General features: G+C 43.3%; 1 protein-coding gene across 1 annotated transcript; it reads left to right on the forward strand.

Moving 5' to 3' along the window:
- Window positions 1–26,038: 26,038 nt before the first annotated feature.
- Window positions 26,039–106,069, forward strand: HUNK (hormonally up-regulated Neu-associated kinase). Its single transcript, XM_019528822.1, has 10 exons — window positions 26,039–26,484; window positions 53,476–53,768; window positions 69,657–69,712; window positions 75,719–75,854; window positions 77,955–78,082; window positions 86,721–86,856; window positions 90,201–90,369; window positions 91,931–92,014; window positions 100,988–101,168; window positions 103,202–106,069. The coding sequence occupies exons 1-10, from the start codon at window positions 26,215–26,217 to the stop codon at window positions 103,855–103,857; spliced, it is 2,109 nt and encodes a 702-aa protein (XP_019384367.1). The 5' UTR covers window positions 26,039–26,214; the 3' UTR covers window positions 103,858–106,069.
- Window positions 106,070–144,179: the final 38,110 nt, after the last annotated feature.

Genomic DNA, 144,179 nt, shown 5'->3' on the forward strand with positions numbered 1-144,179 from the left:
TTGAAGCAGATGTTAAAGAAATTCATGGTTGAGAGTCATTAGAACTGGGATAAAATGATACCACCTTTGTTATTTGCCATAAAGGAGGCACCCCAGGCCACAAATGGGTTTTCACCCTTTAAACTATTGTAAGGCCAGCAACCAAGGGGCATCCTGGATTTAATTAAAGAGAGTTGGGAAGAACAACACAGCAAAGATCAGAACTTGATCCAATACATAATACAACTGCAGGAACACCTAGAAGCAGCTGGGAGTGAGGTTTTAGGAAATCTTAGAGAGGTCCAACAACAGCAACTGCAGCATTATAACCAAGGTGCATGGGAAAGGAGGTTTGACCTGGGGGACTGCATGTTGGTTCTATTGCCTGACCATGAGAGTAAGCTACTAGCCCAGTGGCAGGGACCCTATGAAATTATATTCTAAGTGGGGCCTGTAGACTATGAGGTGTATCAGACAGATAAACAAAAGAAGAAGCAAGTATACCACATCAATATGTTGAAGAAGTGGGAAGAATGAAAGGGTATGTACCTAGCCCTTCATCCTGAAGAATTAGAATTGGGGCCCTCTTTAACAGAGGGAAGTGGACTGGATGACAATAGAACTGGTGTCAGAGGGGGCGCAGTATTCAAAGCAAGCAGACCCCAGCACCTGTTACAAGACCCCAGTGCCAGAGAGGGCTGACAGGCCTAGCTAGAGAGAAGGGGAGTAACCCCACAGCAGCTGAGACCCTAACATAAAGATTAATTCATAAATACCATCTGTGAGGCTTGGGCTGGCTTGTAGGGGAGGAACAGAGCCACAGATAGCACCCCCTGGCATTGGGGTGGAAAAATGGATAGCCTCCCGCCTAATTAAGATCATTAATTAATTAACAACAAGGCATGGCAGGAGAGAAGGTGGGTGGCTGGCCCAGAAACAGGTGGGTGGGCCAAGGGAAAATCATCCCTCCCAGTAGCACCTGTTACACCTACCCAGGTGCTGCCACCCAGCAGCGTGCAGCTCCAGCCAGTTCTGGGAGCTGCATGTGGCAGCAAGGAGTTGATACAAGCTGGCCCACCTCTACCCGTGGGGGTCCCTACAGTACATGTGAAACTCCTCACACTTGCGTGCCACTGAGGGAAGCCACTGTCTGTAAGTTCATAGCACCTGATAAAATAGACTGTCACCTAGGACGGCTTATCTTTCTCTGAACAAGTTAGCTTCTAAGGGTGCCTATATACATGCAGCGAGGCTGCTCCAATGTACTGCAATTACAAAACGTCAACTCAGACTTGATTAACTGAGTCTGCTGAGGTAATTACCATGCTTCAGTAGACTCCAGTGTCACATGTATCAGTATACCCATGCTGAAAAATGGCAATGGGGGTGCTTTACCTAAATCTTGTTCAACACGTGGTACTCCAAGACCTTTAATTAGAGCAGGTTCATTAGAGCCGTGAATCCTGTGTGATCCCAGAGGCTGGGGGGGCACAGCAACCGCCCACAGGCAGCCTTGGTGGTGTTGGCAGTGGGAGCGTGCTGGCAGCAAGCAGGGAGCTCCTGCAGGCAGCTGCAGCACTGTTGGCAATGGGGGTGGGCCCAACAGGGAGCTTCTGCAGGCGGCCGTGGCCGTGGCCGTGGCTGTGGTGGTGGCAGGGTGGGTGGCAAGTGCTGACCACCCGCAGGCACGGCTGGCAGCATTGGCAGTAGTTTTAACATGGGGTGGACAGCCAATCTCAGGGGGTGCACGTGCACCTGCATGCACCTGCTATGTGTCACCAGTGATTAGAACTACCCTGCTCTGCCTTCTACCTGACAATAGACTAACATGGTTAATGACCTCTCTCTAATGATTTTGTTTAGAAATACCAGATAAGTAACTCTAAAGAAGGAAACTTCATGTCTGAAATATGCAAGATATCTTAAAATTAATGGAACAAGTATAAACAAGATACTTTGCTTTTTATATATTTATGGAAGTATTCTGAAATCTTTATTGCAGCTTTGGTAATTAACAGGCTCAATCCTGCACATTTTTACATAGACACTAAGCTATATTACCACAGGTAGTGTCTTCAAAAGTGGAATAATTTTAGTGGAATAATATTTTTTATTCATACATAGGGTGAATTCCTGGTCCCACTGTAATCAATGTTTTACTCCCATTGAATTCACTAGGAATTTGCCCTGAGGACCGTATTTTGAACATTGGTAGTTTTAGTATGTCAACAAGGTTACTGGCATAAGTAAATGTTTGTAAGAATGAACCTATTTTGAACATTTCATTTGAAATATAATTAGGTTTGCTTTTAATCCATTTCAGAATATGTATCCTATTTATTTTCAGTCAAAATTATGCTTTTTTTAAAAATATGTATGATTTCTTAGGTTATTGTAATTCAGGGGACTCACTTTCTTCAAAATTAGTGCACATATCATATAATGTAGCTGTCAGTGATTCAAATGCTGCAGAGCATTTAATAACTAGGTATTTCAAGATAATCTTTCCACATCATTTCACTGGCTGTCTGTCAGAGAGTTGATTGGTTTTCCATATTCATTTTGACTGTCTTCCTATTTATATGAAAGGTTTGTAAGCAAAATAAAGTAAATAGGCTAGGTTCATACACTGAAGAAGGCTCATACCGTATGTAACCTTTCTGCCAGGCACTGGTCAACAGCAGCAATGGCTGGGTTCAAATTTCAGGGTACCCAACATGTTTCTACTATGGCTTGAGCCCTCACCCAGAAATCTGAGTTTACTGAATTGTATTGGGGTGCCCTGCATAAACAAAATCTCCCCGATTCAAGCAGCGTAAATACAAAGAACAGATTACAGAAAACAAAGGCAAAGGAAACACCAAATGCAATTTGAACACCCTTAACTACAAAGTATAGTCTATAATTTGCACCTTTTGTGGGAGACTCCACCCATGCCCAGGCAGTCTGGGATGTGGGGGACTAACCCAAAGGGTTAGTTCCAGGGGCCTGCACCCCTACACCTGCCACTTGGCAGCAGGCTGGACAGGAGGGTCCCACACTGGTGAGCCTTATGAGCTGTTCCTTTGGGTTTTGCTGTGCCTTGGGGATGCAAGGAGCCCATCATTACTCCCTGGGAAGCTGTAAGGTGCCAATCTCCACTTCTACATGGTGGCTGTGAGGGGGTGACTACAGCTGCAGTCAGCATACTGCATCCCCAAGAACCAATCACACAGATCTGCTGGGACACAGAAACTGCAAAAGAACTCAGAGAGGGGCCAGGCCTATCTGCACTGGGTCCTGGACCACAACTAGAGCCCAACCACACCTCTAGCTGGGACAAACAAACCTGCAACAGTGACAGAGAGCCAGGCTTTCAGCCCAGACCTACAACTCGCCAGGCTCCAATCCTGGGCAAAATCTGCCAGGCAAGAATCCTGGCCAAACTTCCAGGCTTCAGTCCTGGTCAAAACAACTGCCAGGCTTCAGTCCTGACAAGTTTGCTCCAGAGATTAATACCCTTATGGTATTATCCTGTTCAAAACCCAGCAAAAACAAAAGGGGGAAGAAAACCGAAAGAAGGGGAGGCCTCCACATTGGCTGCTCTTGTTGGGACATCTCTTTTGGGCATAAACAACGCATGCCCCTGGAAGCTGGGGGGGCATGGTGACCACCCACAGGCAGTGGTAGCAGGGGCATGGCAGTGGCAAGCAGGGAGGTCCTGCAGGAGGCCACAGCGGTGTCAGCAGTGAAGGGCAGGGGAGTTGGGGGGTAAGCGTCGACCAGGTGTCGGAGAGCACCCGCAGGCGCCGTTGGTACTGTTGGCACCGGCCAATCGCAGGGGGTGTACTGGCAATCTCAGGGGATGCCCGTGCACCTGTGTGCACCCCCTACACATCACCAATGCTTTGGGGTCCTCCCTCCAGCCCCCCTTTCTAGCCAGCTGCCCCATCCTATGTGTCCAGCATAACATCACCCTAGCTTTCCAATCAGAGTTTGCCATGCTTTTTCATGCTTCTCTTTTAATCAGTACATTTCAAAAATCACACTGCCCAGTCTAGCTAATCAGGCTAGTGATCTGATTTACATGCTGTACATGACTGAAACGAGGCTTCCTGGTTTCAGAACACAGCAGGAGGTCCTAAAACAATAGCCACAGGTATCAGAGCATCACAGGGGGCTTTTCTGCTTACCTGCCCAGACAGAAACCAAAACACACCTTGCAGCACAAACAAGACTCATAAGACACTCCAAAGTACAAAAGTGCTCATACATTTTGCATGTGTTACACGTAGAATATGTACACATTCCACCATATCTCCTTTTCCCATAAAGTCAGTGTGTAGTCAAGATCCTCCCACTGGAAGCAGGCCAGTGGGAAGCTAACTATGAGGCTCTTATACGGAGCCCTCCACTACATTATACCATTTTAATTGCATCACTTCAACCAGGGTATTTCTCTTGCCACCATTGTGGTCATGGTATTTCCTCTGCCATGGGGGATTCCTCCCTAGCTTACTCCTGCAGCCATACAGCTGAGGGCAAGTGAAATTTGGTTGCATCTGAACCCCAAGTATCCAGGCTTGGGCCTGCACATAGGATGCCTAACAAAGGATTTGGAAGTATTTGAAGCCCTGGGCTGGGGTGGAGGATACTTGCTGGTAGCAGGGCCATATATGGTTCTGGAATGTTTCAAATGGATTTGGATCTGATCTGGCTAATCTGACCTTCACCATGAAAAATTTTTCTTAACATTTTTTTTTTAATTTCACCATATTTCCTGCTGCATTCCAGCTTCAGCCTGAGGGCTAGTGGGGGATAGAAATAGCCAAAAATCTGGCACTTGCATATTCTTTACAAACTGAGTCATCTAGGTGATGACTACCATCATTATCTATGATTTTTAAGGCTATGGAACTCCAAAAGGGGTAATAGCTTTGTAGGAAATGATGTCTGCATCTCAAGACCTATCTAGAAAAGAGGATTTGCTTTACACCATGGCTGGCCATCACTCCCTCTGATCTTTCTTCTTATAAAATTAGTGATTGTTATGTGATCATTATAATGCACACCCAGATAATATTTTATATGCTCTGATGGTATATATTGCAGAATGCACAGCTTCTAAAAATGTGTGAAATGTTAATTACTTGGCTAACAGTGCCATGTGGAAGGTGTATATTTAGGGAGAAAGGGGACAGAATGTTGAACGAGTAGAAGTAGGAGTTCAGGAAATCTAAACCTTCCCACTTTTCCAGATTTCACCCTTTCTTTGAAGCTCAGCATCTCAGGGATGTGTAGAACAAAAGCCTCTGGACTTTGACAAGTTATATAATGATTGGATTATCACTAGGACTGTGCAAAATTTCACCGGCCATTTGGTTTTGACACTGTTTCAACCAATTTCGAGGTTGAAACAGCAAAATCGAAACAAAACAAAGGGCCTCAAAATAGCCTTGAAACAAAACAAGGCTGGTCAAAACATTTTGGAAGTCAAAATGTTTTGACCATAGGCTGGAGATGGGAAATCAGTCCAGCTGGACTGATTTCCCATCCCTAGCACAAGATCTGGTAGGAGGCAGGAAGCAGCCCACCTGGGTTCCTTCCCAGTCCTCTTCAGTAGATTGTGCCGGGGATGGAAGGCAGCCCAGCTGGGCTGTTTCCTAGTCCTCCTCTAGCACAGAGGACCAGGAAGCAGCCCAGCTGGGCTGCTTCACTGCCCCCAGCATGATATAGCATGGGGGGGACAGGAAAGCAGCCCAGCTGGGCTGCCTCGCCACCCCCGATGCAATCTAGTGCAGGGAATGGGGAAGTAGCTCAGCTGGTCTGACTTCCCATCCTCAGCAGAATTTGAAACAGCATCAAAGCAGCCTTTCTGTTTTGACAGAATGGAATGGAGTGGAACAGCTGTTTTGACTCAAAATGAAATTTGAGATGAAACACTGTTCCATCGAACCATTGAAACTCAAGGTGAAATGGAATGGTGCCGTTTCGCATGGCCCTAATTAGCACATACATCAGTGGGTCCAGGGTAAGCAAAGCAACCCAACCATACCCCATTTGTCCTCCTTCCTGCTCAGCACCTTCTTCTCAAAGTATTGAGCTGTCAATCTCAATCAGAAGACTGACATTCTCCTCTTTAAAACTCCTTATGACAAGCTCATGACCAGTCTTCCCTTTATCTTCCATGGTAAGACATCCTCAGATCTCATGGTTGCTTGGGGTTGGCAGTGCTGGATAGGGTTACTACCCAGTGAGAGAGGACAAAGTGGCCAGAACGGTATACAAGAGGATAATGTTGGTGGAATGTTTTACTCGAATTTCTGGAGCACCACACAGAGACAGGCTCTCAGTGGATATTTCTGCCTACAGTAATATTATCTTAGGATATCTTTTGTTGGGAGAGTCCAAACTGGAGCAACAGCATCCAAGGTTGTACAAACTGCCTCAGTTTCCCCTGTTAATTAGGAAATCAACTGGATGGCCCATTGTTTAGGTGGTCAGCCAGACTCATTTGATGGCATTTAGGGCTTCAGACTGTAACCAGGCAGCCTCTTCCTGTACCCAGCTGCTGTCTGCTGCTGCTGTTGCACCACCATCTAGTGAACTGGCTCCAGTTGTTGCTACTAGAGCAGCCAACTGATGAAGAAACCGTTGCTGCTTCTGCTGAATCTGGTTGTCTGCCAACCATTTCTGTCCTTTCAACTTCCATTTTGCCAGCAATGGCTGATTCTTCCCTTCACACTGCTACGGATGTTCCAAGAGAATCCTCTTCTGGCCTCATGTGGGTGGAAGAGGGCCAAGTGGTGACATCAGCAGCCAAAAAGAACAACACTGATTGGAAAACAGTGTTTAATCTCTTTATTAAAAACATCAATGAGAGAAACTGTAAAAAAAACCTTGAGTAAAAGGCTTTTTAGCCCAATGCAGGTTATGGGTTTGAAGACAGTGGTCAAACAATCTAAACTGCTTATGGTCTGACAGGTTTCAATTTCTGGTGCCATTGGTCTGTCTAGAAATGGAATGAGATAATTACAGTATTACTCAAGAATTTCTGGAGTTCTACAGGGAAGGAAGTTTATAGTTACTACTTCGGAGAATTAAAATACAACAAACAAAAGACCTTAAGCAAATTGGAATGAATATTTTGTTGAGTAAGCAGCAAGCAATGATGAGTTAATAGATGGTTTTGGCCAGGTTTTGCTGTAGTGAAATTATAAGTAGCTTCACTGTCTTACTGCTGCCACAGTGTGGCAGTCTTTGTCACTGATGTCTGAAAGCTAGATTTAATACTGGCTTGTGATGGTGTGTAAAATAGAATCATGAAACATGAAAATATCCCTTTGTAGACCAAAATGTGACTTAATCTCTTTGCAAGATGCAAATGAACTTTTGGGAGAAAGGACTTTAAACCATGTCCTTATTTAGGTACTATAAAGAAGCATTTAAAAAGAGGATTCTCGAAGTGCAGAAAATGTTCATATATATATATTAAATGTGCATGAAAATGGGGTTCCTTGTTAACACTACTAGCAAGCTAGAGATATACATAGTACAGAATGCAGATGCTCTTTGGTTAGAAATGCTTGTCACAAGGAGGATATTTCCTCCCTTTCTTTCAAAGTCTCCTTGGACTTCCTGTTTGCTTCCAAATGTTATATCAGGTACTGGTTTTGAACAATGAATCCCTATATGTTTTGTGTCCTAGCCGCTGTATGAACTGTCTCTTGCCTTCAGGCGCTGTCTTGACAGTTGAGATCAGCCAGAGTGCTTTTCCTGATACTCCCTGCATCTGAACATCTGGAGAGTGTGAGCAGTGGATTCACAGCTCTGGAGGATTCGCAGCTCTGGAATTTATTTCTCCCATTGGCCTGATAGAACAAAAGTCTGTTGACCTTTGGGGCACAATGTAAGGCCCATCTGTTTTCTCAAGTTTTGTGCCTGAGGAGCTTGCAGCTTGTGTTTTAGGAGGCTGTTTAAGACTCATTATGGTCAGCACATTGTGTGCCTTGCTTTTAAACTATGTACTTGTGCTCTCTGTATCTGATAAATCTACTTTAAAAAGACATTTTAAAAAAATCCTTTTATTTTGCCGATATTCAAAAATTATTTTAGGCTAATTATTCTAGTTGCTCTCTGTGCTTAAACAAGACCCTGATCCTTACTAGACCACCTTCTCTGGATCCTGCAGAGAACACATCTCACAATCACTTCCATGACAACAGACTGGCATGTATTATGTACTCAGGATTGTACCACTGCTGCATCACTAAGCAGAAAAAATTAGTCCGGTTTAGTTCAATATTATAAAATGGAAGGACACTCTTATTAAATTAAATAATTTAAAGCAAACCTATAGATAGATTGGCTAAATAAAAGACATTTTCTTTTCCCCCTTTCCATTCTACTTATTGTTCCCTAGGGCAACTGATAGCTAAAACAGCAAGCTGGTAAGCCACCAATGGTGTCTGTCTGGAGAATAAACAAGGTTTGGTAGAATAAGTAGAGATTGCATCATTAATGGAAACATTTGTAAGGGACCCAAAACAATTATTCAAAACAACTCTGGATTGTAAGAAAGCTTTCTGTGGCTGACATAAATGCTGTTACAGATATTTGGAATTCTGCCCAATCGTTGGCTTCCTCTGCTTTGGAATGGAAGTCCTTCTTCATGTTGCCCCACCCACCCCTAAACTTGGCATAGTCACCTTTTTCTCCTGTAGTATCTCTTTTAACAAATCCTTCCTCAGACCACTACTTCTGCTGCTGATCACTGTGCCTTCTTAGCTTCCACTCTTATGCTTTCTCCTCTGGTTGCAAAACTCCTTGCAGCAGGGACCAAAGGTCAGATCTTTCACTGTTTTTACTTACACAGGAAGAAGTATTACAGCCAGTGAGATTAGGCTCATGAATAAAAAAAGAGATTTGGCCCTACACATAATCTTACATTTGCAAAGTACCATGCATACCTGCATTATGTGAGCAATTAATATTCATCTCCTACAGTCTTGTTTGTAGATAGAACAAGCCTTAGGTAAAGCCATTTTTATGTGCAGGGACATCAATTCACAAGATGCTGGAGGCTGCTAGAGCGCAGTAATTACCACGCTCCAGCAGACTTGATTAATTGAGTCCGCTCAGACATGCTGTAATGACAGCATGTCAGAGCAGCCTACTGTTTGTGTACAGAAGTTTTAAGATACCCAATCCAACCCAGATGAGACTTATTTAAATCACATGGAATAGCTTCGTATTGTAAAACTGTCCTTGGATGCTTTGTTAATAAGACAATAGCAGCTGAGAAATATGGTTTCAAAGTATGTTAATTTCCATGTATATGCAGAAATACTCACATCTGAAAATAAAATGTGTACTTCATAATTGAATCCCTCAGCTCCACATTTTTTTTCTTTTTGTGGTTTCAATAGCTAGGAGAATTGCACAGAGAGAGAGACATGACTGAAGCAAGTTAACCATGACTTGCAAATGAGATTTAACAATAATCATGCAGTGAGTCTATCTGTATACAAAGGAAGACACAGAGAAAATTAATGTTTTCAGTTGCAAAGCACCAAGATTAATTTTCATAGCATAGAACAAGATTGCATTAATTTCAAGGGCTTTAATCTGATTAAAAGCTATACAGTTTCCTACATTCTCACTTAACACTAAATGCACTAATGGGATTTGTATTTATAATAATTTTATTATGGGATTTGTTTGAAACAATCAGACTGATGGTAGGCTGAACACTATTTACTGATTTTATCTTTTCATGCCAGGTAGAAAGCTGGTTTGTTCATGGACTTAAATATAGCTTCATGGATAAGGTGCAGTTCAGCTGACAGACAACATATCTAATTTATGATGACCCTACAGAATCCAGCTGTCTATTGGTGATACAGTGTATAGTGGTTGCTACTGTACTGGTAAAAGGTTTAAGGGAAGCTTAGTCCTACACTGGGATATGCAGAACTAGTTATCAGTCATCTCAAGTAGTACATGACTTCCAGTATATGACAAACTGTAGCAATGCCTATTTCAAATACTGCCCTGAGTGAATAGATCCTATTTATTCTTTCTGTTCATCTCTGTAAAACAACTTGCATGGAACTTGGAGGGAGGCATACAGAGTGCATAGGGAAAGAGTTTGAAGAAGGCAGGTTATAGTTGGTCTGTGTGAACATGGTTTGAATGCAAGCTGCAGTGACAGCATTTCTGTAAAGGATTCTCTTAATAAAGAGCCAATTTAGGTTTGCAAACTTGGAATCCTCTCCTCCTGTGTTATTTTCCAGCCCACCATATATGAAATACCTTGCTGCTCTTACCTACTGCTGATAGAGAAGCTTTTGCATCAGGTCTAAAATGCAGATATTCTAGATCTACTCACTTGTGTCCAGTTTTGAGGTAAGCATTTAATTTTGTATGCATATGCACACAAACCAGATAGAAACTAACCACCCTTTAACTGCCCCCCATACACACATATACACAATTGAAATTCCATTATAAAACTCTCTTTTCCAAGAGTCTTTTCCATAATTCAGTTGCAAAAATTTGCTTTAGGCTCAAGTGAAGCATTAGAAAGCCTTAGCCCTGGAATGAATCACTTGGTTTGTTCACAGATTTCACCCATTATGTAAACTAAAGGGTTGGGATATTTTTTGGAAAAAACACTTAAATGGCTGACTTACTAATGTTGAAAGATCAGCTGTATTCTAGGTACAAACCCTAGAAAGAAATTGGACTACTGATGGTGAATCAGCCCAGGAATTGGAGTCAACAAGCACAGACTCTGCCTGAAAAAACATGGTGGGATATTTTCCTATTTTATTATCCAAAAAGCACATTTTATTTTATGGGCTTCTTGTTTATAACCAGTTGTGGTGGGTCCAGCATGGATTCCCTCTGGCTCATGAATTTTTTTTAAAGGTGAGTATATACAGAGTTAGTTGGTCTTGTGTTCAGTACCTGCACTAGGTCCAAAGCTTTATTTCAAATATCTGTTAAGCTGTAGTTTTACAGTGCATTCAAATTACTCATATACCTAGTAACATAATGAACAGAGGGGAAAGGGGAGGCAAAAAATAGGAATGGCTATGCTGCCAGACCAGTGGCAGACCAGATCAGTGGTGCTGACCCATACATTGCTACCACACAGGGCACTCAAGAGTCATGTTACACCTCTGCGTATACCCATATTAACACTGCATTAGTACAACACTATGGACTGCCTCAAGAAGTAGGCTTGGAATGGGTTTGTGTACATAATAGTAGCCAGACTCACCTTTATCCCCAAGTATCCCTGTTAATTTAAAAAAAATAGCACTATATGATAAAGAATAGAATTTGGCCCTATACATTTTTTAGTTTCAGACGCTTATGACAGACAAATCTGTGTCAGCCTTCCCACACCTGAAGAAGCTATTTCTTTATTTAATACTAGTATAAAAATTACCATCATGGACTACCATCACCCCATTCTCATTAAAAAACTAGGGGACTGTGGTGTCGACACCTACATAGTCAAATGGGTTGCTAACTGGCTGGAGGGCCACACCCAGGGAGTGGTAGTGGATGGGTCATTTTCAACCTGGAGGGACAAGGGCAGTGGGGTCCCTCAAGGTCTTGGTCTTCGGGCCCGCACTGTTCAACATCTTCATCAGTGACTTGGACGAGGTGGTAAAAAGCACCCTGTTCAAATTTGCTGATGACACTAAGATGTGGGGGGATGTGGACATGCTAGAAGGGAGGAATAGGCTGCAATCAGACCTAGACAAGTTACAGGGGTGGCCAGATGAGAACAGGATGGGTTTCAACACTGACAAGTGCAAGATGATGCACCTGGGGAGGAAAAACCAGCACTATACCTACAGGCTGGGGAACTCCCTTCTCATCAATGCAGAGGTAGAAAAGGATCTTGGAATCACTACTGATGCCAAAATGAACATGGGCTGACAGTCTGGGGATGCAGCCAGGAAGGCCAACCATACCTTGTCATGCATCCACAGATGCATCTTGAACAGGTCCAGGGAGATGATCCTCCCCTTATATATGGCACTGATCAGGCCGCAGCTGGAGTACTGCGTCCAGTTCTGGGCACCGCACTTCAGGAGGGATGTGAACAACATGGAGAGGGTGCAGAGGAGGGCCACTCATGTGATCAGGGGGCAGCAGGGCAGGCCCTATCAGGAGAGGCTAAGAGACCTGAACCTATTCAGCCTCCACAAGAGAAGACTGAGGGGGGATCAAGTGGCCTGTTACAAACTAGGCAGAGAGGACCAGCAGGCATCGGGGGAGTCCCTGTTCCCCCGAGCATTGCCAGGAGTGACTAGAAATAATGGTCACAAGCTGGCAGAGGGAAAATTCAGACTAGACATCAGGAGGTGCTACTCTATGGTCAGGGCGGCTAGGATCTGGAACCACCTACCAAGAGAAGTGGCGCTGGCTCCTACCCTGGGGGTCTTTAAGAGGAGGCTAGATGAACACCTTGCTGGGGTTGTTTCCTGCCATGGCAGGGAGTCGGACTTGATGATCTGCTCAGGTCCCTTCCGACCCTACCAACTATGAAACTACAGAGATTGAATATAAACATTTTCTATTTCCAGTGAACCACTGAATTTAGATCATCCTTCTTTCTTGCATGATGTAAGATTATCTCCAGATGATTATCTGCAGGCTTTCCAAAGTATGAAATATATACAGATATGCATGATAATACAAATATGTGTTCTCCATGGCAAATGGAACTTAATTACAGGGTCCCTGATTTAATTGATGTTGGTACACTACAGTGAAGATTTTACATCATCTTAATTTACATTTTAAAATTGAAATAATGAGTAATGCAATATGAAAAGTAATAATGATGTCAATAGGACTATCCAATGCTATTTATTTTGATATTTATTTACATTTGTTTTAAAATGTCCCCATATTTTCAATATATGGTTGACTTTTATATTGGCAATATATAACCTTATCACAGAAACTACTGATGATCAGAACTAAGCTAGAGATTTTAGTGGCTGCATAGGACAGACTTGGGCTTTATATATGTGGAGAGGCAGTTGCAGATTATGGGATAAACCCATTGGTTTGATATTTCTGCAAAAATCAGCATCAAATGTTTTCAAATGTTTACACATAATCAATTGTCTTGAGATGTTTAGGATTAGCAAATGTGAAGGTGAACAGATTATTTCATACTTTTCAGAGATTTTTTTTCAAGTTATTGGCAAATTCAGTAACCAGTGTGTAACAGGGTTCCTGACTGCAGCCCTGTTACTTGAGAAATTGCAGCAGCTGGCAGTGATAATGCCTGGTGGAGGCAGGGCAGGATACCCACAGGGAGCTAATGGGGCTCGGCGTCCAGGGATATGAGAAGGGTGATGCCTAGGGGAAGATGACTTTGGGCACCACAAGAGAAGAGAGGAGCTGCTGGGGACTGTCATGAGGAAGGATTCGAAGGAGGGATCTGCAATGCAGGGCCAGCCTGGGCCGAAGGACTCTGGAGCCTGGAACTGGTGTCACGGGGGCACTGGGGTGCCCCGTGCCTTGAAGGAAATAAAGAGAGCTGCCAATCACCAGGGCAGCTCAGGTGCCCGTTGCTAGGGCAACCAGGCAGGTCATGTGACCTGAAGGGGGCAGGGCTGGGCCTTTATAAACAGCCCAGGCCAGAGCCTAGAGAGCAGTTCCTTCCAGACACCTGCAGGAGCAGGAGCTCTGCGGGAGAGCTGAGCAGGCTGAGTGGATGGTTGCTGCCTGACCATGCTGGCTGGCTGCAATGATGCAGGGGTAGAGAGGATCTTGAGGGAGGTATGGTTGAGAGCCAGCATGGCGCGGGATTTGTATGATAAGCTGGGGACTTATGTTATGTTGTAGCCGGCTGGCTAATAGTGTGGTTTAGTTACCATTATACCGGAGGACCGGGTGAGGCTGTAGGGGTGTGAGGAGGCGTCACGGGAGCTCCCCAATAATCTGGGGGTTCCTGGTGCCCAGTGGGGCACAGTGAGCAGTGCCAGTGGGGCACAGCTGTTTGCGCCAGTGAGGTGCGGTGTGTGGGGACAGAGACCCCAACCCTGAGGGCGGTGTTGGCCCCCTCGGGCAGACGATCCGGAAGAAGGGCAGGGAGCCAGGCACAGCTACGCACCACCTGAGCCCCAAGGCGCGTGAGACACGGCAGAGGCCCCATACAGGGGGCGCTGGTGGTGAAACCAGCTCGGGGGCACCAGCCTGGTGGGGCGAGTTAGGGAGAAGCCCCAGTTGGGCAAGCGACCCAGATGGTGGTCTAGGGGGCCAGGCACGGCTGCAGCCACCTGAGCCCCAACCAGGTGCAGGACCTGGAAAGGGTCCTGGAGGGCTCCACACCTGTTGGAGATGCTAAAGAGGTGCCAGAGAAAGGCGCTGGCACGTGACAAGCACAGGGGCCCCAGGTAGGGCGCTAAAGGGTAAGGACTTGATAACGTCTGGGAATAGCTGCGAGGCTTGGGGCATGCTGAAGGGGAGGTAGGAGGCACGCATCGCCCATAAGGCGGGGTGCACTCGGGCATCCCAATCTGAACGGGGCATAGAGCAGAGCGGTGTCCAAGGTGAGACAAGGCAGCCTCCCATACTGAACTTAGAACATCAAAGACGTGGCGGGTGAGTAGAGGGTGCTGAATCACCTAATTGGACACGGCAGGGGGAGCTAGGGAGCTTCATGGCCGCACCCAGCCACCCCATGACAGCCAGCAAACCACGCTTACTACCCACCAGGAGCCCACAGGAGTGGCGTTGAGTCTGGGGAGAACTGCGCCGCTGCGCTGGGAGAAGCCACGGTTCTGCACAGGTATGCAGCGAGGCAACACAGAAGTAGAAGGGGGTTGCCAGCCTAGACCCTGGAAGGGACCTTGCCCATCGCCCAGAACGTGAGGGGAGAAGGGAGTTGGGTCCAAGATCTGTGAACCCAATCTCAAGGAGATTCCCAGATCCGTGCTGGCACACTGTGGGGTGAAAGAGACCGGGTGGTGCCCGTAACAAGCTGCTAATGAGTTAGGGGGAGCCAAGACATGGGCAAAGAAAGAAACTTTTGGTATCTTTTTCCCTTTTCTTTACTACTTGGAGAAGCAATGATTGTGAACGCAGGGGGTAACTGCAAGCAACCTGTATAAGAAGAGGCAGCCAGGGACACCCTACACAGGACAATTGACTTGGGGCCGGGAACCCCGCTGGGACTGATTACAGACAGCCATAAGCTGGCGAAAAGTCTACCGGCCCTTACCGTATAGATTGAGTCACTGGGGATCCTCTTTGGAGCTCAGTGATGATCCTGAGAACAGTCCGGACGAGCTGCTGCCTCCCATCCAGTTCTCTGTAAAAGAAAGAATAAAAAAGCACTTAAATCATGAGACAGACCAAGTGTGGTCCTTCCGTGGGTATTGATTGCTGTAACATCTCTTCCCTCCCTTTTCTTTAATAAGATCGAAGTCGTGGCAGGAGACAACTGGGGGGAACAGATGGCACCCTGCGTGGACATGTTAATGCAGTGCATTGCTTTAGACTCTGTTAATGTATTCAAAGTTTTCTTTATAAATGTAGAACTTGGGGCCTAATTTTCCCTCTCACTTTTACACTGGTGTACATGTAGGCACACCTCATATAAAATTTCTGCAGGTTTCTATTTATGTGAGATCAAAATCTGGTCCATAATTATTTTTTTCAAAAAAACCTTAAATTTCCGGTTCTGTGGTCAAAGGCTGAGCAAGAAGGGATTCTGGAACTATGGAGTACACACTTGCCTGTAAGTATATGTGAATGTACGAGTGCTTGTCTGTGTACGAGCCAGATGGCAATGCCTTTACTAACAGCTTGTAAGAACTTCCTTACTCCTGGGCTAAAAATCCTTGAAATCAAGAAGTAAGTTACCAGTCTACATTGAGTAATGGTATCAGAATTTAAATATACCATAGCAAATTTAAATAAAATGTTATCATATGTATACAACAAGACATGTACCATTAGTTATGTGGGACATCAGTAAGGCACTGGAGGAGTTAAACTCTTTATTGCTGTCCAGTTTACCACGTAGAAAATACTTGTACTTCTGATGCTGCATTGTGTATTTTGCATGTCACAGTGGAAGTATGCATGCTTGAGAGGATGGTACTGACTTAAACCTGGATTACAATTTAAATGTTGTAAAAACAAGCTTTAAAAAATATAGGACCAGTTAGAAACATTTCCACCACAATCTTTTACACTGCCCCCTGTAGCATTTGAAACCCAAACATTAGAGCACCGAGCTTAAAAAAAATGGCAGTAAATAAACATAAAATGACTGTATTGATGTTTACTATCCAAGCTGAAAGAAATGAAAAAGTGAGTATGAACAAGACAATCTGACCTTAATTTTTTTTCTTCCTTTAAAAATGTATGAAGGTAATGATGTAATTATTTTATACTTTGTTTCTTTAAGAATCTTATGAGTTGCATCCTACCTACATCGAATTTAATAGCTTTGCTCCCACTGACTTCATAAGGTTGAGATTTCATTCTCTGCCCTTGGAGCTCCTGCCCAGTAGGATCTCAAAGCTCTTTAGCAAGGTTAGTAAGACCCATTACTACGTATCTTAGCTAGATAGGGAAACTGAATCCCAGGTGCCTTTTTATTATGTTCCTGAAAATATAAGAAAAGCAAGGATTTCTGTTATTGGCTTAACCGCATGGTTGGGATAGACTTAGAAAAACTTTTGAATGAAGAGCATGGAATTCAGGCATCCCAACCTCCAATCTACTGCTTCCAGCCCTAGATAAGATTCTACTACTATTCTAATCCACTACTTCCTTCCTAGATAAGATTGCTTAGAATATTGCCATCGGTAAGCATAACAGAGAAGTTAGTGGTTGGACTTTGTGCTGATGATCCCTTGGGTTTAACCATGCATAGGGTGAGAGGTGTAAACTAAATAGACGCTTGAGTGCCCTGGGCACCAACAGTGCAAAAGGCAGTGTCAGCGGCTACATGCTCAGTGGTGGCTGGGCTGGTAGCACAGCTGTTTTTGCATGTCCCCCCACTAGGGACTGATGTCTTGATTTCCCCTCCACCCCCTTAGTTAAGTTGGTATATAGAGCTTCTGCTGGTACATAGAGCTTCTGAGCTTCTGCTCAGATGGATCCAGACACCTCCCCGTGTAGGACTAAAATCTAAGTCCATATGTAAGTGTGGAGGCTGTTCCCACTTGCTGTAATTACTGCACATTGGAGCAATCGAGTCTGCTGGAGCATGGTAATTACTGTGCTCCAGCCAGCCTCCACGTCTTGTTGATCAGCATCCCCACATTTCAAAATGGCGATGGGGGTGCTTTATCTGAAGTCTGCTGCCATTTTGAAGCACAGCAATGCTGTTACACGAGACGCTCTTGGCACTTTAATTAGAGAGGCTCTTGGAGTCGCTCTAATTAAAGCACCTACCCGCAGAGCATGTGTATAGATGCCCTAAGGCTAGGGACATACATTACACACAAACTGATGTAAATGATCAGGAACTGATTTAAACTTGTAACAGAACAGATGTTCAGTGCACATAAACCAGTCTGAAAATGGCTGAAACCAGTCTGAGAGAAACCTGATTGAATGTAATATTTGAACTGATTTGGGTCAGACCAGTTTATACAATGTCTGTCCTAGAGCCGTTCCTGCTTTAAGTTAAATCAGAGTCCCCCAGCATCCCAGATGCTTTGCAACCCTGGGTGGGGCTCTGCTCTCTGCTCCAGCCCAGCATGGCTGGCCCCACCCCTCTGCCCCCTGGCTGGAGCTCCAGCAGAGACTGCAGCTACAGTGGCATCTGCCTGGCTTCCTCCTGCTTTACCCTGCCCACCTCACCACTCCCTGCTCAAGCAGGGATTCCCCCCTCCCCTCTGCCTTATATAGACACCTCACAACATTAGGTAGCAGACCACATGCTGGCTACAATCCATGCTGTGGGAGATGGCACAAAGGCAGACAGGACAGTGTCTGCTTAGGGCTTTTTGGAGCTAATCAACAGGTAGCTGGTAATGTCCCTGTGTTCCTTCCTTGCAAAAAGTTGTTTAAGAAGAGCTTGAACAAATGAGAGAGGCTTATGTTTTGTTTGATGGGCTGATAAATGTTAACAACTCCCTGTGTAACTTCCTACTGTGTAACTAAATGCTCTGTTATCAACAGGCAGGTGGGAGAACCCCTCCCTAATCAGAGTGTCCTGCCACGGCCTGGCCACACCTCCCCCTCAGCTCAGCTCAGCACTGAGGAAGGGAAAGGAGAGCTGCTGTAGCACTGCCCCCCCCCCCACCTTCTAGCCTGAGTTACTGCAGGCATGTGCAGGCATTTTCTCAGTCCAAGGGGATGTCTGGGCAGTTACAAAATGATTTGGCCTAGCCAGGTTAGACTAACCTGCAAAGACTGAATCAATTCAGGGCCAGGCTTTTTGAATATCTGTCCCTAGCCTAAGACTCTAAGTGCTCATTCTTCCTAGCATATGCAAAGATCTCAGTACCTGCCAATATGCCTTCTACTGCAATATTTTTAGATCAGTGAAGTTACTGAAGGATAACACCAGCAGACTAGCTCTGGATTTCTCCAGTTCTGATGAGTAAATCAGGTCCTTAATTATTTTTAGTTGTGGGTTATTATTTTGCAACCTTAAGATAGGCTAGTACCTTTAATTCATTAGTAATTTCAACAGTTCATTAGCAAGTGCCATTACCTAGGAAGACTGCAGCTTAGAGGGAAACACACACGGGAGTTTAAATATAAATGAAAGCACTGACAGAAATGAATGCGGTTTTTGATCCCAGCAACTCCCTTCCATCCAGACTGCGCCCTGATGAGCACAGCTGGACACAATAAAAATTGGGAGATGAGAGAGGGGCTGGCCTGTTTAAAGGTAGATGATCAATCCATTTCATCCTCATGTTTAGTAGAATTTTAAAAAATACCAGATTCTTCTTGGGCTCTCCCAATCTATGTTGCAATATCCCTTTAAAAATTGTTCCAAATGACTACATAGGATTACCATCTCTCGAGCAGTTTATTCCTAGTGAACAAAACAGTGCTGGCTCCATGGATATCTATGTGCTCAGACACCTATATCCCTCCCTCAACTATTTACCAAGGGACAAATGAGTGTTCTGGCTGCCAAGCTCATGACACACTGAGGTAATGGATGAATACCCTCAAAGGCTGATGCTGACGGGGAAGCAGGTCCCTCAGTCCACTTCCCTGGAGACATAAGGCCTTGTCCAATCTTTTTCCTATGCTAGAAAGGGTTTGTCAGAACATATGTAGTTATGCTAGCAACCACCCTAAAGTAATTGCAGTTTTTGCTGATATAGCTTATGGATAATAAAATAAGCTTTGCTAGCAAAAGTGCTTTTTTGCCAGTATAAATGTATCTGTACTAAGGCTTATGTCAGTATAAAAATGTACAACAAATTACCTCTCTAACTGACCTGACTACAATAGCCAAAGTTTCTAGTTTTGACCTGGCCTCAGTCACTGAATCCTCCTCCTCTTGACAACTTATCTTTAGTGGGGAAGCATCTGTATGACAAACATACTGTGGAGCTGCCTAATTAGCTCCACAGTAAAATCTCAACATCTACACATGTGACCCTATTAGGCCACAGGAAACTAAATAACTCTGCCACAGGTTAGTACTTATAAATGCAAGTATTATGCTGCAAAGTTCTTTAGTGTGCAGCACCGCACATGTAGTTGCTGACAGGACTGGCTGGAGCACAAGGGTGCTTCAGTGTGGGGACTACCTGCTGGTTGTACGCTGGAGTACACTTGTGTCCCAGCCAGCCCCTCAGCAGCATGTTGAACTTGATTGTAGCAGCCTGAGGCTGGAATGCTGGCCCCCTGAGCCTTCTGCCAGCCAGGGCTACTCTGACCTGGCTCAACATGCTGCAGTCCCAGGTGCATGTTTAAATGCAGCACCCAGGAGCTATAAACTCAGGCGTGATATGTGCCAGAGTTCATTGTTCTGTGCTGATAGCATGTGTAGATGCACCCAGAGTAAAGTGGATGGTCTTATGTTGTTCCCAATTTCTGCCCTGGCTCATCACATGGGACACTTAGCACATGTTAAAGCTGTGAGGTATTAAAGTTAAAACACGTTCTAACTTTGTGTGTCCATTATGTGGATTTGTGCTTATATTATTTCTGTAGATCAGTCCAATGATAGCTGTACACAATACTTCATATGATCTGGAGATACTGCTCCCACAAAAAGTCCTAACTTTGTTATGAATCAGTGGGACTTAGCCTGTGTTTTACTGCTTAAATGTGCAGATGCTCACATTTTAAGTGCAGTTAACATTTTAAGTGTAATGTCCAACATAGTCTCCAGCTGCAAAACTGCTCTCTGGAGTGTTTTGTTTGGGTGCAAGGCAAGATAAAGGTTAAAGATTCCCAGTGATTTGGTTAGGCTAGGAGGGTCTATGGTTTCCTTGAGGCAAGGAACATGGGAGAAAGATGGGCCAGGTTATTTGCATGATCAAGAGACTGTCAGTCCTACTTGTTTTTAAAACTTCTGTGAACTTGCTGCTCCCCATTCCATACATCTGATTATCTCTGCTCCTTCTACTCATCTTGTACTTTTGATAGCCTCTCACGTAGACCTTGTCTAAACTTATCTGCCTCAGCTGCCAGAAGAGCCTGGAAGAGCTAAGCTTTCAGAGCAGTGGACAGCAGCTGCTGGTGCCAAAACACCAGAGTATGTGCATATCCATGCACTTCTGCCATATTTGCGCACATCCTCTGCACAGCAGCTGTGCTTGTAGAGCGTAACATGCACTCTGGAAAGGCTCCAGCTGTGAAAGGGACTGGTGGGCTGAAGGCACAGGAGTACCCATGGGCAGCTGGTGCTTCCTGATACTGGGGGTGGGGAACAGCAGCCAATCGCCAACCGGTGGGGAGGGGTTCCCCACTGGCCAATTGCCGCTGGTGGCAGAAGTGCCAGCTGAAAACCCAGAAGTGCTTCTCTTTGTGTCCTCACTATCTCAGGGGGGGACACCAGCTGGTGAGAGCCAGTCTTGGCAGGGGGCACATGCTCTGATCCCCGTGCCCCTCCTATGCATTGTCTATGGGAGTACCTTTGGTGCACCTTCTTTTTCCTCTACTTAGCATTGGTACAGTAGTAACACAGCTGACATAAAGGAAGGGTCCATCACCACAGAGGAGCTTTGGGTCTGGATGCACTCGTAAGTTTTGCTATTAGGACAGCAAACAGGATTGGTAAAACGTTGTCTTGTAAACTAGGTTTCAAACCATCACAGATGAGCTAATGGTCTCTTGATTTAACTGAAAGGGGACTAGAATAGGACATCTGCAGTGAAACCTCTTCAACAGTGCAATTTGCTCCTAGGTTTTGCTTGCTGGAGCCTGAATGTACTGAACTTCTGGAGAAGATGAAAGACATTTTTTTTTTCTCAAAGATTTTTGCTTAAAAGGAAGGCTGGGTAGCTGGAGAAAATAGTGAAGAATTTATGGCTGATTTGATTTTTATTTTGTATGATTATACATTGTAATATTGGTAAATGTGTCCAAAGCATGGTATATACGTACAGTTTTTAAAACCAAAAGTGAACAATCAAAATAAGATGTATAGGTTTTAGAACCCTCCCTTATTTAGTTCCCACCCACCAGAAAAGTATGCTTTTTGTTGACTTTCCATGTTGCCTGGAATCTCAGATGAAAAGTTATCTTTTCAGTGAGTGTAACATGGGTTTAGTCTAATAAGTCCTTGGGGGCAGGATGGCAGGGAAACATAAGTTTGACTATACCCTGAATTTAAAAGTGGAGAGACTTTCTTATTTTCCATTATTTTGCAGTGCCCAATAGTGTGATGATGGCTTTTGAGTACAAATAAGATATGGCCCCCAAAGTGCTTACAAATCAGGTTCAGTCATAATGCAATGAAAAGGGGCAACAGAAAAGCAGGGTGTGAATGGAGAAGGAAGGGCTGCATAATAACAAGATTAGGTGGTTACTTAGGCCTGATTTGGAAAGTTTTCCTGGCATAGCAGCGTCAGTTAGGAATGTAAGAAAATACATCCTCACCAATGGAGCTGTGCCTGCCAAAGCCCTAGTGTAGGTGCAGCTATACTGAGAAAAAAGTCCTATTGAGTATATAAACTGCATCTCTGCTAAAGCAGTGTGTGAGAACAATTTTATTGCCAAAACCTTGTAACTAGACATAAGACCTTGGTATACAGCTGGGAGGGACAGAATTGTTTTAGCTTTTTAAAGTGCAAGGCAGGCGTGTTACAAGCCAAGTTGGGCCCTGGGGCAAACCCTGTGGGAGAGAGGGGTAGGGCATGCCGGCTCTGAGAGTAGGGGCTGGGGAGGGGGAAATGGGTCTAAAAGTAAGAGGAGGAACAGCAATCATATCCAGCTGAGAACTTCTAAACAGTCCCTGACTGAGCTGCTGCTGCTTTGCAAGCTCTGCCTGCTCAAGTGCAGATTCTGCAGGGGTGGGGGGCAATTCTGGCACCCCTGCAAACTTAGGGTTACTATATTTTTAGTTTTAGAAAAGAGGACACCTGTTGGGGGGTAGGTAATATGATTGGGGGAGGGGCAATAAGCCCATGCCCTGCCCTTGCCACTCACTCCCAAGCCACAGCCCTCCTAGTCCTGCTGCTGCCCTCACTCCGGAGCCATAGTCCGCTGAAGCCCTGTAGCATCTTCAGGCTGCCCCGCCTCTGCGAGCAAGGGCACCAGTACCAGCCCCAGTGCCACTGGCCTGGCCACTCAGCTCCCTGCTGTCTCTGAAGCTCCCCTCCCCCCTTCCCCTGCTGGAAGGGCAGGCCCCTTCCCCACTCTGCTGCAGCCCCAGCATCCGGACAGCTCCTCCCAGTGCCAGCAGGCATTTACCTCCCCTCACACACCCATCCCTTCCACACACACAGAAACACACATACACATACATAACCCTGACAGTCCCCAAGCCCTGGCCCTCCAACTTCCTCCCTCCATAGACTTATCTGCATCCAGCTGCTGGGGCTGCTCCCACCACCCTGCTTGGCTGCACGTGGCCATGTGTGTGTACATGAACAAACACATGTAATGCCCCCAGCCTGAAGCAGCTCCTTGCTAGGGCAAGCCAGAAAATGCCAGGACAAACTCTGATGATGAGGAGAACAAAATTCAGGACATCTGGTCATATTTTAAGGAACCACCTGGGTAGAGATGGGAGGACCCAAATAGAGGACATGTCTGGGAAAACCCAGACATATGGTAATCCTACCTAACTTGGTGCCTGGGGCAGGTATCCCTTTTGCCCACTCCTAGTTATGCTACTGGTGAAAAATAAAAAGTCCACTGCACAGATTCTACCAATCCACTTCATTACAAGCCACCTAGTGGAAATACCGCTTATACAAGCTGAAAGTACTGCTGCAGAATAGCTTTAAACTAGGGGCGTCAAACTCATTTGGCTGAATGAGTGTCACGGAGCTTGTCCACAGGCTGGATCACACCCACAGATTGGCCCTGCATGCCGGATCCAGACGATGTCCTAAAGCAACTGGAGTGGACGCCATGTGAGGCCCTGCATGCTGCCTGCGGGTCAACGCCAGGACCCCCAGGTAGCATCAGGGGCCAGAATACCAGGCCCCTTTGATACCCCTGCTTTAAACCAGTTCCCCAGAGGAGATAAGCAATAGAAGCAAAAGGACATTGTGTCTGCTTACATTAAGGTTTTCCTTGGCTAAACTTGGCAGACCAAACCAAAGATAAATGTCTTGGATTTCTTTTCACAAGCTCCACATGTGTGCATGCACATGCATGTACATACGTATGTGTGGATGTGCACATGTCTATGTGTGTGTGTACACGTGTGTGTGTGTGTATGCCAGTGTCTACATATGTGTGTGTGTACACGTGTGTGTGTGTATGCCAGTGTCCCTAGCAGCCAGCCAGCCAGGAAGGGTATTTTATGCATAGGAATTCAGGATCTGGCAGTGGGTGGTACTGCTTATTCTCAACTCTGGTTGACTTTAGTTTAAGTTGAGAGTGCATAGCATCCTTGATGATCAACATCTCTATGCATTCATGATCTAATAAGTCTTTTAACTCCCCAGGAGACAATGATCCTCCATTGTCTGTGCCCTGACTACTGCTGCAAATGCCTGTGTTATCTGTGTGCAGCAGGGGGTGGGAAGGAGGATGGGAAGGCTTAGATTTCTTTTGCCTTTGCCTGGGATAAGGAAGATCTGTGGAAAAAAAAAGACTGTCCTCCCTCTGCTTAAGGGGGAAGGGAAGGGGGACAAGGAAGCTCCATGGCTCAATTGCTGTCTTTATTTTACTTGAGGCTGCAGTTTCATTATGAAACATGTGAGGCTACATTTTCTATGCAAGAAGCGGTACTGCATAAAGTTAGGCTGTAAAAATGCAACAAGGGACTGGCTGGGGGGTGGGGAACAAAATAAAATTAAATAAAAAAAATCAAACTTGCAAGATAACCACAGGGATCCCAGTGATAAATACAGCAGTCATTCGGACTGGAGCAAAAGGGTGGACTCTCCAAAGGCTGCAGAGGAACTGCATTGGCAGCCTGGGCTTGTTAACAACGTGAGGCAAGGAAAGGGGGGGGGATCTAGACACGCTCTCGCTGGCAAAGCTGTCACGATCTCAGAAGGCAAACAACTGAAGTGTTCTCTAGCAGGAAGGTGGGGAAAGTGGCAGGAAAAAATAAGACAGCCGAGCAGGAGAAACACAAAGCTGCACATGTCCAAGCCCAGAAATCAGAGAACGTGAGGGTTGGCAGGGGGGACTCAGGAGGGCATCTAGTGCAGTGGCTCTCCACCTTTTTTTGTACTGAGACCCCATTTGTAAGCATCAATGGCCAGCCCTGACCCATTGCCCCTCACTCCTAACCTGTTGCCCCCCACCCCTCTGCGTGAGGCAGGGAGAGAGTCTGTGGGGCACGGGAGGCCCCAAGCAGCCCCTTGCAAGCTGGAGCTCTGCCAGCCTGTAAGGGAAAAGCCAGTTTCCCACGGTTTCCTCTTTTAAAGGAGAATTCATTTTTAAAGTTTATTTGCCACTCTTTCAATTTACATTTTAACTGACAGGCTTTCTTGCGTGCACACTGGCCTCTGGCTGCTTTACCACTAGGGTGGCCATCATAGAGGACATTCGGTTGTCTGCTCCTCTGTCCTCTGTTGATACAAAACCCCACACCTTTCTGTCTTCTGTTTTTCTCTTGAAGAAAAATTGTTCTTGTCAAGAGAAAAACAGAGGACATAAAGGCGTAGGGTTTTATATCAACAGAGGACAGAGGACAACTGGACTGTCTTCTATGATGCCCCTTTCCGATGCCCATCCTCTTTACCACTCCATCCAGGAAGAGCACAGAGCATCTGCAGATGCTTCCTCAGCCTTAGGAGGGGTGTTTGTCCCCAAAAGCTTGCAAAGAAGACTTTTTCCAGCCATTTGACTTGGACTAATAAAAGATACCAGATTTGCCCAAAGAACCTCATCTGCATGTACTCTTGCTGCACACTTTTGGGTTGCTTACCCACCCGATTTAGTGCAACCCCCTGCTTTCAGCAGGACCGTCCCCAGCTAAGTCATCCCAGCCAGCCCAGGCTTTGTGGAGCCGGGCCTTTGTGGAGCCAAGGACGGAGAGCCCCCATCAGCGCCTCCCTGGGAAGCCCGCTCCGGGGCTTCAGCACCCTCCAGCCGGCACGAGGGGAAGAGCTGGGCTGGTGGCGGGCTCAGCCTAGACTAGAGCTGGCTCGTCCCTCCGGGGCTGTGGTGTTTGCGGCGCTGGGGTAGGAGGGGCTCCCAAGATTTGAACCTATTCCAGCTGCAGAGCTTCCAGCCCATCTGTTCCCGCCGCGTGTGATCGGATTAAATGCTTGCCAGTTCCAACTGAATGAGGCTTTTTTTTTTTCTTCCCCTTTCTTTCTTTTTTCCCTCCTCCTCCTCCTCCTGCCCAGCCCCAGCGCGAGAGACCAGAGCGGCCGGTGCAGGGCGAGGCAGCGGCTCACCTCCGGCCGCCTCAGGCGCTGGGCGCTGCTGCCTGCATTGTTCCCGCCCGGGAGGCGGAGGCAGGCGGGGGGTGGGGAGCTGAGCCGAACCGAGCCGCCTGCCTCCCAGCTCCGGCTCGCGGCAACTTTCCCGCAGGAGCAGGAGCAGGAGCAGGAGCAGGAGCAGGAGCAGGAAGGGAGGCTCCAGCCCCACGTGCAGCCAGGGAAGGGGCGAGCCGAGCCCCCCATGCGCTGAGGCGGCGGGATGCCGGCGGCGGCGGGCGACGGGTTCCTGGGCGAGCCCCCGGCGACGGCGGAGGAGCAGCAATCCCGGCAGCAGCAGGCGGCGCCGGGCCCGGAGGGCAGCGGGAGCGGGACCGGCCCGGCCACCTGGGTCAGCGCGGCGGGCTGCAGGGAGCGGCTGCGCGACTTCCAGCACACCAAGCGCGTCGGCAACTACCTGATCGGCAGGAAGCTGGGCGAGGGCTCCTTCGCCAAAGTGCGCGAGGGGCTGCACGTCCTCACCGGGGAGAAGGTACCGATCCTCACCTGGCCCCACTGTGTGCCCCCGCCGCAGCTTCCGTGGAGCTGCCGCCCTTTCCCTTGTAGATCCCCCTTCTCTCTCCAGCAGGACCCTCGGGCTGCGTGTTTCCCCCTCCGGCCCTTGCATGGAGGTACCGCACCTTCCCCTTCTCCCCCTTCTGGATCCATCCAGTCCACACACCTCCAGCCTCTCTGGGGTCTCCATGTGTTTCCCCCCTGTAAAGTTTCCACACCTTACCCTTTTCCCCTGCTTGGATCCATCCAATTTCCCAGCCACTCTGGGAGCTCCACTTGTCCCCTCCAGAGCTTCCATGAAGGTAATACGCCTTCCCCTTCTTCCCCCTCTGGATCCATCCAGTCCCCGCCCAGCGTCTCTGGGGGTCCGCATGTCCCTCCCTCTGGATCCATTAGATCCCCCAGCCCCTTTGGGGGGCCCTGCCTTCCCCTTCTCCCAGGTGCCCTATGGATCCACTGCCAGTGAACATCATGACTGATTGGATCCCATGGTCAAATTGGTATGGGGCGGGGGGTGTCTTCTTCTGTGGCCAGGGGTCATGGCCCTCTATCTAGGAGCTCTTGAGCATCTATTAACAACCTTTTATAGAAGCAGGAGGTTGGCTGCCATGGTTCCCCAGCTTGACCTGTGGGAGGTGAGGAGGGTATTAGGTCTTCTGTTGTGTCAGGGTTGACAGCAGTTTTATGAAGAGTTCAGATGATGGATTGGCCTGGGGTGGTTTGGATAGGGTGGATGCTGCCTCAGGCAGGGCTTTGAACTAGGTCAGTGGTTCTCAACCTTTTTTGTAGCCGGACCTGTTTGTAAACATTGGTGGCCTGTCCCGACCCAGTGCCTCTCACTCCCAACCCGCTATCCTCTGCCCCCAGCTCCTCTGTGGGGTAGAGGGTAGGTGTGTGGGGCATGGGGTGCCCCAAACAGCCCCTTACAGGCTGGAGCTCTGCCAGCCTGCCAGGGAAAAAACTCAGTTTCCCACATTTTTCTCCATTAAAGGAGAATCCATTTTTAAAGTTTGTTCACCACCCTTTCATATATTCATTTTTGGGTGGCGACCCACAGGTTGAGAAACCCCTGGACTAAGATGCCTTTGGTGGTCCTTTCCAGCTTGGCTTCTCTAGGCTTCTGTAACTCCCTCTTCCTTTCTGGGTGTAAGGGTACAGCCTCTGAGCTGCAGCTTTAAGGGCTGGAGGCTGCAAGGGGGAGAGAGAGAGTTGTGGGATGGGGGGGAACCCTGGTCATACCCAGTTCTCTCTCCTTTTCAGCCTCTGTTCTCTGTCCCCAGGTGACAGGCCTCTGGATATGTCATTCTGGGATATGGGCCACCAAGTAGAGCTATAAGCCCCCCTTGGTGATGGGGGCCAGTAAGGCACATCACTGGTTACTTGGGGCAACTAAAAGACGAAACAGGGATGGTCATGGGTTCAAAAGGAATGCACTTAGGGAGGATGCCAAGCAGAGCACTTTAGACAGTAACCCCCAACCCCTCCCACCAGCGATGAGATGGATGCAACTGCCCTCCAGTCCTTGAATGAGCCAGTGTATGCTGCCCAGTTAAAATCTGATTGAGATATGAAGGGACAAGGGACAGGAAAACAGCCCCCACAGTCTGAGCAAGATGGGCTTATGGTCTGATCCAGTCAATGGCAGTTCTTACGTTCCTGGACGGAGAGTGGTAGCTGGGCACAACGCCTGTTTTTTTTCCCTTAGGAAGCGGGTGTCCTCATTCAGCACTTTCCACCAGTACCAAGTGCATGCAAAGCAGATACCATGGGGGGGGGGGGCAAGGAAAACTTCTCTTCAGATTAACCCTTTGATGCTTGAGGGAACACACCTGTGGTTTTATCTGACAGTGACAAGATGACACCTGCATTCATAGTTGTCTTAACTTTGCCAGGAGTTGGTCCAGTGATCCAAACATTGCCCCTTAACATGCATTCAGCAGCAAACCTGAGTTTTTTGCTGGGTCGGCTTCTGTGTCTCTCAGTGTTCCAGAAATTGAAATGTTATGGTAAAGGGTATTGACTTCTCAGTCCTTCCCCCTGCTGCCTTTTTTATAGAAATGTGCTTTTTAGGAGTATTTTAGTGCACAGACTGAAAGCATTGCAAATCAGTTACCGTGTGTTGACTTGGTAGGTGTGCAAGAAATGCAGATAGAGACTGGAAATTAAATCTAGGATTTTTGAAGGTTTTGCAGTGAGGAGTTGTTGAGATCATGGCACACTGCGGATTTTCTGCAGCTGGCATATCTACCCTGAATTCTTTGTACTATCCATAATCTGTTAGTGAAATTTTTCCAGTCAGCCACAGTGTTACCCCACTGCTAAGAGTAGTCACTTCTTGATTTGGCAGTAATGGGAACTCTGAGGCAAAACAGCTTCAGCTTCTTGATAAAGATTACTCTACCCTTGTTTGAGCCTGAGTCCCTCTGACCTTTGTGGTTATTTTCAAGCCAGTTTAGTAACAGGGAACACCCAGGCTTGTCTAATACAGGACGTTGTGATTACTAGTAAAATCTCCCTGGACCTGTTGGACTGAGTACAGTACAATGTACTCTGTTGGTCTCCAAGAGGGGAGCATAAAGGAATTGTAAATGCTGGTATCATTAAGGTTGTTATCTATCGTTATACTCCTAAAAATGTAATTCTAGTTGTGGAAGAAATTTTGTCTGTGCTGAAATTTAACATGGGGCTCACCCTGAATTTCACCATGGGAACAATGATAGGGTTAATGCTAATTATCTTATAGGGATGCAGAAAAAAAATCCTCTCTTGCTGTCTTGTTACTAAGCATGTGCTTCTCCCTGGTAACAGAAACATCTGATGATCCTCTGATGAAAAGACACATGCACATGCATGCTTTTTACTTTTCTGAATTGCTGCATTTATCTTAGTCTGTTAACCGAAAGAAATATGTAAAGACCTACCACAGGCCTCTCTGTCTCAGCTCCTTAGACCCACTGCTGCTTTCTGATCTTGAATGACAGCCATTATGAGAAAAGTAGTAAACAGTGAAAGTGTAGGAAAATCCTCTGGACTAGTGTCCTCCTCTGCAGAAACGTGCATGGTTAGAAGGCACTATAGGGCTGGATCCTGTTACCTGATTTTGAATCTTTAGAAAAGTATCTGCTGTTGACTTTAGTGAGTGTAGGTTTAGCCTGTGTTTTAATGCATCTGCTTAATTAATTCTTGCTGTTCCTGGATAAAGCACTTTAGTTGAGGGGAAGCAGTAGTGGCTTTTTGTGGGGGTCTGTCAGTTCAGAAAGGTTCCTCCCTTTGCCTTTGGAACAAGAAGTTATGACACTGGTGCAGCTCATATATGATCCTACCCTTGAACTTTATCCCCCATGCAAGAAACCACTAGACACTGTTTTTCTGCTCATCTTCCTCTAATGAACTTCCTGGTGGGCCTCTGGCAAGAGATAGTAGAGGTGTCTGTATGCAGGAGCTGCTTCATAGCTGGGGGCAGTCCTGCTTATGCAGAACCCACTGTAGGCAACTGAGCTGCAGTTGCAAAACAGGGTCTCAAACTTCTCCTGTGTGTATGGCTGCCATAAACTGGTGGTGGTGGGGACAAGTGCATCAGTCCAGTCAGGAGAAATAGTAACTGAGGGAGAACTAACAGTGGGGAGGCAAGGGAATGGAACCAGGGGCACAGGAGGTGGGTCTGTAGTAACAGTAAGTTTTAATTAACAAGTGGTTGATTGCCGTGTTGGTATATGATACTCCTGAGAGGGACACTAAGAGCCAGATGTATTTAGTCATTCATCACGCCTTACTCATAGCCACAGTAGTACTGTACTCTGGGAGAATTCTCAATGATGTCAATGGGAGAAGCTGAGTGAAATGCTATTTATCAAAAAGGTACCAGTATCACACCCAAATGATGTGATATTCAGCATAGTACTCCTTACCCAGATGAGGTCATCAAAGGCACATTGAATAAGCAGTAGGTGAGCTCTGTTTGATTATGTCAGGCAGGACCTCTTACTACATGACAGTTACTGTGTTCATGTCCTTCTATTGCCTTGACTTGCATTTCTCATTACTTAGCAGGAAACATTTGCTCCCCTGCCTGAAAAGCAGAAGGGGCAGTTAAATCGTGTCCAGATGAAAATCCGGTTAATTCAGCAGTCCAGAGCACTCTCATTAGAGTTGACCAGAAATCTGTTGAGGAAAACCTTTTAGCTGATTCCTATTAAAAAAGTAAGCACTTCAGTCTCAGTCCTGCCAAACTCGGCACCCATGTGCCTCCAAATGGAGTGCCATTGACTCCTAGTGCTCCTAAGTTTGTTCTCCAATGGACTGCTTGTGGGGTCCAGCTAACAAATACATTCTTCAGGTCCGTTGTTCTATGACACTGATTAGTGCTTTCATATACTGTGAAAGAAAGTATAATAACTGGCAGTCAATCTTGTTCTGTAAAGCAGTTACGGTATTTGTAATCTGTCACTGGTAGGTATAAAGGGATCTTCAGTTGCGTGCGGTATGTTCTGTAGTTTGATCAACTGCTGGTTGACTTACTCTTGAGAGTAGTCTCATTGGAACTCGTGGGATCATAACTATGAGTAAAAAGGGCTCTGCAGCTCTTGCAAACATTTAGGAACAAGAGGGTGAATTAAGGTAAGGTTTTTCCAGTTGAGCTATGAATCTCTTTAATTCTGAGTGTTTTAAGTCAAATTTTGTACAGTGTGGTTTAGTCTTGCCATAATGTCAGCATGCTATTACTTTCTGGGCTTGAAAAATGTTTGGTTATGCTCGATGCAATTAAATTGATTTTAACTGAGTATAGGAGAATGTTAAACAGATTATATTTTCCATTGCTGTTTAGGTAAAAATATCACAGCTTATAAAATAACATTGGTAAAGGGCTGCTGTGAAAAAAAAATCATTTCTGACAGTCGTGTTTGCTGCTTTTAAGGAAACTGTCTCTCTTTGAAGGGCAAGCTTATTTAGATTTACTTTTAAATTGTGGCTGATAAAATCCTTGCTGAGTTAGCTGGACTGTAATTTAGCTAAGGATAGGAAACTCATGCATAGTATGTTCTCAGATAGTCTCAGACCTAATGCTTTAGCCTCAGAGTGGCCAACTATTGGGCAATGACAGTATGACAAGAATAGATTTTTACAAGATGTTATTCCTTGTGGCATCATGTAGGCAGCAGGATATCATTGAAATAGCCTGTACTTGTAATGGATTGAAGAATATATGATTGACTCTGTATTCTTGATAAAATATGTGAATATTTCTTATAGCATTTGAAAATGACCATATGTTAAAGGAATGTTTCAGAGCCAGACTCTGTATGAAGTAACTTGGCCTAAAATTACATTCTATTTCATTCAGGGATAAGGCTTAGCACTACAAAAATAGTTGTAGAAGTTTACTTGTTTCTAACCCACTGGAAAGTCTGTTTATGAGTTCCCTGTGCAGTTATTGTTGAGATTTAAAAGATGCATTCTTAGTTATAGGTAATCAAGTAGTTTGTATGACAATGCCAGCTCTTTAGTGGAAAGCAGATGCTAAAAATATAGTTTACCAGCTTTCACCATGAAGGTACAATGACTAATAGTAGAAATGGCCTTTTCACTGGAAATTCTGTTTTTAGAATGCATTTTGGTATGAAACAGGTGCTAAAATGTGTATTTTAGAATCTTAGAAATGCAGGGGTGGGCTATGTGGGCAGGACAAGCACTCTAGAGAGCTGGAAATTCTTATTAACCCTCAGCAGATACTCCTGGAATGAAGCAAGTCTTTTCAAAAAGCACTTGCATAGCTGGTCCCATAGAATCTGTCATCCATCAGTGACAGATTGTTCTGCATAGAGTTTAAAAAAATTACATGCTACAGTAGCAGTCACATTTTCTTTTGAACTCCATGCCCTGCTTTACCTTTTTGAAGTGCTTATGAATGATTGAAATAGGTGTATAGGGAGCAGAACAGCTCCAAATCTTCTCAGTAGGTATTAAATCATTGGAGCGCTTTCTGGCTTCCACTGAGCCTAAATGAGGGTCAGTCACAGGGGTACTGTGCTGCAGGTTGCATGTATGTTTCCTTTGACTGAAAAAGACACAGGCCCCAATATGTACATTAAATGAGGAGTGATCCTGGAAATATTTGCAGATTCTGTACCTCTCTCTGTCCCCAACCCTTCCTTTCTTTTTCTCACATATACCCCAACACTGTTCCAAACAATTCAAAGAAACAATATATTTCAGCTAGCTTCTGCCTTGGTCAGACAGAGGCCATGGATAAATGTGCTCTCTTAAGCACTCCAAGTACCCTTGAAGTATTTCAAACGGAGAGGTACAGATGTTCGCGCCTGCTGAAACACCTCAGAAGTGACCCTCAAAAAAAGGTGGGGGAAGGCTGCACATTTGTATGGATTTGAAGTGTTCTAAATTTGAAACACTTTAAATTGAACTGGTATTTGGAATAGTTCAAATCATGGTTGCCAAAAATTTTTTTTTTGTTTTTTGTTTTGTTTTGTTTTGTTTTTTTACTGATGAGCTGCAAACTTTTTACTGACATATTTTTACCCATATATGTCATACATAATGTAAATGCAACTCTTCTGCTAGGCCCTGCCCTGTTGCCAGGACCCAGTTAGAAGGGAAGCTGCCAGAGCCCCGTTGAAATTTAGCAGTATAACACCATCCATAGTAAAAAAGTTTGTCAGTAAAATTTTTCAGTTAAAAATTTGGGTTGGTAACCCTGTTTGACTGCACCAGTAGTTTTATACTATGCTGCCCCCATAAGAGTCCCCTACTCACCCTTGCACTCTGTGCCAGATCTCACCCTGCACCATACTGCCTGCCCAACCCACACAGACTTACCTCCATTGGACCTGCTCCCCTCCATTTCATCCCAGACCCCAAAGAAACCTGACTTTGACCTGGCAATACTATAGGCAGCCAATGGCGCACAGCACCAGCACATGGCTGGGAGTGAGCAGCAGTCAACAAAGCACTGAGAGAAGGCTCTAGACTTCTGTTCGGATATCAGGAAGCACTGGCGTGTGCTCTCTGTCCTTCAACACTGCTCCCCTTCTTGGAGTTTTACAGACAGCTTAAGTTTTCTTGTGGCCTTTTTCAGTATCTTCACCTGGACTGTTTACAGATGGGCATCTTTAGCCTGAATTTTTACTGGTTATCCATAAATTTACCAACACTTCAAATGAATATCTGTCCATGCCCAGGCTAGATGGTTCTCACTGAACCAAAGCACTAATGATGCTGAGTCCGTCAGAGAAGCAGTTGTTGCCACAGCTGTGGCTTTCCCTTTCTGCGTATAAGCATTCTGCTTCCATACTATTTTCTCACCAGTGTAGCTCCACTTATTTGAGTGGAATTCCTTATTATTTAAATTGATCAGGCTCAGCTTTGGAAGCAATAGGGTTGAATTCACTGGTTTGCTGATTGCCCTACCTTGAAGTTCCTTCCAAGGACCTGGTGATACTCTAGAAGAGCTTCAGTAACTACTTCAGAGCTCATTTCCTCTGGAAGAGGGTGTGTTGAGTGCTTCTTGTGAGGTGTGCAATCCAGATTGCCATTGCCAGCCTGAAGCATTCAAACCTCATGAGTCGACATTCCCAAACCAATGAGATCAATAAAAAAAATATGCTAGAGGGTTTTTTTTACATGGCTGCCATTTTTTTTTTGAGTCTCTGAAATAAATTTGGTTCGTATTTTCAAACCTTTCTCCTCAAACATGAGGGCTATAAATTTGGTTTCTAAAAATGAAAGCCCAGATAGGCCATGATCACAGTCAACTTACTCCACTTAGCAAGCATGCTAATTGCATTTAGGTGGTCTCCTAAACCAGAAGCAGTGTAGTCCTATCTGTTGCAGGTGAATTAATTAGCATGGGCCAGTTAATTTATACTAATTAACCTGTCTGAAATGCTGCATGAGTGAGGTCATCCTGCTCCCACTTAGGCAGGAACCTATGCAAATCAGCGTAGGTGCTTGAGAGCACTATGCTTAGCACTAAGTTGCCTGTGTAGGCACAGCCATAGTCATGTCTTCAGGACTCTGGTTTTATGGAAAATCCCCAAGTACTGTAATGCAAGACTCCCAATAGTATTGTGAAGATTGCTGTACTTTGCTTTCTGTGACTGATGGATTAACTGTCCTTAGTTAGAAATTTAACTTGTTGTTTTCCCCATGTATATAATGTGAGTTTCCCAGGTGCACTCCATTTCTCATTGTGATTATGTCATTAGTGCTTTTACTTGTCATTTGGTTCTCAGCACTTTTTAAAAATTTTGTATGTAATGATGCATCTACTTTTATACAGATATGTAAGCCTCTTTGGAAAATACAGTACATTTGCACAGTGCTATTCTTCCAGAATAATATTTTTTTCTGTTAGAAGGTGCCACATTTTCCACGTGATCATCTAACTGAGGCCTGTGTAGTAATGCCTACCCATGAGAGAATAAATGAAGCAACCTCAGTTCTGGCATCTCCTAGTTCTGAAGTGTTTTATTATACATCCGTTATGATGTTCTTTTAACAAGGCCGTTTTTGTGTATTATTTTTTCTTTAAGCTACTGAACATATGCCCATATAAATGTGAAATACTTGAGAAAAATAATTGGAAGGATTTTGCACTGTGGTTGCAATGCCTTCAGTAGGAGTTTTGCTTGAATCAGGCCTGCAGAATTTGGCGCTTTGTCAGCACAGCATGGCAATAGCACATGTTATGAAGCATTAAAGGGTTTTAAAATAAGGCAGGATAAACACCATGCTGCTGAGATGTGCAGTCACCTGTTCATTATTTCTTATGTAATCACCTGCTCACAATTTATTCACTGGTAGAATAACCCGTTGCAACAGGAGCTTATTCTAAAGCTGCATTCTACCCTCTAACCCCCTGGTGTCTTACATTGCATGCTTGAAGTAAGTACAGTGGTCTAGAGTTGTCAGAGAGTGTATTCACTATTTCAGTTGGTCTTCCAGGAAGCTTGTTTTAATACTTTTCAGCTGTGGTACCTAACATGTTCTGCAGTGAGCTGAATTGATACACATGTGGCAGTTTCTTATCCTCTTGAGATAATCAGCTTTCAAGTTCACATTCAGCAGTTTTTCAGTACGTTATTAAGAGTGTACATCAGGAGTTTGTTGCTTTTCATGTATATCATCATAATTTTAGTGCCACATGGGGGGGTGGAATTTCTAGTGCATTAGTTAAATTGACACCAGGTGTCAGTTTTTATGTGAAACTCACATCTGGGTCCTTGCATTTGCTCTTGAAAATTTTATATTTTTAATGATGTGTAAAGCTGTGTGCCTGCTTTGGAGGATGTGTTACATATAAATGGTTTGTTAATTAAAATGTGTCTTGCTCTTTGTCTCAGAACAGGCCACATCCTTTACACTGGTGAGTAGCTGAACGTGACTATTCATCTTCATTTGCGTCAGCAGACGTTAACACAATACACTTAAACGTCTCCTTCCCTCTGCCATTTGTGAGTTGTTGATTAGCCCAAATGAGGCAAAATACAGGCTTTTAGAATACAACATTTGTCTTCATGATTTAAAGAAGATGATGTGAATTCATAGCAAAGCAGTCAATAGACCAGGGATGGGCAAAATATGGCCCGTGGGCCAAATATGGCCCACGAGGCCATTCTATCCAGCCTGTGGGGTCCCTAAAAAATTCAGAAAATTAATATTTCTCTGCCCTTGGTTCCTGTCAAAAATGATCTGGCAGGCTCCCACAACAGCAGGGCCTGCCTGTCCCCACCCCACAGGCCTGGGAGCACGTAGCTGCCTGTGCCAGAACTGCAGGTAAGGGGGAAGGCAGGGGGAGGAACCCGGGCAGGGAAGGAGCCCAGGGAAAAGCGGCCCCTTGCCCACCCTGTGGCCGGTGTCTTGCACTGCATCTGCTCGCAACCCACATGAGGCTGCCTGTGCCTGCTGCAAACAGCCCCATGCAGGCTGTGAGCAACTGCAGCAGGGAGCGCCAGCCACGGAGCAGATGAGGGGCTGCTTCCCCTCCCCCTTCCCCCCCACACTCGGCACCACCTTGTAACCTGGCCCCACTGCCAGCCTGGACCCCACGCCAGCTCCAGGTTCTCCCATCGGGGCTACGCACAGCAACAGCAGCTGCTGTCCCCTCCGCTTGCTGTTCTGGGCAGTGCTTGCCACCGCCACCTCTGGGATGCCCAGCGCACAAGCTCCAGGCGGGAAGCAGCAGCCAACACTGCCCGACACAGCAAATGGGGGGGGCTGTAGCTGATGCCATCGACGAGTGAGCCCAGAGCCAGCACAGGGCCCAGGTTGACAGCAGGGTCAGCTTACAAGCTGGTGCTAAGTGCAGGGAAAAATGGCCCCTCGCTCACCCCGTGGCTGGCACCCCACACTGGAGCCACTTGCAGCCTGTGTAGGGCTGCCTGTACCTGTTCCAGACAGCCCTGCATGGCCTGTGAGCACTACCCATGGGGCGGGCGAGGGGCCGCTTTTCCCCATGCTCAACACCTGCTTCTTCCCTGCTGGCAAGCAGGGAGTTGGGGCACTAGGAGTGAGCAGGTGCAGGAGCACGGGGCCTGCATCCGTGTCCCAAGGCCAGTGCTGGCGGGGCCCATAGCAGGGCAGCAGGAGCACAGGGTCTCAGCCGGCAGGGGTTCTATGGAGCTGGGCCAGCTCCCCCCTCTCCCTGCTGGTGCAGCCCGGCCTGTGCCCCGCTTTGGGCCCCACTGGTGCTGGCCCTGGGACGTTGGTCCCAAGGCATTGGGACGTTGGTCCCAAGATGGTGACCAGGGGGCGGGGCACCTGGCAAGGGGCAGGGCACCTGTCAAAGGGTGGGGCTACCCATGAATTGTAATAGTATATCTAAAACTGAGCTGCTACATATTTTATAAACAGCAATATAAAAATGAACTGATAGTTGATATGTTGATTACATTTTTCTCCAAGTTTTTGAAGGGAATATCTGTGGATATGTACACATAAAGTTTATATGAATGCCAAGATGGAAAAAGAAGTATTCAGGCTGGTATGTGGGGGTTTTCCTAGCCCTAAAGAGAAAACAACTGAACAAAGTAAAACTTAACAATTTGGGGCTAATTGCATGCTTCTGATTGTAGTGTAGGCATAGGTTGTGCTATTTGAGTCCATAATTAGCATAGCATTATTTTCAGGTAGTTTAAAAAATAAACACTTGTCCCTCTCAGAACCTCTCACTCTCAAACTCTGTCCTGTATATCTTCCCAAACAATATATCATCTGCTGGTGTGCATTGCTGTCCTACTGGGTCACAGTCTAATGCACTTTTGGCTCATTGATTCCAAAAAGGGTTTGATGAAGTGAATGAAAATGGTTATTTTCGTGCTTTTACTGGACTAAATGATATTGCTACAAGCACCTTTGTACCAGGATTGTGTGTAATGCCCTTGCACATAGGGCATTGTGCTTCTTTCATATGCTCATTTTAAAAAATACTGTATTTGATCAGTACAAAAGCTGTATGCAAATCAGCCTTTAGTATTTGCTCTTGGAGGGAACTGAGTATCCTTTCTTCTAGATAAGAGCGAAGGTTATTGCAATAAAGAGCTATAAAGGGTTAATAGGGCCCATGAAGGGGACCACCTATGAAAAATAAACAGAAAGCTGATGTTGAGCTTACGAAAGATTCCTTTTCTGTGAATGGTTTGCTCAATTTCGCACTACCCAGCTCTCAGAAATATTCTTAGTCTGAGATCACATAATGCTGTTTTTTATTTTCAGCTAGGATTAGAATTGTTACTTCTACAGAAAAGGTCTCCAAATGTAGAGGATAGAAAAGAAGAGTTTTTTTAATAAATAAAATTCCTTTGCTATTGGCCTCATATGGAAGATTGGTATAAAAAGGGTGGGTTAGAGGGTGGGGGGGGGTGTTGCAACACAAGCTGCCGCACAGGAGGTTTGTCTTAGAACCAACATTTGTGTTGAGTTAAAACTTAGGTGATAGAAAGTTTCCAGGCGTGCCTCCCATAGAGTTCAGTTATTACATACATTCTGTTTCTTGGCTCCATGGACATTATGCACATCAAAATATTGAAACTATGTGTACGTAAATGTAACACAATATATAGTGTAATATAATGTAATAAATAAAATGCAGTATATACAGACAGGAGTAACAATTCTGATTCTATTCTTTCCATACATGCATACATATATGTATGTATGCATGTTTGGAAAGAACAAATTGAACACGCATTGTTCCATGAATATTAAACAAAGCATATAGAAAGTGTATATTAACTGGACTCTATAGGAGTCATGCCTGCTTTTCTATCACCTAACGTTTTAACTCAACATAAATGCACTTAAGTTTTAATTCAATGTAAATGATGGTTCTAAGAGTAACCTCCAGTACAGCAGCTTGTGTTATAATTTTGCTAGGGAAAAAAAGATGCCTACAATGCAAAGCTACACTAAAGCAGTATTAAAGCAGTTTATATTGGGGATGCTGACTCTTTTGCATACCTGGTTATGGATTTTATCACTAAAATATGAAATGGGGACAGTTTTTAATATGTAATTTATTATGAGTCCACACATGTGGAAATGAGAAGAGTCATGAGCGGGGTCTCTCATGTGCGGCTTGCTGTTAAAGGAACATTATTATTTGGTATCAGTTCTCTGTTTTTGTTTCCCCCCACCACCACCCTGTGTAATCTGAGAGCTTCATCCATCTCACTGTGACAGAAGAAATTTTCAGCATTAAGAAGGCAAGTTATACTTTATCAGAAACAGCTGGGGAGGATATGGTTCATTTGTGACCCAAGCATAAACCATGCTTTGCTGTAGTTTAGCCCGAGCTGTTCCATATTGTTCTTAAAGCTTAAAAAAGCAGGTTTAGCTCAAGAGGACCTCTGTTTTGTAGCAGTTGTCACACTAGCTTCCTTCATGACCAGTCATGTGAAGCCATCATCTTGGGTCAACACAAAATAGGGTTCAGGCTTGTCTTAACAAGTTTTCCATCTGTCAGAGTGATCACATATCAGACTCCCCATTCATTTGTGTAACAGCCCCAGAAAATTCCTTTCCTCTTAGTTGACTATATGTTTGAGCTCTAGCTAGTCTGCTTGCTGAGTGACGGAGAGTATTACTGCATGTTACTTTTACCTTGTGAATGGGGGAGAGAAATCCTTCTTTGAAAAATATCCAATATTTGAAGAGTGATATTTGATGAACATTTTAAATTAAAATCACCAGGCAGATCAAATTGTCTCATTCAAAGGTATATTTTTACCCTGCTGCGCCGCCTGGTCCAGACTTAAGGCTGGTTTTGACAGGTTTGTAAAGGTTTCCTCTGTACCACCTTTATTAGGCCATCATTCACCACCATGTCTGGCCTTCTGTCCTCACTAACTCCATCTGTCTCTGTCTACTCGCAACCTGCTCGCACATATCTTAAGATATGTGGGAGGTGAAAAGGTGCTGGTAGCCCTAGGGAAACTGTTCTTGTCACCCCATTAATCGGTGGACCTGGGAGTAGTCAGAGGTCAGTGCAACTGATTTCTTCCTGCCAAAGTTAAATGGACCTCTCCCATGATTCCTGGAATCATACTGGCCCAGAGAGAATCGCACAGGCGCACACACACACACACACACACACACACACCCCCCTCCCCTATGCTGTAGCAGTACAAAATGCTGCCTTCCAGGCTGTGGGACCATTCTGTAGCCATATTTATAGTAAAATACTGAAAATGATGACTTCTACGTTGAACACACAGCATGGACAGAAGTATAATTCATGGGTACTTTGTCCAGCCCACAAGGTAGAAATAGTTGCTACTGTGTTGTTGTTTTTTGTTTGTTTGTTTGTTTTCCCCACGTTCAGACTGGTTGTTGTTGGAGGTTTTTCCTGAACTGATTGCACTTTTATAAATCATAGGAGCATTAATTTACAGAAATATATTTTTATTTTTAAAAGTGGAATGAAGTAGATAACTGGGGGTTCTGATAGGAGAACAGCAGGGGTAATGAGGCAGATATTCTGTTAGGAGGAGTTTGTGGGAACTTGGAGAGAAGCTGTGCAGAGTTCAAGTGCTCCTTAGATGAACCTTCCATGGGTCATCAGAGTGGAGAACTTTTGACACAGCTAAGTTTGTCAGAACAGAGTTCATCCCCATTCCACTATCTCCCCTCCTGACATCAGTAAGAAGAAAGGGGAAGTAGTGGGGTTGCCCGGTAGAGTTGGGCATGTTGCATGGACAGCTGAGACTTAGTGGATGGAGATGGCCTGAGGTCTTTGTTCTTAATCTCTGTCACACTGTTAGTGTTTAGTATTGATGGAGCAGCAGCATGGGGAACTCTTCCATTGTCAGTGCTTTGGTACATAAATGTATCACCCTGTGGTGTTCCAGCAAGAATGCTTTCAGGTGGCAGTGCCGTAGGGACACGTAATCTCTGTGCTGGGGTATCAGAACTTCATGGGCTCCCCAGCTGTTTGGTGTGCTGGAAGACTGGAGTAGAAGTGTCATGGGGAGCTTTTGAATTGTAACACCCTGTTGTTCACGATGGGTTGTCATCGCACTCCTCCCTGGCATGCCCTCCTCCTACCTTCCACTTGAGAAGTGGGACCAAGAAGAGGATGTGCTATAGATTCATAGGTTTTAGGGGAAAAGAGACCTTTGTGGTTATTTAGGTTGACCTCTTAGATAACATAATGCTGGATGAATTTCTATGGTGTCTGTTCAACAAGCAGCACTAATGCCCTGGGTTCCAGAGCTGTGCCGAAACAGTGGGGATTAACATTGTTGGCAGGGATTAATATTGTTGCAGGGCTCTGGAAGCTGTGATGATGAACTTCGCAAACCATATTTGGCCTACCAAGTGGGGTGATCCAGCCTGCCAAGAGCCCAGCATGCTAGATAACCCACCTTTTGCAGGTTGGCTCTGGGCTGCAGGCTGTATGTTTGCAGGCTTTGCTTTATTACTTTGTAGGATACTCTCTACCTTGATATGTAGATTATCAAAGGATTTCTTTTCTTTGTTTCCCTTTGCATTCTTTACATTCAAACTACTTGATATCCAAATGATATGCTTGAGCACATGTTCTGTACCTGGCCTTCCTTAGATGGCGCACTTCTAAAACAGGGCTCTCCTGTCAGTGTGTAGGATGACCGGGGGCCCTCAGCCTTAAGAATTCTTTCCAGTCTTATAGTGATGTATGTTCTTTTTGCTCCAGGAAGAGAACACATGGGCCTGGCATCCTTTTACCCTTTCAGCATGTTTTACCTATTTTTCTTAACACTGAGTCTACCAAGAGAATTTGTATTCCTCCTTTGGATGAAGAATTTGTCTGCCTCCTCATCTTTGTGCCCTGCTTGACAATCTCTAGAATGGGGTTTAGCAGCCATCCTCTGGTTTAGCAGCCATCCTCATGGAGTTCCCTGTTCCTTTGAAGGACTTCCTCTGGTATGTCATACTGTAGCTCCTCTCCAGCTTTGCTTCTTTCTCACAGTAGAAACTCCCTTGAATGTTGGGGAAAGTTTTTTAAGAAGGCTCCTCCCTATACTAAAATAAGATTGATATATCAATATCAGCTGTTCTACAAAGAGTTAATATACAACAAAGTGGAGATCAAATTTAGTCATTTAAAGTATGAAATGGAGGGATATTAGTGCTGCCTGAGATGAAAATCTCATGGTACCTTTAATTATGGAATTGCTAAAGAGCTCTGTATTTTGTGTGTGTGTGTGTGTGTGTACACACGCACACAAACTCCCTCTCTCTCTCTCTCTCTCTCTCTCTGCTTTTTGTTCAGTCTTTGTCCCTATATGTGTGCGAGAACATGAGACGGATATAAAAATAGCAGATTGATGTGGCTGAATGAAGATTCATTTTTATCTTTGATCAAGCAGAACAGAGTGATTATTCTTGTGGGATTGTCCGCCTTTGCCGAATGCTATAGACTTGGCTTTTCTCTCATTTTCTTGAAATGAATAGCTAAGCAGTGCATAGGGCAAATAAGGGGCTGGTTAACTTTATGCTGATACTTTCAAAGGCTCACTTCAATTTTCTTCAAAATCATAACTTGAAAGGCACATAGAAACATTAACATTTTTATTAAGGACACTTGTTGCTATGGAAAATGTTATGCCTTGCAGGATGGTCAAAGCATCACTTAGAAAATTATAAGAAAAAGATTCACAAAATACGCCAGTCTTTAAACATGCTGACACAGGCACTTGTATAATAATGCTCTGCACCTAGGTTCTGTGAACTCCATGTTATTTAAGCAAGTACCTAACTTCATGTGAATTTTTGCATTGATTTCAATGAACTCTTCCGATAATAAAAGATGGTCATGTGTTTAATTACCTTGCTGAATAGGGCCGTTGGTACAGGAAGTTTGATCTCCATGTAGTACAAGAAATAGTGGAGCCATGTCTGTGCTGTACCGGGAGTGGGCTAGCAGCACTGCTGAGGGTCAGGGTCAGTCAAACTGCCTTCAGTGTCAGTCAAACTGTGGCTAATTATCTTTATTTTGGTAGGCCTTGATCAGGCCTTGATCATGTATAGGAATGGGTGTTCTTTTACTCATCTGAAGTTATACAGATATTTCACAGGATTGGGTTGTTAGGATGCAACTGTTTTTTGGGGTTGGGAGTTTTTGGGTGTCATCTCAAGCATCTGACCTCCAACTCTTTCCTGTACACTCTGACCTCAGCCCTGTGCTCAGTTCATCCTTTCTTACAGCCAGCGACATTTGCTGCCACTTGTGTGCATACATACTCTTGCAAAAAGCATCTTTTATACAAAACGTACAAGCCAAGAGCCTGAGGTTGTATTTGAACTGGGGTTTCCCATGTGCTATTACTATGTTACTGACAGGCCACTGGGATATTTCATAATGGAGGCTTCTACTTACTTTTTATTCATGCAGAATGATAATGTGTCTTAACTGCAGTTGATTTTTGAGGTTTGTCAGGGAAAGTTGCATAGGAAGACTGGGTTTTTTTTTTGTTTGTTTTTAACTGTAAAAACATGTCTCGGATAAAGCTTTTGCTGCTAAAAATACTGCTGCCTTCCAGCAATTTAGTATGTATTTGAAAACCAATTCTACACTGAGCTTGGCTTGGCTTCTAAAGACTAATTTTTTAAAATCTTACTTCATCGTTTGTATCCAGCATTTGGTTTTCCACCAGCACGACATTTCAAGGATGCTATGACTTGAATTACTTATTAAAGTGGAACTGAGGTTTAGGCATTAGAAATATATATCAGATTCCTGGGCTTGTGAGGTGTTGATTTAAAGAAGGATCTCTCTCTCTCTGTCAGAGCAAGCTGTATGTCTAATGGGACTATATTGTCTGTATCTTACTAAAGAACGATAAGACAAAGATGTAGTTAGTTATATACATCCATATTAGACCAGAAAGCATGATGCCCCTGCCCCCAACCCATAACAAAAGTGCTACTTTTTTGTCAACATTTCTATCCTACCTTCCCTGTTTGGTACAGAAGGGAGATGATGTGATAAAACAATAGCCAAATGTTGCTGGTGCACACTGAAAGGAGGGGAAGAGAAACAGCTCTTTGCCATACATTTAGAAAATAAATCTTTTTGTTGCAGAAGTTCCTCCTCTTCAATACTGCCTAGTAGCTAAATCACTGAGTTTTGTGGGTTTGGTGGCAGAATCAGCCTTGGAGAACATCTACCGTATAAAAGATGCTCTTTCTCACTGTGTGCTGGCTACTACGTTGGGGTTTTAACCAAGGAATAATGAAACTGGCTCAATGAGATTCTTAGGGCATGTCTACATGTTGCCATGCTTTAGTGCTTCCTTTGGGAAGTGTAGACGTGCCCTATGTGTTGAATATTAGACCCAGGGTAAGATGCTTTGGTGTAAAGGAAAGGCATCTCCAGTGGCAGGATGCTGTACATAAAACATCTTAGTAGGGGAGTTCAGGTGGAATTAGATTGTTCATAGATCTAAATGCAAAATCTACCTCTTGGAAAATTAATTCACTAGAAATTCTGTTTTCCAGGGGCCATCTCATCTTACATTTGGGAAGATAGGGGGAGGGAAGAAGACGGCAAGAACAGGCATTCTTTGCATCCAGTCATATACCCTCAGTACTGGGGAGGCTGTGAGAACACTTTCATTTAGGCCATACTCAGTGTTTTCTTTACTGCATCAGCTGTATGGTGCTTTAGTACAACAGGAAAACAGATTAGTCCCTTTCATAACCATTTTGACTTCAGTAATCAGGGATTCATTTAGACCTGTGGTTCTCAAAACTTTTGGGTTGCCCCTCTAAGTTTGCTATGTGATTATGTACCCTCACAAGTCCCTGCTATAAATAATAAAATAACACTTTTTGTTACTCCAATCACATTATAATTGCTTCAGCAACCTAAGAGAGATTGTAGAATTGTTTTGCATTTTTAAATTTGTGTTTCTTTTATTATATTTATATTTCCCCTTTCCCTTTTTCTACATTTCCATTCTTTCTTATATATTCTGTAGAATTTTTGCCACATCCTCTCGGGGGTATGCTTTTTTCCATTCAAAAGAGACTTTTATTTAAGTCTATTCGTGACCTGCTGTAAACCCTTTTTACATACACTCATCACAGAATTGTTTTTCCTTTTGATCTGAGTGGTCAGCCAAAACTTCAGGGCCTTATGGATTGTCCCAGTTAAGAGAAGCACTGAAGATGGAGTTGGGTATCTTGAATGCAGTCCTACTTATTTACATTGAACATCCAAAGTCCTGGTTACCAGAACACAACAAAAATTGAACAACAGGCAGTTCCTGTACCCACATTTCCAAATCCCTTCCAGCCAGCATTTGGCCTCCAAAGCCTTTTCCCTTAGCTTTTCCTCCCACACTTGTTACTGTACTCTGTCTGGGGCATCCTTGCTGCCTTGATTCCTTCAGCTCCTTTTCTCTGTTCTGCCTTTCCTGCAGATACAAAACCTTTCATAAAACACTAGCCAGTGAAAGTTCTATGCCCATGTGTGCCTGGCTTGTTTTTATTTTGGATGGTGACATGTGCCTGTGTTTACTATTTTTGTTTTGGCTCCCAAAAAGAGCACATTTGTTTCATACAACTAGTATAAATGAATGGCAGTGATCATGCTTCCCTTCACCCATTCCAGTGAGCATTGGACTAACCCAAACATTATGTTTACCACCACAATCCAGAGAAGCAGAAGTTGCTCATATGATGTGTCACAGCACAAAGGAGGGTAATTCATTTTAACAGTGTAATTCAGTGACAAAAAAATAGGCCCTGTTGCTCATCTGGGTATCCTGTAACCCAAAGCATTTATTTATTTACAGAGGCAAGGATTTGTGTGGGTGATGTTGTTTCACTGAACCAACTGCATGGTTGGGATAAAATTAGGCAATCTTTTGAATGCAAGGCATTCTTCATAATGCCCACGGGGTCCCCAAGTGCTGGAAACCATGAAAACCATGGGGGACAGCCTGGCATTGGGCTGCACCATGAAGCTTTAGGTGCTCAGGGAGTTTATTGGCTAGTGGACACCCTTCATTCTGGCACCTAAAGCCCTGCAGTGCAGCCCAATGCAGGACCACAAAGTGCATTTGAATGCTTATCTTAGGACAGCATCATCAAATCAGTGGCAGAATAACAGCAGTGCATTCATCTTCTCACGAAACCCTGATTAGAAGGAAAATGTGTACAGACCAATCCTGGGATATTTCTGTTGTAGGATAAGCATAAGCAGAACTTGTCCAGGGACAAATGTGACATCTATTGTTAGCCAAAGTCTGTTTACTCATAGTATGTTTGTAGCTGTCAGTTTTACACTCTGAGATGGCTTGCTTTCTTCAAGCGAACTCATAAATTGTTACCTTTCCCCCCCACCAATTTCTGTCCCCCCCAATGTCTCCATTTTTTCTTTCCTAAACTTCTTTCTTTCCCAGTCCTTCTTTTCTCACTTCCCCTTACTGAATCTCTTCATCTTCTTTTCTTCTACCTCTACCCAGGCAAGTGAAATTTTGCCACCTTCCCTTGTTCTGTACCTGGGACCTGGCAAGGGTAGGTACCAGACAGAGACTCATAGCAGTTCCGAAGCTACCCTGCTCACTTCTGCACATGCCCAGGCTTCCACGGCAGCCAGCAATGAACACATGTGAAGAATGTGCACACCGTTTTTGCTACCTTCTTCAGTCCCATCCCCATCCCACCCCCTGGAAGCTGTGTGTGCTGTCTGGCTGGCTACACTAGCCCTACCTCTACTGTGCCCTCCCTGTGGAGTTAGGTGTGTGTGCTGAACACAGAAGCTGACCCCTGAGCAAGGAAGAGTTGTCTACAGTTTAAAGGGAGAAGGAGCATGCAGAGGACACACCCAGAACTGTGCTATTGTGGAGGCTGGTCTGGGGTTTGGCTGTGCTGAGAGGAGGGATGAATGGGTCAGGTTTGCTTGGTCTGTTATCCTTTCTTGTGGGCAAGCAAGGAAGATTAATATGCCAAGGGGCGGGGTGGAAAATAACTAATAAAAGCCAGGAAAGGGGATGTGATCCTTCCTCTGTCTAAGCCAGAGTGAAAGCAGCAGAACAGTTTTCTCCTTGGATGGAAGGACTTCATTCCTTTTTTATTAGCTTGTCTTTTCCTCTTCTCTCACCTACCTATATGGGGGAGCTGCTAGAGCATCCATACCAAACCTGGCAGTCAGAATTTCAGGTTGCAGATGATTAGCATGAGACAATTAATGCTTATGGTACAGAGTAGAGTTGGTATGATTTATACCATGTAGTAATACTCCAGAAAGGATGATCTGAAGAGCAACCCTACAAGCTTCCTTTGTTTAGGTGGTATGCATTCCACCCAGGGCCTGAGATTAGCATGTTCTGAAGTCAAAGGGAAAGTTCCTACAGACTTTAAGCCAGTGATTCTCAACAGTGTGCAGGGGTGCCTAGAGATCCTATCAAGGATATTGCGTGATTCTGTACAATGTTAGTATTATATAGGTGTGCAAACAAGATTCATAAAATAAACCCAAAGGCTTCAAATAGGAATCCATAGTATTAAAAAAAAATCTGACCTGTTGCGGTCCTTCTGAGTTCTTTGCAACAAAAGAATTGCTCTATTTTTCCACAGGGAAAACACGAGTGAAAACTAAAAGCTGGCATTTCCCAGGGGTAAATCTAATGAGGGGTGCTTTAAATCTAACAAGGTTAAGAACCACTGCTTTAAGCAGTGCAGGATCAGGGTCCAGATCCCTGTTTAGAAGTGAAAGGCTTGGGAGTGCATCATTCAAATATCTGTTCTTTTTCCTCAGCAGCAGTATAATGTGTGTAGGAGACATTTATTCACTGTACTATACTGCATAATCAATGAATTGGGGATAACTTGCTGGTATCGGTGAGAGATGATTCACAGAATGCTGCAAAAACAGATTTGTGTCCCAAATTGTTAATGCTCTTCATATTTGCATATTTTATATCTTATAATTATGCGGGGGGGTGCCATTTTCATTTCCAAATGTTGTTTCCTGGCAGCGTAATATAAACCACTATATATTCTTTCTTTCTGTATAATGTTTTTTCTTCAGCAAATAACTCTTGTGCCTTTCTGTCTGAATAGTTTATGATAGCCTGTGTGTTATTACTCTTATCTCATTACATGCAAGTACTCATTAGAAGAGTTCTCAACTTCCATTACGTGGAAGATTTCATTACATTTAAGAGTAATTTCTTGGTGAATCACTAGGGCTAAGTACAGACGGTCAGAAAACCTGAGGCTGAATCAATTTCAATCTTTGCAGGTTAGTCTAAACTCTAGAGATTAAACTGAGAAACAACTGGACTCACATTTACTTTTGATTCAGAAAATGCAGCCACATGCCTGCAGTGGCTCAGGCCAGAAGCTGGGGGACACTAGACCATGCCCCTCTGTAGCCAGTGTGGGCTCTGTGTTTGCTTCCTCTCCCTGCTGCCCCCGAAGTCTCTGGGATTTGTAGTCCACTTGCAGCCAGCACTAAGTTTCAGTAAGTTTAGCAATGAAGAAGCTCTATACTTGAGGGGAGGTGGGTTTAACCCCTCTCCCTGGCCCCAGACCCCAGCCAGGGTTTGCCGGGGAGAGGGGGTAGTCCTTGCCTTCCCCCCTTTCCCCTGCACTAACCTGTCTTTGCTGGACCAGACAGCATAGCCCAGCCCAGCCCAGGGTTGGAAAGCATGCTGGGATGCTGGCAGACTGTGATTTAACCTGGACCAGGAAGAGGTCTGGGACAGAAGTTTCATAACTGATTTTGGTCAAACTGGTTTAAGTCTGATACTACATTCAACCAGCTTTGTCTTAAACCAGTTTCAGCCATTTTGAAGCTAGTTTATGTGCACCAAGTTTCTGTTCTGTTACAGGTTTAAACCAGTTTCTGATCAGTTAAACTGGTTTATGTGTAACTTCTGTCCCTAGCTTAGAGGGTTACAAAAATGGTTCAGAACTGACTTTCCTGTTGTTGTCTTACTTTACAAGTAAATGTTTGGGGGTTTTTTGTTTTTGTTTTTTTATATGACTGGTCAGGAATGTGGCTTCCAGACATTTATGGGACTGTTGCCACAGTATTATATGTTTTACTAATGCAGATGTCTCCTATATATGGCTTAGCTTTATTTATTTAAATATCTTTTAACATAAATATTTCATTATTTTTTTAAACTCAGTTCCTCAACTGACCTAATTCATTCAGGCAATAAAAAGTCAATAATTATTTCCAACTTTTAAATCAAACACTTAGGCCCAGATGCCTAAAGGTATCTAAGGCTCTAGCTCCCATTGATTTTAGTGGGAGTTTGGCTCTGAGACACCCTTGAGGATGTGGCGCTTAGTGCTTAATTCCTCTGTTATTTTTGTTATAAAATATAGCTGAGAGTATATTTTAAAAAAAGGTGGCGGAAGAAAAAAATCTATTAGCTTTGAATTTTTTTTCTTTGGCTGCTTGTTTAACTAATTCAAGACTAGTTATACCTAGTGAAATGTTTTTATGGAGTTACAAGCAATTGCCATTAGTTGAATTTAATAATGCAATGTATGTATTACAATAGAATCAGAATGAAGCTAGGGGACACTGGCCTCACAATTCTTTCTGAAGGTAGCAGAATATAATACAGTTTTTATTACTTAGTGCTTGTCTCTCTCTCTCTTATTTAATATATTGCTGTTAGTCAGGGGCAAGCAATTATTTCTGGAGGAGGGATGCTTAACGAGGTTTGAGCCCTCAAAAGAGGGCCGCATGGGTAGCCCTGCCCCTTGACAGTTGTCCTGCCCCATGGCTGCCTTCTTGGGACCAGAAGTCCCACCCCCTAGCCCGCTGACCTATGCCACCAGAAATCCCTTCCCGCCCCCCCTTTGGGAGGGATTGGCATTTTAGAACCATAAAAAAATCAAATCATACAATAAAAGTCAAACGCCTACCATGACAGTTTAATTTAATTGCAGAAAGTATTTTTGTTGTGATTTGTGTTTGTGTAGTGTATGTAGAGGTGACAGCGTAATTACTTAAAAATAAAGTTTTAGTCTTGTGTATATTGTGTGGGGTGGTCGTGGTTGGGGGTGTGTGTGGGGGGGAAGTTGTGAAGGGGTTTGGCTGTACGTGGGGGGCAATAATGTTGGGGGTTTGGAGGCAGGGTGTGGGTGTGTGGCATTTGTGGGTATGAGGGAGGGTGGGGGGTTTGGGGACCCCCTCACTTCTCCCATGGTGCGGCAGCAGGGGGGAGTGCTCGGGGAACTTGTACCTGGCGCAGTCGCTTATGCCCACTGGCATGCGGCTGCAGCCGGTACTGCACATTGCAGCAAGTTCAGCCTGGCCAGACCGCCTCTATTGCCGGCACTCTCTGCCACACATGCACAGCTCCTGCGCTCGCGCTACTGGAGGGAAGTTCCCTGTGCTGAAGCCGGCTGCCTTCCCCGCCCCCTGCTGTGCAGGTCCTGGGACTCTGACAGAAGTGGAGGGGAGCCCCGGACCTTGCTTCCCTCCAGAGTCCCAGGACCTGTGTGGCAGGAGGCTGTGAAGGCAGCCGGCTCCAGTCCAGGGAGCTTCCCTCTAGTGGCACCTGAGTGCAGGGGCTGTGCGCGTGTGGTGTGGAGCACCAGCGATGGAGGCGATCCGGCTTTGCTGCACACCTCACTATGATGTGCAGTACTGGCCAGAGCTGCACACCGCCAGGCACTAGTGCCTGGGCTGGGCACATGTACCCTGAGTACCCCTGCCTGTGGTGCAGCAGCAGTGGCAACTGAGGTTTTTTTCGGGGGGTCCCCCACACCCTGCCCACATGAGCTCTGCGCTTCCCTCCCACCCCCACCCCCCAGGTGCCCCACTGCCACCAGCCCCAGCTCCACACTCCTGCCCAGCTCCCTTCCTGCCCCCACCACTTCCCTACCTGCTGCCTGGAGTGAGAGAGATGCTAGGGAAGTTGAAGCAGGTTTCTCTGTGGCTGCAGCAGCAGCAGCCGCCCTGCCTGCAAGGTGCATGCTAGTTGGAGGACCAGGCCCTTCTGCCCACAAGGGTGAGAGCAAAGCGCAATAGGGTATGTTGTTGGGATGTGTATATGTGGGCACCTCGCTCCCACTGTTGTGGGCGGAAAGGCTGGACGGGGTACAATTAGTTGGTGGGTGTCACGGGTTGGATGACAGTGCCTGGAGGGTTGGGTTGGATCTGGCCCCTGGGCCATATTTGCCCACTTCTGCTCTTAGTAGTAGTCATATGTGGTATGAAAGATTCCATCAACTATAAAATCCAAGAGCAAAAAAACTTAAACCAAAGCAAAAAACAATCCCCCAACTTCCTCCACGAATTTGTAACAATAAGGCAAAATTGTTACAAAGAAAGAAAAACAGTCACCTGGCCACCCTTCTATTAAGGAGTAGTGTTTCTGAGTGCCAGATGAGATGGATACCTTATGCATAAGCAAGTAAGATTAGTAGGAAGTACAAAGCATTTGCTAAAATTTTTGCAGCATCTATGTTCAGATGTTATTTCTTTCTCATTTGGTTAGTGCAGAGATTCCTTAACAAAGAAATAAGCCTTGAAAAATACCTTAATAGAGGTTAGATTTGAGCTTGGCATCACTGCTTTTAGTGCTTGGTTTGATAGCTGAAATTCTTGACTGAAGATACTTTATTTCCAGTTCTGCAGAACATCAAGGTGAACACCATAGCAACATTTTATCAAAGGATGCATTTAGTCTCATGGTTCATGAAAGGTGGTTGTGGTTTGTAGAAGATCCTTGTTTTTACTGAGCTTGTATCAGAACTTTGAATGGGCACTGGAAGCAAATGGGGAAGTGTTGTTGGCTATAGCATTTATGTTTTTGGTATTTCTTTCTGGCTGGAAAGGTGATGTAATATGTTCTCTGCAAGTTATAATTCCCTGTTTCCTTAGCCATCAGTTCCTAGTACAGTGAATTATAACAGCCTAGTTGCCAGGAATTGAAAGTGTGGTAACTGTGGCTAGATAGCTGTCCAGAAAGAGAGATGTTTTTTTCTGCCAAGCTGGAGACGGAAGGAAGGCTGTTTTCCCTACTGTTACTACCTGGGTATTACTGATTTGTCTAATGAAACTCTTAAGACTTCTCCCTTGTTTATTATTTCTGCTCCTAACAGAAATAGATCATTTATGGGATCTGGACATAAAACTACTTATAGATTAAGCACAGACGCATGGTACGGCTTGCATAGTGTCATTATACGGCATTTTGGTGGGTAGCTATCCCACCTTCCACGTACTTGCAGAAATTAGACTTCTTTTCAGACAAAAATCTTTCAGCTCTACTACATGTAAAATTTCAGTGCCATGCACAAATGTCAAGCTGACTTTTCCTGGTCCTGACAAGCAAACAACTGTTGCTGCAGAAAGAATCAGTTGAGCAGCTGGATCTTAGTGCATACGTTAAAAGAACTTTCTTTTGTTGCAGATCTCTGAGGAAATGTGGAACACAAGAGAAGCACTTAGTGTTCAGCTGGTGTCTGTTGTTAAATCATTGTGTGGTGCTGATGACCTGTGAGTCTGTACCACCAAATGTAAATGTGGCAGCTTAAGAATTCCATAAATGTCTAAAAACACGACACAAATAAAAGGGAGGCTCTATTTTTACTGAAAGGTATTTAAAGAAACTATCAACACAATAAATAGATCTAGTGTCCATAGATCTAGAAAAGAATGGCATCATAGACTGCCCTGCTCTCTTGTTTGTGGAGGGCACAAGCCTTGCATGTTGTGCAGAAATAAGAAAGCAAGCTTTTTGAGGCTTAGCGGCAGTATTGCACTATGTCCCAAACTCTCCTTTATTTCATCAGAGCTGTTGCTGTCAGCTTCACTGAGACTTGAGGTGTTGTGAACAGGTGTAGTATTTGGCACTGGTGTACAAAAGCTTAGTCTGCTTTGCTTCTGCAACTTTACTGTGTTATTGAAGTAATTAAGGAAGTCTGTTTGGCTGTATATTTTTACAGAGATTAATGAGGGTGCCAAACAACTGGGGCCAAGGCTATCTTTTATCTTTATTTTATTTTTCAGTAGTATAAAATTAACTAACTTTTTCCTCTTTGGCTAATTTAAGGGAGGGGAAAAAAAACGACTTCTGGTGCAAGTGTAACATCTCAAAACCCAAACCTATAGCCATGAACATATAAAATTCATATTGAAAGGTCATGTTTATGATCACATTTAAATTTCATCATGAAAATCTTCTGATAAAATAGATCATAAGAATTATAGTGTTTCAAACTAAGCCTTCAGGTTTCTTTAACAAGGCATTTTCTCCTGTTTTGATAGCTTTCTCTTCATAATAGCTTTCTCTATTATTTCATAAAGGGGCATGGAAAGAAATTAGTTCTTGGAGGAAAAAAGGGCAGACATTTCTCTATGCAGGTTAATAGTTCCTGGAACCACTTATCAGATGGTACTGACATCCCTGGATTTACTCCAAGGTTACTTGTACAAGGCCAAAGCTAACCCATGTCTGATATCAGCTCTGTGTTCTCTGTTTCTCATCAGGTGGCAGTGAAAGTTATCGACAAGAAGAGAGCCAAGAAGGATACCTACGTTACTAAGAACCTGCGACGGGAAGGGCAGATCCAGCAAATGATCCGCCACCCTAATATTGCTCAGCTGCTGGATATATTGGAAACTGAAAACAGCTACTACCTTGTCATGGAGTTGTGCCCTGGCGGCAATTTAATGCACAAGATCTATGAGAAAAAAAGACTGGAGGAGCACGAGGCACGCAAATATATCAGGCAGCTTATTCTAGCAGTGGAGCATCTTCATCGGGCTGGGGTAGTTCACAGGTAAGGTAAAACCCCTGCTTGCCCCACTTTACCCAAGAGCATTTCAATTACAATCTATAGTGGTATATATATTTTTAGAAAACCCTTTGATATAAACATCTTGGGTGCTGACAGATATGGGCAGAAAAACAAAAATGTGCTTTACCAGAAGAGGCTGCACAGTAGTTTGGCTTGGCTTTGCAGCACCTGTATGGATGGGGCATTTCAGCACAGCTTTTTGCCCTCTTTATCTACTAGCTGATTGAATCAGCTATTAGATAAAAGAGCCACAAAGCCCTGCTGAACCACCTGATGTATACAGATGTTTGGTGAGCTGGGTCCAACTAAATTGATGCCTCTTCTGGGCATGCTTTTGGTTTTCTATACACTCTGTTAGACTGTGTCGCCTTCAAAAGCCTTCTCACTGTTTACAAAACAAAGCACAGGAGGTGGCATGGCTGTGTCCATTTTCCTGCTGCTGCTTAGGATAAATCCAGAAGTAGCATGGCAGGTGTGCTGCATAAATTGAGTAGGTATATTAGAGCATGGATAAAGTGGAAGGATGGTCTTGTTATATATGATCTGGGCCTAAGGGTGTGGGCTCCTGGACAAGTGACCACAGTAAATTAGGGTGTGAATTCAGGGTACCAATTGACATAATCTTTGTGCCATCATAACAGTATGGCGGCACAAAGGGAAAACATTCCATTTGTTGAACCTCAGATGTCTCAATTTGTGGCCTGACAAAGGGTGGATATAGTTTCTGACACCGTTTTTTTTGTGGCAGATGTCTATTAGCTTTATGGCACAAGAGAGCGGGCAGCCGGATATCCTCCCTGAGCAGTTTTGCTGCCCCAGCAGGTGCTTCTGGGGCTTTAAGGGCCCAATCCTGTATGGCTCAGGAATTCCTGGCTTTCCCCTCTTACAGAAATGCACACTAGGGAATCTCCAGGGCATGTCTCTGTAAGCAGGGAACCCTGGATTTTTCTGTGAATGGAGACATACCCCAGAGATTCCCAGATGGGCCATCTCTGCAAGCAGGGAATGCGTCACCTGTTGTCCCACAAGATCAATGGTCAGGACAACAGGTGACATGTTTTGCCCAGTGAATCAGTTCAACTGTGTTTGAACTCATCCCAGAACAGCTGATCCACTTCTGTTTATGTCCTTAGAGAACATCAACTCTTCACAAAACTGTCTGTGTGCATGCTCTTTCTTTGTGGTTAATGTGAGTCATTTTATGCCTCAATGAAAGTGGGGTATGCTACTTGACATTTGTCATAAGATAGAAGTCTGTATACAGACACGCAGTTACCAGAGTACCTGACACTGTTAATTTATATCCTAGCTTTATCTCACAGTGACTCCATTTGTGCGCTTCATAGCCTAAATCTTTGTGCTGTAGTTCCCCAGCTACCAAATGGAGTGAATGCACTTCCTTTCTCTTGTGTGTATGGATAATGATCACCTTGAGGTAGGGACTGCCTCTTGCTCTGTCTGTATAGCTCCTGGTGCCAGAGAGGCTGCTCTTGGAGGGGGCTTTTAGCAATCCCATTATATAAATAAGTGTGAGAAAATGTACTACTTGCTACAACTGGTTCTCTAGCAGCAGTTAAATTATTAATCCTGTTCTCTTCATCAGGGATATTGGATCTTGGAGAAGGAAGAAAGTAAATTTATTTTTAAAAAAGACCAATTAATTTCACATGCTGTTAGAAAGGAAAGAAGTAAATCATGGTATAATGGTGGTGTGGGGATGATGAGCAAAATTGGTAGGAACAGCCACTTGATATACAAGTTTCCAAGGAGCTAGGGGAAATGCTCAAGAATAGGTTGAAGTCAGTACTCATACTGAAACTGTCTGGTTAATTATCATAGGCCAAATCCTGTGAAGTTCTGCACTTGCCAATCTTGGTGATTTGCACGAGAGACTGAGGAGGTCAAGACCTGATCAGGATTTGGCTCATCTTAGTATTGAGTCAGAGAAAAAAAAAAAGGGCTGGAAAAGACCTCAGGGGGTCATCTTGTCCAGCTCCCTGCTCAAGGCAGGAGCATCCTTGTTTAAAACCATCCCAGACAAATGTTTGTCTAACTTCCTCTTGAAAACTTCCAAGGATAGAGACTCTGCAGCTTCTCTAGGTTAACCAGTGCTTAACCATCCTCTTAGTTAGTTAGAAATTGGCATTTCATATCAACTCTCCACACAGGTTCTATGGACAAGAAGGAAGAGGGTATGCAGTTTGTTAGTCCTCTGCATCTTCCTGTCCCTCCTGTATCTTCTTAATTGCTTGGACTCTCCATAGGGTCCAGGAATCGTAGGTAGAGGGTTGAGATTCATGAGTGGACATGCTGAGACCTCCAGGCACTATCTGGCCCCAGGACATTAGGTTAATCCTTTCCCAGCAGGAGATGCATTACTACACTGCACAGAGTTTTTCCTTGGAAATCTTCCATCCTAGTAGTGAGCACATCTAATTCAACTAAACTGATAAAATTTGACAGGAACAAAGGCAGCATAGTGAGAAATATTTTCTCTAGAGGCTTGACCATTCAGTATGTAGACTTTCATTGCAATGTGATGCAGAGCAATATGAAGACACAAGACAAAACACAAGAAGCATAATCAGAATGGCTGTATGATCTTTTCTATTTGTGCAAAAGTGTGTAGGGGAGCGAGAGACTAATAATTACCTTTGGGGCTGGCCTTCAGCTTGTTGGGCTTCTGGCTCCAAAAATAGACTGCTCAATCATTAACAAAAAAACAGTATATCAGTGCAGAAGTCTGATTCATTCTCACCCTGAATCTGATGACAATGTTCTGTTGTTGTTATTGTTGTTATTTTTGAAATGGCTTTAAAAATATCAGCACTCAAATCTATTTGGCAATCTGTGGGTGTTCACATTCCCTGATGATAAGCAAAGCACAGCTACTTGAGTATAATGGGAGCTGACACTATTGGTGTCCCTTTCAGAACTGTTTCTTCTGATTGTTTATCCTTTTGAATGGGGCTGGCTATTTCATGAACATAAATCATTTATTGCCAGTTTTGTTCCAGAAAGACACCAGATTTATTAGGAAAATTATTTAACATACACGCAAAAGATTTGGGCTGTTCTGTAACTTGGATGAAAAAAAAATTAACCAAACAGTGCATTTGAAACATTAACCTGAAATTTGTTTAAACTATTTCCTGAGTGTTATTCAGCCAGCTTCTTAATCTATGGTCAAACCTTACCATGGCAGGAAATCACTCAGATCTCAGACAAGACATGGGACTTAGGACACAAAAGAACTGTGTCCTTTAAGGTCATGCCTACAAGGTAAGCTTGCCAGGCCAAGCAGTAGTATCCTCGAGCACACCGTGCCACCCACGTAGGCTTCCTCTGGCACCAGAAAGAGTGGAGTCACATCCTCAAAGTGCTGCAAGCAGTCTAATTAATGATGTTGAGTGACAGCGAGAATTAGCCTATCCCTGTACTACCCTGTCGGTGGCGCCATTTGGACATGGCTATATTGTTTCTGGTCCTGGAGGCACCTTGCACAGAGCAATGCAGAATGCTTGAGGACACTGCACTGCATGTCCCATGTCAGGCAAAAAGTTTATAATTTGGGAACTTTAATAAACCTCATCTTACTAGAGGTAAGATGATTTCTTGTGTGTATACCTTTCAAGCTACAAACAGATGCTTCCCTTGAGCATTATCCTATCAATGCTGACTGAAGAATTGTGGATTGTAAACTCTTCAGTGCAAAGAACACACCTCTTAAGAGCAGCCAGCACTCCAAACTTTGTGGCCACTTTAAGAACACAGATAAAATACTCTAAATAAAACCTTGTGTAACCGTTTGTGCATTGTTTGTGCGATCTTACTATCAGAGGAGCTCAGCTGCTTGGTTGTTAACATTTATATAAGTAACAAGCTCAAATATGAATCAGGTAGGAATATTTATTTTTCCCTCTGACAGAACAAAACAGAACCAAATGGCAGTATCTGGTGAAGCTTTCTCTTTTCAGAGGGTGTTTACATAGACCTTCATGCTGTCAAAAAACAGGATGAACGTTAAGCCCCTTGGGAGTGTAAGGACAACAAAGAAAATGAAGTGAAAGCCTTGGTGCTTGCAGTTGCATCCCACAGGAAATTCTCAACAACCCTTTTAAAGTAATTTTAACAAAATTCAATCCCATTCAGTGCAATTACTGTCAAAATGTCAAAGAAAAGAATTTAATAATGTATTTGTAGCAAAGATAGCTTTCAGTTTGCTCTCTTTTTTTCCCCTATCTTTTTTCTTCACAGAAATATATTCATATCTTCTGCTACCATTTTGTAATTAAAAAAAAAGATCAACAGTTTAGAAAATGAGACCTATATGTAAGATTTGGAATGGCATGTCTATATTTTCCTATACCCCTACTTCCCCCAAAAAATCCACGCTGAAAACAGCAATGTCATATGATTCAGTCATTTAGAACATCATAGGTTTTGAGCCTTGACACCCATTGCTTGATGTGTTAGCTTTGGTAACTTCCATCCTATTAATTTTAAATGCAGACGTCTAGCTACTGGTGCAATATTTATGCCAGATCTTTGCACTAAAGAAGAAAGTTTCCTTTTGAAGTGCAAAGCTGGTTGTCTTTCTATTTTATGATACATTTCAAAGTTATCATTAGGCATTATCTGTAGGAGTACAATGTCTTACGCAAATGAAGTATTACTTTATAAAGATAGTGGAACAAATACCTCTTTCCCTTATGCAACCACGTTGATTTCATGGGTATTGTTACTAGTAGAATTGGGCCCATTTAATATTATTTTAGTAACAAAAGTGGTCTCTTTGAAATACTCATTAGCATTTCCACTGCCACAAATCTGCATAATCTCATGTCACCTGCAGCTCTTCTTGTGACTAGAAAATGGAGGTGAATTGGTTTTTTTTCCTTTCAGATTTTACGATAAAGAATGTAATGGAAGACATCTACCGCCGCCACTGCTTTGCAGTTGTCTACTGATAACAAAGCACTGTTTTTCAGCAGAAGCATCAACTCCCTTTCTTCCCCATCAGGAAAACATTTTTAAAAATGCAAGATACAAAAAAAGTTTGAGCTTGCAATGTGACACCTGCAGTGGTATTGAATATTTATAAACCTATTGTAAAAGCTACCAAACCAAAAGGTTGAGCCGACAACCCTTGCTTAGTTAAAAAGTCCCACTTCTGTCAGTGGAACCAGTAGCTTAAGTATGGGTTTAAAAAAATGGGCCCTAAATCTAAATACTAAACCAAAGTATAACAAGAGGGTAATGTGTTTTCAAAAATAGGGAACAATAGCAACATGTTCACATGCATGCCTTATTTACCCAAATCCAAGACGACTTTGAATTTGAGATGACCCCCCCAACTAGGTTCTATACATGGAAAACTTGTAAAATTTGTTATAATTGTTAAGTATAGAATTTAATTATTGTAGGGTTGTCTTACATTCATCTCTGTCTGTGCACCCCTCCTTCCTTGCTGCTTCAGGGCAAGCAGTGCTAGGGGGCCAGATGGCAGGGGAGTTCAGTGGCCTAACCCCTGCCACTTGCCCTCTGCTGCCTGTCTCCGCCACCACTTGTCTCCTCTGCTACATGCCCCCCAGTGACTGTGTGCCCCAACATCTGCCTCTTCCCCCTACAGTGCCTGTGCCTTTTGGCACCTACCCCTCTCCTGTCCACTTGCCACCTGCCTTTCCTCCCAACAGCTCCCTCACCACCCTGTGTCCCCCAGTGCCTGTTCCCTCTGCCACCTGGCCCTCAGCTTGGACACCCATACTGCCTGCTCTCCCTGCTGCTGCTTACTTTGTCACAGCTCTGGCCCAGGATATGCAGCACACACCTGGCTGTGTGGCACCGCCAGCAGTTCCAGCTCTGGTCCCAGGGTGAGACTGCTGCTGCCAGCACTGCTGTGTGGCTGGGCGGGGGCTGGAGACTGCATGTGCTCCATGTCCCAGGCTGAAGCAGGGCTAGAACCAGAGCTACAACAAGATAAACTGTGACAGCAGGGAGAGTGTGAAAGCAGGTAGCTGCAGAAGGCAGGTGGGAGGAGCAATGGCTGTGGAGGACAGGTGGCAGGAGTGGGCAGCAACTACAACTCTGACTCTAGATCGGAGGCCAGAGTTGGAGCCACAGCAGCTGCTGGTCCCCTGCTTCTACTCAAATCCAAGATGAGGAATTCTTTTCTAAGAAAATTTTTTAAGTAAATATGGTAAATGCAGGCTATTTTTTTGGATTATTCTAATGAAGATTAGTCTATGCTCACAGCCAGTATTCTTAGATCTTAATAATGAGCAGTACTAAAAATCAGTGGTTGATTTGACAGTGGTTTAAAAATTGAGTTTTTATTATTTTAATGGATACTACATTTTTAAAAATAGGTTTTACTTCTGGTTTCTTTAATTTTTTTTTTTTTTCAAGCTGTTCAAGTGTTGAGTGCTAGAAACTTACTTATTTAGAAGGAAAAATGTGGGCTGAGATTTCCCTCTGCCCCTTTAAAGGACACCCCAAAAAATGTGAGATGTGACAGTCACAAGTCATGTGGCAACCCTGAACTGCCCCTTGAATCTGCAAAGATTCATGGCAGGTACAGAAAGAGGTTGGGGGTCTTGGCTGCTTCCCCATGTCCTTTCCCCCACCAAAAAGAAAAGCATTCCTGCAGTAAAGGCTATGCTGTGTATTAGGGGCATAACTGGTAGAGTCTGCGGCCTAGGGTAGTGCTGATACCTGGTAGGGATTGTGCACTGGAATGACTTGAGCCTCTGCTGCACATGGTGGGAACAGGATACTGTTGCTGCAGGACAGAGTGTTGCTGCCCACAGCCAAGTTAATCCTCCTCTGCTGCAGTTCTATATGGTAAGACCTGGATGTGGCAGTGACTGCAGGGATGGAGAAGTATTCACCTGACTCTTGGTGGCAGCACCTAATGTGCCCCTTCACGTCTCCCATGGGATAGGAAAGGCAGGAGGCAGATGAGGGCAGTCTTGACTCTGCTGTGCTCTGGCTGGCCAGAGAGAGGTTTGAGCCCTCCTGCTTCCATTCCAGTGCCCCCCTTTACTGGGCGCCCTGGGGCTAATGCCCTAGTCACCTGCCCTTAGTTACACTACTGCTGTGCATATTTCATCAGGGTGCTCATGGACCTTCTCCAACCACCCTGCACCCACATTCCCTTGATCTGCCCCTAGCTATTATGCACACCCAGGCTTAGCTTTGCCACTGGTTAGTACCGCAGACTTCAGGGTTGATATGACGTAAATGTGACTGCTCCTGTATTACAGTTTAACTCTGTTGCATAATTCAACAGTTTAAAAAAATGCTCTGCTGGTCAGTCAATTCCACACATGGGTTTGTTTTTATTTTTGTTTTTGTTGGGCTTTTTGGGAAACAGCGCCATGAGAATAGGATAATGCTTTCTTGCTCTCTTGTGAATATGGCTACATGGGCTTCTCAATTACAATGAGTTCACTTGAACTCAGTTGAAGTAATAATTCAGATATAGATTTTAATGCAAAATAATTGAAGTACGGGCTACACAGAGCTGATAGAACAAAAGATAATACAGGCACTTCATTACAGTAGTCGACAATGCAGTAGGCTCCAGGGTGAGCCCAAACCAGCCTTAAAAAGGGGCTATGGTCAAAGCAAAAGGAGTTAAAGCCTTAGAGGGCACGTCTACATGTTCATTAATGTTCTGCAATAACAGTGTATTTAGTTTAGCACCTGTAATGACAGGTATTACCTTAATGTGCTGTAATTAGTGCTACTGCACGTTAGAATAGATGAACATTTCTTTAGTGACATTACTGTACATTAGACTAAATCTACTGCGCATTAACACGGGCTACGCTAATGAGAAATAGAATTAGGCTTCTGCGCATTAAGCATCTCATGTAGATGCACCTAGAGTGTCAGCTCCATCACTACCAAGCCACTAATTTACTAATTCACTAATTCTAGTCTGTAAGCATTCTGCATTATAGGAAAGGGCCCCATGCATGGTGTGGCTCCCTTTCTGAAAGTGTTCTTCCACTGGTGACTTCACAGGTGCAGCATAACTCAAATGCCAGAGACTGCCTGGAGCCGTAAGCACGTTGTTATCTAATCCTGCTCGGAGCGGGTCTGTGGTAACAATGCTGGCAGCTACCTCCTCAGCATTAACTTTAACACCAATGCTGGAGCTAAGGTGGGATATTTTCCAGAAGACAATGTAGTGAGGCTGTGCTTTTTTTTCCTGCTATCTTAGATGCACTACATACTCAGTGGGAAAGGCATACCTACCTAATTGGAACTGAAGTGCACTTGCCAGTAGATAAAAGGCTAGATGTTTTGAAAACAGTCAATTTGCTGTTGCTTTTTCAGCAACTGAAGTTAAAAAAAGAAACAAGCTACATGCACTCAGTAGACCTAGTTCAGCATGGCGTTAGTCAGGAGAAAGTCTACTGCCTTCTATCCAGCTTGTGAACATGCAACCTCACTGTGAGCTGGAGTGGCTTTCTGAAAGTGATGCTTACTATGAGTAAGCTAAGTTTTTCCCTTGGTTATATAACTCTAATCTCACTGAGCAGCCTCTTTGTAGTTGAGTAGAATTATACCCCTTATGCTTTCTGTTACTGTTTGTTTTTGAGAGGGACTTCAGCTGGTGTGGTGATATAGCAATACAGTCTTGTCTTGAGGTGCTGAAGGCAGGGTGGATTTGATTTAAATCAGTTTGTATGATCAGACTCTGGAGTGGACTCCCAGCGGGGATGGTTTCATAGTTGGTAGGATCAGAAGAGACCTGAATAGATCATTAAGTCCACCCCCTGCCATGGGCAGGAAAGGATGCTGGGTTCAAACAACCCTGGCTAGGTGATTATCTAGCCTCCTTTTGAAGACCCCCAGGGTAGGAGCAAGCACCACTTCCCTTGGAAGTTGGTTCCAGATCCTAGCCGCCCTGACTGTGAAATAGCGCCTCCTGATATCTAGCCTGAATCTACTTTCAGTCAACTTATGGCCGTAATTTCTCGTTTCTCCTGGTAGTGCTCAGGGGAACAGGGACTCTCCTATAGCCTGCTGGTTCCCCTTAGCCAGTTTGTAGATGGCTGCCAGATCCCCTCTCAGCCTTCTCTTGTGGAGGCTGAACAGGTTCAGGTCCCGTAGCCTCTGCTCGTATGGCCTGCCCTGCTGCCCCGAACATGCGAGTGGCCCGCCTCTGGACCCTCTCCATGTTGTCCACATCCCTCCTGAAGTGCGGCGCCCAGAACTGGACGCAATACTCCAACTGCAGCATGACTAGCGTCACAAAAAGGGGAAGGATCATCTCCTTGAACCAGCTCATGATGTATATGTGGATGCATGACAAGGTGCGGTTGGCCTTCCTGACCACATCCCCACATTGGCAGCCCATGTTCATTTTGGAATCAGTAATGACACCAAGATCCTTTTATGCCTCTGCTGACTAGAAGGGAGTTCCCCAGCCTGTAGGGTATGCTGCTGGTTCTTCCCTTCCAGGTGCAGTACCTTGCACTTGTCAATATTGAAACCCATCCTGTTCTCATCTGTCCACCCCTGTAACCTGTCTAGATCTAGTTGCAGTCTGTCCATCTCCTCCAGTGTGCCCACTTCTCCCCACATCTTAGTGTCATCCGCGAATTTGAAAAAGGTGCTTTTCACTCCCTCGTCCAAGTCACTGATGAAGATGTTGAACAGTGTGGGCCTAAGGACTGAGCACTGGGGGACCCCACTGCCCACGTCCCTCCAGGTTGAAAAAAACCTGTCCACCACCACTCTGAATGCAGCCCTCCAGCCAATTTGTGACTCATCTGACTGTGTAGGCATCGACGCCACAGTTGTCTAATTCTTTGATGAGAATGGGGTGAGAGACAGTGTCAAAGGCCTTCCTAAAGTCCAGAAAGACTACGTCCACTGCGACACCTGCGTCTAAGGATTTTGTGACCTGGTCATAGAAGGCCAGCAGGTTGGTCTGACAGGACCCGCCTCAAATGAACCCATGTTGATTGCCCCTAAGAATGATCTCCCTTGCTGGTTCTTTGCAGATGTGCTCCTTGTTAATTTTCTCAAAGAGCTTCCCCAGGACTGAGGTAAGACTAATGGGCCTATAGTTTCCTGGGTCTTCCTTCTTCCCTTTTTTGAAATGGGGACAACCTTGGCCCTTTTCCAGTCCTCCAGCACCTCACCAGAGCACCATGAGTGCTTGTAAAGCCGTGCCAGGGGTCCCGCAATGACCTCAGCTAATTCTCTCAGCACCCTGGGGTGGAGATCATCAGCACCTGCTGATCTGAACATGTCTAGTCCCACCAGAAATTCCCTAACTAGGTCCTCACTGACCCTGGTCCTGGCAGCGCCTCCCCTGGGTCTGTTGGGGATCCCAGTGGGATCCTACCCTGGAGCTTTTCAAAAGGAGACTGGACACGCACCTTGCTGGGGTTATTTGGCAGTCTTTCCTGCCCGGATCAGTTGGGACTGGACCCAGTGATCTCACACAATCCCTTCCAGCCCTAAACTTCTGTGAATCTGTTAAATCACTGGTCAGGAAGCCTCAATTTCATCATTGTTTTCTACAAAAAGTGCATTTGTGTTGTTTGATATCCTTTATTCATTGAACTTCTTGAAGCTTTGCACCTTTAGAGAAAGGTAAGGGCTTGATTCTGGGTACAGAGAGAGACCGACGTCTGATGTGTAGGTAATCAGGTCTGTTATCTCTCATCTCCGTGTACTGCTGTTAACAAGGATATTATCTCTGGAGACACAAATCCACAGTTTGAGAACTGAAACTAAGCATCACAGAGATGCTTAATGGGATATTCTAGACTGAGCACTGAGTCCCATTGGGTAGGGTGGTTTTCTTTGATCTTTACTAATCTATAAAGGAGCCTCTGGGAACCACATAAGAACCCCATGACCTGTTGTGATTTTATTTTTTTAAAAATTCTAAAAAAGTTATATGAATATATTGTCTCAAATAGTATATAATTAGACATTATAATCCCTATTCCACTATGATATCTTTGAGCTTTAACGTATCTTAAATTAAGGCTACCTTTATATAGGGTTTTTTCAAGCATCTTAACAACAAATATCCAATTTAAATTTTGAAAATCTGATTTAAAAAAAAATGTAATTGTTGATTTTTATCCACCCTAGCTGAAGGTCAGGGCCCAAACTGTATAGTAGCTGTGGAGAAAGAACATTATGGACCCTTACCTTGGTTCCTATAATGTTATCACAGTGACTTAACATCATTTGAAACAGGGTAGATACTTGAATTTTAGAGGTCAAACAATATGACCTAGCTATCCTACCTTACTTGAAACTTCTGGATAGGGGGCTCCATCCAGATCATGAACCCCATTATGCTAGATATTATGAACCAGGATAGAAGATGGTTCCTGAACCCAAAAGCTTATTATAACTTCAAGTTAACAGGATAATAGTTGCATTTTAGGTCTTGTCTATACAAGTTCTCTACATCTTGTTAATTATGCTAACTGCCAAGAGGTCCGCTTGCGGGATGCCACAGACATTTGGATCTTGGAACAAACATTTGTGGAATGTCCATGCTATGCTTTACAGAAGAATTAGGTATCTTAAGTCAGTTGGGAATCAGTTCACAGAAAAGAAGTAATGCAAAACTTGATGTGAGTTTAAATGTTTTCACAGGTATCTTTATAAGTTAATGAAGTGTAGTTTTTTGATCAGTGACTTGTGTGTAGAATTGTGAACCTGAGTTTGGCGAATGTTATTAACCCAGTAACCTTAAAAAGAACTGGAAGCAGCTGACACAGGCCTGCCCATTGTCCTGAGTCAAATGCAAACACTTAACTGGATTTTAAAAATGTATTTGTAATAATCTAAAATGGAAAGTTAGTTCATAAAACCTATCCCTTCAAAATATAAGTAATCTTTTGGAGTAAAGTGGAATATATTACTTCACTGACCATTGAATTTTAATGTTTAAGCTATTCCTTTTAATATAGTCATCAAATATGTCCCCTATCCCAGCATACTATATTGATGTCCAAAAGAGTGTTTACACCCCTATTCTATTGGACACAGATACTAAATGCATATATGATGCATATAATATAATATACTTTATTTGTCTTAAACAAGATGAGAGTACACAGAGGGCATTTTTCTGGTCTCTCACACACACAAGAATCCACACCCCTGAAAGTAAAATTGTGTAGGGGGTTCTGTGCTTGGTTTGGTTTGAGTTTTTTGGTTTTCCTTTTTTATAATTTTTTCCTTTGATTTCTTCAAAGAATGTTTAAAAATAAACAGAATGCTGTTAGGAATAAAGGAATTAGATACTGTTGTCAAGCACTCAGCTGTTCATCAGGTAAGTAAAAATATGCTGACCTTGTTCACAGTGTCACATTTTTAAAAAGAACTTCAGAATGACAAATTAGTGGTACATATGGACTAGTAGATCAGTTACCATTTACCGGTAAATTTGTTGAGAAAGAAGACATATGGGTAAACATCATGGATTAACCAGGTCTGATTGCACTCTGTTGTACAGTGTGTCTATTTTTAGCTACCTTTTTTCTCTCTGATACTTTTAAAATGACTTCTACTTTTTATCTGTTTTTGTTTTTCTTAAACTTTTATGTCTTTTAAATCTCTTTAGTTGTATTTATTTTTAGCTTTTCTCTTCTATCACTCATTTATCTCATTATTCTAATTGCCTGTGTGGCTTTTCTTATTCTTTATGTAGGCGTTTTGCCTGCTTTCCACTGATATTTTTTTCCCCAGCTTTAGTTTCATCTATCAGTTCTCTCTTCTTTCTATTTAAATCTTACCTCTAGCTAGTACTTCATCTTAATACTACAATTTCTTTTTAACTTCCAAACCATGTCTTCTCCCCCATTTAGAGATGTCATATTGTCTAGTATGGGACAGTTTACTTTCTTACTTGAAACTCCATTTTATTCCATTAGTTTCATAACAGGGTCTTGCATAATTTTTTTCCTGTAGCACTTAACTTCTGTAAAAATCCTGGGCCTAGATTAATCACGTGGCAACTTCTGTCTGTTTCTACAAGCAACAGATTTAAAGGGTGCATCTACACGGGACACTAAAAGCACAGTAGACTTATTCTACTGCCCATTAGTGTCACTTAAAAGACATGTGCTAGCACTACTGCGCAGTAGTGCCATTACTAAACATAATGTGCCATTATTACGGTGCATTAATGCACGTATAGACCTGCCTGGGATGTAGGTAACTAAGCCTTTTTTGAGGGTTTGGTTGTTTAGCAAGAGCTGATCAGAACCCATCTGGCAAAGCATGCACAGTAATGCTAGGTAATTTGCTGGCATTAGTGGTTACTATATAACAGAATTTGGCCAGATTAATTCTAGCTCCCCTGGAAATTTAAGATGATTCTGTAGAGTCCTGTAACAAATGAGATAAAGGAGCATGGTGAGGTGGAGATTTGGAGAAGAGTTTCATTTTAAGTATTTTTATACGTAGCTGGTTAGACCAAAACATAGTCTCTCTGCAGAGCTGTTGGATATTATTCCTTCTCGGACCAGGAAGAGTGAGTGAGTGGGTTCTTTGTAGGCTTGGTTTCTGCACAACATGGACAAATATTAAATCAACCCACATGTCTCATGTTAGATATCCAGAATTAGCTGTCTGTTTTAACTTTCCTTATTTCCCCAAGGTAACACAGGAAGTCACAGTCAGAGTTGGGAATGTAATCCAGATCCCCTGTCTTCCAGTTCTGTACTTTATGAGCTGCGCTGGACCACTTCCCTCAAGGAGAATTTGTAGTGGTGTGTCTTTACTACTCAGTGTTAAACATAACTATATAATTAGAAAAACTTTGATTTAAGCAAGAAGCACTTCAAAGATCCTGGGAAAGAATGTACAAATACAGAAAAGTATTTGAGGGGTTTTGGGGATTTTTTTTAAGATAGTCTTTTTAGGGTGGATTTTATATTAGTTCCTTGTTTCTGGGTTGTTGCTTTTTTTTAATAATGAAGAAAGGAAAAATCTACTAGTATTACTAATTGTGGTGATTTCTTTAGAAATTGTAAAAAAGTTTGTTCATTTTAAAGAATGTCCTTCTGACCAAAGTCAGGAAAGTGGAAACAGTCTACATGTCAATCATTCCCTTCTCATGTTCATTTCAAAATCGAAAAGATAAAAAATAAAATAATATATCTTAAAAGATAATTTTTTTGGAAGATGGCTTGTCATTTTACAAATGCATTTTTGTGAAATTATGTTGGATTTTTTTTCTTTTGCAGTATGGAAATCTCTGCTTATAATAGGGACTTCCTCTCCCAAGGCTCCTTTCTCCTTATGTGGGCAAAACTCGGTGATTTCTCATATTTAAAGTTTGCAGTTCTATTACCATGACTGTCCCCAAAATGTATTATGATGGCCCTTCTCACCACTCTGTGCTAGAGATATGGAGTGTTAAGGAGGATCCATAAAATATAGCATTTGCTAGAGCAGGGGTGGCCTCTTTTGCAGCATGGGCAGTGGCACATGACAGAATAGAAAGGAGACAGGCAGCCCAATGGCAGACAAAGCAGAAAGGAGAGCAGCAGATCAGGCAAGGAACACAGGACAGGAAGCAGAACAGCAGATCAGACAGAAGAAGCTGACCAGTATGACACTTGGGGAGGGTGCAGGGCTAATTTGTGGCCTGCCTGCCAGCCAAAAAGGTTGGCCCCTACCAGTGTAGAAACATAATTGTTAGAGCTCTGTTATCTTATTACAGTAGGTATGGAGGGATATTCTGGTAACAAAGTCACAAGCCGTCTTTACAAATTTCAGGCAAGCTTTGCAGCAACCTCTTTTTTGTAATCTGCATCAGGGCATTAGGTTGTGAGTCTTATTTTTTTTTTCTCTCTTTTTTTGGTAATGTTTGTGGCACCTTCACCTCCAGGGTATTTGCCTACACATCAATATCCTATGTAAAGCCTGTTTTAGGGGAAAATCCTTAGTTTAAAGGAAAAATGCATTGAGTTAATTATGCAATTAAGTGCATTTCAAAGCAGGGGCTATTATGTAGACAGGACTGCTTTCATTTTCTGCTCCATTTCCCAAAATTTGCCTGATCCAGCACCTTCATCCACTTGAGCCTGATTAAAGTCAGCCGGCTGAGAAAAGGCATGTGACAGTGGGATGCAGAAAACTTAGGTTGTCTTCTTTGTTAACTATGCTGCTAGTCTGCTGGGTGACTGTGCCTAAGTCACTTCAACTGTTTGGCCTCAATCTCCTCATTTGTGAGATGGAAATAATGATACCGTACTTACTACCTTTTAAAAAGTCTTTTGAAATCTGCTCCCTGAGAATAGCCTGATATTAGTCCCATTGAAAACAACAGAACGGGGCAGCAATGGACAATTCTTAATTGCATCTTCTTTAGAACATTCATTCTGCAACCACCTCTGAAGAAGGAACTTTGACTTAGGAAGCAAAATACTTTAAATGCAGCTGTTGTATAAGCTTTCTGTGAACTTTCAACTGTATGAGAAGTTGGAAGAATTTGCATTGCTGTACTGTTAGGATCATTCATTCAGGGCTAGAGCAGCTGTCTCACTGAATCACTCAAAGCTACATCTCTTAAAGGATTTGTTTTAAAATTAATTTTTACTTACGAACCAATTCAGGAATTTACCTGAAAGTTCTCAGAAAAGCCATTTTGTTCCTTAAGAATAAGTGCTACCTTTTATTGTATTCTTTATATGATTGAATTTATGGTGTAAGTAGAAAGCCCAACTCTGTTTCAATTATAGAACCATGTTTGCTGTTTGCATGGTATATACATTGCTATATATGAATCTTGTGTTGAAACTGTTAAGGATGAGCTAAATTGCTTCATCATTTGGATATTCACTCAAAATATTTTCTCTCTTTCAGAGACTTGAAGATAGAAAATCTGTTGCTAGATGAAGACAACAATATCAAGCTTATTGGTATGAAAGAATTTTGGCAATTCCAATCACTAAAATCTGAATAGTTGCATAAAAGGAATTTTGAGGCTTCATAAACCTCTGTGTGACAGCCCAGAATGGTACTATAGCGACTAGCTGGGAGAGTACATATATCATCCAAACTGTTGCTGAAAGCACCTTGTGAAAATATTCCTGTGAATTCAGATTTAATAAATTAAGGACCAGATCATGTATCCCATACACCAAAACAGATCCTGCTGAAATCAACAGAAGCTTTGTAGTGTGATGGATTACAGGCAAACCCCTCCCCCCGCCCCCCCATGTGTTTTTTAAACATTGGTAATTTTCGTATTTATTGAAGGCTGCATTCCGCCACCAAAGACGCTTGTAGCAGCTGGACAAAATTGGTCATCTGTTTTTATTCTATAACCTCACTTCCAAAAGCAGATGAGAAATTGGTTCAGAAGCTTGATTAAAAAGAAATTGAAACCAACAATAGACACTTGATTGTATTTTTGGTATCAGTTGCATGCAGTTCCCAATTCATTCATGTCCTGCACACATTTTTAGATTAATCATCTATGGGTATAGTCTCTCACTTCCTGTGTGTAGCTCCCGTAAATGTTAATGTGGGCATTGGAAGGGAAATATGCCCCTTATAAAAGAACATCTGTTTATATTTATTTCCATGCCTACACATTTGCTAGCAGGAGTATCTCTGGTTGCAGACGTAAAAGCCATATTCTTTTTTTTTTTTTCATTCTTTCCTTGAGAAAAGGTTTCATCACCTCATAGGTGATGAAAAATGTTAACTAAATTCAGGTCAAAAGGAAAGTCATATGTCAGATATATGCATCTCTGAGCAAACAAGAAAGGACTGTTAATGAATTTTAAAATATACAAAACCCACTTAGGGATTTCAGTATCTTGAAAAATAGCCATGACTTTTAGTCATTGCTTCATAATTAATTAGGTAACTGGAAAAACAATAAGAAAACAAAATACAGCATTTCCTCAGCTACACATGGATAGGATATTGATACATTACCACAAATCATTCATTAGTAGTGATGGATGCCACCCATTTTTCCAGTTTAGCAGCTAAGTAAGACCAGATGGTTTATAACACCATAATGAGAACATCTCATGGATTTAAAGAATTTCTTTAACTTTCTTGTTGTTAGGTGCTTGATTACTTACTAGTACATAAGCCTGACATCCAGATTCTGAGTTGGATGCTATTCATACAATTCATACTGGTGTGCCAATAAATAAGTTTCAGAACTCTTTCTGCAGTTTCATTTGCTTTGGTTGTTTTACAAAGGTCTAACAAAGGTTGTTTAACATAGTGGGTGGTGTGGGATGGATCAGGAAGAAGATGCTTAGATCTTCCTTGACTAACCAGCATTAAAATAAATTGTCCTCAGGTCCACACAACTGACAGTACTGCAACAGGAGCAGATTGTGCTCAGAATGTATTTTTAAATTAAGACAATTACATCCTATTGGCCAACTAGATATGTTATAAAAAATAAGAGATTTTGTTTATTAGATTGCTAGTTTCACTAAGAATAAAAACAGATCTAATATCTCATTCAATCCAACCAGCGATATATTATAAATGAGCTTAAAACCATTGTTTCAGATTCTCCTGTTCTCTGAGGAAATACTCTGATTTAATTTTCTTGATGAAACAACCCAGAACAGATAGGATATGCTTATTAAGTGATCCACCAGCCTGCTAGCTAGTATGTCTCCTCTAATCAGTTCTGGTTGTGAAACCCTGACAAGAATTTCTGAACTTTTACTCTGAAAACATTATGGCTTCAATTCTCTGCTCCATCTGAGCTGCACTTGAATGGAATGTAGAAGGTTCAGCATCCTGATTTATAGGCCTCCCGCCCTAGCACAGGTTAAGGCCAAGAGACAGGTCTAATGCACCAAGTGGAGAAACAAGCATGCGGGAACACTTTCCCACGCCACACCTTCTGACCTTTAATGGGGCAAGATCACTGAAGGCAGAATAGCTTCTGTTACCCTTCTGTTAGTCAAAAGCTTTCCAATGCAAAGAGAATTCTCTCTCATCTGGGTCTGGCTGGTTACATGGGTGAGAGAATGTACTTCTTCCTGCCCCCTACCTAGATTTCATGAAATACTAAAATATTTCCTATCATGATGGCAAAATGTTATATTTGCTCTCTACCTGTATAACTTAATGGTCCCTTAGTAGAAGTCATCTCTGTTGGATACCCAACAGGGGTTTTTGAATGAGGAAGAATATGATTTGTGGAATGACATTTGTATGCATGAGAAACCAGAGATATTAAGTTCCGAAGATGCCTTGAATTAAGTTTCTTGTCCATATGTTGTTCAATGCCAAGCATACTGGTACCTAGTAACTAATATAACTCTTATTTGTTGGCTAATTGAAGAGTAGTGACCTGTTATATTTACCATATTTACTTGAATATAAGACGAGCCACCCCACCACCCCCTGCAATTCAGCATGGAGGGGAAAGGCTGCTTGTCTTATATTGGCATGTGAAACAGGGGAAAGAGTGGGCAGCTGCTGCAGACTTGATTGGCCCTGAGCCTGGGTAGGGGCCAGAGTCAGATCCACAGAAGTTTCCTGCCCCTGCTTTCCTTCTGCAGCTTCCTACCCTTGCCTACCACCATCCCTCCCCCTTCCTGTCAGGCGCAGCTCAGCTCAGGCTGGGGCTGGGGTATCTCCCAGGTGCATGGAAGCTCCCTCCCCCTGCTGCAAAACTGCTGGAAGGCCAGACAGGAGCTGAGCTTCCACATGCTGTGCCCGGGGATGGAGCACCCTGAGCAACATCTGACAGTAAAGAGTGGGCGGGGGGAGAGAGGCAGAGACTGGAAGGGACTTTGGAGGAAAAGGCAGAGACTAGGGGGAGTGGGAAGAGGGGCAGAGGCTGTGGGGAGCTGAGAGTGGGAGGATGCAGGTGGCTGGGGGGCATGGGACAAGAAGGCTACAGGGGGAAGAAGCGGGCAGGGCAGAGGCAAGGGGACCACCTGATCCTACCTGTCAGCCACTGCTTTCCCTGCTATAGCAGTGGGGCACGGTAGGTTTTAAGATACCCCTCCACTATTTATATTTGACTTAGAAAATGTATAAATTTCCTATACATGGAACCAATTACTGGGGGAGTTGGCTTATATCCGAGGTTGTCTTGTATTTGAATAAATGTGGTATATGTCCTTATGTGTTCCTACTTCCCTGTGCATTCCAGTGAGGACTGAATCTTTTGAATCTTGTTCTACATCAGCCTGCTGAAATGACAGCTTCCTATCCTGTTAATTTTTTTCCCTTTTGCTATATATTAAGGTGTTTTAAATTAAATTTTTTGGGATAAAAATCTTGATTTATATTATGCTCATTCCCTTTGCATCATTGACTGTCTCATTTTTTTTAACTGCTCAAAGGCATTGGGATTTTTGCAGCCTTTGTGAAAGAAGTTAATTTCTTTGTAGCCAGCTGACCTTGATGAAAGATATCTGATAAAGACCTAATTGCACTGCTGGTCATAGGGCTTGGGGCATTCTTGTAAGCACAGTCTGGCATCTGCTTAGGAATGGATGGGACAAACCAGCCCTAGTGTCAGCAGGTATATAACTCCATTGAAGTAAGCAGAGTCGGGCCTGCTTGCACAAAGGTCACATTGGCCAGTCTGAATATTTGAATGACTGTGTTAGTTACATTCTTGTCACTGCAGTAGTCCTATCTCAATAAGCAGTCTATATCCACAGCTCAGTGTTGTGCTCCTGAAAGCACTACGGAATAGTAGTGTAATGTTAGACTTCACTGGCTGAGCATTAACAGCGTGGGTGGTAGAGTTTCCACGTCAAAATATTTGCTTTGGAGCACAAATGACCGCCTTTGATCTAAATTCTGTAATTGGCAAAGGTTACAAAAAGTGTTGGACAAAGACAACAACTACATTAAAGTTAACAGAGTGAGGGGTAATAACATTCTTATTAAGATCACAGGTAAATATGTCAGGAAAAGTACACTGCATTAGCAGTATGCTGCCAGTATTTTAACAAAGAGCTCCTACAAAAATGCTCTCCTTCTGTGTGTGATAAACTCCTTGTTCCCGGAATGCATGTATATGCCCGTGAGCCTCACTCCTTTCTTTCCTCACTGTGGAGAGAGGAGGAGCAAGGAAAAGGGGGATCCATTAGTTTGTTTTCTTACTGGCAATAATTTTTATTGCATTAAGCACAATGAAGAAAGGAGACAGCCGCCCTGTGAATACCAACCCATATAAAATAAGCATCCTAGGAGGGTTTACACTTTAAAAAAAATACAGTGGGTCAGACCTTCAGGTACAATAAAATAGCACAGCTCCATTGACGCTGGGGTAGCAGAGCAGATTTACATGAGCTGAGAGCCTGGCCCATTACACACTTGGATCAGAAAGCACAGTGTTCAAGCTGTATCCATTTAAAAAGTCAGGGCAGGTGGGAGAAGGAAACCCCTGTGTGATCCTATTGAGGTATCCATCCCACAATTTTTTTAAAGCAGTTTTACCCTGGGTATAATGTGGACCAGTCAATAAGCAATACATGACTAAACATATAAATAATATACAAATAATCCCAATAAAGAGTGTTATTACCCCAACTCTGAAAATGATAATGCTGTTATTGTCTTTGTCCAATACTATTTTTTAAGGGTTAGAGTGGATACGATACTATCTTCCAGAAGTAGTTTTCCATCAGAGGCAAGGAAGTCATCCCAATTTTCTCTTCACTTTTTAACAATGTGCTCCAGGAGTCCTGAGATGCTTACATACAGTGCAGCGTACATGAGCTCTGTGCTGGTCTCCCAAATGGTCAAGCAGTCAAGAGGAAATTGTTTGTGTGAATTCATATAGACCTTATGCTCACACAGTAAGCCTTATAAGTGAATTTTCATAGGCATTATTTTTATTCCATTTATTTTTTACTTAAATCACCCTGAAATCTGGACTTGTCATTTGCAGTCTGGAAATTTTTAACAGTTTGAATAAAATGAAAACACGCAAAACTGAAGATGTTATTGTCGTCCTCGTCTTCACCAAAAGCAGCAACCTCAACATACTTTTTGGTTCACACCTCCGTCATCCTACCTACATTGAGATCTAACACATTATTTCTACATAACATAGCTAAAATACAGCCTTTTCTGTCCATCCACACAGCTAAATTCTTGTCCAGGCTCTCATAATTGCATTCCTTCGTTCCTACAGCATCCTTTTCTCTGGGCTTGACAAACAACTCTGCCCTGCTGATATCCTCATCCATAATGCTGCTGCAAAGATCACTTACTATACCATGTCATCCCTCTCTGCATTCCTCTGTCATATCAAACTTAAGCTGCTTAGTGTTCACTTTGAAGGTCCTTCATAGCCTACCCTCATTCTAGTGATCATCTTGCATTCAATATAAGAGGTTGATTCTTGCCTCTGCTTGTTATATTTTTGAACAAGAACATCAGATACTGCTGTGGGATACAAATACAGTAATTCAAGGGGGAAAAGCCCCATTTTTTCCTAGTATGCTACTGCAGAGCCAAGGGTCAGAGTGCAGCCCAGTGTGTTTATATATTACCGTTACTATTTCAGAAAGCCAAACCTCCTGTTAAATCTGATGGTTCATTTACATGATGTAGTGGAAATGTTTTACGCTATAACACTTAGACTTTGCCTAGGACTTTTTGTGTGACAGTCTAGAGCCTATTCTGACCCATGTATATGTACACAGCAGATCAAATTTTGCTCTCTTCTGTTTTCATCCACCACCCATTGAAATAATTTTTTTGCATTTATGCATCTAGCAACTGAATTTTCCTATATTGTTTTTCCAACAAATTTAAAAAGTACTTTTCAGTCTTGAAGGTCGCAAACTTCAAAGAATTCCTTTTTTTAATATGACTTATAGTAATAAATTGCATATATTGGGAAAATGTACTTTCTCTCTGAGTTTCGTGCCTTTCTGAAATTGTGTTGTCTTTTATTTTCACAGACTTTGGCTTGAGCAACTGTGCAGGTATCTTGGGTTACTCCGATCCATTCAGTACACAGTGTGGCAGCCCAGCGTATGCAGCCCCAGAACTTCTTGCAAGAAAAAAATATGGTCCCAAAATAGATGTTTGGTCCATGTGAGTCATTTAGCTTGTATTACCTCGTCTGTATTTTTGCCACTGTTCAAATCGGAGACAGTATTAAAGTGTTTAGTTACTGTGAACAATCACAGTCTTTAGGAGCAGTATAACTGATTGAATTATGTATGCAGACATCTAGATTAGAAGACAGATTTGGCGTTTTATAAAATTATCATCATCATCAAGTTCATGGCATGTGCCAGTACAAGTATGGAACATGGCAGGCCAGAAGTGGACCAGATGTTCACAGAGAAGGAACCTTTTGGATAATACTTGCTGCCCATCTGAGCAGTTTTTTGAATGAATGAGATGGTTTCATAGGCGACTAGTAGGGGGTGCACATGTCCCCTCTGAAGGGGCTGGTGCCCCCCCCGATGGCCAACACTGGTGGTGTTGGTAGGGCTGGTGCCTGCCCTGACAGGGCCGCCACCATCAGCGGCTTCTGCGGGCTCCTCCCCAGATTCGGGAGGCACCAGTCACTCATGGATGGTTTACTTCATTTCCAGCATTCTTAAGGACTAATACTAATATTAATATTGTGGTAAGAACTTATCAAACAAACAGGAAAATATGGTTCTGGCATTATTTAAAGTGCAGTCTATTCACCCCAAAGAATCCCCAGACTCTTCAACTAAATCCCATGTATTATGTAGTCCACACAGGTATTGAAACTGTCCAGCTCATAACACAGAGAGCATAAGGGGCAAAAGGGATGAACCATTGTTTGTATAAGTAATGTGAGATTTTGAGTATCAGTATAGTATAAGCAAAAGGCTCTCAGGCTTCAAGTGGTGAAGGTAAGTAAGATGTATTGGAGGTAATATGTAAATCTGGAGTAGAAAGGTGCAGCCTGCACTGGTTTAATTGTCCTCCTCTTTTTCAATACATGGACTCTTGCTGCTTCTGGGGAGAACTGAACTGAGGTAGTGCACTTGGGAGAAAGAAGAGGTAGAGAAAGTAAAATAAAAGTGAATGTTAAAAAAAACAATGTGATCCTGAGAACTGAAAGTCAGGAACTCTAGAATTCTCATCCTTTCTTTGCTACTGGGGCCAGCAACTTAATGTGGTTTATCCCCATTTTACACATGGGGAAATAAGACTTACATGCCTGATTGGGGGGTGTTGTAAGATGAAGCACACTGAAAATGTAAAGACCTACATTAATATTACCTTTGCTATTGCCCATAGATGATACATAACTGTAATAAATAATGGAATGTATATCTTTAAACAGAGGTGTAACGTGATCACAAGTGTAACACTGTTGACTTCAGCACACCAGGCAATAATTTGATCCAGTGAACTTCTCTGTTTATGTGGATGAGAATGGCTGTATCCAATAGTACCTTTTTATAGCTTTCCATGTTACAGCCCGATTGACAGCCTGTGCTCTGAGAAGATCCATAGCTAAGTTATCATAGAGCTGCTTAATCTCTCACTGCTGCAGAAGGTCATCTGTCCACATCAAGGATGAGTTTTCCAGGTCTGGCGAATGCAGGAGCTTTCACTGCAGCTGGAATGCAGAAAAACAGAGTGCTGCCATCCTCTGAAACCCCTCAACTTCCAGCCTTTGCTTTTGCTGAACATACTATTGCTATATGTATGACATATAGCTATATATATTAAATATGGATTTAGTTTCTATACAGTGCATGAGTGTCTGCATTTATAGCAGAATGGGAAGATAAATTCTCGAAGAGAATTCCATTTAAAATCCTTTTAAAAGAGAGAGGAATTAGTCTTAGCCTAGTTTTCATTGCTCAACTGGCTGGTTTGGGAGTGTTTGGACCAAGAATTGCTCTGAGAAATGTACTGATATAGAGCCTGTTGAAGCCAGTGGAAGTTTTGGGGGCAGGATCTCCCATTAACATCAATAAATATTTGTCACACAGAGCAGCAATGAATTCAAGCCTCTAGTTGTTACAGGAAGCAACCCACAAGTTCAGAGGGCTCTAGAGCAATTAAAGTCGGTCTCTCTCTTACAGTTATTCATCATTACAGTGAAAGTATTGTAATTTAACTATATTTCTGCATTCCTTTCCTTGTTTCCTATGGGAATCATTTGCCTACTTTTTTCTCCTCTGCTTCTCTTTACAGTGGAGTGAATATGTATGCAATGTTGACCGGGACCTTACCATTTACTGTGGAGCCATTCAGTCTGAGAGCTTTATACCAGAAAATGGTGGACAAAGAAATGAATCCCTTCCCTACCCAACTCTCCACAGGTAGTCAATACAACATCCTCAAACCTATTCAGATTCAGTCAGCTGGAATCATTACATTTAACTCTGGACTTAGGAACTTTGCACCAACATAGCAAGTTAACTGTGAAAGAATGTGGAGTGTTTGTTTTTACTTTGGTTAATGTAAGATCTGCATGTTCCACAGTAATATATATTTTTTTCCCTCTGCTTTTTTGGAGCATATGTTGGAGGACAGTGTTGTAATGAATCTGTTCATGATGTAACAACATAAATTTATGGAGTTGCTTTATCCTTCCTAGAGTATTTGGTCAATTTTCCAGTTTCAACTGATTTCACTTAGATTCCAGAATTATCGTTATTGACATGATTATTTCTTATTTCATTATTGCTATTATTGTTATTTAATGCAGTCTTGTCATTCAGCAAAAGTATTGCTTATGAACTTCAGTATAGCTTGTATCAGTCTTTGTCATAAGCACTGTTTTACCTAGTCTTTATTTCTCTGTCCACAATTTGAAGTTGACCAATGTTCTCCAAGCAAGCTTATCTGGAGAGACAGTTGTATTTTTTTCTGCACCCTTTGCTGAGCTCCACACTTAAATGAGTATGTGTGGAGAAATATTTTCTATTTATATTTTGCTACCTTTTACATTTTGTTGAATGTCCCCTCATTCATGGCCTGTCAGATTCATAGGACAGAAGTTGTCACGACCTTTCTTTTATCAGTCATTTTACATGCTTTGATCAATTCCTACCCACATTTGCTAGTAGAGAGACAAGGTGGAAGGCGGCTGAACTTTGATCAGCTGTCAGTATGGGACTGTCATGGTGGGAGGATCAACTCTGTGTCAAGGCTTAGGATCGAAGTCTGGATTTTGGAGGGACGTGGGTGAGGACACTGAGGGGGATTAATGCTGAATTTTCACCAGTAGTTAGCTGTGTTAGTCTGAAGTCTGGCAGGGCAGGGTGACACCTTAGAGACTAACTGGTTCAGAGAAGAATAAGCTTTTTTAGGCAACAGCTTACTTTACTAGCTAATGAAATAGGCTGCTGCCTACAACAGTTTATGGCTCTCTAAACCAGTTATTTTCTAAGGTACCGCCTTGCCTTGCCTTCTGCCAGAATTCTCACTGGGTAACTGGCATGGTATTGTAGTGGGAGCATCCTGATTGTATATCAGTTGCTGTTGGAAAGGTAGAGGAGGCAGATGGGAGTGTGTAACCGTGGGATCTCTGCAGGCTATTGGAGGGATTACTGTGCTAGAAAATGGCCCACAACCAGGAAGGCAGTAGCTAAGGACCTACTCACTTGCATCAGCTAGCATTCTAGTTGGAAAGACATTGCAAGGGCTTCTCCTTTTGCAATTAAAATTATATATGTACAGGGGAGAAAATGATGTTTTGGCAACTACTCAGGAGAAGCAGCCTGAGTGTAGAAATCGCTTCTCGGCCTCTTGAAGGCTCAGATCGAGCGAAAACATTTATTCTTCATAGGTGTGTGAGAACTGCAGACAGAAGAGAGCACCCTGGAGGTACACACAAGCCACAAGCCTCTCCTGTTCTTTGTGCATTTTCCATAGTGAAGCAGCAGGTGCTTGCATCAGAAAGCCAGTGATGCAGTTTGGATGACTTGGTGATTTGGGATGAATTTCTCTGAGTAAACCTCAGTGATCTGCATTATGTAGGGAACCAGTTTTAGAGGGTGATAATGGTCCCTTCAGGTCTTCAGTTTATGAATGGGCATAACTTGAACAATTTATTATATTTAAAGAGGTTGTTGTGCTTGCTTCTGCATAATTGCAGTGGTAGGAACGTTCAGGATGCACACTTGTAGACAAGAAGATGTTCATTTGAAAATAACAGAGCTCCAGTCATTCTCAACAGAAACTGCAAAGGTACCTATCCCCTTTGCACACATTTGCAGTGTGCTTGACAGAGCCCTGAGAATCCCCCTGATTACTGCAGGTTTGTCAAAGTGATAAACATCATGGCTACTATTTAGTATCATATCCCTTCCAGGTACACCTTCCAGGCCCTGAATCCCAGCCTCCATTCTTCTAGCTTAGAAGTACTCAATAGGTTCCCTATCAGTGTTGCTCCTTGTTCATTCAGTATCCTCATGAGGCACTCTTCTTTTGCCAGCAGTTCATGTTCCAGTGCTTTATGAGTGAGCTGGGATGTTGTAAGCCTCAGTCTGTGTTTGATACAATTAGAGTGTTTGGTATTTCCATTTTGGAGACCTCCCAGAAAGATTCAGTTACACTAACTTGCCATCTTTATATTCTAGCACATATCCTAGCGCTCCACTGAGTGATTGTAAGTAATATTATATTAACTACTTCATGCTGTACTGGACTAGGGTGCCAAATCCTGATCCTCTTGAAGTTAATAGCAAAGTTAATTCAGCAGGGCCATGTTTTGGCACAGAAACCATACCAGTCCAGCACTCAGAAAGGTCTTTGCCAAGGCAGAGCTGTTTCATACTGTGTATTTCCTAGTGTAGTTGGCCCTGAGGGTTGTTTGGTTTGGCCATGGGAGTATTTCTCTCTGATAAACTGTTTGAACCATAGTAATTTCTTCGGAAGAATTCTTCACATTTTCATGTGCACAGATGCTCTTTATGTGATAAGTTTAATTTATTTATAAGGAGACTATAGATGTACACAATGGCCACTTACACACACAAGACTTTGTCTGAGCAATATGTAGCAGGAAGAAAAGCTCTTATTTTAATTAGATTCATTTTACTGTTTCCTCCGTTATTGAATTTCATTTTGACAATCAGATTTGTCTCAGAACTACATCTTTGTGTACTGTGTAAGTTCTCTAACATAAAGCTCTGGAGTATGGGTATCAAGCTTGACCAGCCCCCTTGGCTGGATCTAGGCTGTGGCTACACGTGTGCTAGATCCAAACTGTGTGTGTCCTCATGGGCTGGATCTGGACTTACTAGCAGCATGCAGCTGTTGATCATCTCCCCTCAAACCCCGCCAGTACACATCTTCAGTAGGGTACTGTACCTGGGAATTTCGCCTGGCCCCTCCAGGAGCCCTATGGGCTGAATGAAATGGCTTCACAGTCCAGATGTGGCCCACTAACCCTGTCTTTGACCCCTGCCCTATAACAACTATAACATTTGTTTTATTTGGTGGAAGCTACTATAGTTACATTGAACTCACAGACAAAAAAAATTAATGGAGCAGACTTAAATATGTTAACCTTCATCCACTGTATATAAAGGTGTGTGGCAAAGAGTGTAAACTGAGATTTAAGATGACATTTGTTCTCTCACCACTATTAGGCCTTCAGTTAGTAGACAAGAGCTGTTCTTCTTGCCAAAGTGTTGTTTTGCTAACTTTTAAAGTAAAAATAATTTTTTCTTCAACTGTGGAAGAGTTTTGGGGTGGGTTTTTTTTTGTGATAAATTTGGAAATCAGAGGAGAAATTGCTGAAGATTGCCTTTAATTGTGCAGTATGTATTGTAACAACGCAGGATTTCATAAATGCAAAACTTTTACATCAAACAAGCAGCCATTCTTATCTCCCTAATCAATCTTTGATGCACAGGTTAAAACATTTGATAAGCATAAAGCACCCAAAGCAACCATATAGCAGCAGTGGCATACAATTTAGGGTTGGTATACGCCCTTTCTACTTAGAAGCCTTATTTCATTAAAGCTCTTACCCAAGACAGCTGTCCTATGAAAAGGGTTGTTAGATGAAAAGAGTTCCAGTATTAATGAGGTTGGCTGTAGCCTACACACATTCCTGGTTTCTCACTTTACCTCTCCTGCATCTCAGCTAGTTTCCTCTGGGAACAGACAGTTGAAGTACAGACTGTAGGAATACTTCCAAAAGGATTTTAATCTGTAGCTTCAGTTTCTACAACTTTACGGGTTTTCCTTTCTCTGTTTGTTAGAGTTTATGTCACAAAATCCTTTTATAGCTAATAGCCCAAAATTCACTGACATTTTACCTTTCAATCAATACATTCCAGTGACTGTATTTGCAAAACCTGTCAAACAGTACCTCCAGGGTGTATGAGTGCATATGCCAATGGCATATGCCATTAAACAAACCCTATGAAGCAGAAAATGAGGTAGTACAGTTTATGAGGCCTGAGAAATTGAGAATTAAAATTCCAGAAAAGTGTAATTTCATCCAATGACACATATACTTAATACAGTTTGAAGGAGAGATTTTTATGAGGTGGGTTTAACCTGTGATTCCATGCATGAAATGTTTCAGGTGGTCAGACTTATAAACGGCAACTCTGTATAATTTCAGCAGGTGCACACTCACACTTGGCATTCTCTAAACAATAGAAAACAAATGATCTTTGACTATTGCAGGGAAAATCAAAACAGGGACATTTTTATATTCCAGAGTGAAAATTGCTTTGTTCCTGTTTCTTTACTCAGGTTGGGAAGTGGTTAACATTTAGAGAGAGATGCAATTTCTAATAATACTGGTATTGTATAATTGTCAAAAGAAAAAACTTTATTCCAGAATTATACCAGAAAGAAAATTCAGTCAAGTACAGGGCAGGGATTAATCTGATTGGCACTGTCCTTAATTTCATCCTAGATGAAGTCCCTACTTTTGATTATATAAAGAAGAAAGGGCTGGATAATTCCTCAAGGTTTTTATAAACTGAGCTAGTTGCCTCATTATAAGCCAAGTGCGGATCAAGAAGAGGATGTAGCTGTTTTCTTTGCGTCTGACTTCAGATAGAGCTGGCATCCCTCTCAAAAAATCAATTAATTGGTTTCATGTTTGCATTTGGGTATGACTCATGTTAATTTTGATCTCGTATGCTCTTATGGCTTGAATCCAACTTCAGTGATAAACTATCACCCCCACCACCACCCTATGCAAATCATCAGAAGGTGCCAGGTGCTCTTACTAACCAGATTTGAATGTCTGGGTTCTAGAGGCCAAAGTGGAGAGAGGGAAAAGAGAGCTTGTCTCTGGAATGTTTCTCCCAATCCAAGTCTATTAATTTTTACAATACTGCTCAAATGTCATCACCTTAGCCTTTTTCCCAGAAAGAAGATCCCAGAGGGGGGTGGGAGGTTTTATGGGGAATTTAGCTCCTCTAGAGATTTTTATTTTCAGTGACAGGGTGCATCTACACGTGCCATTAAGGCAGATGCTGTGCCCAGGACGACAGCAGTCCTGGGTTGACAGGGGGCCTAGGAGTTAGTCCTCGGCTCTGGGAAGCAGCATCGGGTGGTGGAGGGGCTGGCTGGGGAACAAGAGCTCCTTAGCATGTGGAGTCCCATGGCTAGGCAGCAGGAAGGAGTCCAGTCCCCTGCTGCCTGGGCTGAGTGGGTTCAGTGTACTCCCAGATCAGCTTTATAAGTGCGTTTAGTCGCAGTTATTTTTGCCGCTGTAAGATAGTACTGTCCCAACAGTACTATCTTACAGTGGTGAAGATTAGTTTGCTGAGGTCTAATAGTACCGCACGTGTAGACTATGATGCTTTACATTGCAGGAAATTAGTTTACTGTGCAGTTAAGTGCATATTAGATGCACTCAGGATTGTGCATGTTTGTAACTGTCCTCAGAACTTGTTGCTTGGGTACATGTTATTTGAGAGGAAAAGGTAAAGGGCAAAAGCCAGAATTAAAGAACAATAGATTTGTTGTTCCTAGCAAGAAAGAATACTTTGTTCAAGAGATGTGACTTGGGAAGCTGCAGAATACTTCATGGAACTGCCATAATATCAGCTTCCAAAACAGTCATGGACTCCGGTCTTTTCATATTACTATAGTATTGTTGTATGAAAATGTATCAATCTCATGAGAGGTTTAAATTAAAATAGCATAGGTAAATCCGTGATTTGGGAAGATAGAAACCTCAAACCGAATTCATGCCTAGCCGACCTGGTAATGATATAATCATAATTTTCTCTCTATTTCAAATGTAAATTGCTTGGCACACGGACCTTCTGAGATGAGCGAGCTTGAGGGAAAAATGATCTGTACATAAAGGAAAGGACAGGCTAACGATACTCTTGTAAATGATTGCTTTGTTCGTTAATATTTATGACTTTTTCTACTTGTTACATCACAGACTGCTGAATTAAACCCGTTGCTTTCTTTATGTGGCCACAGGTGCAAAAAAAACAAGAGGCCTGTCATTTGTGCTGGTGAAGGCTAAGACTTTTGGAATAGCTTAAAAAGGATATGCTGTAGTTAGGGACCTACCAAATTCAGGGTGACTGCCCCCCCAATTTCATGGGCAGAAAGAATGCAGGGCTGTGTAGCCATTTCGTAGGTGGAACATGGTGGCCCCTCCATGCCTCTGACCAAGGGGCCCCAGTGGTCATGCCTCTTGCTGCTGATTGGCTGTGAGAGCTGCCTGTCAGGTGGTCCCACCCCTCACCGCGGATTGGTGGAGAGGGGTGGGGCCCATGCAGCCCATCAGCAGTGGGGGGCAGGGATGACAGCTATCTTGCCAGCAGCCTTTCCAGTGGGCAGACTACCCTCCCCACTTCCCTGCCATGGTGGGCTGCAGCACCCTGAGGACTGTTGGTTTCCTTTGGGAACATGAAGGAAAAATGTTTTCTTTTAACCAAACTGCTCAAAATCAGTTTCCATGTTTAAAATGTAACCCTGGGCATGACACTACACATGCCCTCACCTGAATAGTGGGATCCTGGGGTACCCAGTAGCCACTAGCCCTGCCCAGCCCCCCGGAAAGCTGCTGCAATGCCCCCAAGCAGAGAGCCTGCCCTTTAAAATCAAGCACCCTCGCAGACAAGTCTCAAAATATTTACAAGATTTAATTATTTACAACATAACAAACAACCATTAAATAAACACATTGATATACCAACTAATCAAGAACTAATACCAACCCTCAAGAACTTATGTACACAGTCTCTCATTTGCACACTGTGTACTGGGGATCCTGTGTGTACTGCCCCTAGCGGGGTGTCTCAGGGAGCAGGACTGTCTGTGTCCCTGCACATGGGCTGTGGATGCTTCCTGGTGCTGGTGTCTGTCTCCATGCTCCTGGGGTCTCTGGGCATCAGGCGGCGGCTCCTCCTCTGCAGCCCCTGCAAGACAGCCTTCCCCTGCCTCTGACCCCCTTTCCCGGCTCTGCTGTGAGCAGTGTCTGAGCTGCAGGCTGTAGCAACTCTCCTGTCCCACACAGCCTTACAGCCCCAGCTAATGAAGCCCCACCCTGGGCTTTGCCTGCCCCTGGAGCTCCTCACCCATCAAGGAAAGCAGGGCAGACTCCAGCAGTGGTGACGGCATGGTCCAGAGTGGGGAGTGAAAGCAGTGCATCACGGCTCTGCCCCAGCTCCAGACCATGCTGTCACTGCTGCAAAATCCCACCCCCAGTCCTAGAGCAGCTTCTCGCCCAGCCGTGCACCCTTCCAGCACTCCTTGGGCAGCTTTCCACGGAAACCCTGGCTCTGCATAGTCAGGGCCCTGCTCCTCCTAAGATCTCTATGGAAACTGGCCACAGTGATGTGGGCAAAGGCAGCTGGGAAATGGAGTCCACCGTGGGCCAAATTCAGCCTGCAGGCTAGGCTTTTCCTGCCCCGGACCTAGGAGCACAGAATAGTTAGCAGAGGGAGTGGATGAGTCGTAATGAACCTTAACACCATTGTCTGCATTAAGTCCATTACTTTTGGTGTCCAGTAAAGTGATGATTTTTTTTGTTCTCGGGCCTGTCTTCTAAAGATATTGCGTAGATTGCCCTTGAGAACAAGGACTGGGAAGTCAGAGATGGAGCAGCTGTTTTGTGAAACATATTCCCATTGGTGACTGGTTGATTCTATCCTTTACCATTGTTCTGTGAGAGTTTATTCTGGAGCATAGAGATTGAAAATCTGAGTATTGTACATGGCCTTATAGGTGTGAGATATTAGTGAATAAATTAGTGACATCTCTGGTGACAAGGATCTCTCTTCTTTGGGAGATGATTATGTTGTGGATTTTGTTGAACAAATTTGTATGTTATAGAAAACTTGCTCTGAGTGGTGAGCAGTTGGATAATAGTTTCTGTGAACTGTGATGGATCTTTAGTGAGGGCACCACAGCTAGATATGATGGGTCTGCCAGGATTTCCTTGTTTGTATATGTTGGGGAGTATGTAAAATGTTCCTGGAGTGGGAGAATAGAGGAATATTTAGTGCAGTTTTTCTCAGTTCTGCCAGCACACTTGTTATTACAGTTTCTCCCAGGCAGTTTGCTATAGAAATACGTTGTACAGAAAAGTCTCCTGATTAGATTTATTTTATTTTTTATTTTTGTTTTTTACTTAACAATCAGATCCTGGGTGTGCTTCAGGATCTTCCTAGTCTAAAATAGTATTATGTGACCGTGGTCAGGCCTGACTGTAATTTACAACGAATGGCCACTCACCATGTTACTTTCTTTCTGAAAGTATGATAGGTTACTGAACTTTGAACCAAACAACAGATACTTTTCCTAGTCTCCGTTTTAACTCTATAAAAAACTGTTTACTTTACTTATGGATTAGCTCCTTATCAGTATTTTTACTCAGTCACTAGAGCATACCGTAAAGAAAAAGTTGCTTGGTAACCTATGTTTCGTGAGATACTTACCATGGTAGCCTGCTACTAAGTTAAGTTGTAAAGTGTATGACAGAGCTGTTGTTTTTTCTTAATGTCTTCACAGCGGCCATAAACTTCCTGCGATCTCTGCTAGAGCCAGATCCTGCAAAGAGACCAAACATTCATCAAGCTTTAGGCAATCGTTGGCTTAATGAGAATTACCCTGGGAAAGCACCGCCTAATGTCACGTATCCAAACAGGTACTATGATAAATAGAGGACTTTGTCAAACCAGAGAGTTCTTGTGAGCATGAGAACAAATTGAAATAATAAGGGCACAATCTTCTTACCCTGTCTCACATGGCATAGTCCTGTTGAACAATCTAGGATTACTCAAGTTAGTAAAGACATTTTATGTAAGTAAAGGTTTGCAGAATTGGGTATTAAGTAAATGCAAGATATTATCAAATAAAGAAAACGTCTTACTATGAAGGTCTATTGTACCATCCTAAGCTACCAAATTGTATGCTTTGCTATTGCATGCTTTGCTTTTGCATGAAGCAAGACTTCAAAAGATGTTGGCTTTGCAGCTCTCAGAGCTGATGCATGTACCACATAGTACATCAGTCTTGGGCAATTCCTTGTTTTCTCAAGCAGCAATGTTATTGTGTGATGTTAGCACTAATAGATGTGGTCCAAGCTGAATGAGCTGGCTTTAAAGACCATTAATCTTGACTATCTGAATAAAAACCAGAAACCCATGACTGTTTCCAGATGGATAACGAGGACCTAATAGCCAATGTGTATGCATCCCTCAAAAAAAAAAAGTGGCAGTCTTGCCAGAGGTAGGGCACGAATAGGATGAGTCATTAGCTCAGCATTACTGCCCTGAATTTAGGAGTAGTGGAGTTAATTTGCATAGCATGCTTTGAAACAAAAAAACTCTCACAAAGGATCCATGGTGCACTGGACTGTACTAGAGTATGGTACACATGAACATTTTGTGTTAAGGAAAGGGAAAACAAGTGTAAACTGAATGAGTCATTAAGCTAATGAAATCACTGTCATAATGAGTCTAATCAATCTACTCAACATGGCATCTGTTAAGCAAATGTAACTATAACTGGGAACTGTGTGGGTAACTCATTTCTCTCACTGTTCTTGTTTTATCCAAAGAAAAATAAAATGGCTTGAAATAAATCTGATTTGAAAATTCTTTTGCATTAGTAGGCACCCTCATGTTTATTATTTAGATTTGGAAACTTGTGTTGCTTTTTGTTAAATTGTGTTGTTTGAGTTCATTTGAGTTTGTTCAGTAGCGTAACGGATTGTATGTGTAATTAGTTAGGTGGTTTGTAAAGACACTTGGAATCTGTTAGAGAAAACAGAAGTGCAATGTCTTTTATTTACCGAGTACCTATTAATCATTAATCATTCCATCCTGAAAGCAAGCAAACCACATGTAAGAACTAATGAAATCTGGGGTCCTGAACTATAGGGAGCGGTCTATGTGCCTCTGTTGGAAAATAAGTGCTTTTCATACCTCTTTATGGGAAATATGTTTTTTAAGGAAATACCAGTGTAAAACTTTGTCTTTTTTTTTTGTCTTTTTTTAAATCACCTTTACAATAAATATTCTCTGGAGACCATTTGACATGCCTCTCTAAAATATGCAGGACAACTGTCACCAGAATATTGTGACTCAGAATAGTGCTTCAGCTAATGAAGTAGCAAGAGATAAAAGCCATATGGATTCTTGCCCTTCTCACTTTTGATGATAGTGCTTCTCTGCTTTTTATTAGCCCATGCACCAAACCTGACTTATCTAAAAGTTGTTATACCATGGCCTGTGCAGCAAAATCCTTTTGAGTAATTTTAAGGTTGTATTCAGCCTTCATTTACATCAATGTACATCAGGAGTAACACCACTGAAACCAATTTTCATAGATTTTCTCCAGTTTTTGTCAGTTTGTAATTGAACAGAATAAACTTCCTGATTCTCAGAAAACTACCACTTAACGCCCATGACATTTCTCTCTTACTATATTTATACAATTTACAAAAAAACCGTAAACCTCTACTCCTGAGTACCCCTTTATTGGTACCACTAAATGCTGCTAACTCAGGGAGCTAGTAGGGGCAGAGAGAAGTGGAAATAATACAGAGAATTAAATTAAAGCGCTCTAATTAAAGCACCCCCTCCACTCCCAGAGCACATGTATACATGCCCCACAGCAGAAATACCTTGTGCCTGTTCACGTTTTAAAAAGACTCAATCTCTATCTACAAAATGAATATTAATGAGCACACTGAATAAAGGAAACATTTGACTAGTCAGGGTTACCCAGGCAAGATTTCGAGTACCATTTAAAATCCTGCTCTGTTCATCCTGGTATGAGGTACATGTATTCCCATGTATAAGAGATGTACAAAGTATCACTTCGGGAGGGAGGTGGGAAAAGTGATGTTGCACCTATTAAAACTATAAGTCAGGTTTTAGAAAAACTCAGAACTCAGCAGCTTCCATTAAGGCATCTAGATAAGTGGCGAACAAAGAATATCCTTTAAAAAAAAATCAATCCTTTTGACAGCAGTGGGAATTGTTGGGTGTTATGCACATCTGGAATCTGGCCAGTTCACTTAGCTGTCCAAAGGTGAGCTGAGCTCTTTGGAAAAATCTGTCTTAAAAATGCATGGTAAATGCATAGTTATTATAGTACCAGGCTTTTCCTTTCCATGTTTCAAGTGAGAATTCTGCTTGAGAGCACACATGCATGTGCACACATACACAGACACACACACACACGATATATAGATGGAACCTATATTTGTACAGTGCTTTCCATCCTGAAGCACTTCTACCAACTTTATGAACTGCTGTGGAAATTTTGCATCTCACCCACTTGTTACTAAATGCACCTTTTACTAAGTTGAAACACTTTTTAGTGCAAGGAGCAACACTGCAACAGTTGATAGTAACACATGAAAAATAGTATAATATCTAACTGAAAGAACAGCATCATTTTAGTAAGCAGAAAAAAAATAGGTACCTGAGTAAGATTTGAGCTTTTTCCCTACAAAAGCAGCCAGGGGACCTGGAACTATTCCAGTAGTGAGGAACTTGACATTTTTATGTTTTAATTAAACTGTGACATGCCCAGCACCACAGTACCGCTTAACCCCATGCTGGGGCATTCTTTGGCACTTGACTAAGAAGGAAGAATGCCATCCCTTTAATTATCCACCACATTTGTGGCAGCTCCTGCTATCCTATGGCAGTCTGTCACCTGAAGTACTAACCAGACCTAACCTTTTGTTTATTTGTCAGATCTGGAGGAGTCATCTGAGTATAAAAAAGCTCCTCAGGTTACAGGTATTCTGACTTTAAAGTATCAAATGCTATATGTCAGCAGCTAAATAATTCCTTGCTGCTCCTTTTTTCCTAGAGAGCTATCTTTAAAAATATATAAAGTGAGTCATACAGATGTATAACATCATTTTAGATATCTAATGCCTACTCTGCAGGTATCCTTATTACTAACAAGCCTCCTAATGCCTCATCAGGAGGACAGTAAGAATAAATTGTTCCATCTCTCTCTGTTTAGAATTCACCTAGAGGATCTCAGCCAAAGTGTGCTGCTCCACATGACAGAAAAGCTTGGCTACAAGAACAGTGATATTATCAACACTGTGCTCTCCAATAGGGCATGCCACACGCTTGCCATCTATTTCCTCCTTAATAAGAAGCTAGAGCGCTATTTGACAAGCCTTCGAGTAAGTATTGCATGATGTTGAATTTTGAATCCAAAAAAATAATGCTGAAACGTATAGAAATGTTACCATTCCCTGGCATTCCATTCTGTGACTTTAACTTGGTGATGTGCAGCCACAGCTCTAAACACTATTTCAGATAAAAACTCCCAAGCTGAAGAAATAATGAGTTTCAGGTCTCAAGTACATGGCTTCAAAATTTGGAGAATGGACACCCCGACAAAACTGTTCCTTAGAGCCGACAAGACATTGCCATGTACGGCTTTATTTTTGTCTTAGAGCTGTATCAGACTTGAAGTGCTTTGACATAATTCCACTGTTGTAAAGAAACAGCGTGTAATATAATGTGATTTGAGGAGAGTTGGGGACAGTTTAATAGCCACTGCTTTTTTTTTATTTGTTTTGAAAATAAAGCTTTAAATAAAAGTTGTACTTAAAAATAACATGTATGTAGATTTTGTTTATCTTTATCTTTTTTCATTTTTTTTGGATGCTTTTGGCCCTGACCATAAAGCATTCATGCCAAATAGGTCTTAAATGTAACCCTAGGTCAAAAATCCAACTGCTCAGTTTTCATAGCAAGCTGCTCACAGTGTAGATCACCATGATGTACCCTGCATTCAGTTTTTGTACAGATCTCCCACTGACATCAATCGAAATTCCACACTGGACAGGAATAGAGTATATGAGAGACTGATGGAGCAATTGCAGCAGCAGGACTTTCTCTCATGCAAATTGTGACTAGGGTTATGGGAGAATTGGTAGTTGGACTTTGCAAGAAGCCTTGCACATCCTATTTTCTGTTTTCTGTCAGTCCTCTTAGGATCCTGTCTACTTCCTGCTTTTTTCCTGCATTTGACTTTAGTTTGGACTTCAACAAAGTTCCACTGAAACCAACAAGTGTCTCTTGCTTTCTCATTGAAACAATGCAAACTTTTCTAGCCTATGTAGTTGGGAAGTGAGTCCAAACACTGCAGCATGCGCTGAGGTAGCCACTCAGACATATTTTTAATGGCCACTTAGCACTACTCTGCAAGTAGAAGAGGGAGCCATCATCCTGTGGCAGCTTCACACTCCCTGTCCAATTTGGGGAGGCTGGAACCACCAATACTGCTAGCCTAGTGTGGGGCCTAGCTCTCCAGGCACACTCTAGATAGCTCTCACCTAGCCTATGGCTGACTATACCCAATCATAGTCCCAAATCTTAAGTGAAGATGCCATAAGAGTCTACATTACTGTATATAAGGTGTGGGGCTTTCTGTGCTTTTCCATAATATTTTTTTAGAACTTAGAGGAATTCTTAGTCTGGTGCATGGCCAATGATGATTCAGTTCTCCTCAGAGCATTGTTATATTACAAAGTATATTGATGTTTTAACATTTATGCTTCACTGGTCATTTACAGGTTAACATTAACGGCATTTAATTCAGTGGACCAAATTCATCATTGCTATACAACAGTGCAGTTCCATTGAATTCAACACTGAATATAGTCTATTAAGTAGTACTTTATAATCCGTTTGGCTTTCTCTTATTATCTCACCTTGGTTTTTTCCTCTTAACAGAAGTGTGATGTCCAGGACAATGTTTGCCAAAAGAATCAACTATACCAGATAGAAAAATACAAGGGAAACAAAGATTCCTATGAGGTAAAGCTCGTTCTTATAATGCTTTGAAACTGGACTAAGTTTGAGAATTCCCACTGATTGTGAGCACAACTGACACATTTCTGGCTCTGTAGAAGAAACAAATAATTCTAAGGCCGGAGAAATAGTGAAAGCACCTTACAGGAGATACTAACCCAATTCCAAAAATTGCCAGGAAGGTTTGGGCATCTTCATTAGAAAGAAGGGACTGATCTCAGGCTTGTACAGAAAATATTCTTACCTCTGAAAGGTAAAAGTAATGCCCCCTTCCCCAAAGTGTAAACTTGAAGTGACTCTTAGCTACAGTGAAAAAAATAAGATAGGGATGTCTTCATTTGCAGCTGTCTGGGAATACTCATGAAACGATTAAGTTCATAACAATTGCTAGTTGCTAAAACTCTTGTGTTCCCCCTCAAATATATCCTGCAGTAATACAGACTGCATGAAGCTGCATAACATTGTTCTAGAAACATTAAAAGGAAAACTGTGTGCTTCAACAATAACTTCCAGTTTAAATTAATAAATTAAGCCTTGTAATATCACCAGTCTCTTCTTTCCACAAGTTGCAAGTGGCTTTCATTTACATTATGCTGTCTATGTATATCTTTGTAATTTTGGACATCATTCAGCCAAGGGGCCAAGGCATGCATATGTAAAGACAATTGCCACTCCCAGACACAGATAGAAGGAGACATTATTGGATTGGGCAGCCCAGGACATTGTCCGCCTGCAGTGGGGAAATCAACTCCACAATAGAGAGGCAACTGAGAGAAATGGCTCTTTAGCCAGAGGGGATGCAGGAGCCTCAGGGAGACGCGAAATTTCTAGAGGATTCTGTTGACTCATGAGTGATTAGAATAATACTGATGAGAGAGGACAGCTACCTTTGGAGGTGTTTTAGAGTCTAGGTAGGATGGAACTGGGGACATTGAATCTCAGGCTTTGGAGGTTCAAACACCCCAGCTGTCAGGGCTGGCAGAGTCTGCACAAAGGCTGAACTCTGGAAATACTAGCAGGACTTTCGGGAGGTGTAGCTAGATGAGAGGGTAAAAAAAACCTTACTGTTTTGTTTTTCTTCAAATCTGTGGTCATATTTGCTTGTATAATTTATCTCTCCTACATAATAGATTGTTCTGTTTTGTCTCCTAGCTGATGGCCTATGGAAAGAATGCAGGTTATATTTCAAGCTAGTCCTTTCTATGGAAAGGGAAACCCAATTTTTTTTTCACAAACCAATAGGGAGGCCACCAGTTCCTGCAGCTGCAGGGTCCAGTATAAGGGCAGTGCAGCTAAGGTTTGTAGGGATAGGAATTATCCCAGGGCAACCTCAGTCTGTCTGTGGGGACAAGTGGCCTCACAGTGGGGAGAAACTCAGGACTCTGCGGGTCCCGCATGGACAGGTTTGTCACAATGATGGTATTAAAAATGGTTTCCCAAGCCAAAGTTCTTTGATCAGATTGATATTGCAACTGGTTTTGTTTATTTGTTTAAAAGTGCATTTGCTGATTTAACAGACACTTTGAATTGCAAGCCAGATGGAAGTATCAGGGCAAAGCACATATCACACTTTATATATATAAAAGGAAAATAATTTTTTTAAATGTATCAGCTGTGAATAGACTGAGGGAATATAATATTTCAAGAAGTACTTTAGTAATTTGTTTCAAACTCTTTCCCTGCCTGACTCTTACCCTCAAACACATGCTGTGTATCTCTTGTTGAAGTCAACAGGAGTTACATGCATGTGTCTGAAGACTACTGAAATTTTTCCCTATAAGCACGTATAGATTTTAGACCATTGGATACAAATCATACCACACAGTGGGGGCACTACAATGGTTATAGCAGTACAACTCCTGGTGTAGATACTGCTGTGGTTAGTCCCTGTTCCTGTGTGGGACCTATATTAAGCACCTTTCCATCAGCATAGCAACATTCATAGAGTTATTGTGCTGCATTTATTATACCAGGGCAGGTAAAGCTTTACAGCTGTTGTGTGCAATTATACCCTAAAATGTTGTTGCAGCATGTTTGGAAAACATTCCAGGGAGAAAGCAGCAATCTACCATGAAATTATTACACCTCATAAATATAAAAAGCAGGCTTAATGTCACAGGTATAACCTGGAAATGGGGGGGATTGGGGTCACTATGCTACAATGGCTATGAGCTGAGAGTCCAGAGCTGAAGGATCAAAGCAGAGGATACACGCTGGGAAAAGGTTCAGACAGGGACAATAGAAGAAAAGCTGGGAGCCAAAGATCATGGAGCAGCCAGGAATCAGGAGCTCTGAGAACAGATCATGAACCAGGAGCACTGGGGCTAGATAGCTTCCATTGAGACAGATTCCCTTCTGTCAGAGCATTGTAAGGGCTACTGTGTACAGGCGGCAGCCACACCAAATACTCTAATAGGAGCCATCATTGAGTCCCATCTAGGCTACCAGGGTTGATTGGGGCTAAGCTGAACAGCACATAGACAGACTCCTGGCAATTATAAGAAAGGAAGAAGATGAAACAAATGCTAGTATTCTTAATTCCAATGAGAATTATGGTCTAAGGCTCCAAGCCTACAAAAAATGATCCAGTTGTTTAACTTTGAGCCTAGGAGTAATCTCATGTATGTCAAATTTTACAAGAGCAGGACCTAAATACATACAGCAAGCACAGATTTTAAAAACTGAATGAATTAGTAAGACCTTGTGTGGTTTGTGCTTGTGCTTATTCTGTGTCAAACAAGGCCCGATCTTGACTTGGGGGCCAGTGGGCACTATTGCAATACAGCTCTACAATATTACAGAAGAGAAGATGAACTACTAGTGCACTCGCACGTAAAGAGAAACCATTCAGGAATAACTTCTCTGACAAGGTTCTACCAAAAGAACATTTCTGTCTGTTCATTTCTTCTTTTTGTCTCTTTGAGTCCCACTGAGTCTCTCAGGTTATGTAGCTTTGAAGACCTGACACCTATACACAGGACTGTCCCTAGACTGCTGGCTGTCCTGGGGGAAATTTTAGTATCAGGCCCTGCTTCACCAGAGATAATGATAATAATAATAATTGGACAACAGAAAAAAAATTACCATTTTTGGGCCCCCTTTCTGTCTGGGCCCCAGATAGGCCCCAGTTCTCCCGTGCCTGTGTCCGGCCCTGCCTACACCTGATCTTCCTTTATTCTTCTCTTTGAGGAATTTTCCACTCTCCGATTCACAGACCTCTGCCAAGAGATTGTTGAAATTAGTTTCAGCTTGGATATGGCCAAGCTGTTGTCTGCAAATGCACTCATTTAAATGGGAGCCATCAAGATTTAATGACCTGCTGTTGTCCCTGGTCCAGGGGAGACATGACACTTCACGGATTCCATGTGACACCGGCACGTTCAGTGATCGGGAGATTTCATAACATTAGCCTCAGCTCCTAAGATGGACACAGATGCACCAAATCATCACCTAGCACCAAACAAAGTCAGGAGCACTGGTCCCTAGCTAAACAATGCCTTGTGCATGTATCTGCATGTTGCCATGGAGACTGTGCAGACACATTTCTGTAGGTTCTGCAGCAGCTGGTGGAGATCTTTCCACATCCCTGTAATGTACAGAATGCAAATGAACCTGACCGTGGATTTGGTGGTTCCACACCATTAGCTCCCCAGATTGCGCAAGTATTGGAATAAGGGACTAGCAGCAGGCTTAGCAAGCTTCCCCTCTCTCACAGAGCTTGCTAGAAGGGGACGTTTGCATAAGCTCTGTGGTGCTAGTGCTGAGATTTCTGTGAGATGCAAGGCAATGTATATTCTGTACTCACGTGTGATATTTTTAAAAGCTTGCTTCAATTTAGTAATTCAGGAGAGGTGTAAGGAAAAGCAATTACGGATGGGACTAGGGTGATTGGGAGCAGTAATGGTAGACTGAAATTGCCCCATGTGGAGGATCCAGGAAGGCTAGACTGGGGCTGACATGGGAAGGGAGCTGAAGGACTCTGATTGAGGTACTGGGAACTAGTGTCACCTGGTCCTACTATAACAGTAAGGTATCAACAATATAAATACCCATTATCTTCTTTTTGATCCCATTGCTGGGGTTAGCCTAGTTTGTATGATTGGTGTCAGGGTAGGAAATAGTATAGGATGAGATAATTTCAAATCTTTCTAAGTATGATATACCGGTATGGCTTATTCATAATGTAAGCTGGATACATGCAGTCTGTTGAAGACTGAATATTGATAGCTCTTCTGAAGGAAATCTTCCTTACTTTTCAAAATACAATGACACTTGGTACCTTGGGACTTTGCAGGTTTTGGGGTGTTGGAGGTTTTTGGTTTTGGATTTTTTCCTTCTGGAGAAAGTAACCCTTGTAAACTATATAAAATGAGTAAGAAACCCTTTGCACCATCTATCGAGGGTGAAGTATTTCATTGACAGTACAGAAGATGCAACTTTCCTTTTCACCTGGGTAATTGCATCTGTACAATATGACTGCGTTGTTCTTCCTTGTAAAATATTACAGCAACACGAGGACTGCGCAGTCATGTGGACCGTGTTCCAGAGCAGGCCAGTGGATAGTTCTGGTTTAGCTCTGCCTCATGCAATCATGAAACTAAAAATAGCTGTGGTTTCAAAGTGCCCTGCCATCTCACTGATGCTGTATCAACCAAAATGCAGATGCTGTCGTCATTCAACTGAAAGAATGCCTGGCTGCGTACAGTCTTGATTGCCTCTTTTTGCCTGGAGTTACTTGCCATTCAGTCCTTTATTCAGACCTTTAAAAAACAGGTCTGAGCATTTTATTATTATAATTATTATTTTTAGAGGATCATTATACATTGAGATTATACTTACTATGGGAGTGCCTAAGAGCCAGCCACATATAGGGCTATACTGTGCAAAGTACTGGACAGATGCAAGAGTAGCCAGCAGTCCTTGTCCCATAGAGCTTGCAATCCAAGTAGACAAGACAGATGCAGGTTGGGTGAAGTGATAAAACAGGGCTGAAGATGTCGTGTTAATTCCATGATTATTTTTTCCAAGTGGATATAGTTAGGAACAGGTAGGTTAAATAGAAAGAAAAGTAAAAAGAGATAGGAAATTGCAGGGAAGGGGTGAGGGTGACAGGGCTGGGGAGAAGAGGGTAAGAGGAGTAGGTGGGAGGTAAAATGGGGGGGAAGAGACTGAAAGATGGGGGAGGGGTAGAAATTAAAAAAAAAAAAAGCAGTTCACGATCAAAGCAGTCAAAAGTTCTGTGGGTGCACGTACATGAGCTGCCCACTGCACAGTTGTTACTGCGTGGTCATTTAGTATTTGCATAACCAAGTACTAAATGACTGCCCAGTAACCAGTGTTATTGTGCAGTACTGTCCCAGCATGGTTGCCTGGTAATGATTACTGTTCAGTAGCTTGTTACTACTGCGCAGTAGCATTGCATCATGGTTTGTACCTGGCAACACTACTGCGCAATAGTAATGTGCTACTGCGAAGTAAATGTCTCATGTAGATGTGCCCTAATTGCCCTAAATCCCTGACTTAGCTGCTTCTGTAGCTACCCCTCCTGGCTGGAGTGTCTGGCTATCTTTTCTCAAATTTCCCAACATGGTAGGGGCAAGGGTGATGGGAAGGCACCAGAGTGGGTATTCTCCCTTGCACACTTGTGGGTCTGGGGTCTGATCGTTTACAGATATGAAGGAAGTATGTGCTTCAAATAATTTACCAAGTAGATAGAATGAGACAGACATGCAGTTAAAACCACATGCAGTGTTCTGACAATGTAAGGGTTAATCCAGTCATCTGCACACTAAGGCTGTGTAAAACTTTGGTCCCTGATTCGATTCGGTGGAGATTTGGCCCGATTAGGTGGCCGAATCTCCAAACCCAAATTGAATCAGAGGACCCTTGAATCTTTCCAAATCAGTTCAAAAAGATTCAGCGATTCGGACAGCTTTAAATGTTTTACTATATACCTCTAGGTAGCAGGCAGCTTGTGAACACTGCAATGCTGGGGCACATGGAGTGTGCCCCCCATTGTGCCCCTGTGGGATGCTCCATGTGCCACAGAAGCGCAGGGGGCTCCCCAGTGTGCTTGGCAGCAGACCTGGGAGTAGACCAGAAGCACTTCCAGTCCACTTCTGGGGCTGCAGGGGAGCACGCTGGGGGGTCCCCCTTGCCTCCCCCTGGCTCAGTAACTGGTGCCTCCTGGGTCTGGGGGGAGCACCTGGGGCCCCCCTGTGACCAATCACCAAGCTGGGGAAGGCATGGAGGGGTCCCCCTGCGCGCTCCCCAGTAGATCTCAAAGTAGACCAGAAGTACTTCTGGTCCACTTCCGGGTTTGCAGCCAAGCACACAGAGGCCTTCCCCCACCCCCCATTGTGCTCCTGTGGGATGCTCCATGTGCCCCAGCATCGCAGTGTTCACAAGCCGCACTGGTACCACAAGGTATGTAGGAAAAACTTTTAAAGCTGTGTCTATGTCCGAATTGCTGATTCTCTGAATTGGCATCAAATCTTCAGATTTGGCTGAATCGAATCAGGGACAGTGGTCTGAATCAACAAATCGAATCACTGTACCCGATTCAGGCCTAATCCGAATCAGATAGGGCCCGCTTCACCCACCCCTACTGCACAGCCTGAGAGCAGTTTTGCTGCTCAATAGAGAGCTCCAGAGATTCTAAGAAAGATCTCTTCTCCACTACTAGAAACACCTTTGTAGCTTTTTTTTATGAGGTTGTAAAGTCTAAAGGGCACTGTTCTTCTCTGACTCACTGGAGCCCTTCCTCATGAATATTTAATCTTCCAAAGTACAAAGATCTGTGAAGAGGGAAGAAATTGGGAGCTCCTCCTTATGGTCCATGTGCGGTGACAATAAAGTATCCAAGCCATGAGAACTCCCAAGAATGTCATAACGTCCTTTTAATGTAATGGTCTCAAACCTGTTAGTTATCATAGTCCGTTGCAATCTGAAATTAACATCTGCCTGTTCATCCAAACTAGTTTTCCCATCTTATATGTACGTATACCGATTTGTCACTGTCAGGTAGCCAGTGAATACCCATTATTGTAAGATGAGCGAGCCCCTTGTTAATTAATATTTTCGTCTATCAAGACGATATAAAATTGGTTCTCATCCTTGTTAGACTCAAGGCACCCTTTAGAAAATGCCACTTCTCAGCTTGTACCACAATAGAGCAAAATTTCTTTGCAAAGAACTCAGAAAGACCCCAGCAGGTCAGCATCTTAATGATACTGTGGATTCCTATTTGAAATCTCTGGGTTTGTCTTGTGAAATGTATTTAGCTGCATGCCCCCCTAACAATACTGATATCCCATGGCACCCTTAAAAAGGATCTAACAGCTCCTTGGTGCTGTGGCACTCTGGTTGAGAACTCCTTCATTATACCCAGACAGAATGGCAGGAAAGAGCTCTAAAGCATAATTAAACAGGAAGACTTTGAATAACAAAGATTTTTTCAATAAGATACTACAAAGAGAAAGAGAACAATGCAAGGAGTGTTGCTTTATACAACTTTTTTTTCAGCCTGCAGCCAGGTCCAAAATTGTACTAGGAAAATCTTCCTAGGAAAGTGGCAAATTCTGACAGCCTTTGAACTGCTTCTAAATGTGAATTGCAAATGTGAGGCTGATTTTCAGACATAAGTTAGAGCCTTCAGCTCCTGCTGAAATCAGTGGAAGCTGAAAGTGCCCTGTACCTTGCAGAAGCCCCCTTCATTAAAAGTTGCTAACACGTTTACATTTTAAAAACAAATTAGAAGAAAACAATATTATTTCCGACATTGTCCTGTGCACAGGGTGTACCTTTTTTCCTGTTAGCATTTGACCTAAATTCTTGTTTTAAGATGTACAGGTTTAATAGCCAACACCCAAATCACATAGCAAGAAACAGACAGACAAAATTCATTGTCTCACTGTGCACCCCTCGCATCTGTATGGTACTGCTTGCTAAACAGCTGTAAAATACTACCAGATCTGAATGATGGTCCTTTACACCCAAGGGGACATGACAATACAAGGTGGCAGGCAGTGTAGGTTGGGACTCTGGTATGGACAGACAGAACCATTACACCAAATGAGAAGTAGGTGGAGGGGTGGCAGTTCAAGCAGATCCATTGGTTTTATCTGCTCCATGTGTCTGCTCTATCCTACTGTAAATGGCAGCTAAACCACAGTCATTTAGCAGCCTTTTCTCATCTGGGCATAAACTATCACAGTTCAGCTTTGCTTACATTTCTGAACAGCAATGGATCCACTAAACAATTACAGTGGATCAGGTGACACATTCATAAGCAAAAAGACACCCCTTCCCCTGCTTCTGAAGTGATATAATGGTTTCAACCTTCTACAGCCCTTACATATTCAGGCTTGGAACAAGACACTGAATCAATCTCTATACAGAGGTTAGGCGAGCTGGGTCAAACTAATTCAATGCCTCTTCCAAGCATGTGCTGCACTTGGTGCATGGGCGCACCAAGCTAAAAGTAAAGTGCTGGGTTTTTTTGTTTTTCATGTCTGTAAGCAGCCTAAATGACTTGGGAGTTTAAACTTCTTTAAAGCTTTGCAGTTCACCTTTTAAAATGTCAGAGGAAATATAATAAGCAGGAATCAAAGGGTTTTCTCTCTGTTTTAAATTTGGAAGCAAATTTCAGATGTGAAAGAGCAGGAATAAGCATGTTCTTACTCCAGCAAGGTCTCCTAGGACGAAGGGCCTCTGAAGAAAGAGCTTTTCTTTTGTATGAATTTGTGAAAACAACTTCCACGCCACACTCCTTTCAGAGTAGAGAGCCATGAAATCACATGGAACTGATAAGAGGAAAATGTTACGTGGAAAGCTTAGTTGTTTTGAGTAGCCAGATGCATTCCTTTACATCTCTTTTGAATTCAGCCAGATAGCACTGTTTTTACTTCTGTGATGTCTTAGGTCACTTAAGCTTTCAAAAATAAACCAGACTATTTTTGTGTGCTCTGTAACTTACAGGACAAAAAACTCAAAGAACAAGAAAAGAAAGGGGAGCTTCCTCATCGTCCACTCCCAAAGAAACCAGACAAAAGTCCAACTTCTTACAGGCAGCCATCTTCCTGTCTCATCACACAGGTACAGAACACCAAGGCACCGTTGAAAGACCGAAAAGTCACCAAGCCTGGCGCTCCAGAGAAAGGTTGGTCGAAGTCATGTGTGTATGTGTGTGGTACATGCATGTGGGGATGGGGGGTGTATTTGTGGAGGTTGCAAGTAAAAGAAGTGAACAAAATATGCATATTTCAAACAACATCTTAGAGATGATGGCAATTTTGGATCTTTAGTTTTGTGTCTCCTGATTTGCCATATGATAGAATTTCCATGGCTTTTTAAGAAGACTTCCTCCCCATATTTAAAGATTTTTATACCGGCATATTAAGAACTGCACCAGGCTCCCTAGACCAGGGCTGCTTCAGTCTCTAGAGGAGTGACACTGACCAAGAAATTTCCTTCCACTGGTAAGAAGAGCAAGGAGGACAATAACCAAGTATGAGAAAAGGTGTGGTAACTAGGAGCTTCTGGGGGAGTGGGGATGGAAGAGAGGAATGGGATACTAGAAGAAAGAGAATCAGCCAGACAAGAAGAAACAAAGGGAAAACCCCAAATGACAAAAGCTTTCTCCCCTTTTTGTTTCTTGAATTTAATCTAGGAAAATACAAATAGAACAGAGATAGTAGTGAATCTGCATTCATCATACACGGTAGAAAGCACTCTGGTGATAGGATGGGTACATGGGGAGCCCTGACAAAACAAAGGAATTAAACAGAAAATGAGGATTCAGTAGGCAAATGAGAGTAAGTATATGGAGGCAGGACTGTGGGAAGAGCGAGGGGCCCAGTGTATATCGGGTGAGGACAGTTAATAATGTGCATGGAGGCAATTCCTATCTTTGTGGATCCACATGCTAATTTACATTCACATTTATCATACATTTTCTAGTAAACCAACATTTCGTTCATTTATTTCAATTTTCAAAAGACACTTCCCTGGCAGCGCAGGTGCCTCTGCCATGAGTTAATAGTAGATAGAGCTTGTCAGAAATGGGACATGTTTTCGGTGAAAAATTTCCACAGTAATGAAAAATTTTCCTTTTGTTCAAAATTTCTCATAGGGTTTTTTGTGTTGCTTTTTGGTTGGGGGGAGTTGGGGTGATTTTTTTGTTTGTTTGTTTTGGGGGTTTTTGGTAAATAAAATTATTTTGGCTGCTTGGTGTCTTCTTTCCTTTCCATGTTTTTCTGAGACACAAATCTGAAAATCTTCCAGATTTTGACCCCAAAAAAGTCTCCTCATTGGAAAAATATTTGGACAAAAAAATTGCCAACTTTAGAATGCAGACTAGTCCAATAAAATCAATAAAACCTCAGTGTAAGTAAGCGGGGACTCTAATTACACACAGATCTCATCATCTTTTCAAGACTTCACAACCATGCAGTAAAAACATGTTTCTACTCGCACTGGTTTTGGTTGCAAGCAGCTCAGTGCAGATACCAACACTGTGCAGAAATTATAATCTTTTTGGTGCACTGTTGTTTTATTCTTGAGCTAAATCCTAAAAGCCTTTTCCATTTACATTCAGCTCTTACTCAGGGAAAATTCTTGCTGTAACCAGTGCAATAAATTCTGCTTATAAATAAATTATGTTTATTAAAACAGTATAAATCTGATCAATGTAGTCCATACTTTATCATATATGTATAACACTGAGAGCAGATTTCAGTATATAATTAATTATTATCACACACATCTCTAGGCATTTGGTGGACAAAAACTACAGTCCCTGTTAAGAATCCTGAAAAGTTCTAAGAAGTTAAAAATAAGAAAAAATATGAATTCTCAAAACTTTGTCCAGAAGTTTACAGTGGACCAAAACTATTTAAGGTATAAAAGTGCATTTGCAGATTCAGTTTCCTTTCTTAATGAGTCAGTGAATTTATCCTGCCACTGACAATATTGGCAGATAAGAAACCCACAGAAGAAACGCATAAAATAAAAACCACAGCTTTTTTTCCTTGACCACTGAATGTATCCCAGTAGGCCATACAATTATTACAGGGCATCTATCATACTTGGTAAAACTTCTCTCGAATATGAGGTCAAACACTGCCTGCCCTAGGCCATAGAAAGAGAGATTCAGTATAATTGACTTTTCTGTTTTCTTTTTCTGTTTGGTAGATTCCACTAATGGATTAAGTCCTTTCCATGAATCCGGTTCAGCCAAGATAGGTTGCGTCACTTCCTGTTCTCTAGAATATCTTGAAATCCAGCAACCTCTTCCACGAACCCCTAGACTCCTTAAGAGGCATGATTCTCCTCAGCAAGAACCTACACGAATTGGAAGTCAGACAAAGGATGCTCCTTTGATTCTGAATATTGTGCATTCTTTTGAGTCTGTTGACAGAGAGGACCAAATAGATCAAGTTTCTCCTTCCCATCAATATAGAATTTTAAGCTCACCAGTGAATTTTCCTTATAAAAGCTCAAGTGAAAGGACACTGTCTCCACTTTTCCCTCCTCGAAGTGCATCTCCTCTCAAAACTCCAGCTCACTCAACTCAAGTCTCTTTCACATATGAAGAAAAGACAAGTCCTTTAAGAGAAGAAGTTGTATCCCCTACTCAGCCAATTTCCAATCCTTTGGGGAGCCCTAACTGTGTTAAAAGCAGAGGTAGATTCCCCATGATGGGAATTGGACAGATGTTGCGGAAGAGGAATCAGACAATGCAGTCAACCGCTGACAAGCCACTGGAAGCAAGAATGCCTCCATTGCAGCAAATGAATCCCGCACAGATTTCATTCAATGCAGTGGATGCTGTCAATGGTCCGTGTTAATCCAATACTCTTGATAGCAAGGATTTGCACTGCTGCTTTCTGGGACTTAACATTTTTTAGAAGAAGGGAAAATTGCTGGCATGTTACTCTCTATATAATATATTATAACATACAACCCAGAAACAGTCCACTTGTAACATAGCAATGGGTTCTTTTAATTGAAATTGAAGAAGAGGTCCCACTCGGGCTGTTAAGAAAATTTAACAAAGGTGACCTTCTTTAACATTTTAGAGACTGTACAGTGAAATGTCTTAAAAGATGTACTGAAAACTCTACTTCAGTAGATATTTTTCCTGCCCTGTTCAAATGTCACATTAAGATTTACGATATTGAAAGAATAGCAAGCATAGCAGGCTGACGCAACTATATTATCTGAATTAGCCATTGGCTTTGTGGTGCCATGACTACTGGTCTTAACCTGAACCAGTTGTAAGACTACAATTGACCTTTTGTCTGTACTCTACAGTACATTATACTGTCACAGGCAGTGCTGATGTGGCTCAAGAAGAGGGAAAACTAGAAATTGCATTGCTGAAACCAAGGTGTGCACCACTAATTCAAGAACAGGCTTCACCAAGAAGAAAAAGCAGGTCAGTGAGACCCTGGAAAAAAAGCATGAGCGGTGAACATTCAGAACAAGTGAAGGCACTGATCAGCAAAGCAGATTTTACTGTTAGTCATACAAGTTAGCTAATAGTGGAATCATTTTTTTCTTAAAGAAAATTTTTCATTTACTAGGAGAAGTTATTGAAAAGAATCATGATTATTTAAAAGCGAATTTCTTCAGATTAAATATCCCCCCTAAATTCATCTTGCTTTCATTAGATGGATCCGCAAGTGGATACTTAAAACAGAGATCCTAATTGCAACATACTGTGCTTGAACAATCCAGTCACCTCTTATTTTTGTAGCGTATTAGTTTTGTGAAACACTTTAGAAAATAGAATTAATCCTTGTTTTAACAAAACAGCACTGGACATACTTGAAGGCTTCCCTGGGAGACTGCAGTGAAATAAATGTTATTCAGGACATGTCAGTTAGTACCAGTGTCATTACAAACTGCAAGGGGGTAATACAAGTAGTACCAATATTCAGTAGTGATCTGAGCTAGTAAGATTTACTTTCCTAACAGGCAACAGGTTCTACCCATTGGGTTTTTTTTGAGTAAATGATACATCTTAATTTGGTGGTCAACATTTTGGCACCAACTTTTTTGCAAATCATTTGATGTAAATGTAGAAAGTTTAACCAAAGACTATTCCATGGTCTGTCTTTACTGTGCTTAGGTATGAGTTGTATGTACAGGACTGTTTGCTACCTGCCAGTAGGAACTTGGCTTCCTGCTGGATAACCTCCAGCTTTTTCCCATTGAATAGTTAGTGGGTTCTAATGTCTTTTTAGAAAGTAAAGCAGCAACAAATAGCAAAAGCAGTTGGCTCGGGATAGGTGGGGGAAATATAGGAGCCTTCTTCATCTCAAGATCATCATTTTGAATCCACCTCATATCTTCATGGGCATTATTATTTTCATTTGCATTAAGCACTAGAGTTCCCACTGAGATCAAGGCCTCATTGTGCTAGGAGTTATATACACATGGAATACAGGATGCTTCTTATTCCAAAAAACCTTTCAGGCTAAATTCACATGACAGACCAAGAGTGGGAGAAAAGCAGGTTCAAGGAGGTGAAGTGATCCATCCAAGGCAGAGCCAGGAGTAGAATGCAGATCTCTTGATTCCTACTCCTATTCCCTAGACCACCCTGTCTCCCATACCATTATTCTAGGCTGATGGCCTACGTGAAATGAATCCATGGTTAGCCCAGGTAGACTGATGGGACAGCTAGCCATATCCCTCAAACAGTCCTTACATATTTTAATACTTGGTGGCAACGTCATGGCCATATGGTTAGGACAGAATGGCCATGGAAAATGAACTACCTTCTCACCACTAGACAGGAGACTATCAGGTCAGAGCTGAAGTTAGATTGAGAGTCAGTATGGGGAAGTTAGTGCTGTTTCTACTTGTACTGTTGCTGAAATAGGCCAAAAAGTATATATATATATTTTTGTCCCCATATCATCCTAATGGTATTTAAAAAAAACTTAATACATAATTTTACATAACTTTCGATTTCATTTGTATCATTCGCCTTCATATTTAATGGTTCATTTGACCTCTTTGGTTTGTCACCCACAAACTTACCTTGTTTTTTTTTTTAAAAAAAAAAAAATCATATATACACACTAAGAACCTGAAAACGCTTGAATTCAAATCCAGTGTTGTGAGAAGAATTTACATAACAGCCTGTGCATGCTTCAGACTTGCATACATAATTATGTTGCAAACACTAACTTGAACTATACACTCAGGTTTATTTGGAACCCAATAAAAGGTTGGGGGAGGCAGGAAAGAGAAGTGTATTTTTTTGTGAACACACAGTAAATATATGTAAGTATCAGAATGAAAACAGAAATGTTAAATCTTTTATTATTTTATTATATTTATATAGAATATACGAGTATCACATTGGTAAACATAAATATGTATCCAACTTAGCCAGCAGCTACTTATCAGTCTGCAGTGACCATATAAAGAAATTACAAAAATGTAGTAGTGTAAATTCCAGGAAAAAACCTCTGATCATTTTGTCATTCTTTAGCAAAAAATGTATTTGTTATCATTATTAAATATATGTACTTTTTAAATGAGATCTCAATGGAATGCTGATTTTGTTTGCCAGATCACCAAGCACCAGACATGTCCAAGCATAAAATGAAAATATTATGGTATTGAAGTAATTATCACTAGTATTACCTTAATATTACCTGCCACCAAAAGCCATTTCTTTAAATTTTGCAACTGACTTTTGCATACAAATTCTGATTCATCTAAGAAGCAGTTGAGCATATGATTGACTTGAAGCATGTAAGCAGTTCCGTTGATCAGAACTTGGGCACTTGTTTGAGTACTTTGCTGGACCAGCATGTTCAGTAGGTCTAGAATCATGGACTTCAGATCACTGGGGCTATTCAAATGCTTAAAGTTAGCATATCATTCATATTAAAATGCTCTGCTGGACTCAGCCCATACAGTCACATATAGCTGTCAAATTGTTTTGTTTTTAACATATCTCTTGTTATTCCCCACAGTACTTTAGAATACTGCTTGTTCCCCTACCATACTTCTCTTGGCCTGATTCAAGGCCATGATGAACTTAAACCATTTCTTTGAAAATACACAGTAGGGTGACTTTGTCCAGATTTACATAATCCATACCAGGGTGTTGCATGTGTTCAGCAGAGCAGAAAGGGAGGTTCAGCTTCTGCTTGTAAAAGTATTGGGGTTAACTTTCTTGCAGAATTCAACAAATGAGAAATTAAATCAATAATATACCAAAATACTAGTGCACATGATTGTTAAAGGTGGTGCAGCTGTTAAATCCATGGTTTCCTTCACATTTTCACACTGGATATGACAAATCAAAACATAAATTTAAAATGGATACTTAAGCCAGCTTATCTAGAGTGTTGGGACCTCTGTGTACCACAATGGTAACCTGTCTGCAAAATTCCAGTGTGTAGCCAGGCATAACCATGCCTGGCAACGGAAAAGGGAAAAAAGAATCCATAATATTACATTCTGACCTTTCAGACCTGTGGTCTTTCTGAATTCTTTGCAACCAAAAATTTGCTGTAAAATTTTTCCATAGTCAAAAAATGAGTGAAAGCTAAGAACTACTGCCCGAGGATGAACTGTAACATTCCTTGGTGCTAATAAGAGCTCAGATACAGGACAGGATTGATGCTTTATTTATTTATTTATTTTTTACTTCTAGTGAAGTCTAAAAGCTTAAAATTAAAAACACTTCAACTGAGCCAAACTCATCAAAAACGAACATGACTCCATTGCTTTCAAGTGAGTTGATTTTGTCTCCTCAGATGTAAGGAGTCAGGTTTTTAGGGTGATATCTATTGGATGGGAGAGATGTTAGACAAGCTTTCTGGTACCAAATGCCCTTTCTTAGGTCTGGGAAAGAAACTAATACAGCCTAAGGTAAATGCAATGCAAAGGTGAACCCGTTACTTTTTTTTTAAACTGCATGGCCATGTCCACACATGGTGTGAGCTTTTGGTTCCCTGGGAACAACTAGCAGTGGCGTATCTTACCACCCCAGGGATGGTAGGGGAGGCTGGGGCAAGTACTGGGCTGGCCCCAGCAGCCTTACTTGGGGTCTGGGGGCCCCCCAAGGCTGTAGCAGTTACAATTCTGCTGTGCAGCTCCAGGCAGCCCGGCTCCACTTCCATGCTGTCCATGCGTGTGTTGCTCCACTTTTTCTCTGCACTGTTTTTTAGACCCCTGGATATCCCTCCATGCTGCTCCCTTGCAGCGTGGAGGACAGCTGAACGTGACCTGCAGCACCACATAACACATGGCCGTGCTTGTCTGGACACAGCCTATTATACATATATATATACATATACATATATATATATATATATATATATATTAAAAAACCAAACAAAAACAGTCACTTGAAGGACGGGGAAAAAAGGCATAACCCTGTGGAGCAAAGTAGCTACAAACTAAGTAAAGGGCAATTGAAATAGATAAACCTTATTATGTAATAGAACAAGACAGTTAAAAAGAGAAGAGGATTGTTACTACCTGCGTAGTGCAGAGGTTAGCAGAGGGAGCAGGTAAACTGTAATCGGCTATACAAACCATTGTTTGTATTTAACTTCTGGTTTTTAGTTATAAATTATTTCAAGACCCATCTTTTCCACACCTGAAAGATGTTTTGTGCCTGAAAGTTTATCTAACATCTTTCCCAACTATATAGCTAGTCCAATAAAAAGTCTTACCAAACAATGTTGCTTTTCATACAGTCCCTGAACTATAATTCTCCTCAAATGGTCACCTTTCCTGATTTTTTTCCTCCCTGTATTCCAACTGTAGAGCACAATGTAACAGCTGATTATATTGCTGATATTTGTTTTTTTTTCCTATCAAAATTTATCATAGTTCTGCAGAATACAATATATAAAAATCACTCTCTGCAGTTCTATTACAATGTGTGGCAAACTCATTAAATAATGAGTCTCTTATGGTCTCTAAGCCCCCTAGTTCTACTATTAGTTTTCCTTTCCTCGCACTGCAGGCTCAGTAAGAATAATTCAAAGGAATACTGGGAGCCAGTTCAATTTAACGTCATCACTTTTCAATAGAGAAATGGGCTCCTTCAGCAGTACGTGAACATGTTATTTGTAGCGGCTTTTCCATCAAGAAAGATTCTTAAGCATTTGATTCAAAAGACAAATAGGTTATACACTTGCACATATTTCCTTGGACATGTTTGCATTACACACAATTGCCTTTCAGGGTGACTGCTTATAGACAGTCAGTGGGGGCTCGAGAGATTAAATCATTTAGAGTTCTTTAAATATTTAGCAGTAAAGAAACATCTAATATTATATGCTCCATTACTTAGGTACAGGCAATTAGCAATTATTGGGGAAAAAAGATATAAGGATATGGCAGAACATAGAATCTGGAGTTCATTTAACTTTCTCTGCTGTGGACTGTTAATGCCTTGGCAGTAGTATGTGTCAGAAAGAAGGAATAAGAGCTTCATTGATTAAAGGCGAGCTGCAAAGTTTGTTTAGAAAAATATGGGCAATATCCTAAAGAATGGCTTGAATAAGTGATCGTATACAAATAGATTGAAAATGTGCATTTGAATAATAGTTCTTTTCTATTCACTAAAGCATAAACCCCATCATTACTTGTTTTGATTGCAACCAGTAAAGACATCAACACAACCTAAAGAGGAATAGGGAAAGTAGTGAAGGGCCAGACTTTAAAACATTTTTGCTCTTTTCTGATTTATAGACTAAAGTAAAACTAATGTCTTATGGTTAAACCACAGAGCTGCTTGTTGGAACCAATTGATTCTACTCCTATTTCTGTGAGAAACCCATATTTTCTGCTTGTTTGTGAACTTGGGCAAGCAACTGAAAAGTGTGTGCACCTCAGTTCAATTTGTAAAACGTCAGTCAGTATTATTCCATAGATACTGATAGCGTTGTCCAGCTAAGACTATTTAGTTCATCAAGCCCAGTGAGGACCCCCTAACCAGAAAGAACTCTATAAGGGCCTCACTATTTTTAGAAATACCAGACAACCTTATTATAACAAACCCTATTTAAAACACCCCTCCTTCTTTTAACCATCTTAACAGGGACTGATTTGTTCATTTTGATGCTGCAGTTGACTAAAGGATACTTTACGAACTCTTCTCCTGCTGCCATGGGGAACTCATTTTAATGGGTTTATACTGTGCGTCTCTTTTTTAACTCCACCTCTGTATATTTTTTTTTGGGATTCAATAACTAGCACTGTCTATCGGATGCAGCATGGGGCAGGTGACCTAACGTAGTTGGAAAGGGAGTGGTAGAGCCCACTCAGCTGCTCTCATGTAGCACACATCACTATAGTTGCTTTCCATGCTATAATTTGGATTTGGATCCTGGAGGGGGCAACTGGGATTGTGAGCTAGTGTGGATGAAGAATATGGGCAGCATGTGTGTATAACTAGTGACCAGGGCTTGAAGGGGGATGACGAGGAGAGAAAGAGTAGGTTCCCCAGGTCTGGTACCATTTAATATCTTCATTAACGACTTGGAGGGTGGAATTATGATGGTGCCAAGTTGGGTGATGTAGCAGACACTTTGGTGACCAAGAATAGACTTCAGAATAACGTGGATGCTTTGGAGAAATGGTCAGAAATAAGTCAAATTAAATTCAGTAAAGACAATGGCAAAGAACTGCATATAGGGTAGAACCAAGCACACAAGCCTACAACATGTGAAGATAAGCTGAAGTCCTAGAAGCTCTCCAGCTCTATAGGGCTGAGCACCACAGAAAAGCCAATGAGGAAATCTATAGTTCTGTATTCAGAATAGGATTTGAATAGTGTGCAATACATGTGGCTAGGGTCACCCAACAAACAGCTTCCCAGTGGAAAATAAATACAGTATCCCTTTAAAATCCCATTAAATTGAGAAATCGAATTATCACTGCCCCTTGAAGATCATACAGAGCTATAATCATCTGAAGACTATTTTTATCATGCTAGGACACTCTTCTGTACTAACATTTTAATTGAGGCCTTTATAATAATTCCCCTAGCGAATGTTTCTGTTACACTTATTGATTGCCACGTTCCAAAGAACAAGTAAAAAAAAAAAAAGCAACAGTGCAAAACAATTTCATAGGAGTGAAAAAGCACATTTTCACAGCAGGCTGCTTATCTGGAGCAGTCAACCACCCCAACTGAAAACTGCTTAAAACATCACCTAAATCTTCCATCCCTGCAGAAGCCACCAGTTTACTGTGGTTTATGGATTAATTAGATTTTACTTTGAACCCCCTGGCTATTGCTAGAAACTTCAGGCTGTTTACTTATGTTTTGAGGCTTAAGTTCTTAATAACATACATGATGTAAATCTTCTTACTTAGTTAAGCCAGCTTTTATTTTTAACTCTTTTCTGTTGGGGGCGGGGGAGGGGGGACACACACACACACACACACACACACACACACACACACGACAAGATACACATTGTCAGGGTTGTAGCAGTATTTTCACCTACAAAGTTATGATAGCAAGTACGTTTAAAAGCAGGAGAAGGAAAAGAATCCCTACTGTTAAGGTAGGACATCATGAACTTTAAGAGAAAGTTGGGGCTAGTCCCTCAGGTAGTCAGGACTCCTGGACAAGTTGAGAACTGTCAACTCTGTTCTAGTACTTCCTTAGTCAGCTCTGCAAACTCAGGGCTCAAAAGCCAAATCAGATTCTTTTCCATGCTAGACATTATCAACATCAAACAAAAAATGTTCTTCAAGCCAAACTCAACCCTCTGTTACCTGTGTGCAGTAACTTCCTTGACTCTAGCGAGCAGCATAATTCCAATTACAGGGCTGATACTATTGCGATGTGACATCAGGAATGGAAATCAGCTAACTAATTTTGGAAATTTAATAGGAATAAAATGCAGTAGAAACTTAACACCAGTTGAAGTCTGCGGATACGTCTGACTACAAAAAGGAAGAAAGTTGAGTAAGAAAATGTACAGGCACATTCTGGAAAAGAAGCATATTTTGACTATGTGATATTATGCACATACTATGAGAAATTCTTTTTTATCAATAGTATCAGTAGTGATGAAGAAAAGAATGAAGGCAAATAGAGTGTTGAACTCCAAAGGAAAGTTAAGTGATCTCTTTCAGAGCCAGGTATCTTGAGGAGAAAAAAAAATCATTTTCTGCTGACCGTAAATGACAAAAATATGACCCATAGCTCTCAGATTATTTCTGGATGCTAACTATTAGCAAGGACCCAAGTGGATATGCTTGCTTTGGGCTTATTTTTCCATTGTATTTAGTGGAAAATCTAAGCTTGGTCTGTCCCAGGTCATATTTTGCTGTTCACTTGATGTTTGCTTGCGGTTACATAAATGAAAGGCACAACAGGACTCCTTGCAAGGTATATTGCAAACCCAACAGGCAATTCAAGTTCTGCTTTCCAGCTGGTTACTCTCCTAGTTGTTACTTTGTTGAAAAAGACAGGTGAGATAAAAATGAAACCCTGCCTGTCATCTACAGTAGTGCAATCTGAGAAAGCTGAGGACAGAAAAATTATATGTGATGGTTGCTGGGAAAATGGGGGAGTAGGGTGCCTCTACAATGGCCCAGTTCCAGGTAACACCCTCCTACTGGGTCATTATTATTGCTTACACTAGTATCATTGCTCAGCTTTAAGGGCAGATCTTGCCCAAACTTTCATGTGTGTAATGCAAAAGGCAGCAAAGCATATAGGGCACTGGGCTGGGGAATAAGGATGAACCTGGAGCAGTGAGGGCTGACTCACTGGCCCCACCCAGGCAAACGCCAGCTTGAGGCCAGGGAGGCGGGGTTAAACTCACCTTCCCCCAAGAATGGAGCTGCCCTGCCCTGTGGTCTTACTTACTGCTGGCTGTGACTGTGGACTACAAATCCCAAAGGCACCTGGAAGCAGGAAGAGGAAGTAATGAGCAACCTTACACAGTCCTGCTGCTCTGAGTTTGGACTGCAAATCCTAGAGAGCTCAGGGGCAGCAGGAAGAGGAAGCAAACATGCAGCCCATACTGGCCATGTGCCAGTGAGCCCTGCTCTAGTGCCCCCTGGCTTCTGGCTTGAGCCACTGCAGGCATGTGGCTGCATTTTCTAAATCACAACTGAATATCTGTTCATTTGCTTATTAGTTCAATCTTTGCAGCTTAGACTAACCTGCAAAAACTGAATCAATTCAGCCTTGGGCTTTTTGACTGTCTGTACTTAGCCATACTATATGTGCTGGTGGTACTAAACTTTAATTCTGAGGCTTTGATCATGGCTGGGGAGTGGATTGGTTTCCTTTTCCCACAGAACTGCCATGAGCACATCTTGGTGCAGAGAGAGGATTGGATAGCTGAAGAGTGAAAAGCATCTCATGCAAAGATACAGGAACAAATGATGCCCTACTTCACACCCTCATCACTTCTACTGTATTCAGTTAAGTTGCATGGGTGTAACCAGTGCTGAATTTAGGTCATATTAATTGTTTTCTTTTCCGTAACTCAGGCAGAAGGATAATTCTGTTTGCAGGACAACCAGAACAAAGAACACTCAAACTGATCTCAAAACAAGTAGTCCTACATATCACAATGTAAGTTACAGAATAAATAAATTAATCACAGCTTGCACCTGCATCTCTGCTGCTACCATTGTTCTGAACTCCTCTTAATCCAAATTGATAATCCTATATTATTCCTTTATTTTCAGGTTGTGTTTCAAAAAACCAAGTCCCCTAGGGATTCAGAGGTCAACACTGGCCTGACATCGGCCAATGATCAAAATTAGGAGCAATGCCAAAGTTGAGTATATGTGTGCAGAAAAAATAAGAACTGCCCCAAACATTCTCCCAAAATCTAGCCTTAATCTTTTTTGAGGTGCAAAAATGTTTGGTTAATTATTTGAAGCACATGATTAGCTTAATCAATTCCTGAGACTACCCACCTGCCATGAGGAAGCTCTTCTGAGATTTTTCAGCTCTATGGTTCAGATATTTCATTTCTTCAAAGATCTGGCTATCTTGGGTGGCTAAATTAAATCACCAAGTTTATGATGTCCATTGCTAATTTAAACCAAAAAGCCAGTTGCATTAGTACACTCAAACTGAGGTAGATCTAGGATCCAAAAGAGAAGAGGATGGCAAGAGTAAGGAGAGTTATACAAATGGTTGCCTAAGGGCTGGTTAAGCCCCAGCACAAGTTAGAGCAGCTTTGGGGTTGATCTAACTTGTGCCTGGATGGTTATGTTTCTCTGCAGCCTTTCTAGCAAACAAGAATAGCTAGAGTTCAGCAGTGTTCTCACCATTCTCCAAGGAATGTTTCCAAGACACACCTTGCATCCAAAGCTGTTCTGCTGGATGATATAAGGATATCATACTAATTCTACAGGAATTCCTCATCATGGGGGAATTATCCAGGAGCTGAATTCCCAGGGTTTATGCCTTTTTTATGTGAGTGGAGTTGGGACAAAGGGGCCACAGAGCAGTGGTGAATGATGTGGGTAGTTCATTAAGACACAACAATAGATTCTTTTGCAGTAATTTATTTAAATATTTCAACCCAGACTTTATTTGGCTCTGACTCTTAAGGACCCTGGTTGGGTAAGTAACCTAATCCCCAGCTGTGCTGGAAGTTCCACGTGTTATAGTGATGATGGTTTTCTATCAGCAGCACCTGCTTATAAAATGCTTAACTCACATACCTGCAGTGCCTTTGAATGCAATTATTCATCACCACTGACTTGCAGAGTATCTGTCAGTTTGTAGATTTAGCTGCTCAAAGACTACTGAAATGCAGAGGAGATTCATTTGATTTTCCTACATTGTAATGCACATCTAGAGGTCTCCGCTCCTGCAGGTTAGATGTCAGATTTACTTTTATAGGCAGTGAGGAAGGACTAGCGTGTTCAGTCAGAAGTTGAAAATATGTCAGTACACTACTAAAGTCACTAATCTTCCAAATCCTCTGGATGTTCCAAATTTTCTTTAGCCCAGGCACATGCTTTCTTATCTGAATGGAAAAGATGACACATTTAGGTGAAGTTTTCAGAAGGATGTTTTAAATTACTTGCAGCTGATTACAGTTTTACTGAGAGCATCCATTTGCAACAACCTGACTTTTTACTGAGGCTCTGGAGCAAACTGAGGGTTCCAGGAAATAAGCTAGTTTCTAAGAGACATGCTGATCTTGGGTCTGTGTCATTCAGGACTGTGTTCCCACCAGGTTTGGCAGTATACGCTCCTTTCTTTAGAAATCTCATTCCTGTAGCTGCAGGTAGAGCGATGAAAGATTTTTTTTGCTTCAGCCCCTTTGTTAGGAGGCAGGCTAGCTGAGGACCTTATCATTTAGGCCTGTAATATGCTTGCTGTATAGTAAATGACAGGTGACCAGTCCTTTTTGTGTTTTTATGGGGACAGGTTATATTCTTAATTTGGGGCTTTAAAGCAGATCCATGGGGATAATAAATGCTTACAACTCCTGGCAACTGTTTTGTGCCTTTTAAGATTGAGCCTCGGATGAGCTACTGGTGCTGGATAATTCTGTCGCTGCACAAATTTTTAAGGGAGACATGGGAAAAGACCTTCCTTTGCCTTCTATTACTAACCAAACCCCACATAAAAAAACATTCTTGATTCCTTACAGCTATCTGGCTCTTGTTGCTGAGTGCCCTAATTCTCTTTTGTAATAAATTGTAACGTTACCATTAGGTCAACAAGCAATAAGAGCATAACTCCTAGGTTAGAAAGCTCCAGAAATATGTTGGACACAGGACAGGCAACTGGTATGAGGTGCACAGGGGACACATACCCCCCCTGACAGGGCCGTCCCTGCCGCTGGCTTCTGCAGGTGCTCGCCAGCCCCATCCCCGCCACTGACACCAGCTTCTGCGGGTGCCCCTCCAGACTCGGGAGGCACCAGTCGCCCATGGGAGATAGGTACACTTGGCTCTTTCCCCCCGTGTAGTCCTGCATGGTATTTGGTTTCTATTTGTGCTGGATCTCAGTCTCTAGAATTTGGCAGAAAATCTGGGCAACAGAGAACAAGCCAGACACTGCACTGGAAAGTATCTTTGCATCCTGAAGTGTGGTTTTCACAGAGGCTGATGCTTTGGTTGTCTTTCACGGACCTGACCCAAAAGGATCAGTAATGACTTTAAAAGGCCCCTACTGGTAATACAGGAAACAGGACCAGGATCCACTCCCAGCTGCTAACAGGCGAGTTGAAACTTTGTTCTAGAAAATAAAGACTTGAAGTTCACTTGTGTCATGTGATGAGCACTGTTGACTATTGCTCTTTACTGGGATGGTTTAAGGATTATAAATCAGTAAGAATGGACATTAGCAATTTTGCTTATTGTATAAATTTATGGATTTTCTAGGAAAATAGCCCACAAGGTAGACTCCCAGGTAGACTACTACATGCTTCTCTAGTCTAGCCTGCCCTAGAAGCTGAGTACTGAGACAGCTGCCTATCTGTCCAACTTTTGGGTTAATCTGAATAGCAACATGTTTTCCACTTTCACTTAAACTGTGGTTACCAAGACATAGTCTGTGAAGAATGCATCATCTTTGACAAACCCAGCTCAGTGCTCACTCAGTGATTTTCTTACAATGGAGAAACAAAATCTGCAGCACACAGATTATAAAACCAGTTATCTATGATTCCCATGTAGAAGTATAGGATTTTATAGCAAATATAATAGAAGATAATATTGTGGGTCTCTTTAAAGGGACACTGACATCCTTGAAATACTTTAAATAATTGCTTTTACACTGAAATTACAGACTAATAAATCCCATAGAGGATTTAAACTGAAATTTGTTTTCAGCTCAAAATTTGTCTCTTAAACATTGGCAGACAGGGTTCTTTGGGTAAATCTGATATTTTTTATTAGACCAACTCAGACAGTTGGAAAAATTCTTCTTAGCAAGCTTTCGGGTATAAATACCCTTCATCAGGCTGAGGACGCATCTGCAGTTTGTGTGTGCTCTTCCTGGATGGAATGAATAGTAAAGAAGCCAGAGGCTGGTATGCATGCAAGAAAGCCAGAAGATGTAAATTGAGGACTCAGTGGGTGAGACAGGCTGGTGGGGGAGAATGTAGCTGGAAATAGTGGAGAGGTACCTGGGGAGTCAGATGTTAGGCAGGTTATAATGTGTCATAAATCCAGTGTCTTTATTTAGTCCATGATTCTTTGTATCCAAGAGGTTGAAGTGAAGTTCATAAGCTCATCTGTGAAAAGTGTTTTGTAATTTCCTTTGAGGATTAGAACTGAGAGATTGGAGAGGGAGAATGATTTTCTTGTGAGAAATGTGCCCCCACAGGTAATTGGGTATTCTTGTCTATGATAGATTTCTGGTGTGCATTTATTCTGGTGCCCAGTTGTTGTTTGGTCTCTCCTATGTATTTTCTATCAGTGCATTTGAAATACAAGTCATAGTCCTGGAGGGGTTTCTGGGAGTGCAAGGTACTGTTAAAAAACAAGCTGCACCCTTAGTAGTGCCACCAGCTGCAAGGGTTAAGCTGTCTGCAGGATAGGCTGGGCTTAGCACATAAGCCTACGCCCTTCACTTAGGCTTTTGCTATTTTGTGCCTCACACTCTGCAGTAGCTCTGCCTTGCTCCTGTCTTGGACCCTAGTACCTTGCTCCTGTTTGCCCTCCCATGACTTCTTGGACTCTATGGTTCCTTGCTTCCAGTGTGGCCTAGACTATGGACATGGATATTGCTATGGACTAGGAATTGGACTCGGAGCTACTGGTTATAACCGCTTTATACAGACTTGGTCCCTGATCTTGATTCCCCACGGCATCAGGCACTAGTTTAATCCCACACTTCTCAAGACTGCCTACACCCCAATCCTTATAGGTATCTTTCTTATGAATAGTAAAATTGGATCAAATGTTGCTGATGCCTGCTTCATTGTTTATCATGCACCTAACGAAAGTGAAGATAGAAGCTACAGTTCCCAATAAAACCTGCTTCCTCAACCCGCATTGAGTCAAGGGCAGTCTGGCTCATGGGCCATGCTGCCTCCCAAGCCAGCGGTGAAACCAGAAGTGCACTTCCAGTTTTGCGGCTGGCACTTCCAGGGGGTGCACGGCCAATCTCAGGAGGTGCATATAGACCTGCATGCACCCCCTACACATCGCCAATGGGTTGGCTCCTATTCAGCACTATTTTTTCCCCCATGGTTTTGTTCTGGTTGTTTGCAGAGTGTCAACAGACTTATTGCTGTTATACCAACACTGTAAAGGCAAAGTACATGGCTCAAAAGGTGCTACTCTAAAAACAAACAGCATGAATAGAAGCTGATGGGGAGGAATTGTAGAAGGGCAACAAGCTGGGGCACTGAAGGTTAGCCTGAATCTAGCTTGTTCCATAAATCTTATTTGTTATCACTTTCACATCAGAAGTGCCAAGTGAGGGAGAAAGGAGACTTGGATTTGGAGGCCTTCTGACAGAAACCTGTTCTGAGCAGTGACTTGGAGGAACAGATGGAAGATTAGCGATTTGGTTTGGGGGAGGGGTTCCAGATGTACTGGACTACAGGAAAAAAGTGGAGGAAAGAGATGGGGGGATTATTCTTGTTGGGCATGTGGAGTGAAGAATATGAATGAGGTACTGGTAACAGGATGAGATGAATACAAAATTCAGCTAAGCCAGGGATGTGAAACATGCCCCAATGACCAGCCAGTTTCTATTTGTGGAGCTGTGTGATCTAACCCAAGGGTGTCTGGATTGGCCCTAGGTGCTACATGCAGCATGTGGGCTGGACCCGGCACCACACAGGCTGCAGGGGGTTGGCCTAGTGCATCACATGCAGCCCATGCCCCCAAACTACTGTGCTGCATAAGGTGCTGGGTCCAGCCTATGCACTGTGGGAAGCAGATGCCCTGTGCCAGCCACTGGAGCCATGTGAAGTCAGCACAAAGAGCTCATCTGGCAGGGCACTACATGGAACACACATGCCCCTATGCCAGCCTCATGCACTGCATGTAGCATGTGCTGTCTGTCTAGCCCTGCACACTGTGTGCCTTTTGTCATTGGCGGCCTAAGTGTGGTGGTGCAACCCCTGAGAAAAGGTGTCACTGACACTGCTGGTGGTGCCTGTGTGCGGACACCACTCACAACCACTTGCCACCCCCTTCCCCCTACCGTTCCTACCGCTGTGGTTGCCTGTGGGAGCTCCCCTCTTACTGTCACCATGCTCCCACCACTGACAGTGCTGCCACCACCTGCGGGAGCTTACTGTGCCCCCCAGCCTCCGGGGGCACACATTGTTCATGCCTTCTGTGCTGGCCCTGGGCTTTACCATGCCCACAGTCCCCAGGGCTGGCATGGAGCACACTGCCTGGGACACGCAGGATGGACCCAGGGCTGAATGTGGCACAGTAGGTCCAGGTCATGGGCTATATGTGGCTCCCTGGACCAAGCCCCATGCTGCCTCCAGTGCCAGGTCCAGGCTGTGCATTGTGAGCAGCACGTGCCCAGTGTTGGACTCAGGGGCTGGTGTGTGCGGTGTGCAGCTTGCAGGCTGAACCCAGCCCCATGGATGTGCCATCGGGGATCAGTCCCAGTTCAGCCTGTAAACTACCTCAGCAACGTTCATCTGGGCCACAGAGCTGGTTGAGTTTTTGACACCCCTGAGCTAAGCCATTCTAGCTGGGGCAGATCCAGAGGGAGGCAGTAGTGTGGTCTCATCCCCCTTTCAGACCACACCATGGGAACATCAGCCAGGAACTTTATTTTAAAGTCCCTGAAACAGGTCAACAACACTCCCCTTCCCTTGCCCCTGCCACTGCCATTGTCCCTGCTGTTTCTGGCTGTCCAGGGAGTGTGGGGAACTCCAGAGCTGTGTCTGCCTCACTCCAGCCAGGCTGTGTGGGGATTTAAGCTTAGCCCAGGGCAGGAGCAGCAGGCAGGTGCCCAATTTCTGTTCCCATTCCCTGCCCCTCCAAGGTATTCTCTGCCAGCATAGGAGCAGGCGGAAGGAAGACGGAATTCTTACCTGATTCAAGGACTTTAAAAAGGCTCTGGCTGCTGCTCCCATGGCATAGTCTGCTCATCCTGTTGTGGGTAGGAAGCTGGGAGTGAGGTGCAGGTGTTCCTGCAACACCGGTTGCTGTTCCCATACCCCTCTTCATGAAATTCTGAATACACCCAATGCATTCTACATCTACATCTGGAAGGTGCCCGGATATTGCATTTGATACAGAAGGGGGAGGGTATGAAGAGGAGTCAGATATTACTAGAGCAGCAAGAGAGACTTCTCTGGTGAAGCTGTATCTATTAACCCAGGTTAACTTTTGAACAGAAATATGCAGCGCAACAGTGGCATGTTTCTAGATGGATTGTATGTCAGAAAAGAAGCTAGAAAGAAAATACAGTAAAATGTTAGGGAAACTATGTCAATAAAACACAGATCCTCTTGTCATACTTGTGGCCAAGCTAGTTTTCAAAAGAGGGGAAGAAAGTACCCAAGAAAAGGTAAGACAAAAGTAGAATTTTCCCTTGCTAGCTACCTAAAACAAGATACTTGCCCTCACCAAACTGCTAATGCATCTCTGTTTTTCTCCTTGTGGATCTTTTGTCTGCCAGAAAGGGTGGGTTTCCGTTATGGCACTGTGCACTGCAAAGTGTGACTGCTGCCCTTTACAGGGGAGCTGGCTGCACCGGCACTGAATGCTGATTTGCAGCAACTCCCCTCCCCCCCCCCTTTTTATGACTACTATGGTTTTTACTGTGCAATAAATGTTCACTGTATGCATTATTCTCCCATCAAGTGTCAGTTTTTATATCTGGCTGACAAAGACAGAGGGAATGCTGTTTTATTGGAAATGAGTTGCCCTTCTCAAAAAACAAAGCCAGATCTACCAAAAAGATCTTTTTCATCCAGGCTAGGAGAATTCCAGCCTCCCAATTCCTCTGGAATAGCAAAAGCCTCACTAAAATGTGTGTGTGAGATTAATGCAAACATTGAAAGTGACAAAAACATTGCTGGCCAAATCCTCAGCTAATGTAAGCAGGTATCACTTCATGGAGGCCAATGGAACAGAGTTAAATTTTCCCCTGATCCATAACAATATGCTTGAATTTCCAGATTTGGCTCTGATCCTGGATCAAAGGTCTCACTCTCCTGAATTCTGGACTTCATTAGGTTTTGAGATTGCAATGACTTCCCCCCTTCAAGAAACAGACTTGCAGACTAAACAAAGAGAAAATATTAGGAATTGCTGCTGCTGCCAAATAATGGGCAGTGTTCTCTTTATCTTTTGGTGTCTCTTTTCCTTCCTTTTTGCTTCAGCTGTGGTCTGTTGTCATTATTTGAAGTTTTATCTGTTTAATTTATATGGTGAACCCTGGTGGAGCAGGGTCATTGTGTTTGTGTCTGTGTCTAAAGCACCCTGCTGGCTAATGGAACTGTCAAAATCATAATAATGAGCAGCTTGCACTCTTGTTTAAGATAATGAACATTTTTACCTTAGCTTATAAAAACAATATCCACCTGGCTGGATGTGCTGTACATATATGAAGCCAACTAGTTTCATGGGTCTTGTTGGCTAAGCCAGAGTCTTAGGTTTAATTAAATGGTGGGAAAAGGTTAACTTTTGACAGCCCCTAACATTGAGAAAATAGCTGAAGTGCTGAACAAAATACTGGCTATGACCCATCCCAAGGAGACAAAGTATTGCCCAGGGACCAGAGCACCTTTGCTTGATGAGATCAGGATGGTTGGTAACAGACCCGCAGGGAAATAATTGCTGAGATCCACCTTGGAATGTACCAAACAAAGTAACTACTTAATCTGAGGAAACTGGGAGCTGCCTACAAGGATTAAATGGTCAAAACTCAGTTAATATATACACTCTGCATGTTCTTTGAAGTCCTTAGCAGAAATGAAGTAATTGCCAAGACAGTGGTGTACAGGTTTGGATTGTGACTGGTACTTGGAGGGGTTCACCTATAAGCCCCCAAATAGTGTAAGATGGATCTGTAATGGCTACTCCTTGAACCACTATATATCTGACATCAATTCCCAATTACACTCGTCCAATCAAGTAGTGGATGGTCAAGAAAAAGCCAACCAGGCACAGCTTAAGTGTTCTATGTTGTGTGCATGTGCTGCTGTATGATGGGTACCCTAACTGAATTTGGGAAAGTGACATGTTGCCTGAATAACCATGTTTCTGAAGATGTTCTTGTCTCATTTTATTTTAAATATTTATTTATTTAAAAACAAATACAGCTGGTTCAAAGCCCATCCTCCAGTGCATACAAATATCAACTGTGGTGTGTGTCTGTTGCATGAATTACTTTCCATGCCACAATCCCACCACCTGTTCATCGGAGCATAAGCTTAAAAGCTCAGTTGCTCGGGGCAGAGAGAGAGAGAGGATATGGGGAAAGGATGAGGGAAGAAGTAGATAAGAAAGTGAAAAGGGAATGAAGAGGTTGAGAGAGGATAACAAAGATGGGGAGGGCGGAAAGGAGAAAGAGTGAGGCAATACCAGTCATGTCTGACCAGAGCAGCGTAAATTTGGAGTAATAACAGTCATAAGCTACAAGGTTGCTCCATCTGCAAAGCAGATAGTAGAAAGCTGAGATGAGTGTAAATACTTGGGAGATTACAGTGGAGAGAGGAGAGTTGCTGATCTGTTGCTAGGTGATGGATTTCTTATCATGCTAATGACAATAAACGAAGAGAGATACGGATAATAATAGAGCACCTTCCATTTGAAAATAACTGAGGCTTCTCCAAGCATCTGAGTATTCCTGCGCCCACTTCCCAGAGGCAGAGAGAAATTGATTTGCCACAGGTCACACAAAGTAGTGCCGCTGACTTTCAAAATAAGAAATTGCCACATTTTGTTCTATTAGGCCAGTGACCATCAAAAAGCCTTCTTACTACCAGCAGCCTCTCCTCCCACTCCTCATCAATCATCTTCACTTCCCTCCCTCCTGAGCATCCCTCCCACATCTTATTTGTTTCTTTTGTCTCATTTAGATTGTAATCTCTCCTGGACAAGGATCATCGCTTATCTAGGATGGCAAAGGTCTGTGTAAACCTATGGGCTGAATCCTGCTGAGTGAAGCAGAGTGTGGGACTGCCTCACTTAACCGGATGAGGTTTTGGTAGGGGTTGGTTCTTGGGAATGTGCAAGCTCTTCATTAGTTACCAGCTGTTCAGGCTGTCCTAGCTTTCAGGATTATGTTGGTGTACACGGGGGGAGGTACAGGAAGGAAAGTGGTTGCTGCCTTGTCCCCTGGTGGGGTGCACAATAGAAGCAGTCCCTCTGCCCCCCCCAAACAAGAATCTTTTTTTCATAGGCCCTACAAGGAAGAAGGGACACCTCGTATGCCCCCTCCTCTCTGTCAGCCTTGGCTTCTTTGTGAGGATCCCTGATGACCTGGCATTTAATGTTTGCTTAGGGTAATAACAACATGCTTGCCTACACTGTCTGGCAGTAAGTTGTATTATGTATTCATTCTCCTTGAATGTATGTATTCAGTATGGTCCATGAAAGCCTAAAAAACTCAGCACGTCACTGTCAATGGCCTCTAGCTCTTCACCTGTGAAACTGGATTAGGCAGTTGACCAGCCAATTATTTTCTCTTGTACCTGTAAAATACCCAGAGATTTTATAATGAGTAATGCAAATTACCGATTCCCTAGATAACAGCTATTTGATAAGCTCTTCCTGACACTTGCAGCTATTTGATAGCTTGCTTCTTCAAACACTAGGGCTCTTTAAACGCAACTAAAAATAAGACTCAAACATATCTCTGTCATCCTTAACCTTATGGAGAAAGTAAAGGAAACAAAGAAATGAAAAAAATCTAGAACTCTTGGTTCCAAACTGATGCCTTTTATTAGGCCAACTGAGAAATTACAAAAAAGTGTCTTTTTCTGCAAGCTTTCAGGCTCATGCGCGCTTCATCAGGCTCAGGGAAAGTTTAAAAAGTAAGAAGTAGATGGTAAAAAGTTCCCATATGTAGGAAATTTCATTTTTGCACAGAGGAAGCAGGAGCTGGAAAACTGTCCCTCTGGGTCCATGAGAGTCTCTTTGTGAGCTTGCTCTTTGTTGTGTAGATCAAGCAGGATTTCTTCCCTGGTGGTGTCAGATGGGAAAAAGGCAGGGAGGTATAGATATCTTCCTTGTTGTTCAACAATGAAGTTAATACCACCCCCCCCAAAAAAAGAAATCAGCTGAAGTTTGGCATTTTTCATGTTTCGGGGATGTATGTAGTAGCTGTGTTTTGTCTCAGGGAAACAAAAGAACTTTACTTTTTTTTTTTCTGTTCTGCAGAGAGATTTTGTTTGTTTGAGGGGAAAGTCTAAAATCTCAGAGTTGTGGGTGAAATGAAATAGCTGAAACTTTGATTTGATCTTACTTCAGTGTTTTTTTAAATACTTTATCATGTTAACTATTGTATTGCATTATACAATACTGTAACAGGGGGCCTGCTCAGGGCCATTGTCCGAGTGGTCTGCCCACCTGTTCCTGGGCTAACCACCTGCGTGCTCACACGCCATGCCTTGATGTCAATAATTAATTAATGGATGTTAATTAGCAGGAGGCTGCCCATTTACTGCCCCAATGCCAGGGGGTGCTATCTGCAGCTCCATTCCTTCCCTATACCACAGCCCAAGTCTCACAGATGGCATCTAGGTGTTCTCATCATCACTGGGCCCCAGAACCCTCCTATCAGGGCCCCTCTAAGATCCCTCCATTCAGGATCCCTACCCCACCTTCATTCAGCTATCTAGCTCCCTGGAACTATTTTCCCCTCTCAGGTGTGGTCCCCCTGGGATCTTTGGCTACTAGTCCAGGCCCCCCTCCAGGCCTGTTGGAACCCCAGGCCCTCAGCTGTTGGGTGTACTTCACAGGGGCTCCCTGGCTTTTTTGACTGCCCTGGTCCTGGCCCCAGCATGGGTCAGTTAAGGGTACTCTCTCAATCAGGTCCAAGTCTCTAGCCCCTCTCTCTCACTTGGGGTCTGCTCTCTAGGCCCTACAAACAACAGGGTTACCCACCCAGTTGTGGGGGCTAGGGGTTAAGGCACCCCAACTCACTTTTCACCAGGGTGGTAACTAGCCTGGCATTTCCTGGGGGCTCCCACACCACTGGGAGTCCTACCAGGCCACCCACTCCCAGCAGGGTACAGTTTTAGGTCATGCCCAGGACCAGGAGCCTCCTATCCATCCCCCACAGCTCCTCTCTTACCTCCTTATGATATCAGCAGCCCTCCAGCCAGGCAGTGTTGCTGCCTGGCCCCTAACAGCTGACCTGTACTATTTATATGGGCAGCCCTGAATCTAAAATGGCTGCCCTCATTAGGCACCTGGCAGCTGCCAGCTCCAGGCCCTTAAAGTGGCAGGCGCACACAGTGCCCTGCCACAAACACAAATCATAGAAATCATAGAGAAGGACTTCAGGAGGTCATCTAGTCCAACCCCCTGCCTGAGGCAGGAAAGGTCTTGAGTCCTATACGGGGATCAAACCTGCAACCAATGATAAGGTTAGAATGAAATATTTTCACTTTTTATCTCGGTTAACAATATTTGATTTCCTATTAAAATAAAAGTTGTAGATTTCTGCAAATGTTTTGATTTCCCATAGAAAATTCCATTAGAAAAAATACTAACCAGTTCTTTTAAATATTATGAGACAATATGATTTTTCTTGCAGGCTAAGAAAATTATAGGAAAAATCCATGCATCTGAAGAGAAGGAAAGCCATTTGGCCAATACATTACAACATTCCTCAAGTGCAATTCATCATGCAGCTGAATGACCCTTATTATGCTGCCAAATACAGAAAAAGACTAGATCCACAAAAGGTCTCAAGCCCTTAAGCTCAATAATTAGGTCCTTAAAACCACTGCTGAAGTGACTCCTAACCCTGGAAGCATAAATCTGGCATTGTTCGGGTGCCTTATAACAGTGGCAATGTGTAGAGGGTGCACATGCACCTCCTGAGAGCACTGATGCATCCCCTGACTGGCCGCACTTGCCATTTAGGCAATAGGCAGGGGGGCAGCAGGGAGTGCTAGTGCCCCCCTGCAAGCGCTGGCCAGGACGTGGAGCACCGTGGCACTCCCAGAAGTGGCTGCAGCAGCTGGCTGTCCCGTGACTGGCCGTGGAGGGATCCCACCCCCACTTGGGTCAGCAAGATCGGCCGAGGGGTGATGTGCACCCTCTGACTAAAGTGGCACAAGTTATCTATGCCTTATGATATGGTCTCCATGGGGAAATGATAATGGAAAATGTTTGATTTGTGACCAATGTGGAGGCAATTTAAAGTTCCCATTGCTTAAGTTTTTCACCAGTGTAGCTTCTTGGACTCCTAAAGGTCTGTTCTTGACCATGGCTGGCACAAAGCAGCTGAGCACCCAAACCTTGTCAGGAACTGCACATGAGGCACTTCTCTACTTACATCACTGCAGGACCCAATCTGACTAACTCTTTCAGGGTACATCTACTAGATCAGGATCCTCATAATAAAATCATCCAGTATTATTATCTAGTAACTCACTCTTACACTACTCTGGTATCTTAGAGCGCTCTTCAAGGATGTGGAAGAGTTAGATTTAGTGCCCTCCCCTGCTTGAGGTGATTTCAGCTTCCCAAGGAAGTGCTCTAACTCCTATGTTTATAGAGCATTCCAGGTTGTGGTGGTCTCAGGCCCTTCTACTGAATTTGTTCCACTTTGCATGGAACAACTAAGGGTTCATTGGGTTAGAGACATAGGCTGACTCTATCCTATTAGTTAAGGCACTGCTTGAGAGGCATTAGGGTTCGAATTAAATTCCAATTTAATATAATTTAATATAAAACTTAAGTATACTTATATACATATGCTTGTGGTACTTCTTGGTTGGAGAAAGGCTAAAGGACATCACAATGGCAGAAACATGCCCTTTCTGAGGCCTTAGACAGGCAGCAGCAGCTCTAATCTGTTGCTCTCTGGCAGAAGCTACAGCTACCAAGGCAATGAATGTCTGGACTAAGTCTGGCCTTTGGACTCTATCTCAGTGACCAAAAAGGGGGACGGTAGATCTAGGGCACTGACTCAAATGTAAAATGTACAGTCATTGTTTTATGCTTTGTACAATGTCCAAATAATAAATTCAGATGGGCCCTCCACGGCCTTCCATGGTGGTGTAATTGGTTTACCCATGTAGCAGCATGGGTTTATGCCAAGTAAAGGCATCATGAGACCGTACTACATGTCTGTAACATATTCTGTTATAGATCTAGCTTCTAGTGAACATCACACTTCCACTGACAAACTAGCAAAGGGCTGTGTGATCTCTGTTTTCCCTTAGTAATCAGATGTGTGGTCCCATTTTATTTGTGTGCTTAAAGTTAAGCAGGTGCTTAAGTGCTTTTCTAGCTGAAGATCGTTCTTCCTTTTCATAGCATAGAAATGGGTGAAAAAATAATTTCTTTGAACAGTGGAAAAGTTGGCATGTTATCCCCTCAGGCAGAGCTCAAGCGTGTTTGCTGCACAGAGACACTGTTCCACAAGAAATCTTGTTGACAGCCCCATTAGGTCATTCATGTGCAATATGTGACCTCTGCACAGTTTCTAAACTGAGAATTTGGCTAACTCAAAAGCCTGTTGTTTTAGGAATAGCTAAAACTTCCTACGTCTGTGTAGGGGCTTGGACTAGAAGACCATTAAGATCCCTTCTGGCCCTATGAATCTGAGCTTGGAAATGACTGCCCACTCCAAACAGGGGAGATGTCATATGGAGACTATGTTAATGCTCCTCTCTTATGGTGTTTCCACCTCCACTGTGTTTGCACAGTCAGAATGAAGGTCCACTAGGGGAATACTCTGTCAAGAACAACTGTAACCAGATCTTCCCTCATCTGGGCAGCCACAGACTCAGATTCCCTCCCATGCTCCAGGAACCCATTGTCCCTACAGAGATGCTGCAGGCAACAAGATGCTAGGGAGGGATGTAGACATGCTCTTTAGGGATGCACTTCCCAGAGCACCCACAGTAAATTTCCATTAACCTAACTTTTCCAAGCTCTTCACCTTGCTGTGTTCTGATTAAAAACCCCTCCTTACTTTGTTCCTAAGCCATGATTTGAGAAAAATACTCTTGCTTTCCAAGCTGTGCTGAGATTCAGTACAGGAATATTATGACGTGCACAGAGAAGCATTTCCATAACCTCATTCCCATTTGGGACAATATGAGATACTAAAAAAAACCCAACTTCCAGCTTCTGCCATGTTTTCTTTTTTTCCCCTATGTATTCAAACAAGCAAAAATAGTGTCCCAGTAAGACCTTGATTGATAACTGCAGGCCATTTCTTGATTTATAGTAATTTTCTTAAACAAAGTGTCCATGTGCTTATATATCATTGAAATGAAAATTAAAGGCCACATTCTTCCCTGCATTTGGGAAACTTTGTACAGTTTCACTCAGGAATCCATATCCTCCTGAACCGTTGTCTACTGTGGCTGAGGATGTCTTGCCAGAATCTCAATATGGTTTCAGACCATCTTGTGGGCAACTGAGATGACCTTGTTGCCTGCCAGGTCCAGGGAAAGTGTCAGAAACAACATCAGGACTTGAATAAGCCTACACTGAACTCACAAAGGCCATAAATTGCAAAGCCTTGTGGAAAGTACTGGCCAGGTTTGGGTGCCCTGAAAAATATATCAAGGTCCAGAAGTGGGAGGAGCAGCTTATTTTAAGGTAAAGCATCTTGCCTCAAAGTAAGAGAGATTGGAAGAAGGAAAAGAAGAATAATCGCAGCCTACAGCCAACTCTCCACTGTGGAAAGACCTGCAACTTCTGTAGACAGATCTGTGACTCAAGGATTGAACTCTTAAACTATGGTAGAGATCATCCTCAAACTGAAGGGTTGCCATCACTAATGAGTCTCACTAATCCAAAACAGCCCTGTAGCTGGTTTAGCTGGTTGGTAGAAGATCCAACCTGTGGGGGAGCTATATGCCACTCCTTGTCAGAGAGTGATACCAAAGGTGTGGCTAGTTGTGGCACTTTTCTGTTCTGGCAATCCCCAGTTCCTTGAGATCATTGACAGTAGGTACAATTTACAATGGCCTTAAGTCTACTTTAACTTTTGCTAATGGACCTGACCAATGCAGAGATGCTCAGCACTGAGAGAACACAAAAGCAAGTTAAAGTTACCTTTTGTAATTGTCAGTCTCGCCTGTGTTCATTGCTTCTCCACCACAGCTGAACATATGGCCCATGGATCATTCGAGATCAGGCTACACAGTCATGATGCTGGTCAAGGGTGGAGGTCTACCTGCACCTCTGACCAATTACTGCATCCCCTCAAGTGTCAGTCCTTTTTCTTTTCTTGGAGTGTAATCCTGAAGTTCTCCCATTCTTAGAACAGGCCCCGTGTTACAGGCTCATATGGATCAACTAGGTTTGCCCAGCAGGTCTGACTGGGTATTGTAGTAATTGCTATAGGGGTGTATGGCCAGATGTGTAAAGGGGTCACAGAGGACTGTATGTTTTAACAGCAGAAATAAAGGATTTAGATTTAAAAGAATTTTAAAGCCATCTACAGCTTATACTTGTCTAAGTTACCTAAAGCCCTATGACCCCTTATAGGATGGTGACCTAGTTTAATTTCTTTATTAGACTGTATTACTATAGTACCTGGGTGCCTCAGTCATGGACCACAACAACATTGTAGTAGGTACTATAAGGATAAGCAAAGACAATGCAAGAAAGACATGGACAGATCACAAGGAAACAGTGCAACAATGTTCAGTGTAAAAGGGAGTGGTTGCAGCACACCAATGACTGAATCTTTATTAAGTTTTTATAGGTGTTACAAATGTGGCAGGCTGGCAGGTGGCAGTCTGGCTTGACGGCTTGCGCCAGATAGCTCAGACCGATTGGTGGAGGCATTTCCCTTCCCCCACCAATCAGAAGAAGGCAGGAGGAAGGCTTGCTCTGCCCTGCCCTGCCCTGCCCTAGAGGTGAGGTGAGGAAGAGGACCTGAGGGGGAACTGATACCTTAGACTTTCCCATTGGTCCATTTCCAATCTGAGGGCAGAGTCTCCAGAAGGTATAAAAGCCCGCGTGCCCAGCACACAGGTGGCTTTGACGAGCGACGATGAGGCTAGGGCTGCAGAAGAGGTGGTGGAGCTAACCAGCGGGGCAAAGCAGTTGCCCAGAAGTGCTCTGAAGATGCCTCCAGTGAGCGGGAAGCAGCAGGCGGCTGCATCCCGGCTCCACCGAGGGAAGAGCTGCGGCGTCAGTGTATGGGTTGATGCACAGAGGGTCTGGAAAGCAGATGGGACCTTGGCGGCTGCACAAGGCAGGCTCCCCCTTCAGTGCACAGGATAGTGCATGGGGCAGACAGCCAAAAGTAGCTGATGGGACACTGCAGCTGCATGAGGCAGTGCGGGTCCCCATCCCTGCATGGGGCAGGCAACCCCGTCAATGCACAGGGCAGTGTACAGGGCTGATAGTTGAGCAGCATTGACAGGATGCCATGGCTGCATGAGGCAGCGTGGGTCCCCATCCCTGCACAGGGCAGGCACCCTTTTGGTGCACAATGCGGTGCATGGGACTTAGAGAGGGCTGACAGGCCTGGTGGCTGCACAAGGCAGCTCAGGACTTCCTGCAAAGAGTGACAATCGGGCGGGTTGACCACCCTAGCAATGAGGATGACAAGGCTAGCCCACCAAAGCAGCTGGGAGTCGTGAGTTACCTGGGAAGAGGATTTCCACAGGGGAGGAGGGGCCCTCTCCATTTTGGGTGATCAAAGGGAAGCCCTGACAGGGAGGGGACAATTCGCCCTTGGGTATAGAGATGAATCTAGGGCCTCTGTTTGTTAAGGGTGGTTTCATGATTATGGGCCCCCTCCTAGTTGGGTGACCTAGGAGAGGCTGATGGGGTTCCTTTAGGTAATGGGATCCTTCCCCGGTACCATTTCTTCTCTGGGCACAGCTGCTGTGCCATTCTTGTGCTCTGGTTCCTTGTGTCATTGGGATTCTTGTTGTAACCTTGCGTCCTTATTGTTATAAGAGGATTGTAAGCTGTTCTATTTAGTCTGATAGTAAGGTCTCCCAGTGCAGCTGTGACACTATATCTGAATTCATTGTATTGGTTATCTTTATTCATGTGTATCTCATTTGATGTAATCTTACTGTGTACATTCAATTATTGTCCCATCACTGCCAGATTTTCCTTTTGTTGATTTGTTGTCTTACCTGTGTTTTATCATTGAGTGTTCCTCTGCCTGCTGCCTGGAGGGTCCTGTTGAAGGGCACGGGCTGCATGCTGATTGGAAGGCCACAAAGAATTAAGGCCTGAGCCTGAGTTCAGGGTTAATAAGAGTTATTGTCTGTGTAAACCTATATGTGTAAATAACCTGTGTGTGTAGATATATATATCTATATGCGTGTGTGTGTGTATATATGTATGCATGTGTGTTTATATACATATATATGTGTGTATATGTGTGTGTTTATAGATATATCAATATATCTATATGTGTATATGTGTGTGTTTATAGATATCTATCTATATGTGTGTGTGTATGTGTGTGTTTATAGAGATATAGCTATATATATAATGTGTATATATGTGTGTGTTTATAGAGATATAGCTATATGTGTATATGCGTGTGTTTATAGAGATATAGCTATATATGTGTATATGTGTATATTTGTGTGTGTGTTTATAGATATATATGTGTGTGTGTGTGTGTGTGTGTGTAATATGTATGTAAGTTTATGTTTATACATGTTATATTATGTTGTACCATTAAACTTGTAAATAGCTAAGTATCACTGGGTGTCCTTGCTCTCTGGCCTGCTCTGTAGGGAAAGGAGATGAGCTGGCCTGAAGCTAGGCAGTCACTCTCCCACAGTATACACACACCTACTGACATCCCTTCAGTTGAAGAGGGGTTACCGGCCACGTACCGCCTGAGTCACACAACAAGAAAAATTCCAAGGAGGAGTTTCGATATTTTCAGATGTTTGTGGACACCCCTGAGTGTGAAGGGCAGCATGGGAAATAATACAAACTGGGTGATGAAGGTTTACCTCATGTGTGGAAGATAAGCTCTCAAGAGTCTTGAAAGTAGAGATGAGTTGTTTGTTTGCTATTTTGGAGAATAAGGAGTGAAGGCACGGAGAGAGACTGATGGCATGTTTAAAGAGACAAGTCAGAAAGGCCTAACTTCTTCAGATACCCCAGAATGTGCCTGTATCAGTCATGTTTCCCCCAAACTGCTATTCAACAAATATGCCCCCTATGTGGAAAGAGAGGGAAAGAATCCATCATAAATCTAACTAGAGGGTCATTAACTGTGTCAGTTCTCAGCTCTGTCAGACCAGCTCTGCAGGCTCATCAGCAGGAAGTCAACCTGCTTTTAAGAGGAGGTTAGATGAACTCCTTGCTGGGGTCATTTGCCCCCAGTACTCTTTCCTGCCATGGCAGGGGGTTGGGCTTGATGATCTGGTCAGGTCCCTTCCGACCCTACAAACTATGAAACTATGAAACCCAGACTCCCCAGTGCCAAAGATTCCTCCACTGTGCCATAACAACATTCAAGTGTTTGCAAGTGGCTTTTCATAAGCCCTCTTTCTTTCCCTTCTGCTTATTTTTCCTTTTATAGCCCATTAATAAGTAGACCAGTGGTTCTGAACGAAGGTTACATGTGCCCCTAGGGGGTACGCGAAGCCTTATCAGGGGGCACGTGAGATATATTTCATACATTGTCTAACACGGGTCAAAGGGCCTAAAAAATTAATTTCCCATTGACAGGAGGTACGTGAAGTCTCACTCTGAAACCAAGGGATATGTCGACTGGAAGAGGTTCAGAACCGCTGAAGAAGACCAATGCATTTATGCATTAAGTATCCCAATAGCCCAGTAAATGCATGCATAAATTACTCTGGCTTTTTGTTTGTCACAGCTCACTAAATGTGTAGATAAACCCCATGTGTGTCCTGTACAGGAAATTCAGTGCAGGTGGAAGGATGAAATGGGACCTGACTTTCTTGAATCGGCACTAATTGGTAGGTGGAGATCCTGATAAATGTATCCCGCAGTGATAACAGAACAGCAGAAGTGATATTTGTACAACTGCTGAACTTATTTTTGGTAGATTATAAAATAGCATCAGTTGTCTAGATTAACTTGTCTCAGTCTCGCACACAGACTGCAGTCAGCTCTCTTGCATGGAAAGATATCTTGAGGCATATGTGCCTGGCTTTACTACTATACTGCTCTATAAACCAATAAGCAAGGGCCTTCATCTAATGTCTCTGACTGAAAGTTTTCAAGAGTGACAGAAAAATATTTAAAATTCCTCTGTGGCACATCAATGCCTGCATGATGCCTCTAGCAGATTTCCGCTGTCTGTTTATTACTCCTATTTCATATCTCCATATTTTCTGGAGTTTGATACATATGACATAGGTGTGAAAATATCTTCCGTTAATTCTGCAGTTACCAGAAGAACACAGGGAAGCTTTTTGAATGGTACCTTTTTCCTTTGGGACTATTATAATTCATTGTTCTGGAAAAAGAAAAAGAAAGTGAAAGAAGGAAAATTAATTTTATATACATACAGGCCTATTTTAGACTTTGGTGCTTGTTGATGTTTAACAGGCTTGTTAGCAGGGAAATTCAGTGCCGGAGGAAGGAAGAAGTGGGATCTGACATCCCTGATTGGCACTTGTTCGTAGCCCAAGATCCTGATAGCGAGATACATAAAGGTCTGAAAATGCCAGCCAGGGATGGACTCATTTCTGGGTGTGATTTAGGATTGATAGTGGCGTTCCTGAGACCACTGCAGGAGCAGTACAGACGTGGAACACTTTACCCTTGGAGTATGAAGGCCACACTCCTGCATTTTGATTAATGTAATCAAGCCCTCCCTAATTTAGTGTTGCTTCACAGAGGTCAAAGGAGCTGCCTGTGTGGACTGGTTTGCCAGGCTGAGACCTGAATATGATTTAGTGTGGCAGGCTGGCTGGTGGCAACCCAGCTTGATGGCCAGGCCAATTGGTGGGGACATTTCCCTTCCCCAGCACTCAGGAGAAAGCAGGAGGAAGGCTTGCCCTGCCCTGCCCTGACCTAGAGGCGAGGTGAAGAAGAGGACCTGAGGGGGAACTAATCCCTCAGGTTTTCCCATTGGTCTATTTCCAATCTGGAGGTGGAGCCTTCAGAAGGGGTAAAAGCCTGCGTGCCCAGCATACAGGTGGCGTTGACAAGGGACGATGAAGACAAGGCTGCAGAAGAGGTGGTGGAGCTGTTCAGCGGGGCAAAGCCCCAGAAGTGCTATGAAGACACTTCCGCCAAGCAGGAAGCAGCAGACGGCTGCTCTCAGCCCCACCGTGGAAAGAGCTGCAGCGTTGGTGCATGGAGGGTCTGGAGAGCTGACAGGACACCGCGGCTGCACGAGGTTGCGTGGGTCCCCAGCCCTGCATGAGGCACGTGCCCCCTTCAGTGCACAGTGGTGCACAGGGCTGAGAGAGGGCTGACAGGCCCAGTGGCTGCACGAGGCAACTGGGACCTTCCTGCAGCAAGTGGCAACCAGATGGGTCAACCATCCTAGCAAAGAAGGAAGCCCCCTCAGCCAACCCACAGATATGAGACAAGCCTAGCCCACCAGAGCTACTGGGAATCATGAGTCACCCGGGAAGGGGATTGCAGTTCTCAGGAGGGGAAGAGAAGGGGATTTTCACAGGGGAGGAGGGGGCCCTCCACATTTTGGTGATTAAAGGGAGGAGGGATGACCCCCTATTGTGTGGAAAGAGGAGATAAGGGCCCCATTTGTTAAGAGTGGCTTCATGGTTATGGGGCCCCTCCTAGACATGCAACCTAGGGGAGGGGTGATGGTGTTTCCTTAAGGTAACTGCTTCTTTCCCCTGGTATCATTTCTTCTTTGGGCACAGTTGCTGTGCCATTGTTGTGTTCTGATTCATTGTACCAGTGGGATTTTCACTGTAAACTTGTGTCCCTATTGTGGTATTATGCGCATATGCCTGGGGGGGGGCCATGGCAGGCACATACCTCCCAGATTTGTGCACTGGGGAGTAGGGGTGGGGGTGGGCTGCCCACTGCAGGCTTGGGCTCCCTGCCCTGCTGCCCTCCCTGTGGGGCCTCCATAACCCAGTGGCCACCACCTGGTGTGGCAGTGTACAGCAGGATGGGAAAGCTTGGCGCCTCCAGTGTAAGCCCCATACCACCCTGGCAAAGTGTCCTCTGCCTGCCCAGCAGCAGCAGGGGTGGTGGTGCAGAGTTGTGCCCCTTGCTGCTGCTGGGCAGGCAGGGGGCACCTCACCATGGCAGTGCAGGGCTTGCAGCAGTGGCACTGAGCTTCCCCACCCCACCCAGCCCTGCCCTGCCCTTCCATGCTGGGTCCCTGCCACTGGACCATGGAGGCCTCAGGTGGAGGGCAGCAGGGCAACAAGCCCAAGCCCGCAGCAGGCAGCCTGCACCCACACCTCCCCGTGGGTTCTGCTTCAGCTCTACTGCCTGTGGGGAAAGGGAGCTGGGCTCCATGCTCCTCTTTGCTGCAGCAGCTACTGCCTTACACAGGCGGCTAGGGCTTGGGTGCTGCTGCCGGAGCAAGGTGGCTGCTGACCTGGGTCCCTGGCTCCATAGTCCTGGCAGATGACAGAGTGCGGGGCACTAGCAGGCCTGAGGGGCTGTGGCTTAAGACTGAGGGGCAATGGCATGGGCAGGGCACCAGCATATCAGAGCTACTCAGTGCCACAAACCACGGGGATGGGGGAACAGTCACAGCTAGACCTGTGTCCTGGTGAGCAAAGCGGGCAGGGGGAGCTCTTATTTTTCATAATAAAAAACCTCAAATCAAATGCTAAAATGTATAGATATTTAGAATGTATTTTATTATAGTGATTGAAGCACTGGTAGGCTTCCAAATTGCTTTAAAATTGTAAATGTATCAATAAAGCATTGCGTTCAACTGATACATTTATATATATATATATATATAATGTGTGTGTGTGTAAAATGGTGTTTCATTTTAATGGTGGAAAAGCACAGATCTTGGGGGTTTTAAATCAGAGAATTTGCAATTTTTATCAGAGAATTCATGATTTTTAGATGGAGCAAACTAGATCCCTTGTTCTAAGTAATGTTGAAGGGATGCTGTAGCTATGATAGTCTAGGAAGTATACAAGAGCAAGAATTTTTGTGGATGACTTCTTCCATTGAACTGACTGCATGATTTGGATATATTGGTTATAAGATATGTTGATATTTATACATCCCATTTGGCAAACTGTTTAAATATGGGCTAATTATTTTCAGATTGTGCTTAAATAAGGGTGACTCTGTCTTTCCCTATACATTTAAATCAATATGCTATGGTCACTTTATTCAAAAGTTCTTTAAAATCAACTAATCAACTAATTTGACTGCAAAATCAACATTATTATTATCATCATTATTTTGTATTCAGAGATATGTCTTGTGCTTAAAGTCTGTGCTTGTTCCCACTGAAGTCAGTACAAGGCTCACCTGGACTTAGTTGAATGAGGGTGTGTGAGAGGGGAGACAGGAGCTCCCTCAGCATGGCCCAGACCCCTAACCAAAGCACGGTGGCACTCACCATAGGAGCCAAGATGGGCGGTAGCAGGGGGGAGACTGGAGCACAGATGCCGGTGTCTCCCAGCTGGCATTCCGCGTCTCTCTCCCCTGCTCTCCTCCAGCTGTTTCTCCGGCCACCTTTTGAGCAGCCTGCGCTGCTCGGAGGCCACACCCCCAGCTCTTCCCAATATGCAGGCAGCTGTGAAACTGCCGAGCCTGCGTCTGTACTGGCATCTGTGCTCCGGTTTCCTCCCTGCTGCCACCCATCTTGGCTCCTACGATGAGTGCTGCAGTACTTTGATTAGGGGTCTGGGTCACACTGGGGAGGCTCCTGTCTCCCCTCTCACATATCCATCCCTCAAGATGCCGCTAGGCGTTCTTCCCTTATTACCTCATGTCATGTGTGCAGACGGTGATTTTTTCTCTTGAAGGTCTTGTACATTCTCCAGGGTGTCCCTTGAATGGCATCAGGACAGAAAATCAATGACTACATTATCTGGCTCGGGTTTGTATTTTATGACGAACTAGAATGGCTGCAATGCCAAGGCCCAATGTGTTATTTTGGTGTTGTCCGTTCTGGCTTTTTTTTTAGCCATTTCAAGGGAGCTTTTTTTGGCTATTTCAAGGGAGCCATTTCAAACTCTCTACTACTCTACAAGCAGGTAGTACTGAAAGTATTCCACCCCCCACTTCAGGGCCAAGTATTCCCTCTTAATAGTAGCATACCTTCTTTTGTGGTCATTGAGCCACTGGTCATAGGTCACTGGTCTCTTGGCTCCCTCTACTCCCTGTGATAGAACTGCTTCCAGTGCTTGACCTGATGCATCGACCTGTAAGATAAATGCTACTGAAAAATCCTGTGTATGTAGTACCACCTCCCTGCAGAGGGCCCGTTTAACTTCCTCAAAGGCCTTTCTTTGTTTTTCTTTTAGTTTTATGGTGCCAGTCCCCTTCCCTTTGATGGCAGCAGTGAGAGGTGCTGTGAGCTCTGCCCCTCTCATGAATGAACCACCTATAGTAGCTGGCCAGGCCCAGGAGGCCCCACATTTGCCTCTTCATTTGTGGGACTTTATATTTCTGTATGGTAGCCACCTTATTGGCCAATGGCTTAATCTGGCCTTGCCCCACCAGAAACCTGAGGAATTTTGTTTCTGCTTGGCCCAATGCACACTTTTTGGGATGGGCTGTGAGGCTGGCCTGCCTCAGCTCCTGTAACACCACCCGCACTGGCCGCACGTGTTGGTCCCATGTTTCAGTATACACCACGATATCATCAACGTATGCGGCCGCATACTGATGATGGGGGGCTAGAACCCAATCCATCAGCCTTTGGAAGGTCGCTGCCACCCCACTGAGGCCAAAAGGCATTCTGCAGAACTCATATAGGCCCCATGGGTCCCAAATGCCGCCTTGGCCCTATCTTCCGTTCGCAAGGGCTGATACCCTTTTGCCAGGTTGAAGGTGGATATAAACCGTGCCTGAACTGTTCTGTCCAACAATTCTTCTACCTGGGGCATGGGAAAGGCATCAAATTGGGTGATGGCATTGAGTTTGTGGAAGTCGATACATAGGCGTTACGTCCCATTAGCCTTTAGGACCGTTACTGTTGGGCTGCACCAGGGACTCTGGGACTCCCTGATGATCCCTTGCTTCAGCATTTTCCTTATTTCTTCTTTTACTAGCAGATATCAATGGTAGGGTATCCACCTCCACCATTCCCTCACTATGGCTCCATCGGGTATCGCGATCTTATGGACTACCCCGTGGGCCTTTCCTGGGGTCTTACTGAACACATCAGTGAACTCCCGTACTATTCCTGCCAGTTGTCCCTTCTGATTCAATGTGAGGTCTCAACCTACGGATACTCTTTCACCTACAGGCTCATCTAGGACTCTCCCCAGCTCCTCTTTATCAGGGATGGGTGTAGCCAAAAACCCTTCTGGCTCGCGTCACTCCTTCAATAGGTTAACATGATAGATTTGTTTTTCCTGTCTATGTCTGGGTTGCAGGACCTTGTAGTCCACTGGGCTGACCCTACAAAGAATCTGAAAGACCCTTGTCAACAGGTCAGGAACTTGCTTGTGGAAGGCCTCTGGAACTGGGACTGAGAGAAAGAGAAAGGCAGGCTCAGGAGCTCCACCAACAGGTGCCGGCATTTTTCTGTTGAGTTCTGGATGACCCTAACAGGAGCAAGTTTATTTTTCTTGAAGAGGGGGAAACCAGCCCAAAAACCAGAGGTGGTCCCCTGAAGGTTCACGGCCCAGAAGACCCAGCTTTGGCAAGGCAGGCAGTGTGGGGAAGATCTGCAGGGAGTATCAACCCAGGCTGAAGGCGTGGTAAGGGGGAGGTTTGGAGCCCCACAAAGACAACCCCAGGGTCGAGACACCTCCAGGCCCCGACCGAGAACTGCCCCCCCAACTGATAACAAAGACGTGGCAGGAAAGAAAAAGGGGCAGCACCCAGACCATCTAGGCGCACCAGAATAGGGTTTCACCCTGACGTCTCTGGGAGGCAGGGAACCCATGAAGAGGTCCCCAAAGCCTTACAATACCTACCAGCAACAGGGCACATCTACAAGAGATGCAATGTCACCGTGGTGATGAGGTACGGTGACATAGCTCATCACTATTGTAATATAGCGTCAGTGGGCATGACCTGTGACACTGCCACTAGCTCATTGCTACTGCGCAGTAAGGTCAGAAACAAACCATGCAGCACTGGGACTGTGCAGTACCGGTGGTTTCTATGTGACTGGGCACATGTGTAGATGTGCCTAGTGGTATCATAAGATGATATAACACAGAGGAAAGTGTTCTTTTTTTCCTCAAAGATCATGTGGCTAGGGACAGAAATTACACATAAACCAGTATAAGTGATTGGAAACTAGTTCAACTTTATAACACAACAGAAGTTCAGTGCACCTAAATCACTTTAAAAATGGCCAAAACCTGTTTAAGATAAACCTGGGTGGATGCACTAGCAGACTTAACTGATTTAGGATAAATCATTTTATTGAACTTCTGTCCCACATTCCCTCTAGATTCAAGCTAACTCACAGTCCCAGGATGCTTTGTATCTCCCCTGCAAACCTCTCAGGGTGGGTGGACTAGCCTTGGCCCAAGCTGTCTGCTCCAGCTGAGCAGGGAAGTATGCTCTAGCACCCCCGGCTTCTGGCCTGGGCCACTGCAGGTATGTGGCTGCATTTCCAGAATCAAAAGTGAATGTTCGCTTGCTAAGTGGTTCAATCTACTCAGCTTAGACTAACCTGTGAAGATTGAATCAATTCAGCTTTGGGCTTTTTGACTGTCTGTATTTAGCATATGTGAAATTGTCTATCTGAGTGCCTTACTATTGGCCACTCACCAGCTTGCTGTCACGAAATCCTATCAGTGAATCCATGGATGTTTTAAACCTCAGGAATATGAGCAGAACACAGTAATGGTATCTATCTTGGGGTTTCGAGAATCATTGTTGGGGATATAGACCCTTATGTCTAACATCTCCTCCTCAGAGCTGTTAGAGTTCCAGCTGCCACAGTTCACTCCTGAATCTTAAATCTCAAGCAGACTGATTTCTGAAATCTCATTGAAGGGTTGGGTACTTCAGTTTACTATTTAACCCTACGAAGGGCACATCATGGGTATATAAGCAATTGCTTGTCCAGAAGCAGATAGGCTTGTCAAAGGGTTCCTAAATACACCTTTATTTTCTTCTTCTTCCAGTTCTTCTGGGTTTTTTTCTTGAAAAAAATAAAGCACAAGAGGTTGGAGGGTATTAGAAAAATGAAGAACTTCCTAAACCCAATGCTTCTCAAAATAGTTTACCCTTTCCTTAGAAGTCTATCTTTTTTCAGAAAGCAGGTATTTAGTCCGTTTATGGCTTGTCTTTGATTTTGATCTGTCAAGCAGCAACTTCAGGTTCACTCCACTACAAAGGCTAGCTCAGTTGGTCACCAGCTTGTTCAAAAGTTCCTTTGTGACCTAATTTCTATTCCAAAGTTTTGCTGGTAGAGCTCCAGTTTTAGTAGGAACATTTTGACTGGATCAATACCCAAAGCCCCTGTGCAGCAGTAGAACCATCCTCCCTATAGGCAGAGATACTCCATCTCTGCTGAGCAAGGGAAGGCTCTGCCACTTCCCAGCAGCCAGCTGAAGCTGAATCTGGACTCTACCACAGCTTCTACTAGCTCTGTCAGTGGCTTCACCAGATGCTGTCTACCCAGTGTGCACTTCTCACTCCAGTCTCAGAGCTGCTGCAATATAATTGCATGGAGTCACTAGAAGCATGTGATATGGCAGCTTAGCGGTGGCAGTTGTTTTCTTTTGGTAGCAAAAGGGACAAGCTGACACAAGGCCTGTGTATGTCCTTGTCTTCCCCATACAAGATCTTTTAAGGCTCTCCTTTGTCACTAATGCCTCTTTGTCTTGTTGCTAGTACCTTTCTGTTCTCTCTACTGCCTCCAACCCTTCAAAAAAGAGGACAAGTACTTTCTTCTTCCTCAGACAAACCCACAGTCCCCACTGCCCCCTGATCTCCCAGGGAATTGTTTCAACATAGAGACAGAGGCAATCAGTGATGCTGCAATTGTCATATGAGAGTTATATAAAACCAAAATTTATAGTTTGTACAGTTTCCTCAACTGTCAGATCTTCAAGCAGTGGCCCCGACTGAGAGCTTTTCAAGAAATATTAAATTTCTTTTTTGGTGAAAATTTTAAAATAAATTTCCATGCTGTCGGGTTTCTGACCAAATATTTTATTTTGTTCACTCAACATTTTTCATAAGCATAATTACAAAAAATATTAGGCTATGAATTTGGCATTGAGGTTCAGCTTTCAGTTTTTCACTTTGTTTTTAGTGTCTACTTTTGTTCTTACCTGCAAATATTTTGATTTTTTTTTCAATTTTTTTCTTTTTCCATTTTGCCCCTGAGAAATGAAGGAAAAGCTGCTTCCATGTAGGCATTTTCAGGGGCCCCAAAGAATAATAATGAAATGGTCATTAAAATTGTTTCATAAGGGCTAGGGACGTACATTACACGTAAACCAGTTTAAGTGATCAGAAACCAGTTTAAACCTGTAACAGAACCTGTTCAGTGCATACAAATCAGTTTGAAAATGGCTGAAACAACTTTGAGATCAACCTGGTTGAATGTAGTATCAGACTTAACTGATCTGGCTCAAACCGGTTTATGCATGTCTGTCCCAGACCCCTTGCTAGTTTAAGTTAAATCAGAGTCCCATAGCATCCTGGCATGCTCTCTGGGCTCAGCAGGGCTCTCTGCTCTACAGCAGGACTGGTCCCACCCCTCTGCTTCCTGGCTAGAGCTTGGCACAGACTTGCAGACACAGCAGGGTCTGCTGGCTTCCTCGTGCCCCCCTCTCCCTACTTGCTGCTTAAGCAGAGATCCCTTCCTCCTCTCTGCCACAGCAGGGACTGTAGCCAGGATGTGGTATGCTAGCTAATGCCAAGAGGTGTCTGTGTGTGTGTCTCTCCAATTTCACTAGGATAGGCAGACAGAACAAGCCTGTATAGGGCTTTTGGAGCTAATCAACAGGTCATCTGGTAAGTTTAAGAAGTTTGAAGTAATGTGGATAGAGGCTATTGTTTTGCTAATTGGATGATAAAAACTGTTATTAGCCCCCAGCCGGCTTGCTCACCTGTCAGTTTGCTGCAGATAGTATGACAAAGCAGGGAAGGGAGAGTACAAAGCTCCATATCATCAACAGATGCATGCACTGCACACACACCCTTGCCTCAGAGTGCTAGCCTGGGACTGGGGGCTGGCAACACTCCTGCCCCTTGAGCAGCCAGCAGGGAAAAGCCTGCGACCCTACGGGCAGACCTCCATAATGAGAGGGTCCTGCTGGGGCCTAGCCATGCCCCCCTCAGCTCAGCTTCCTGCAAAAGGGAAGGGAGGGCTGCTTAAGTATCCCCCAGCTTCTAGTTTGAGCCACCGCAGGCATGTGCCTGAATTTTCTCAGTCCAGAGAGAATGTCTGTCCAGTAACAAACCAGTTCAGCCTAGTCGCGTTAGACTAACCTGCAAAGATTGAATCAATTCAGGCTTAAGCTTTTTGAATGTCTGTCCCTAGCCTAAGAGAAGTTTAGTACAAAATTTTATTTGCATAAGATCAGGTGGCTAAAGGAAGTTTCTGGTGCATTTTAACTCCATAAAGTTCCTCGTCTACACACAGAATAAAGCACATCACAGATTTCCCTTGCTTTATGCTATACATGTGTTCCTGGAAAATGGCGCATAACTTGAATTCACATAAAGGGATCACTTTACAATGTAACAAATAGGGATAGGGTCCAAGACCTCAACTGCACTCATCCCCAGACCCATTTCTACTACTTTTACAGGACAATTTTGGTCCTCATCAACAGCAGACAGTACACACGGGCACAGGGTGTGGTGGTGAATGTTGCCATAATGGGAATGGCAAGTACAGAAACGTGTTACAGACAATGAGCAAGGAGCACAGATCCACAGATGAGACTATATTTTGGTGCATGTCACTCCCATGATGCACCACACAAAGCGGGTGACTGCGGGCTTCCACCATACAGATCACATAAGAATGAATTTACATCACATATAAAGAATTTTTGCTATAAAAAGAGTCATCGCATAAGAGCAAATTTACACATACAGAACCCACATAAAGTGAGGGAAACCTGTACTTCTAAAACTTTCTCTACAACATTTTTACTTTACCTTACTCCTCTTTAGCTGGAGGGCCAGAAAACATCAGAAATTTTTACCACCACCACAGATTCTACAAAGTCTTTATTATCATCTCATTCATGAGCCCAATCCCCTAGTACATGCTAAAAAAAAGATACAGTCAGTGTGAGTAGATTTTTATAAGCACAGTAAAAGCTCCTTTCTTATTAAAGAGCTGGGGCAGCATTCCAGTCCAAGATAATCCCTAGTGACTGAAGACTACTGCAATTGCATGAGTCTTTCTAAAAATCATTAAGTAGGATTAACCTTCCCCCCAACCCCTAACCACTATCCCTTAGCTCTGGCTAGTTGTTGAGTTTCCTTTAGCAATAACTGCTTTGCAGGGAATCAGATGCATACTAAATGTTTCCTCTGGTTCTGGTGAACTTTGAGGCTATAGGCCAGTGTACTTATTCCCTTTTGTGGGGATTCTTTTTTGCCAAATACTCTACTTCCAGCATAATTTATGTGCTGCAGCATTATTTGGAAAGCAGTCAAGTCCTTTCCCCATGTTCCAAAAATGAAAATAACATATTGTCCACCTGGCTGCATGATAGTTAACCCTCTGTTAGGGTGTTTTGCAGTGAGTGGAGATTTATGAGACAATCATAGCCTCTTCAGTGCTCTATTTGTTGGCTGTATATCGTATAATTTCATATATATATATATAATATGTAGGTCTGAAGATATCCTGCAGGTTGATCCATGATGGTCATTATGGCTAAATACAGAAGTTCAAAAAGGCCCTGGCAGAAGCACTTTAACTTACCACGCTTTACTCTAAGCGCTGTAAGTTACAGTAGGAGCCAACAGAACAGACATTTTCTGTTTGGTAGGGGGGCTGCACTGG

The sequence above is a fragment of the Crocodylus porosus genome, unplaced genomic scaffold (assembly GCF_001723895.1).
Source record: "Crocodylus porosus isolate Cpor-Errol unplaced genomic scaffold, CroPor_comp1, whole genome shotgun sequence".
In the NCBI taxonomy this organism is placed as follows: Eukaryota; Metazoa; Chordata; order Crocodylia; family Crocodylidae; genus Crocodylus; species Crocodylus porosus.

Bases quoted from the DNA above. Each gene is read 5' to 3' on its own strand.
- HUNK (XM_019528822.1), top strand. From the start codon at position 26,215: ATGCCGGCGGCGGCGGGCGACGGGTTCCTGGGCGAGCCCCCGGCGACG. The intron at 53,769-69,656 runs GTAAGGTAAAAC...TCTCTCTTTCAG, and splicing joins CGGGCTGGGGTAGTTCACAG to AGACTTGAAGATAGAAAATC. The intron at 101,169-103,201 runs GTTGGTCGAAGT...TCTGTTTGGTAG, and splicing joins GCCTGGCGCTCCAGAGAAAG to ATTCCACTAATGGATTAAGT.